The sequence below is a fragment of the Cygnus atratus genome, chromosome 17, assembly GCF_013377495.2.
Source record: "Cygnus atratus isolate AKBS03 ecotype Queensland, Australia chromosome 17, CAtr_DNAZoo_HiC_assembly, whole genome shotgun sequence".
Taxonomy (NCBI): domain Eukaryota; kingdom Metazoa; phylum Chordata; class Aves; order Anseriformes; family Anatidae; genus Cygnus; species Cygnus atratus.
The window spans coordinates 2,007,970-2,118,064 of record NC_066378.1 but is presented as its reverse complement, the minus strand read 5'-3'; the positions used below and the strand labels follow the sequence as shown (position 1 = coordinate 2,118,064).

Here is a 110,095-nt window from a genome sequence, read left to right as displayed (position 1 = left end):
TGGGTGCTGCGGCCCCTTTGGGTGCCCCTTCCCCACCGGGACCGATCAGGATCTGGCCCCCTGCCCACCCCAGTGCCCTGGGGACCAAGGGGACACAGTGGGGCGGTGGGAACAGCACTGCTCAGGTTGGTGTCGGGTTTTTTTGGGGGGTTCTCCTGCAGTGTCCCCCCCCACTCAGTAGCTGGGGGGGCCCAGCGAGTGCTCGTTTCAGCACCCAGGACGGCTCCGGCACCGCCCGCGGCTGGGGGGGGGACAAGACGCAGCCCCTGCCTGGCCCCCCTGGGACCCGCATCCCCCCCCACAACACCAACTCCCCCGGGAACCTGACCCCCACCGCTCCCCCTTCATCTCAGGATACCGGACAAATCGCACCTGTCCCATGCCTCCCTTCTTGCCCCCCCGCCCCCCAAAATTGTCCCCAGCCAAATTGCCCCCTCCCCCCCCGCCCGCTTCCCCCCGCCTTCCCTCCCCCTGGAAGGGAACCCCCCCCTACAAACAGCCCCCCCCCAGCAAACCGCCAGCCCGTGCCAGCGGCCCCCCCGGCCCCATACAAACTTGCTGCAAAGAGTCGCGGGGGAGGGAGCTGGCTCAGCGCCCCCCCACAGCCCGGGGGAGGCACACGGAAGGGAGCCCCCGGGTGGGGTGGGGGGGGCACACATCGCTCTGCCCCCCGGGGAGAAAAAAGCGGCTTTGGCCGGGCACATCCCACGCGTTTCCCCCCCCGCGATGGCTGATAGCCCCCGGGGGGGGTTTGGGGGGGCACCCCCTGCCTCCCCCCCCCCCCCCCCCCCCCCCCCCCCAGAAAAAAAAAGGCACAGCGGAGCGGCCCCGGTGCCCCGCCGGAAAGTTTCCCGGAGAAGCGGAGCGGGGCTGGGGGCTGCCCGGCCGTCCCCCCCCCCGCACCTACCTGGCGGCGGAGAGGAGCCGGCCCCGGCCCTGCCCGGAGCATCCCGGAGCGGCGCTGGGCTCGGCTGGGCTGCGGGGGGGGGGGGGAGCCAGCCCTCGCTGCGCCCCTTTATCCCGGCAGCACCGAAACGAATCCGCTTTGACGTCCAACCAGGGTTTTTATGGGTGTGGAGCGAGCCGGTGCAGCCCTCATTAGGAGACACTCTGCTCTCCAAATCATACATCTTTTATATAACCTCATTTCCAGCCTGGCTTGTCTCCCCCCACTCCCTCCCCTCGGTGAAGAGCCCCCCCTACTTCTTGCCTCCCCCGCTAATTAAAAAGCCGAGAGACCCCCCGGCCCCCACTTGTTGCCAGAAAGCTGCGTTTGCATCCCACGGGCCCTCTGCAGCCTGCCCGGGGCAGTGGGGGCTCAGCCCCGAGCCCCCAGCAGCCCCCTCCGTGCCCCTGGAGAGCCACAGCCTCCCCCCGCCCCCCCCGACCCTGCACCCTACTGATCAAAGGAGCTGCAGAAAAGGCCCCTCTTTCCCTGAAAGCAAGTGTCCCCCCCCATGCCAGCTTGTCCCTGCACCTCTGCGCCCAGGGCAGGTGGCACCAGCCCCACTGGGGTCCCCCCCATTGTCCCCAGCTTGGAGCCTGGGCACACTGCAGCTGAGGGCTGGGGCAGCCCCTGAGCCTCTGCTGTCGTGGGGGTGCACAGGGGGGACTCCCCCTCGCCCCGGCTCCCCTCCTGACTCTGTACCTGCCCCTGCTAAGGCCCAGTGCAGACCCAGGCTTGACATCAGTCTTCAGGCTTTGCAATTGTGCTCATTCCCATGGCAACAACAAACACCGAATTATAGATATATAATATTATATAAACCCCACCGGGCTCGCGGGCAGGAGCAGGAGGCTCACCTGCTCGCAGCCTCCCCCCCCCCAGACCCCAGAGGCTGCTCCCCCGGGAGCACGGCTGCGCATTTCCAGCCTGGCCCCAGCTCGCTGCCACGGCTGCCCCAGGAGCCAGCCACCAGCCCTGCTGCCTCTCGGGGGGCTCCCAGGTGAACCGCAGCACATCGCAGGGGGCAGCTCGATTGTAAAAATTCACCCAGGGGAGAAGGGAGCAGCAGCCCCTTTCCTCCCCTGGGGACTCCTTGTGGAGGTGGAGAAGGGGAGAGGGTAGCAGGATGGGGGCTGTGCCCCCTGCTCCTTGCGCTACACATCTATCAAGCTGTAACGCACTGTCTGGGGCTAATGAAAACATAATTATGCCTGTTTAGATGCAGGAGGACTAATTTAATAGCAAGCTACCAAACAATGCCTGCTCTGCTCCATCGGGCAGGGAAGCCTGCCCCGCGGAGGGATGAGCGGCATGGGTAGGGTGCACACAGATGAAGAAAGGCTTCACGACCTGGTCCCAGGCTGAAAATTGTCACCTTCAGCCCAGGCTGAGAGAAGCCCAAGGGATTCTCCTTTTGAGGCTCATATTATCGAGCCTGGTGCTAGAGATGCTCAGGGAAACTGGACGGGGCCGTGCCACACAGCTGCCCGCAGACACACTCTGGAGCTGCTCCGTGGCAGGACCCCAGAACCTCTCCACCAGTCCCAAACCCTGAGGCTCACGGCTGCTTTTAGGGCTGGAGGAAGGAGCTGAGGAGCTGCACTCATCCATGGGCCACCACCTCGCTAGGGCATGGTGGCACATGCTTCTCCTACGTAAAACTTAACGGAACAATGCTCACTTCTGTATCAGCTGGGGCTTTGCAGGAGCCCGTGAAGCCAGGGGCACAGCACAGTGTCAGAAGCTGCTGGCCTGTGCGTGTCCCACCAGACCCCTGAGACCAAGAGTAACCCCAGGCAGCCTTTTCTTCTAATTAGGAGGTTCACAAACAGCCCACGACCCAGGGCTTGACCTGGGGATGTAGAAGGTTTCTCGCCACCTTCTCCATCCCCTCTGCACTGAGGGAGCCCGTACCTGGCCCCTGGCTTGCAAACAAATATTTGCACCTCCCTTCCTCCAGCAAAGAGCACTCGTACACAGGATTTCTCCTTAGGGAGCATGTTCCTGTAATTCTGCCTCACCCTGTCTGGGGAGCCCAGAGTCACGGAGAAGACATCCATGCTTGGGAGAAGTGCCCCCACACCTCGTCCGTGGAAGTCGCATCTCTTTTTGCAGCCAGGACCAAACACTGGCGGTGCCACCGAGTGAGTTACCCCCAGAAGCAGCTCGGGAGGGGGGCACAGCCCCTGCCCTGCCCCTTGCCCAGCTCCCCCTCTGTCTGAAATCAGCTCAGTGCTGTTTGCCTCCAGCCATATGCTCCCAGTGCTTATAGAAGCCAAATATAAACCAAGCAGCTCGTGCTCCCCCAAGTTTCCTTCCCCCCCTCCCCTGCTCTGGGCTCGTCTCCCCTCTGCTCGCCCTCACCCACCTCTACCGGGAGCCGTGGGCTTGGGGGGGTGCCAAAAATGCTGCTCCTGGTGCTTGGAGGTGCTGGGGAGCCGGCAGGGATCACGCACACACACACAGCAGCCCCGGCAGCCGCCGCGCTGGAGTTATTCGGCTGCTATTTCTATGCCACCCGAAACGTGTTCGAGGGATTACGGCGGCGGGAATAAAGAACGGGCTAAACATATTTATACCGAAGCTTAAGGAGCCGATGTAACGGCACGCACACACACACACACCAGCTGAGAGGGGGGTCTGGCACCGAGGCTGCAGCGATTTGGGACAAATCCCAGGATTGTCTGTCTGTGTGTGCTCCAGTTTAAAGCGAGTGTGGATGCTGGTGCTTGCCTATGGGTGGCAGTGAGCCTTCACGGTTGCTGCCCTCCCCGAGCAGAGCGGCTCCGGAGGGCCTGGGAAGTCCCCCAGCTGGGCAAGCTGCAGGACACGTTTTGGGGAAAAAGCTGGGGAAACCCACCCGAGAGCCAAACACATGCCTTCAGCCTCCCTGCACCATGGGCTGTGTCATTAAACGTGCTGCTGGAAAGTCTTCCAGAGCGCATCTCACCGCCTCCGACGGTATAAAGTGGGTTATAAAGGGTGATCTCTTTCTCACACATACGCGTGGGCACGCACACACACACAAAATCTAATAAAAAGATATTAGTCGAAGAGTATTTGGCTTCTGGCATTAAACTCAAGCTTCATACAGACACCAAAGAAATGAAATTATGGGAGCTCACAAACAAGAAATTCCAGGGGGATGAATTAATGTTTCATCACTATTACAGGGCACAGAAGTACCTGTCTGTCCTCCCTTGTGTTTCTTTCTCTTGTACTTCAAAATGTGAGGCTCCTGCCTTTCAGAGCCACAGCATCACGTCTCCCACAGCACCATCCCCACCTTCCCATCAAACCGGGATTGTTTTCATCGTCACTTTAAGGACGCGCTGGAGATCTGACAAACGCACCAAAGCTCAAGGACGCCTTGTAAATCCAGCGTCTAATTTGAATAGATGAAAAACCTGCTTTGAGCCCTCGCTTCGCATGCTGGAACCGGCTCGAGTTACTTCTGGGTTATTCAGATGCAAACACTGTTTTTAAACACAAGTGTCTGAGGCATCCGCGAGCAGCTGGAAGTTTGGGGGCAGATGCTCAGCAGCGGCAGAGCTACACGACTCCACCGAAATCAGCGGAATTGAGATCATTAAAGCTAGAGAAAAGCAGCCAGCCCTCAGTGTTTTATACCCTCCGAGTCCCTGTCTCAAGCCCCTTCCCTTCTAGGGGGATGAACCCCCAGACGCTGCCTTTTCCCCTTCAGATCAGCTCTCGGGGTGACCCCAAATTGGAAAATCACTGTGTCAACCCTTAACAATATATTTAGAGTGTTATTTCTATTAAGCCACACGTGGCAGAGGGCTGTAGGTTAAAGGCTCTTTCTAAAAGCCCCAAATCCCTAATCTCAAGCTAAAAGTTATCACCAGGGACCTCGGGGTGGGTAGTGACAAACACAGGAAAGGGCCTTGTGTCAGCCAGCGCCCTGGGTAAATAGGTGAGGGGCGGGGAGCGGAGGGGCTGAAGCAGGCTGACAAGCCTGATAAGCCAAATCTGCAAAGCATTCACAGCAAAAAGAACACAAAGCGAAACCCAAAAGTGGAGAAACAGCTGCTGTCGAGTCCTTAATTTCCAAAAAAGACCCCGCTAGCAGAAAGAGAGCAGCAAGGAAAAATGGCAGAAATATTCTGCTACCCACCAGCAAAGCCCCTGGTGGGATGTGGAGATGGGTGGAGAGGGAGCCTGCAGCATTCCTGCTCCCCCACAGCTCCACTGGAATAAAGCAGAGAACTTCAGGCCTCCCACGAGGAAGGATGCGGCCCCTCCATCCCACTCACCCCTAAAAGCAGGGCAGCCCCACTGCAAAGACCAAGGGAAAGGTGATAATGTGGAAGGTTGGTCCCAGCCCTCAAATTACAGCTCCAGCAAATGCATGTCGGGGTGTACACCTGGACATGCACGTCGGTCACGCACCTCTGAATCAGCATCCTCCAGCCCCAGCCAAGCAGCGCCCAAGGATCTGCCCCAGCCCAAACGCATGAGTCAAAAGCTCCCCAAAAAGGGAGAAAAACAACAACTGGGGACACAGAGCTGGGCCTTTTTCCTTTTTTTTTTTTTTTTTTCCTTTCTCCCCACAAACAAAAGAAAGACAGCGCTCAGCCTTCCCACCAACTGGTGAGAAGTTTGCAGAGGCAATGCCAGGAATTCAGATTTATTTCTGGAATGACTTTAATGGGATATTGAAAGGCTGCTGTAATTTAGAGGTATTAAGTAGCTTCTCCCAGTTAAACCAAGACAAAGTTAAACACTGCTTGCTGGAGAGGAGCTGGCTGCACTAAAAAACAGCACGATTACCACACCTCACCTCCACTGTAGACAATTTGTTCCCCTTGCCACCAAATCAGTCCTCAAGAGCAAGAAAAGGAGGAAACAGAGCCTCCTGAACCCAGCCGAGGCCAGATCCTGCCAGCCCTCCCACACCCCGTGTCACTTCGAGCCAGCGAGCCCAATGCAGGATTTAACGTGCCGGGCCCCTAGCTCATGGCTTTTGGGAGTTTTTAAAGGAATTTACAGCTTTTTGGCTAACCCAGCCTGGTGATTCACCTACCTGCAAGCCATCCCGGTCCTGCTGCAGAAGGCTCCCTGGGGCCGGATCCTGGCTCAGCTCAGCACCTCTGTTTGCAGGCTCCCCAGGCCAACCCCACTAATTAGAGGGAAGCAGCTCTGCAGTGTCACCTGCTTCGTTAGCACAGGTGTCACCAGCTCCAACGAGGTGCGGGACCCTCCCTGGGGCTGAGATGTTCCCTGATTTTCCCTCTCCCCATGGATTTCAGCCCAAATGTCAGCCCCTGCCATGCCCCCCTCGCTGGGGCTGTGCAGCAGGGATAAGGTCATGGTCCCATTGTGGTCACGCTGCCAGCAAAAGCCCTTTGGCAGCAGAAATTGGGTTGTGGCTGTGACTCCTCTAGATATACGTCCCCTGCCGCATGTCCCACCTCAGCTTTGCGCCAGGGCAGCTCAGCCTGCTGCACCCTCCCCAGCCCAACCCACATTTTCTGCCCTGCAGAGACCGCTATGGGATAATTTGGGGCGCAGAGGTGCTCAGAAGACACCAGGAGAGCTGGCATCCTACAAACATTCAGGTGTTTATTTTATTTTTAGCAGCATCACCTTCCCCTCCTCGTGTGAGTTTTTTTTGCAGCAAGAGCACAGCCGATGGGCTGGGAACGGGCTCCAGGTTCGGAGCCAGAGGCACTCACCCACACAGCCTGAGGGGGAGCTTTGAGGCCAAAACTACTGCAAACAGGAAAAACAGCCTAAGGACCAGAGAGGCCACCTTGGTCCAAGAAGCACTACCCTATGGAAAGCCAGAAAACTGGCCCCCATCTCCCCAGCCCCTCTTTTACAGACAGGGAAACTGAGGCACAGGAAGGGACAGGGGTCAGCTGAAAAACCTGTATCACTCCCGACTTAAAAAGTGGAGAAAAAGCATCAAAGATCCTTTCTTTTCCCTCACCTGCCTGCTGGGTGAGGGACAGGGCTCGGGGCTTTCCCCACAAGGCTGGAGGAACACCATGCCTCCCATGCAGGGTGCGGCTGGAAAGCGCTCGCCCCAAGACACCGGCCGCAGCCGGAGCAGCCCAGCCCAGCACTTGGCAGAGCAAAAGCTTCTGTTTGCCATTTAGCAATAAATCAGCATCAGACACTCCAAAAGAAAGACCAGAAAGAAGGGAAAAAAAAACAAAGTAAGGTCACGATAGCAAAAGAAGTGTTGCAAAACACCCCGTGGCAGCAGGGGGATCGCTGCCTGCTCTGCACGGGCAGCTCCCAGCCCCAAAACGCTCGCCAGCAGACCCCACCCTGCGGCACTGAAGCAACAAGCCATCCCTGCCCCATGCAGGGTCCTCTCCCAGCAGGGAAAATGAGGGCAATTTGGGAAGTTTGGGGACACCTCCAATTTGGCAGCTTCCCAGGCAGGGTGTCCAGAGGCGGCATGGGGCAGGTGGCCCCGGTGCATCCCTCCCTGGACCTGGGCACTGCAGACGTCCCCCAGAGACCCCGCAGGGAAGAGCAGGAGCCCACTTGCTTCCCCCCTTGTAGCTGTAAGGCAGAACAAAACCCACTTTGGATGCTTTTTTGCGCAATTCAGCTTTCTCACAAAGAAATCACTGTTTTTTCCTGGGGAATGTTTTCTCCTCGCTAGCTCCGCAGCCTGCTTCCCCTTCCCTCTCCAGCTTCCTGCCGGCTCATAAAGCAGCCTCTCTCACTGTTTCTGAATTTTGGAGAGATATCACAACCTCGAATGTGTTTTTCTTGCTCCTGGGGTCCTATCAACCCCCTGCAGAGGAGCGCGGGGCAACCTATGGCCCTTGCTGCTGCACTCACGGGGCACAGAAGTGAGCTGCAATAAACAGCCACATCTGAGAGCTCTTTGCTTCCCTGATATGATTGAGATTGACAGGGCTTTGGACAGGCTTCCCCCTCCCCATGTTTTTTTTTCTCTCTCTCTCTTTTTTTTTTAAATTTTTTTTCAGCCTTTTATTCCCAGTGGCCAAGAACATTTAGTCTGGCCGGGAAAAGGAAATCACATTAGAGAATTACGGCTCATTTAGCAGGTCCCACTGGAAGCCCTGCAATAACCACTGCCTTCCTAACAGGATTAGCCAGCGTCTGAACCTCCCGATCGCACTGCAGTCGTCTCCACTCCCAGCATCTCAAGGACCCCAGAAAACACCAAGCGACCACAGAAACCCCAAATAGAAGTGGACCTGAAGAAGGAAAGAGGGAAGAGAAGATGGAGGGGGCCGAGTCCTGCCTGCCTGCAGCCACAGACCCCACTTTGCCTTGATGACTTGGCCTCTCCCAGCCTTAGCGCTCTACACTTAGTGGTGTGAGTCGGATCCCGTGGAGGATCCAGGGGTATCAGCCTCCGAAACACATCAGGGCACATTCTGCTACAGTCTTAAGTATTATTGGGCTGGACCCAAACATTTCACTTCACACCAGCAGCAGTTTCTGATGCATGAAGGTTACCACCTGAGACGTTCGTGTACGGTGGTTGAGGGTCCCCTGGCATCAGTCTTGGAGGCTACAGGAACACAGGTTTTGGGTTGGCATCACACTTAGCGTGTTTACTGGGATCGGTTCTCTGTCTTTAAGAGGGTAGGAGGGTTTAGGAAAAAATGATTCAGAGGAGAAGATCAAGAAAAAAGCCAAATTACAAGGTGCCGCCAGAACAGCCAAGATCAGGTTTTGCCTTCGGTGGTGCTGAAACTCCATCGCTTCTCCCATCACTTCCCCACTCAGTACGAGGAAGAGGCAGTGAAAGGGCAATAAATCAGGCACAGCACCATGTATGAAAGCACACCTCTGTGATTTCATGGGGGCTGAACATCTGCCTGTCGCCGCAAAGCATCTCCCAGAGCTTCATCACCGCGCCGGCTGGCATACGGGAGAAAAGCGAGCGCAGTCCCAGCAGCTCAGGGCACAAAACACGGCAGGAGCACTGCGAAATGCAGCCCACAGCAACTGGCAAAGACACCACAAATCATCCCAGTGGCATCCCTCCACGGGGCTCCACCACGTCCTGCTGCACCTCACAAGGAAGGGTGCAAAGTCTGGGAAGGATTTGCTCGGAAGAGCTTTTGGGGATGCAACAAACCCTTGCCTTCCACCAGCATCTTGCTTTGCTTCAGCCAAAGCAACTCACTGAGATCGTGCTCTCACCAGTTCCTTACTCCATCACACTATGTGCAGCTTGTGGCATAGCAGAGCTCCTGCTGAGCACCACACACCGCTACCCACGGGTATCCAGGACCCCAGGACCCCAGCCTGGTCCCGCCGTGGTCCCTCCCCAGCCAGGGGTGGGAGGCTGGGAGGTGTGGGAGCCCCCCCAGCCCCACCACAAGGAGCCCAGAGCATTATCTCCCCACTTGGGTTCTCCAAGGGAGCTGGGGTGGCTGAGAAACCTCATTACTGCTGCAGATAAAAAGGCCAGGCTGGGCTGTTCTTATTTTAACAGAGCACCGCATTGCCGTCCCCGCGGCTCCCACGCTGTTCCAGCTCCTCCACGGGATGCTTCCATCATTAGCAAGACTTTTGTCTGCAGGTGGAGGGACCTTCGCAGGGCTGCTAACGAAGCTGTGTGGGCAGGGTTAATTGCCAGGGGTCAGAGCCATGAGCCCAGCGAAGGATGCTCCGGGGAAGGATTGGGGAACTCGGGGGCTTTGCATTAACCCCGAGGACAAGGCGAAGGGTGAAGAGGAGGGAGGGGTGGTGCAGGGCCCAGAGCAGGGAGCTTTGCTCACACACACAGGGTGTAATTCAGTCTGCAGGGTCTCAGCCAAGCCAAAAATCGAGCAAGAGGCTGAAAGGGCAGAAGTGCTAGTGTGGCTAATGAGCATGCATGAGCTGTGAGCATCCCTGCTGGCGAGAGTACCGGAGGGGGGGTTGCGAAGACCGGAGTTGGCCTCCCACCAACCTCAAGTCACTGGGAGCAGGAGGATGCTCCCGGGGGGGTGAGAGCTGATCTCCCTCCTCTCGGTGCCCCCAGCCTGGTCATCTGTCTGTCTGTCTGTCCCACAGAGGATGGGCAGCAACTGCCTGTGCTGTGCCATCATGCCATGGCAAGGATGCTCTTGCTTGCCCAGTGCAGAAGTCACTGTTATCCCCACCACTTTGTGCTTTGGGAGTTTTTTTTCCCCCCATGTGGCTGCAGACTGAGCCGAAGCAGTGCTTTGCTCTCCTCTGGGTCTTCTGCAGGGACCCCTGAGCACTTTCACCCTTCCCAGTATTGCTCCCATTAGCGCTGTATGGGACAGAAACGCTGCTTGGCAAGCTGGGAATGCACAAGTCTGACCTTCTAGCACAACCATGTACAGCATCCAAGAGCATCAGCCATGGCAGAGGAGGTGACATGGGGCTTGTCCCAGGACATCTGGCTGGCAGCGAGTCCTGGAGATGCAATTAGAGGAACCCAGCAGGAAGGAATAAATATTCCTTTGCATTTATCCCTATGCCATAACAGCTGCTTCTGCCACAGAAGTGACCTTTCCAGCTTTATTTTTTTTTCACAATACAATGTGGAGATGGGTTAAAGGCCAAGAAACCATCCATAAGGGAAGTGCTATGAACCACCAGGGCTTTGTTTGCCTGCAGGAGGCGGAGGAGCGATGTGCCCTCGTGTGCCTCCTGCCTGTGCCATGGTTCTGAGGAAGCCCTAGGGTTTGGTTTTGATCAAAGAGGGACCAGCTACGTGGAACAAGCCTTCTTGGCCACTGGATCCATCAGCCACCACTTTAGGAAGCTATTGCCAGCCTTGGTCTGTGACTATGGGCAACACATATCGCTGCCGAGTGCCTCGGTTTCCGTGTCTTTTAGGTGTAGTGGTCCTCCACGATGGGTTGACCAAGGCACTACCCAAGATGGGAGCCACCAGTGGCCCCTTCTCCTTTCACACCTCAAGAGTTTGGGTTCCTTTTCCCCGAGCTGAAGGCAGCGCTGGCTCCTCACAAGTCCCACTTGCAGAACAGCCGTGGAGAAAGGACAAGCCTTCAGTCCTGGACCTGCTTCACAGGCACAAGGCAGTGACTGCTTTTCTCATGTCCTCTCGTGCACGTTCTTGTATTTTAGAGAAGCCAGCAGGTCCACATGATGCCTGAGACCAGGACAAGAAGGAGCTCCAAGGCATCCCTGCTTTCCCCTACCCCTTAGGTCCAGCCCATACATCTCCCACCACCCGAAGCAGACACACAGCTGCCCCCCACCCTCCTTCCCATCCTCTCTCGCCTCCTGTTTGTTTGTTTGTTTGTTTTGCCATCCAAGCGTTTACCAGGAGCATCAGGGTCTGGCAGCCCGAACTTCCCTGGGGAAGAAGTTCTGGCATCCAGCATCCAAGTGGAAAGTTGCTCTGAGCCTGTCTCATCTCACTTTTGACATATCACCGCTGTCCATTTCCCTTCCCAAGGAAATCTGATTTGTTCCAAAGTTTATAGTTTCAGTGACCTAATCCCAGCATAGTTGTTCCTGTTTCCCTTTAATTTACTGCCTCAGCTTGTATTAATTGATGTATTGCAGAGGGCATGAGCCAAGCTAATTGTTTTAGAAAAAGAAAAAAAAGAAGAAAGAAAGGGAGATGTGAGGTCCCTTGGCGGATTATTGAGGTATTTGAGTGGGGAAGCAGCAGCCACCAGCAAACAGCAATAGCTCCAAACAGAAGCAGCTCCAGGAGAGGTGGGGGCTCTCCAGATGGCGTCATGCAGACAGAAATACCTGCCCTGGTGTGACCCGGGGGAGCCAGGAGAGGTGGGGGCTGTGATGTTTGCCCTTCCTTGCTGGGCTGCCTTTGCCCCCAGTGCTGCTTCTGTCTGATTTGGGAGATGAGGGCAGTTTCCAGAGGACAGGATAAACGCAGATGATGATGGGTGACACCCAGAGCAAGGAGGATCTAGGGAAGCACAAGCTGCTTGCCTTGCCTGCGAAGGTGATGGAGCAAATCCTCCTGGCAGCTGTTTCCACCCACGATGGACAAGAGCGGTTGCGAACTGCCAGCAGGGATTTATCAGGTGTAACTCACGGCCAGCAGACCTGATCGCCTTCAGGGTAAGAGAACTGGCTCCATGGACAGGGGAAGAGCTGTGCCAGTTGTATAACTTCCCTTGGGCAAGGCTTTTGATTGTCTCCCATAATATTCTTGTGGTCAAACTGGTGAAATAAAGATTGGATAAGTAAATTAACTGAGGACAGAGTGCAATCTCAGCATGTTTTCAGCTGACATCAGAAGGCAGGGCTGGAGAAATCCCCACGGAGCTCAGGGAGCCAAAAGTCAAAGCCCCTGTCCGGCCGCTGGGAGAGGAGACCCCAGTAACTGGGCAGGCTTGGCCCAAAAGACTGGAGAGCAGCTTTGGAGAAAAGACCCTGGAGGCCCTGGTGGACCAGAGGATGAACCATGGTTTAGCTTGGCCAAAGTCTACGGCTTCCTGGGCTGTGCGAGCAAAAGCAAAGGCAAAAGGGACAATTCCCCTCTATTTAACACTTGCAAGAGCAAATAGTGTCCAGACGCAGCCACACAGGAGCTCATCCAGAGGAGACCACCGAGCTCCCAAGCTGTGGAGCTGGGCTCCTCCTGCCCAAAGACGAGCAGGGAAAGAGGAGCCCCCACGGGGATGCGAGGACAAGCTGGAACATGGAAAATTTGGGCGCACTCTAGGCAAAAAGAGGCTGCTTGCACAGCTTAGTTTCATTTTTGGAGACCTCACACTCGGCTTTGCTGCCTGGTTTTGGGCAGAAAGGGAGGAGAGGCATCACCTCCAGCTGACCAGACCACACACCATCTCTGGGACCCGACGTGTGAGCAGCAAAGCTCCGTTCCCACATATCCCCGGTCCCTCTGAAACCCAGCACCACCCTGCTAAAGTTTTCCAGAAAACAAACTTGCTCCTTGTTGTTTTCCAAACTGAAAGCCTTCCCCCCTGCCCTTCACATAAATCAGCACGGGCTCTTTCAGCACAGCTCTCACTGAGAGGTTGATTTATTCGGGAGCAACACAGGGAGTTTCCAGATTAACACTAATTGCTCTCCCAAATTACTTAATAGTTTAAATTGCAGCCCTCTCTTTGGGAATCATCTCAGACAGTTCAATAAAAAAAAAAAAACTATCATCGGAGAGACAACTGCAAATTGATAAAGTCTTTGAGACCGGGCTAATATCATTGCTGTCTGGCAAATTTATTCATCTGAAACAAGACGAGAAGGATAAACACTCTCGCTCGGCAAGGAGGACACCGCCTGCTACCGAGCTGCTCAATTTTCTCTTCCAGAGACACTCTTATTGCTCCAAGAGGGCCACAACACGGCTGAAACAACTCAGCCGGCTGCAGCGCCTGTGAACGAGCAGCACGAGAAAAAATAATAAAGAGAAATGTAATAATGATAATAGGGCGAGCGCTCGTGCTTGTGGCAGCAGGAGCTCGACCTTCGCGGGTGCTCCTGGCCGGGACCATGGGAGATGGCGGCCGCAGAGCTCCTGTGGGGCTGAAATTGTCACCCAGGAGGGGAGGGGAAAACTTGTTTCATTTTGGCCGCTTCCCAATTTCCCAGCCCCTCCGGGGGCAGGAGGTGCGATGTCGCTCACAGGGGAGGCCAAGGGAGGGAGGGGAGGGAGAGCAGCGAAGCCGGGGGCCCAGCATCTTCCTGCTGCGGGCAGGGGGGGCACCAGGGCAGACCAAACGCACCCAGCCCAGAGGCTTGAAACAGCCCTAAAATTAACCCAAAGGGGCAAAGATCCACGGGCATGGGTGCAGAGGGAGTCCTGGGGTTGTGGGGCGATGCTAACCTGGGCAGACACCTCCGGGATCATTGGGCACTGCAATACTCCGTGGTGTGCCTGTGCTGATGGTGCAGACCATGAAAGCTCGTGCCTGGCACCTTGGTGGTGACCAGGCTTGGCTGTGCCACCGGGGATGGTCCTACTCACCCTGCTGCCACCCAACCAAGCCCTATTTGCCTGCAGCATGCACCCGGCGAACAGCATCACACCAAAATCCACGGCAAGGTGCCCTGCAGTGGGTCAGAGAGGGGACCTGACTGTACAAAGAAACCTGCCTCAGAAAACCCCAGGCAGAAAACTCCCCCCCAGCTCCGTCCCCGGCTCGGCAGCGAGGGGGTTACGGGCGGCTGCTGCCCAGCGCCATGCCGGGAGCAGCGGGGGCTTGAGAGCCAGCCCGGCCGATGGCTGCCATCTGCTCCTGGCACCTCGGGCCACCGCCAGAGCCCAGAAGCATGGCAAAAAACAAAACCCCAGCCGGCAGGCTCGGGGCGGGACGAGGTCTGCTCCAGCCAAGCCAGCAAAAAGCCCTTTGGGGTATTTAAAAGGCTGCGAAATGCCACCTACATCGGTCCCCATCGTCCCCCACCCAGGGTTGGTGGGGGGTCCCCCCTTGCTTCTGTGCTCAAAGCTGCCCTGGTGGCATCGTTTCTCTGCACCACAGCGGCAGAAACACCAATCCCGAGGGATCTCCCCGGGGATCACCCTCCCGGGGATGCACGGAAGCTCACGGGGGCTGCCGTGCTAACGGGCACCGGCCCCGGGGGACTGCAGCTTTGTTGCCCCCCCCCCAGCAATGCACGGATCCATCCCCATTCCTCGCCTGCTCCGGGAAGGCGTCCAAGGGAGCCGGCTCCAAGAGGCAGCCAATTAAAGCAAGAAACGGGAAAAACGCAAGCGCCGCCGGGTGCCCGCCGGGTGCCCTCCGAGCCACCAGCCAGCGAGTGCCGGGGGAAAGTGGCCAAATTCCCTGCCCCACGGCCTGACCCCCCTGGGGCTCAGGGAGGCAAAACCCTGCAGAAAAAAAAAAAAAAAGTCTCATTCATCATTCAGCCTCTGTTTGTTTTCTGCGCTCCGCTAAGCTCAAACAAGCAAAACAGATTAGCTGGTCTCATTTGTTTCCTACTTAATTACACCTCTTCGGCGCTGATGTAATATTTCAAGATTTGGGTTGCTAAGGATGAAAATCCACCTTCCCCCTCCCACACCCACCTTGGCTTTTCATTCCCATAATGAAAAAGCCCAGATGGGTTTGTGTTTTTTTTCTTTTTTTTTTTTTTTCCCCAAAAAAGTCTAATTATTGAGGAATTCAAAAACTCTGAATTCAGAAGCTGCCAAAGAGCGCTCAGGTTGTCAGAAACAGATGGACTTCAGCTCCAGCTTTTCATCACGTTATCCAACACCACCCCCAAATAAAATGGAAGGGAGGGGTAAGAGCCCTGCATCTGCAGCCGCACACGGCCCCAGATAACTTCAGCTGTCCCCCCCTCCCCCCCCCAAGAATTGCTTCGCCATCAATAGGACTTCCCAGGAAGCCGGTGCAGCTGCGTGCAGGCGCAGTTGCAGGATGAGCTCGGGGAAGGAGCAACCGCCTCTCCACGGGCTGGAAATGCCTCCTGCCGAGCTTCGCTCTCTACACGAGGCCCCCGCCGCCGTGCCTTTGTGCTGCTCGGCTTCTCCAACCCCAGCTCGTGCTCACGAGTCAGCACAGAGCCAGCTTGGGATGGGTATTGAAAGCTAAAGGTCCAAAAAAGAGAGCAGCAGCCACCCCGGAGGGAGCAGAGGGACCCACAGCCCAGTGAGCCGGACGTGCTGCGATGTCCTGCGCCGGCTAAAGCGATGTTGATGGCAGCCCCCTGTTCCAACAGCAAGCTTTCATGCAAGTGTGGAAAAAGCCACGCACCCAGAGGGTCAGAGATGAGGAGCAACCACAGCACGACTCCTGGGCTAAGGGATCACAGGGGACAGGGGGCTTGGGATATCCAACCGCAGCCACCCCATAGCCCTGGCATCGCCACTTCTGCGTGTCCCCTGGAAACCTCCCAGCTCAGTCACAGCTCGGATATCTGTCCCCGTCCCCCCCTTCCCAGCCACGCAGGGACAACGGGGACACCCCACGGACAGGCTCACGACACCGACACGGCCACCCCACCCTTACTTGTGCGCCGGCATCGTGCCCCCACACGCGGGGCTCCATCGCGGGGAGGACGAGCGAACAAAAGCCACGCACCGGCTCCACGGCTCCGGCTGCATCCTGGGGGCCGTCCGGATGGGGACAGAAAGCTCCCGGCGGCTCCGTGAACCGCGCTTGCTTGCAGAAGAGCCGCGGGAGGGCTGGCTGAGCCGTGCCGAGCCGGCTGCGCAGCCACAGCCAGCTTTCCCACGGTGGCATTCGCCCTTGCCGGGGCCCGGCCACGTCCCCTCCCCGTGCCCGGCTCCACGCAGCCCTCCCAGGGACCCCAATCTGCCTGACAGCCCCTCGGGGTCCCCGGGGGTGGGAGCAGGGGGCATTGCCCCTGGTTTTAGGTAAAGCAAGCACCCGCGGGGTGTCGCAGCCCTGAGGGGTCCCAGTGGTGGAGGCGCTGGTTATTCAGTAACTTTAACCTCCGCAGGTGCAGGCTGCTCTGCTCCTTCCCAAATCCCACAAGCTGCATTTTTCCAGCTCATTTCCAAGGCATTTGGCGGTTTCAGGTCTCGCCCAGGTGCATTTCAGAGGAGGAAGGGTGAAGGTGAGAGAGCGTTGGGTTTGGGTGTCAAAACACCTGACTAAAGAGGAAAAAGAGGACGAAGCCCAGCAGGCGGTGCCGGGCCCATGGCACCAGCTGGGTGCTATGTGGGGCGTTGGGACCTTCCCCACTGCAAAACCCTTTCCCCAAAGCCAAACAAGCCCCACTCCCAGCAAAAAGCCTGTTTCCACGCCACAGTGAGCAAGGCTCTCGTTTTGCCCAAGGAATTTTACCTACAAGGAAGCAGCTTTCGGTTTTAAACTTTCCCTGAAGAGCATTCAAGGAGCCCTCTTGTCCTCGGTGGTGGGGTTTCATCTGAAGGCCACCCCCAGCTCCATGAGGAGATAACGGCCCTTTGCAGGCACCTCAGAGGGCTTTGCACTGATTTTTCTCCTTGCCGTGGCTTCAGCCCCTGCAAAGCCTGAGAATTAGGATGTGGCCCAGGGCTCCACATTAATTACAGTGGGGCTCCGAGATCAGATCATCACCAGGATCCCTGCTGTCTCCTGTCACCTCCCATCGAGGCATGCACCTGCTTTCCCCACGCGAAAACTTCCCACCTGCACCTTTAGGAGCCTGAGCACGATCCTGAGGCTGGGAGCAGAGCCCCACGAGGCACACACAGCCCCAGGTCTTCCTCCTCCTGCACCACCAAAGCCCTTCCCAAGCCCCCAGCCCTGCTCACCAGTGTCCCTTGGGTGCTGCAGCAGCAATGCCCAGAGGGAGCACAGCCCCACGGGTGACGGGGTGGGTGCTCCCCAGGAGGCCACAGCTGCTGCATTGTATTTAAGGTGTCCCAAAAAGCACCCATAATGGAGCAATCCGTTTTCCTCCAGGCACATTAGGCAAGATTGCTCTGGGACAAGCCCAGGGTAAGGAGCAGGTGGAAATCACCCAGCCAAAAAGCGAAGGCTTCCCCATGACCGAATCCTACCCTCCACAGCCCCAGCAAACCTCCTGGATAGCAGGATACCCTGCCCAGCACGTAGCCCCGAGCAGGGAGCTGGATGGGCTGCAGGTGGGCCTGATCCTGGCACCTTCCCCCCCGCATTGCTCCTGGCCTGGTGCAGATGCAGGGGCTGGGCAGGGCTCGCTGCACGTGGGCTGCAAAACCTGATGCGAAGCCAAGGCAGAGTACTGGGTACGGCGCCCAAGAGAAACCACGCTGCTGGAAATGCAAAACTCAAACAGCCCCCAGTGGGGTTTGGTTTTGTGGGTCTGGGCTGGGAGCAAGGTTTGGGCACCGCAGAGGATTCAGTGGCTGAATCCAAGCAGCAGCAGCCCCACCGTGCAAGGAAGGGGTGAGCATAGACACATGCCCGCAAGGGTGCTGGAAAAAACGTTGCAGCCAAAAATAGGAGAAAATGAGAGAGGAAATGAGAGTGCAGGGAGCAGAGGCAGCAAGCAGACGCAGCACTTGGCACAGTAGTGCCTGGACTCTGCTTGGGATGTTTGGGGACAGCTTGGGGCAGCCCTTTCCCAACCCCACTCACGAAGGAAGTTTGAGCTTTCTCTCTCTTAGCCCCCAGGCAGTGCCCAGGTCCTACAGCCACCCCGTTCTGGAAAATAAATTGCTTTGGCCACAGAGGGGCTGGGTTCACCCCTGCAGGATGCTTCCCCTGCAAGTGGGGGGGAAAAGCCCAGTGGGATCTGCCTTGTTCCCACTGCTGCCCCCCGGGGGGAAACCTGTGCCCCCTCCCAGCTTCAGGATGCTCTGCTTCTGCCGGACCTATGGAGAAAATGGTTTCTGGTGTCCCCCCTGCAGCACCACAGGGAGGGGGACACGGAGCCAGCAGGTACCGCAGAGCATCCCTGCCCAACATCCCCAGGCTCACAGTTTGCCATACAAACACAGAAAGCCACCCTGTCCCCCCCCCAAAAAAAAACAAGGAATAAACAGCTGCTAGGCACGGGAAAGCCTTTAGCCGGTTTTTCTACCTGTGCTGCCCAGGGCATGGTGTGGCACTTCACCCCTCAAAGGAAGCTGCAGCTGCGATGGTTAGTGCACAAAGCTGGGAACTGCAAATCGCTGCTCCTTCCCGGGGCAGGAGGGGTCCCCAGGGTGCCGGAGTCAGGCAGAGCCTTGCAAGGTCCCTGGGCACGGTACAAGGCAGAGGGGCTCAGATTTCGGGAGACGGGCACCCAAGGGCAGGGTAAAAATAGAGGTGAGGAAAGGGAATCTGCTGAGCAATGGGAGCACTGAGAGCTGTGGGGAGGGCGGGCGGGCACCACGGGGGGGGATCGAGGCACCCCCTTCCCCTCCAGGTGGGTAGGGGAGGATGGAAACCCAAGGGCAGCTCCCTTGTGTGCCCTGGCTGGCGTTAATCTCTGCAAGCAGCAAAGCAGGAGCAGCCCTGCCCCAGCTGGGAGCAGCAATCCTGTTAGAGGGTGGGTGGCCGTGGCGCAAGCAGCCAATTAGTCGGAGCATCGTCAGCCACCTGCCTGGGGCTCCCCACATTGCTCTCCACAGCATTGGTGATGGAAAGGGTTTGGGTTGTCCCAGCCCCTGGGCAGGATGGCCCCTGACAAGATACCTGACCCTAACGAACGGCTCACGGATCCCCAGCCCATGCCAGGACCCCCCCAGGTCCCTTGGTGCCCAGCAGGGACCGGACCAGGGCACCCCAGCAGCGAGAGCTCGTTGCAGGCTCCTGAGAAAGCACACGGAGGAAACATAAATCAGGGCGGGCGAACAATGCCCCATTGTGCCGGGCAGGATCCAGCACGGCCATTGGCACCGATCCGATCCGGGCAACCCCAGCCCCGGCTCCCCGCGGCCGCATACTGGTGCTGGGGTTGCGTGAAGGCGCTGCCCGGGGGCCACCCACTGCTTCTCACCCTCCGGGCTCACGATCTGGCTCCCAGCCAGGCTTTTTTCTCCTTTTTCTGCTGATCCAGAGCAGAAAGGGGGGAAAACGAGCCCATTCTGCCGTGCTGCCGGGGGGAGAAGCGGTGCCCGAAGCCACCCCTCCGGTGACAGCGCGGTCCCCTCCGTGGTGGCATCCTGGTCTAGCAGCTGCATGGGTTTGGCACTTGTACAGATTTTTTTTTTTTTTAAGTTCATGCCAATAAATGGCTTCAGCATATGTTTAATTTTGGGGGAAGATGTGCACGTATAAACCCCCTGTGTCCGGAGGAAGGGGGGGCACCCGAGCAGCCGCGGGGACACGGGGACACCGTGCCACCGCCACGTCCCCAGCCCTGTCCCCAGCTGGCAGCAGGCGCGTTTCAGCTCCTCTTTGACGCCGTGCGCCTGTCCTCCGCTGTGAAATATTAATGGCTCATGATTCATCGGCAGGGAGACGGAGATGACGGACACGTGCGTGCGTTCGTGTGGCTCTGCAACACATCCACACGCAGATCCGGGTCCAGGGGAGCCTCAAATCCCCAGACTCCATCACTGGGGCTGCTCCGGGGGACGCAGCGCAGATTTATCCCAATACCGGTGCTGGCACCTCATTAGGCATGAGAGCTCAGCACCCCCTGCCATGGGCTTGGCAGGGGGATCAGTCAGTGTCTCTGCCCCCGTGGTGCTGCCCAGTCCCCCACCACTGCCAACCAGTTACTATCCAGGCCAGTGGGACCCCCCCGGATTTAAACTGGGGAACCCACAGGGCTATTGCATTAGTACGGTGATGCTGTGGTGAAACCAGCGTCCCCATCAGCCTTGGGGGGGACAAAGTCTCGATCATATGGGGCATCAAGTGGTGGCTCTTTGCCCCAACATCTCTCCCATCCCTCCCAGTCTCACTTTCCCCATCCATCCTACAAAAAATCCCCCCCGGCCAGCCCCGCTGCCCCCCAGGATGCGCCTGCCCTAATTGCTTACCGCCTCCTGCAGGCTTTGAAAGATGAAAAGCCCTCGACAGGGTAACGTGTTGCGGGTTCATGGTTTATTAATGGCGAGCCATCATTATTTTACCTTTCAAGCACCCGGGCGATGCGGGAAGGGGCTGGGGAGGGAAAGGGGGGGGAAGCATCGCAAACCCGCCGCGATTTTCTTCCCTGTCACCTACCATAAGGCCCCTGCCGCTGCTTTCCGATGGGTGTTTTGGCAGATGGATGGTGGCCCCCCGGTAAAACAGCGTGGGAGAAGCGAGCAAACAGAGCAGCAGATGCACGGCGCCCCTGGCGCTCCATCACTGGGCTCAGCCATCCCGGGGGGGGCCCGGCTGGGGATGAGCACCCCCGGCAGCACCCGGCACAGCCCGGCTGAGATTTATTCTCCTGCTTGTTCTACTCTTTACCCATCTCCCTGCGCTCCCCTCCCAGGTATTCACCGTGAATTATCATCCCTAATTATAAGTCCCAGGTCAGCGGGATGTTGGTGAGGATGAGGAGGGTCGGGGGGGGGGGGGGGGGGGTTAGAGGCGGTGTGTGTCCCCCCGTACCGAGCACCAAAGGTGGGCACACGGGGCGCACTCATTTTCCAAGTGTTTTTTTATTGGCATAAATAATTCATACACTGTCACCTCACCAAACACTGCACGACAAACCACGGGAACGAAGGGCTAACCAGTTCTGCAGGTCACGGAGATTCGCACTCAGTCAGACAGCGGAAATTATAAATACTTTCTTAAAGTGTAGAAAACGTTATAAATGTTACTGTACAAATTTACATCAGGGAGATCCATCGTGCCTTTCTCAGCTTTTTTTTTGTGTGTGTTTTTTTTTTCTTTTTTTTTTTCACCAGAAACAATTGTTCTTTTCCAGTGACAAGAGTCTTGCAACGACAACAACAAAATATATATATATATATTTATGTATATATTTATAAAAAGAAAACAGAAAGAGGAAAAACGGGAAATTAAAACCAGCTCATTCTGCAACGGTCAGAACTAACACGGAGAAAACAAAGCAGCCATCGAGTTCAGTTTGAAACTGTACAGGATTCAGAGCTTGTTATATATGTATATATCTATATACATACATATAGAGATATGTATATATATTTATATATACCTTATGTACAAGGAAATGTAACAGCGTACTTTACAGGGAATGGAAATCAAGAAGGCTGACAAAGCTGCCCGAGAAATCACTTATCTGCAAACCAAGAGAAGTTAAATTAAATTAAAATAAATTAAAGGGCATAAAATAAAATAAAGGGCAAAGCGTGCCCACCGCCCCGCCGGCTCCCACCCTGCGCGACCCCGCAGCCAGGCACAGCTTGGGTGGCTGGTGGTCCCTGGGGGACAGGAGGTGCCAGGTGGGGTGGGGACACGTGTGTCCCACTGTCCCCAGATGTTGAGACCGAGCTGTTTGCACCGAGCCTGCAGCAGCATCTGCCAAACCCGAAGGCTGAGCAGCCCCAAGCACAGGTACCCAGCCCAGCTCTAATTCAGCCACCCAAGAAGGGTGCTGTGGGGGTCCCCTGGGTTTGGGGACGGTTCCCTATGCATCAAGCTGTTGCTTAAAACACTACTGAAACCATCTTGGCTCCCACTCGGAGCATCCCCAAATAAATCCCTGCCTCCCCTCTGGCTCGCGCCACTCGATGGAGCGGGTGGAGGAAGCTCCTCGCGCCGTCGGATGTCCTATTAGGGGGCATTGTGGCGAGCGGCTCCCACATCCCCTCCGTGCTGAAGGGCTGGATATTTTTAAACTAGGGGAAAAAAAAAAAAAAACCATGCACAAAGCTGGAGTCAAAAAATAAAAAAACAATGAAAATAAATAAATAAGATTTGCGTTGTGTTTTTTTTTAAATAATTAGACTTTCAGAAATAAGAAGGCATGATGCAAATAACACGGCTGCACAAACAGCCGCTGCTGCGCTGAATGGAAGGGAGGGAGCTGCTCTTCTGGGCTCGCTTATGGTAAATAGAGGGCAGCTATTTTTTTGTTGGTGCCACTGTGCGATGGCTCCCTCTGCTCATGGCCTGGGGGAGATGCTCCCAGGAAGAAAAACAAGGCAGAAAGAGCGGAGCTGGGTTGGGTGAGACCTGTTGGCTGTAGCATCCCTCAGCTCCATTCAGACACCCAAAGCACAGCAGGTCTTCAGAAAGTCTTTCAAGTACCTCCACCACAAATCTGCACAGTGCCTACCAGGCCAGAGGACCTTGCTACCCCTGATGCTGAGCAGCAACCATGGCATCACCTCCTTGATCCTTCCAACACGGAGACAAAGTTCCTGTGCTGTGGATTCCCCCTCGTGCCCATCCCGGGGCGCACAGAGCTGTGGGTGCTCAGCCTGCTGGCACGAGCAACAGGGACAGGATCGGTGGGGACAGGACGTGGGGACCAGTCCCCATCCCCAGCGACCCACAGCCCCCGGGGCTGCCGTGAGCAAAGGCATTGGTGAGAACTCAGAGAGGCTCCGAGCTTTAGTGCAACACTTATGGCACACGCACAGAGGATGGCTTTGGGAGGGGAGGACAGGCAGTGGAGGACACCGTCGTGGTGGCCCAGGTGAGATGAAGCTGGTTTGTGTGAGTGAGGGAAGAGGAGGGACGTGGAGGAGGCAGAGGGCGAGCAGATGTGGGGCATCTTACATCACCAGGACGGGGAGATGCTCACCACCTGCGCCAAGCTCTGCTGCATCGTGCAGAGTCCACAAAAGGACAGTGCTGCCCAGCGCAGGGGGAATTGGCACAGCCTGGCGTGCACCCTACGCTCACCTAGGCTCACCCCCTCATGGCCAAACACAAACTTGGTCCCATTGCCTCCTCCTCACTTTGTGCAAAGCAGCAGGGATGTGACAGCACGGCACAGCACGTGCCCCAAAAGCACCAGCCTGAGCCCTGTCCAGAACAACCTTTTCCCAAGACCTTAAGGAAGGAGCCTCCGGGACCTCCCTGTTCCCACGGCTCTTCCCACCTCCAGTGCTTAGCAGAGGCTTCCGATCCTCATCCGTTTCAGCCAAAGCAGCAGAAAACACCAGCAAGAGCCGGTCGAAGGAGCAGCGAACACCACAGGGCCAGTTAGTTTGCAGAGCTGTGTAACAGCTCCGAATTAAAACCAACTCACACCACGACTGAATTATTCAGGGCAGCTCCTGTCAAGCAATTACGCTCGGTTAGAGCCTGAGAATGCAATTTGCTCTCCGCTGTCACTTGACAGCTCACCTAATGGGCTCGGGGACCCAGCCGAGCTGGCAGGGAGAGGGAAACACCGGCACGAGACAGGGCACCGACCCCGAGATGCTGCCCCAAAAGCAGGGAGCTCAGGGCTTTGGCTGATGGATGGTGGATGTCCGGGATGCTGGGACAGCTATGGGGCCAGGAAGGGGATGCCAGCTCTGTACAACCAGAGCCTGCTCCCACTGCTCTATAGACGAGCCCAAAAAAATAACCCACAAGCTTGTCCAGCCCTCGAGCATCCGAATAACAGCCCTTGGCACGGCGCAGCTATTTCTGGAGAGAGCCCGAAGCAAAGGGGAGAGGCGAGGCGGAGAGGTCGGCTGATTAGCTCCGCGCCGGGGCCAAGGGCTAATTTAGCGGGGCCGTGGAGCTGTGCCCTGCTGAGAGGGAGAGCCGGGGGGAGCCTAAGTGGGCACGGCCGGGAGCAGAGAAGCCACTTGTGAAAGGTCACCGCTGCCCGCCACGGGGTGCCGAGGAGCGGGATGCTGCGGATGCATTTCCCGGTGGGGGGCAGCTAATAGCAGCGGCACGGAACTCGTGAATCAGCAGCGTTTCCCCCCCTATCCCCCCCCCCCCAGATATTTTTTTTTTCATGAAAAAGAAAATTAAATAAAATCCCTAAGAACCAAGAAGCGAGCCAGCCCCAAAGGAGCGACATGAGCACTGACCATGCTGATTGGGATCAGAGAAGCCCTGGTGTTAAATTGAAGCCGCCCAGCCCTGCTCGGTGGGGTGCTGGCCCCGCAGCCTCTGCACTTGCGGCCACTGTCACCCCCCTGCCGCGGCGGTGTCCCCACGGGTCCCAGGCCACTGGCCCCTCTCCATCGGGGCGGAAGGCTGCGCAGAGCAGGCAGCGCTCCCATCCCGCAGCGCCCACTGCTCTTTCTGCCACGGCGCCTGGAGGATAAGTGGTGAGGACGAGGAGAAGCGCAGGGGGAGGAAGGCACCGTCCCTCAGCTCCTTCGGTCACAGCCTGGAAAGGAGACAAAATGGCAGAGTCAGTGTGGTTCTGCAGAAACCTCCCCAAACACCCTCTGCACCCATCCTGCCGATATGTTACCGGTTAGGTTCCCGAGGTGGGAAAGGGCTTGCAGCAGCTGCAGGACCCCCCAGGGGCTTTCTGTCCCTTGTCCCCACGACCTTTGTGCAGAGATGCTCCTGCACCGGAGAGGTCCCAGGACCCGGCTGTGGTCCCCAGCACCAGGCACTAAGGTGGGAGCCAGCTCAGAGCGAGCTGCCAGCAGGTTATGGGGCCGGTAACGAAGGGGAAGCTGCCGGGCAGCCAGAGCGTGGCTCGGTGGTTGCAAAACCTGCTCAGAGCCAACAGAGCAATTGCACAGCCTGCTGCTTTGGGGTTCATCAACCTTCAGCTTTCCTTGCCCAGCTGCTGGAGCCGTCCTGGTGCCTGCTCGGAGCATGGGCTGGCAATTAACTTCCATCCTGACTAATGGCTTAAAGTCCGGGTGATGTAGGGACCATCTGACTGCTGGCTTCGTACTGCTCCCAGGAGCACCGAGCACACGGGAACACGCAGGTGGCACAGGGGACACTCAAGCCCCCAGCTTTGGGGCACAGGTAAGGAAGGGAGGTTTGGTTTTCAGGGGCAGGAGGAAAAATCTGTGCCTCAGAGCCCTCGGTGGGGCACAAGCAGGACCTGCTGCAGCCAGAATTGCCCTCGCTGCTCTCCCTTAGCTCACCCTAGGTCCCCGGAGGGTGCGGGCAGGGACTTACTCCGCCGACTTCCAGAAGTGCCCCGGGTGGGAAAGGCGGCGGTTGCGCTTTGGCAGTTTCTCCAGCATGTCCATGAGCTTGGTGAAGGTGGGTCGCTCCTCCTGCTCGTAGGCCCAGCAGAAGAGCAGGATGTCCTGCAGCCACACAGGGCAAGCGCGTGAGCACCCGGAGCCGCTCCTCGCCCACCACCACCCGTGCACCCCATATCCACCCGACATCCCATGCAAGGAGCCCCATCCCCATGTCCTTGTGAAGGGCTGACATGCAAGCTGGCGCAGTGGCAGCGGGACCAAGCCTCACCAGAGGGACCCCTTGATGTTTTCTGCTTGCGAATCCCAGGTAGCACAGAGCGTTTCCCAAAGCACGTCCCCACTCCATGCACACATGCAGGGATCTGCTTGCCCCACAGCACGTACCGAGATCTCCTTGCCCATCCCGATCTGGCTGAGGTTGGGCTTCATCCCCCGCCCCACCTGCCATATGATTGCCTCCGCCGGCTGCGTCTTGAAGGGCCACTCCCGTGCGTGCAGCTCGTACCAGATGGTGCTGGTGGGAGACAGGGGGCTTAGGGGCTGCAAGGGGCTGGGAGCCACCCCGAGGGGGCACAGTTCAATGTCACACACCCGCAGCCACCTCTCCCTGCCCCAAACCCATCCGCAGCCAGCGCAGACAGCGCTCCCTGTCCGTCCTTACAGCCAGAGATGCTCAGTGCTTGTTACAAAGACATCACTGCTCCCCTCCATCCCTGCACGCAGGAGCACAAGCAGGGGAAAGGCGAATGTCCCAACCCAGGGGAATCATCCCCAGACCCGAAACAGCTTCACCACACAGGATTCCTGAGCTGCTTCCCCTCACTTTGAGGCAGCGTCAATCTCATGCGGCGATGCTGCAGGCAGGCAGCCCTGTCCGTGGCTATTGTTTTGCTCCACGTTTATAAAATTCGCTGCGAAGGGACTTGAGGGGGATAAAATATCTGCATGTGCTGTGCTCGACAGCAGTGATTGCCGCACAAGGCAGGCAGCAGGGACAAGATGCTCGGTGGGCACAGGGAGAACCCACTGCGGGATTTTGGCAGTGCCTGGATGCATTAAATGCTGCAAAATTCAAGTTTCTATCTGGGAGCTTGAGGGCTGACTTTTCGCCTTCCCCAGAGTCTCTAAAAGCTCTTTCCCTGTTACTGTCCCCAAATCACAAGAGGGAAATTATCTCCAAAGGGAGCTGTGACAGTGACAGCCCACAGGGACCGTCCGGCATCCTGCCCAGCTCGCAGGAGGGCACAGAAACAAGAAAGAGTGAAATTATGAGAAAATCTTTAAAGGAAACTGCTGGCTCCTTTACTGAATTGCTCATTCTCAAATAAAAAAGAAAGTTAAAGTAACCAGCTCTCACTTAGCCTGACCAGATTCCTTAATTACTTCCTTTTTCTCTTTTTTTTTTTTCTTTTCTTTGTGCTCAAGTTCTACCTTGGGGGGAGGAGAGCTCCAAACCCTTTCAGCTTTAATTACGGCGGTTTTGATGGAAATATTGCCTCAGATAAGAGCTTCACGTAAAGTAACCGCTGTGGCCCACAGTCTTTAAGGTGTGCACGAGAAAATTAAACCTCCGGATAAAACCTCCAGCCCTACGCCTACCTCGGGAAAGGTTTTATTGGGGCGTGATGGGGCTCCTGCCATAAAGGATGCTTTCTTCTAGATAAATAGCCGGAGCGATGAGCCGGTCGGCTGAACACTCCCACTGAAGGAGACTCATCAATTCTCCTCTGCTCAGCCTCTTGGCATGTCCTCCCCCTGCGTGTTCAGCCCCCGCGGCAGCCACTGCTGCTCAGACCAACATCGGCAGGCATCCAGCCAGGAGGATCGGGGGGGTTTGGTGGCTTTGGGACATGTGGTCCCTTCCTACGGCATCCCCATCCCACTGCATCATCCCCACTGCATCCCCATCCCACTGCATCATCCCACCAAAACCCCATCCCACTGTGTCCGCATCCCACTGCAACCCCATCCCATCACATCCTCTTCCCATGGCATCCTCATCCCATCGCATCCCCTTACCATGGCTTCCTCATCCCACTTCGTCCCCATCCCACCGCGTCCCCATCCCATTCCAGGAGCTTCCTCGTCAGTACCCATACTGGGAAGAGGCGATTTCCCCGAGTCACCCTTGTCTACATGTAAAACAGGAGGACTTGGTGATCTAGGGGGTTGAACCCAAGCTCTCTGGAAGCAGGATGATGCCCCGAGCCCAGCGATGGTCTCAGGCCATGCCGCAGGGACTCACCCCAGCGCAAAAACATCCGAGTGCTTGGAGAAGGGCAGCTTGTCTTCCTCGGTGTCGGGTGAGAGCTGGCGGATGATCTCGGGGGCGAGGTGGCACAACCAGCCGTTCTGGATCCGCAGCTTGTTCCCCCTCCTGCCAAAACACGGAGACAAGACCATTGGTACCGCGGGGCAGGCATCACCACCAGCAGCCCCCAGCCTCTGCTCTTTATCCCTGTTTACACCTGGTTTTCCCCAAGGCATCCTCGCAAGGCTGGGCTTTAACCCCACTGGGATAAACGCCAGCAGGCATGGTGGCTTCGTGACTGTCCCTGCCAGGTGGCAGGGCACAACTTGGGCTGGCACCTTGCTCTTTCATGGCCCTCACTGTGACCATTGTGCCAAAATGCCTTGGAAGAGCAGGGTAAAGCATTATCTTGGGTAAATCCCAACAGCATGAACACCTGTGCTGGTCCTTCTTTGATCCGAGCAGGGGCTAGGGACCTCCGAGGGTCTCTTCCAAGCCAAATCACCCTATAACGGTCCAGAAATTAGTGTTTTCAGGTGTTCGACCCCAAAGAGCCCCTCCAGGCCATCATTTCCCTACCTCCTCAAGATCCTCCCCAGCCAGTACAAATACATTGGGTACAAATACATTTGGCCAACAGCTGAGGATGATGCTGGTGGCTTCCTCCCTTCATCCTCCCACAGCACCTAGGATGCACTGGTGGCACAACTCGCGCCTCTCTCTGCTCGCACCTGCTCCTTCTGGAGCTGCTTCACCAAATCAATGCTTCTCCCCTGACAGCAACAAGGAGGTGGCCATGGTGGGGACATGTTCCTGACCACAGTGGCGGGACACAGGAGGTCTGGAAAGGAGACGGTGCCGCCTTGGTGCTACAGCAGGCAGGGAGCACAGAGCAGCCAGTGGGTGGTAAGATGTTAAGCAGCTTCATTGCGTGTCGATGAAGAATTTGGCAGCATTATTCTTCAGGAGGTAACAGAAGTGCCCCATGAGAAGGAAGAGCTCGCTGTCTCCCATGGAGGAAGTTTTCCCAGTTTGTGCCTTGACACCTTCCTGAGGACGCACGGGGACGCACACAGAGCGCACGACAGCTGATGGAGCCCTGGGACTCGATGGCTCCTCTCCTTGGTGCCCCACCACGTGGGCAGTGCTATCCCAAATTTGGTTAAATTATGACAATTTGAGGTTTTGTAACAAAAGCTTGCCTGCCTTCATATCTGACCTGGACACTTTGACTACCAGAGGAGCACCACCAGCTGAGTGCCGAGCACCACCGCTGAACGAGAGAGCGAGAGCGAGAGCAGAAGAGCTCTTCAGACTACTCCAAGCCACCCCGTGCCTCTCCCAATTACAGAGCAGCCCTACTGAGCCCTGTGATGTTTAAATACAGGAAAAAATAAAGACAAGATCACCAGGATAAGATAGTTTCAATAGCCTTCTCACATCTAGCAGGGCGAGCGCATTGCTGTGCTGGGTGCTTGCATGAACTCGAGGCAGCCTTGTGCTGGGTGGATGAGGAGGATTTGGAAACCCCAGCATTTTTTAGCCCTTGGGAAAACAGGCCAGGCTGTAGTCCTCAGTCACATAAAGTAACATCCCCGTCCTTCACCTGACCTGCAAGCATTTGCTCACACGCATGTGTGGAGCCTCCAGGGACCCCAGGTTGGGCTCGATCGCTGTTCCTCATCTGTGAGATAGCGTAGCCAGCTGTAAGGAGTCACCCTGAACAGGGAAACCAGACCTGCCAGCACTTTCTGCTTCAGAACCTGTGGTGAATGATGAGTGCAGATCCCAGCCTTCCCCCAGCTCTCCACCAGCAGAAGACGCGTGTGGGACCAACAGTCCAGGGCAGCCACCCCCAAAGCTCCTTTGGCAGGAATTTCCCTGTGGTTTCCATTTTCCTAGCAAAACACCGCTCGTTTCTGTTAGACCTTGCATTTCTGCCCTGCCCCGTGTGCCATCTGTCCCCTCCTGAACAGTCTTCATGGCTTCATCCCCCAATGTCATCTTGGGCAGAGATGGCCGTCCATCACCCACAGCACCGGGTCCCCATTTCCCTGGTGCCTCACCTCGCTTTTTATCTCCAGAGCATTGCTGACGATAACATCGTGGAAATATCGTAGGCTCTGACCAACTGTGGGACATCCATGTCTGGCAACACGTTCATTCCCAAAAAATCTTTGCCCCCTGGCAAAATCTGCCCATTTTTACCCAAAGCCTTTTGCTGCTGCTGCAGTGAACTGCAGCCTCCTACAGGCAGGAGTAAAGTCCCCCCAGCCACAACCTCTTCAGCAGCACCATGTGCAGTGGGTGAGGCCAAAAGCAGCCCCAGAGGGCCAGCTGGGCACCACACAACCAGCAGTGGTTTTTGTTCAGTATTACCCAAACCAGAAAATAAAACCTCTATTCTTTTTCCCCTCGTTTCCTTTCCCCCACCCAGCTTTGCTCTTCTTCCTTTGAACGACTGCTGAAACTCTCCATGCTGCCATGCATACAGCTTGCAAACCTCCTCCCCCCCCCCAAAAAAAAAAAATCATTTAATAGGGAACATTTACCAAACATGCTTGACTTCAAACCTAAAGAGATAACGAAACATTGCAACGCTGTAAATGTCCCAAGCTTGGCTCTCTGCTTGCTGTGCTCTGCTCCATGCCCTGGCTCGGTGCAGACACCACGGCCAGATGTCCGCAGCATCCAAAAGGTCACCGGCACAGCATCATTCAGCAGCCAAGGAGCACAGGATGGAGCAGATGCCGGTGGATTATAGCAATATAATTGGGGAAAGGACAAGGAATGAGGCAGCTTTCCTGGCCCTGGTGAAGTAGAGCCCGAGGACACCCAAAGGCCCCCTTGTCCTGTTGCCCACCAAGGCTGCAGACCCAGGCAGCCACGTGCAAAGGAGCTTTTGGGGTCCCTCCCCGTAACCCCAGCTCAAAGGGGAGCTCCAGGACTGGGGACAAACCCAGGATTGCCATCGTGCTGTGTCCTACCTGCCTGCTTGGAGAACGCCCGAGATGCTGAAGAGGCCAAAGTCCGTGATCACCACCTTCCCATTGTCATAGAAAACATTTTTGGACTTGAGGTCCTTGTGAAGGATTCCCTTGGCGTGCAGGTACCCCATCCCCTAGGCCAGAAGGGAGAGAAAAAAAAGAGCTGAACAAGAAGCACAAACGAAGAGGATAATGCCAGAAAAGGGGCAACCCCAAGACTGCTCCCTGATTAATTGATTACGCAGAGAAAGAAAGAGCAAAGCAAACCAGAGTCCCTGAAATCCTCCACTGGGAAATCGATGGTGATGTTTTTGCCTTCCTTTTCTTTTGGGGTTGGGAGCAGAGGGGGAACAAGGCAGCACTCTCCATCCCACTATCGCATCCCCTGCTGGAGCCATTAGGGCTTCCCACTTGCGCACTGGCACGGTTAGACTTGGAATAAGAGCCTCGCAGGAGTCCTGCCTTAATTCCCTTCCCCTAGGAAAAACTACTTGGCAGTTAATTAAAATTATTGCTAATGAGGCAAAAAAAAGGCCGCGGGTGGGAAATCCAAACTCGGCTGCACCGGGCTTGTTGCGCGTCATCTGATGGAGCAGGCTGCGGGCGGACTCGTAGCTCAATGGGACGGCGCTGGGGACATTTATCCTGGCTGCAAGGCTCGTGGTGCTGTCCCACTTTTCATCTTCCTAAGCAGACTGGGGAAACTTTTTCCAGATGGAAGGACCCAAGGATAAATGCTGAAGGGGCCACTGAACTGTTGCTTGAGAGCAATTATCAGTCCTCTACCAGTGACATGGGAAGGTTGAAGTGGGTTTCTGAGGCACCGTCCGAGCTCTGATCTTTTCATGTATGGCCATGGACCACGTGGGAACCTGCCCTGGATAACCAGGGGGACTGCAGATGCCCGAGGTGCCACAGCCGGAGCTGGATTTGTTAGGGATCTGCAAGTCCCAGCACATGGAGCAATGATAAGGTTTCAAAATCTGCTGTAAGACACCACCAGCGCCTTCGTGCCTCACGTTCTTCATGCAGTAGCTATACTGTGCTGCCTCTACTGTGCAATTATTTCCTGGCATTTTGGGGCTGTCAATCACCCTGCAATCAGCTCATGAATGCTGCCCATCCTGAGGCCAAGCACCATGACGAAATCCGGGTGCGCACCCAGACCCTGCGCCCTGGGATGAGGGTGCAACCTTCTGTGACCTCCTGCTGAGGGTCTTGGGAAGAGGCTGGGTTTGGAGGCTGAGTTTCAGAGCTGGGATGCGGTGGTTAGAATGGGAAAGGATGCTTCCTGAAGGGGCTGTGGGTGCCAAGGTCCAGGCTGGGCCACCCTCCAGCCGTGCCACCAAGCCTCCGGCAAGCTGTGTGCGGTAACCCACCACAATGGCTCTGCTCCACGACACATTCAGAGACCAGAGAGCACGGGCAAAACTTTGCTGTAGGCATTCCTGGAGGAGCAATCAGCCCCTCCGATGAAGCCAGTGACTCCGCGGGGGATACCACAGATCCCACAGCAAATTCCATCCGAGATAAGGCACAGCACGGCAGCGCTGTCATTTGCTCCGATGCCCCGCGTGAGCGAAAAGCCAGCTCCCTCTGCCGGCTTCGCTCCTTAAACAAATTAACTTTCGGCTCTGGAGGATCGCAGCAGAACAAGAGCCCTTGCACCCGATAATCCAATAAGCTTAAAGGATCTCTTGTCTCATGTGGAGAATCGAAGGATAAAGTCACTCCAGCGCTGGGATAGGCAGTGGAGCTGAAGCTCCCCACGTCACCCAACCCGCACCTCCTTGGGCTGCTGCTCCCCAGCCCTGCCAAAGCCCACCCCACGCAATTAGACCTCTGCTAATTGCAGCTCCACCGCCTCCTCAGGGCAGAGCCAGCATTCCCTGCCCGGTGCAGGTTGCAGGGGGCACCCAACCGAGTCCTGCGAGAGAGGAGAGGGTGCAGGAGAGCAGGTTTGCTGGTGGGGATGAAGCTGGGCCTACAGCACTTTTGCTGATTTGCTTCAGCTGATCTCACGGGTGAATTTTTCACAGTGATGCTTCCTTCTCGTGGGTCCAGCCCTGCTGAGATCTCCTGTGCTGGTGTTTCTTTGCAATGTCATGAAGGGCTTCGGGTCCCCAACCCACGCCGAACACATGGGCAGCCGCAGGAGACAGCAGCCTCCCAGCCCGCTCCTTGAAACCCCAACCAGTGGGAGGAAACATCTGGTACAGAGAGAGGGGCCGACCCGAGCCATCAGCTCCCGCTGTGAGCATTTGGGAGGCAAGAACATATTTGATGTTTGCTCAGCAGGAAAAATCCTTCTTTTAAAAATAGAAAATACAGATCAGGAATAGAAAAAAATGGAAAGCGGACACCCCAAGTTCAGGCCAGAGCTTTGCAAGAAGGTGCCACCACCAAGGTTGGGGCACGTGTGGGGTGGACGGTGTAACCCAAGGGGCTGGGAGCACCCATGGGACGGGCACGGAGCCCCATGGCGTGGGCCAGGAGCACCCATGACCAGCTGGGTGCCCCAGCACTGCACAGCAAAGACACGGGGTTCACCTCTCGTTGCTTCTCTCCATCACCACGACACGGGGCTCAGCCATGTCTGCCCAGAGCCCCTTGCACCTCCCTAGCCTCTGCTCCCCGTCCCTCCCAGCCCCATAAACCCACGGCAACTTTACCCCAACTATCTTTTTCTTTGTGTCAGAAGGAGAGGAGTGTCCAACTGCGGAAGAGCTGGTCCTAAAACTCCTTCACTTCCAAGGGGGAAGAGTAGTTGGCACCAGGCTGGGCCAGACGCGGTGCCCTTGGATCCCCTGGGAGCTGTAGGGAGCCCTTCCAGCAGTGCCCATGGATCCCCTGGGAGCTGTAGGGATCTCTGCCAGCCCTGTGTTTTGGACCCAGAAGGTGCTGTGGGTGCTGGGCCAGCTCGGCTGGGTGCTGACAGGCAAACAGGGGGGTCCTGCCCCAGCCCTGCGGTGCCACCATCTCCCCCCAGCACGCCGTACCTTCACGATCTCTTGCGCTATCTGCCTCGTCTTGTTGACGTCCAGGACGATTTTGGCGTCTCTCACCACCGAGTAGAGAGTCCGTCCTTTACACAGGCTGGAAGGACAGGAGAAGGGAGAAGATAAGAGCACCGCTGATAAATCCCCTGCCCAGGTACATCCCCCAGTGACAAAGGCAGGGGTGGCAGACAGCCACCGGAGGTGGCACACCTCAGGATGCACTGGGGGCTCAGCAGCGATACTGGGGACACGGGGAGGGAGGGAGCCACCTCTGCCACCCCCAGTGCCATCCCTGGGGCTTGTCCCCATCTTGTCCCCACGTCCCAGCCGGCAGCAACCCAGCTGGCCCTCTCGCTGCAAGCATCTTATTTATTTATTTATTTATTTTTGGTGCAAAACTGTCCGCGTCTCCTCCCCGCCTCTTCCCCTGTGGGATACAATGCTCACAGATGTAACATGAGTCAAAAGAGGAAAGACAGGGAGAAAAAAAATAAAAAACACACAAAAAAAACCCAATGCACTGTACAATGTCCTCCAATTTTCCTTCTCGTACCAATTACAGTAAAATCTATTTACAGAGCCTTAATTACCAAAGGCAGCTGTAGGGGGAGGGGGGGCATATAAACCAATTAAAAATATATTGACATTTGAATATCATAATGGAGTACGTGGGTGGATGCTGCCTCGACTCCCGCCCACAAAAAGGGGGCTTTTTTTTTGCTTTTCTACATCCACCCACGCTCATTACAGGCAACTTTGGAAGGATGGGACTGGATACCTGTGCCTGAGAAACAAAGCGCCAGGCAGGCGCGCGTCTCGTTAAAGAGGCTTCAGGAAGCGCAGACGTTAATTGATCTTGTTCTCGTTAACGAACAAGAAGTTGCAGGATTTAACTCCTGTCCGCTCTCCCCTCCTCCTGCCCGCTACCATCCCCCGTGATGCAAAGCAAAGGCAGGTGTGGATGTCCCCAAATTTCCACCCAGTTGCAGGGGCTCGCCTCCAGAAAGTGGGGGAACGCTGAGCTCTCGGCAGCACTTTTGGGGATTAAATTGGTTGGGTTGGGATAAATCCTTGCTTGCTCCTCTCAGACAGGCTCACAGCCCCTCCTGCCCCAACGCCCAAATCTCCACATGGCTAACAAGCACCATTCCCAAATTGTACTAACAAGCACCATTCTCAGGTTGGGCAGCAAAGCAGGAACAGGAGCAACCCAAAATTTCACATCTTTTGGGAAGACAACGGCAACCTACAAAGCACGTTCCTGCAGATCATGTTGGAAATAGCCTTGCCACGTGCACATGAGCCAGGCAGACACCGCAGGGCTCGGGGCATCCTCACACCCACCCCTGCAGCTGCCTGCTCGCCCCTGCCCAGCCGCCAGCACCTGCAGGAGCCATGCTTGTGACCGCACGAGCTGCAGCATCCGCAGTCATGAACGTCAGCTTTCTCTAACTAAACCAGCTGCTTTATCTGCCGGAATAGTTTGACTGCAGTCAGGGACAAATATGAGTTTTTCTGAAGATTAGGATGCCGGTGCTCTCAATATTGCTTGGGAATGAGTGATAAAAGGCAATCCGTGACCCTGGCTTTCTGCAGCTGGAATTAAAGGGGGCAGAATAATAAGGGACACGAATTCTGTCTCCACCATGAAGTTTTCTGCATTGATTTGCTAAATAGACTTGTAGAGCTTAAGCCCCGCGAGGCAACAGGTTAACAGCTTCAGCCCCAGCTCGCAGTCCCCGGCTGCACACACACACACGCACGCACATGTTATCACAACTCTCCCCAACCCCCAGCAAACGCTGATTTCCCTCTGGAGCAAACTGTTAGCAAAAGTTGCTTATGGGCTGGATTAGTTATGAACCAACACTACAAATTCAACTTAAGAGCTTAGCTTTGATTTCAGCCCCGAAGTGAGTTAACATCAGCTGTTTTCTGGGATAAAAAGAGCTGGTTAGGAGGAAAATAAATAAATAAAAAAAAAACAAACACCGATTGCTGCCTCTCCAAAGTGCAGCGATAAACCCTTTCTGATGAGATTCCCATCTCTGCTGCCTTCCCAGCCGGGGGGGCTCCACGAAGGGAGGCAGCAGCCGCAGGAGCCCCAATTCTTGGGGACATGCGGCCACTGCTGCTCCGTCCCCAGGGACGCAGCCCCGTGACTCGCTCCCCGGTGATGAATAGCTCCTCAGAGTGAATTCACCGAGCCGACACTGCACCGGGTGTTTGCTAGCGATTTCTTGCTGGATAAGGAGCTGCCAACGCAGCCACAAAGCCGTGTTTGCACCTATTATGCAGCACCTGAGTCTATTTAGCAAGCACCTGCGGAACCTTTTCATGGCAGCCCCCAGCAATTTGGGTCCCTCTCTTTCCTCGCCCGCTGTGAATAGTCCCCATCCGGGCGGGAGGAGCGGGCACGGAGCACACAAAGCACACAAAGCGAGGTGCCGGGGGCGCATGCACGCACGCATCCCTGGTCGGTGCTGGGAGGTGGCACCCACCCCGCTTCGGATCACACGGCGTGACACCTGAAATGAAGATGAAATAAACCTCTCTGCACCCAGGCGAGGTGGTGACACAAGACCAAACCCAACCAAGACCAACAGGGAGATGCTCAAATGCCTCCAAAGCCGGGGTCCCCTGGTCCTCACGTCGACCCCATATGTTCCCTCGCAGCCTCCCCGGCCCCAGGACAGCCCCAGCCCCATCCCACTGCAGATGCTTGCTATTCAAGATGAGTTTTTGAAGTGTTCAGCCAAGCAAGCCAAATCCCAAATTGCTTTATAAACACTCTGCATTTCACCAGCGTGGGCTGGAGACATCAGCAACGGGAGCAAAGCCAAAGTGACTTGCAGAGGAACAATTCGGGAGGGATGAGTTAGGAAGAGCAGGAGCACTGCCTCTTGATATTTCTGCCATTTGATGGGGGAAGCAGCCTCATCCTCATTGCAGTACTGATGGCCATCACCTCGATAGGGTTTAAGACCTCAGCCTGGCTCCTGCTCACTCGTGCTGGAACAAATTCCGCACCCGATGGCACCTCCGCGGCCGTGCTCAGCTCATGACGCTGTCACTTCAGCAGGTTTTTTGTGCTTTTCTTTGCCCTGCCCAACCATCCATACAAATGTGACGGTGGGCCATTAAATAGGATCTAAATAGGATCGTTCTGAACACCCCAAAGTGATAAACGCCAGACTTCGGGCAGCTCATTGCTTGCTGCGGAATTGATGTATGGGGAACCGGCTCAGATGCCATGGTGATAGCCGGCATCATCCGCCCAGGGGAGAGACAGGAGGAGAGAGTGGGAATTACTAATAAGGGCTTTAATATAAAGCTACCCCTGCCAGCAGGTCACATCTGAGCTCGGGCAAAGCTGGAGCAAAGGAAGGGCTGCAGAGGCTGCTTGGATGCTTCCAGATCCACCATCAGTTTACTGCTTATTAGCATTTTGCCAAAAAGGAGCGATCTGGGGGCAATATTAAGAAAGACACTGTCACAGCAAGCAGAGCCACATTGCTGGGACTCGCTACTTGGCAAGCAGGACCAGCACAGGGACAGCTGGCACGTGGCGGGTGCCGTGCAGGAACCCAGAGCTGCGTGATCCACAGCTGGGATGCCAGCAGCACCCGGTGTGATCGGGGACTGAGAAATCCCAGCCCTGTCAGGGCTGGTTTCAGCAGGATGCTCCGCTGCTAGAATCTCTGCATGAAGCCAAGCAGCTCTTCCCTTAGCCACCTAACACCCCGAGACCGAGTGGGGGAACATCCTCCCAGCCCCGGGACTTGAGCTTCATTTTCCACCTCATCGCTACGCCCCCTGGTAGGCAGGGAGCCACCTTTCCTCCTCGCTCCCAGCGCTTGTGACAAGCGCCGCGTGGGGTTTCCTTCCTCCCGGGCACTGGGAGAACACGATCCTTCCTTGCTGGGCCACAAATACAAAAACAACGAGTGCATCAGCCTAAGGCACTGCCGAGCAGCAGCAGCATCGAGCCCGGACCTTCCTGGAGCTTCCCTGGCGGGGTAAAACACTTCCCAGGACAAACTCCACCTTCCACCTGATGCCAGGCTCTCCCTGGCTTTATCAAGCAGGAAACACTTGTTTCCATACAAAAATCTCCCAGCTCCCAAAGCTCCAGCAGCAAGGGAGGGCACTCAGCACCCTCCAGGAGCGAGCTGTTCAGCCCCAGCACCCAGCTCGGGGCAAAGGAGGCACAAAGACATGTTGCTGTGCTCAGCCCTCACTTGCTGCCCCATGGAAACATCCTCGGACAGGCACAAGGCAGGCAGCTGGATTTTCCTCCCTGATGGCACAGAGCCAGCAGGGCTGGGGAAGGAGGAGGAGGAGGAGGAGGGCAATCAGCCCCCGCAAACAGAGGCTACAGCCCCAGCACGGCTTTGGAAAAGAGTAGTTATTTGGAAAAAGCCAACTCTATGCATATTTATTTCAAGGAGATAGTGCCGGAGGAGGCGAGCTCTTCTACAGCTGCTTTGAAAACAGCCACGAGACAGGTGAATGCAAAGCAGCCACAGTCCCGAGAGGCTTATCTAAAGCCCCAGTGGCAAACAAGTCGCCCCAGAGTACTTGATATGTGGTGCCTTTGGAAAGGGTGCGATCGTAATCGGCTCGGGGAGGGCTGGCTGGGTGCATGGGGACATGCAAGGATGCTTTCACCCCTCCTTGTAGCCTAATGTATTCCCTGCTCCCTGACACCCCTGCTACTCTGAACTTCAGGATGCCAAAGAAATAGAGAAACCCCTGCTTTTGAAGAAGCAGCAAGCCTTGTGATTGAGACAGCAGCTTCCCTCGAACCCGACTCTGCCTTGGAATAGCCATCGTAATAATTGTTAACAAAAAAAAAAAAATGTGTTCGCTCCCTTAATGTGCTGCCCACAAGGAGCTGGCCACGGGGATGGATCAGAGGCTGCCCGCCGGGACATGGACTTGAGACTCAGCCTAAAGCTCTCGCTCGGGCACAAAGCACACCCCAAAGGACTGTGCCGGTGCCTTTCCCCATCCCCAAACCCTCCTCACCCCAAATATTTCGGTCTCCTCCCGTCCTGCTCCTCCCGCCGCCACAAGCACCGCTGTCTCCAGGTGGAAGATACATGCCCGCTTAATGTATATATTAATACACATATTGACTTTCCTGTTGTCAGTCGTTATCAAGATTTATCCAGCCTGATGGCCTCCTATTGATTGAAAAGAAGTGTATTCCCACGGGTCAATCAATTCTGATCCAGCCTGTGGCAAAAAGTCAATACCTATTTATTATGTGATCTATGGGCTTCATTACTTTAAATGCTATGGAAGGAGAAGCGCAGCAGAAGCTGGAGGAGAAAAACAAACGAAAAAGTAGGAAAGGAGGCTGCTCCTTCAGCCCTAAAGCAGGTGCTGGAGGACTCCAGTGCATGAGGAGGTTCACGGGAGGCAAAACCCCGCTGATTCTGCTCCCCGACAAAGCACCCGAGGGAGAGAACCCCCCTTCCTTTGAATGCCATAAATATTCATCCCCCAGCTCCCTAAGCATTAAGGTCTACAAGCCCCAAATCCTGCGCAGCTGAGCTGGGACGCCGTAAATGTCAGGAGGAGAGAAGCTCCCCTAACTGCAGAAACAGGGGGCCAGAGCTCCCAGGCGCTGCAGTGCCATCCCTTTACCCCAGCAGCCTGCTGTTCGGGTCATTTAAACCTCAAAGCCCTGGGTGTTCTCCTCCTTTCAGACTTTTTCCAATTTGATCGTGGATGGAGCAAGAGGAGCGCGTCCCTGTAGCTTCCCCAGCCCCAGGTGCTCACCGGGACGGGAGGTGATGCAGGGAATGCAGGGAGGACCAATAGCACCCACCCTGCATTTAAAAACACCATGATAAAACAGCTAAAAATGGGACCCTTGAGTTAGATATCACCAAAAGGGCACTTTTCGTCCTCGATGTCTGGCTCACGAGCAGCCTCGCTGGGCGGTGCAGATGTCTTGCTATGCCCAGCTGGCTGCCAGCCCTCCGCCAAGCAGCTGCTTTGCACGGAGATGCCTTCAAATCTCACGTCTCAAATGCCTTATTGCCCAGAGCAGAGGTGGGAATGCTTTCCCTTGTTTTATGCTCTTTCCCAGCACTCAGCTCCCCCCTCCATGGGCCGGCCGTGGGGAGCCGCTGGGAGCAGCTCCCTCCCCGGCATAAGAACCCAATGTTCCCCTGCTGAAAGGCACCTTTGGCAAATTAATCCTCCTTACGTAGACCTGGCCTTGTCAAGCTTAATTCTTTATGTTCTTCAGCGTTCTCCTTGGTCTTCCCGGCGGGTTACACCGGGGACATCAATCAGAGTGCTCCCGGCAGCTCCTCTGCCCAGGCAGGAGGCTCACAGCGACGGACCTGGCTCCTGGTTGCACCCCGGTAAACTTGGGGTCCCTCCAGCATTGCACCATGAGGAGCAAGAGCCCAAAACTCGGCCAGGAGCATCCCAGGCTGCTGGGTGCACAGCCCCTGCTAAGCTTTCCCATCCTTTTTTCCTGCTTGCAAGCAACTTTCCCATCCCACAAGAGCCCTCCACAAAAAGCCCCAAGCTGCTGAGCCCCTCTCCCAGACCCCGGAGTGCCAGAAAGGATCAGTAAGCACCAAAATTTGAGAAACCTGCAGTTTCTGCACCCTGGGGATGGCTCGAGCCTTTTTGACAGCACTGTAAAACTGTGATACTCTGTCCTGGCGGGGTCCTCCTAGGTGGCCAAGGTGTCACCTCCCTCCCGGTGGCTGCGGATGGGGACAGCAGCAGTCTGAGCTCACCCGGACCCGGTTTCATCTCATTCATCGCCAGCAAAAGCCACTTCTGGCTCCCCTGCATGCCGCACAAACTGCAATTTCTCACTCTCTCCTCTCAACCCGGCCGAGGACTTGGGAGCTGCTCCCCACGCTGTCCATTAAGCACTACTCGCGGCACCACGGCTCCCACCCACTCTTGCTCGAGACTAATTAAGATGAATGCTAACTGTCCCCACTGCTCATTACCCAAGAGAAAATCCATTAGTGACTCCGGCGGAGCCGCCACCATGCAAACCACCGCTGCATTCCTACGAGCAGCTGAATTTCTCCCCCTTTTCCCGACTTGTGGGCTCATGCCGGGAGGAGACACCTCAGGATGCTTGGGCTGGAGCAATGGTTATTGCACAAGAAGGCAGCCCTGCCTCAGTTTCCCCTCGGCTGTGATGATGTTTCCACATCGGGAAGCTGCACGCGGGCTGCGGGGTTTGGAGGGGGAGATCGCTGCCTGCTGATGAGCGGCCTGGAATAACACGATTGAGCAGGAAGGAAGATGTAGGGATGTGAAAAAGCAAAAATAAACCCTCCTATAAATAACCCCTCCAGGCTGCACGGCGCGGTGAAGCCCCTTGCAGGCAGAGGCAGCTGCTTGGAGCATGCCGCAGGAAGCTGGGGGGGCTGCAATAGCTGCCAGGGGTTTTGCTTCCCTCCGTGGGGAAAATTCTCTGTGTCCTTGCGCGGGCACCTCTGGGCACCCCCAAGGAGCAGGGCCCCTCCTGGGAGAGCCAGCAGCTCCCGTCTGTGCATCCTCAGCATCCCAGAGCCTTGGAGCATCCCCAGACACCAGCTCCTGCCTGTACCATGGCAGAAGGGGCTCCAAGATGTGGCAGGGACCCCAAGCACCAGGGAACATCCCTGCATCCTGCCTGGGGCAGCACCACGAGAACCCCAGCGGTGCTCCTGAGCATGTGGCAGCAGAATAAAGCCCCACGGGGAGCCCCAAAGGGAATAAAATGTGCCTGGGAATGACCTCAGGGCTAAGGGCCGTGCAGTCATGCATTTCCCAAAAATCCAGAGACTGCTCTCTGCACCTCCATCCACCACCCTCCTCCTCCTCAGCTCTCCAGCACCCTCATAGCCAGCCTAGCAGCAGCACCGGCCACGAGCAGATCGTGCAGGAGGAAGCTGAACAGCCCCTGGCTGAAACTGAAAAACTACAGCAATGCTGCTCCAGCCTTCGAAGAACAGGGATAAAAGTGGGTTCATGGCTGTAAGCGAAGAGCACGCAATGCTCAGCGATGCTGTGAGCGCGGGTTGTTTTTCCAGCAATCCCGTAACGCCGTATTTTGACCTTAAAAAGGACCGAGTGCAGCTGGGGAGGAAAAGAAAGCGGAGCGGCGTGCTTGGCAGCCCCATTAATGCATCAAGTGGCTGCGGCGCACATATTTATTTTGTCAAAGCTGTCAAAAGCAGCACCTGAGCGGTTTTATATAAAGAGGCATTAGAATAGGAAATACTTCAGAGCTAAATAAAATAAAATAAAATAAATTGCTCCGCTCCTGGTGTTGAATAGGACTGGAGAGGCGAGCAGACCCGCGCCGCAAAGGGCTCGTGGCTCTGCATCCCAAAACGCTGCCGGGAGAGGGATGGAAATTCAGCTTCACCTCGGGGAAACTCGGCTGCACTCATCATCTGGAGGTGGGGGAGCAGCTGAATATTCAGGGATAGATGGATTTTACATGATGGCAGGTCAAGGCTCGGTGATCAGGAGAGGCACGGGGGGATTCAATGCGTCTCTGCAGCAAGGTGCCTCCGCTTCTGTGCCCGAAGGCCACATCTCCCTCCCTTGGCCCTGTCCCATGCACAATTCTGGGGGTACTACAGGGACAAATACTTCGGGAAAGGAAGGAAATGCTCCAGGAGACCATGACTCATCTTGCAGGGGCTCGGGAGCAAGGAGCCCCCATGGACAAGCCCTTGGAGCACCAGCCCTCCTTGAGCGCGCCCAGATTCCCACACCTCCGCTGCCCTTCTGGCTGTACCGAGGACAATGTGACACAGCAGTTGCGCCCTGCTATGCCTGCAGATAGATTTCTGAGCCATTTCCACACCACCAGGCCACTCATGGGGCCTGCTGCCCCACTGCTGCACACCCTCCAGACCCCACCACTCACCCAGGCACCAGCCAGGGGACCACACAAAAACCCCTCCGGGACAGAAGCTGCCGAGACAGCACCATGCTGCTGGTTAAAACAAACCTCCCAGCTCCGTGTTTCCAGGAGATGAAACTGCCTGGCCCCATGCAGGAGGGTTTTGCTGTCCCACAGCATGCGTCACAGGAGATGGAGGACATCCCTCCACTAGGACAACGAGGACTAGCCTCCTGGCACCTTATCAAGAGGTATTGTTGGCCTTAGGAGGACTTTTTGGAAAGAAAACAACACGCATGAGATGCTGGGCCCTACCTGGTGATGATGGCGAGGTGCGGGGGGCTCATGCAGGCCCCCATGAAGAGCACCACGTTCTCGTGCCGCGTCTGCCGGTAGGCCATCACCTCCCGCTTGAAGGCCTTCAGCTGGTCCTCGTTGTCCCGCTCGATGTCGATGAGGCGGATGGCCACCTCCCCGTGCCAGCGGCCATGGAAGACCTGCCCGAAGCGGCCCTTGCCGATGAGCTCGCCGATCTCCAGCTGCTCGAAGGGGATGTCCCACTCCTGGAGGAAGATGCTGGTCTGGCTGGCCTTGCGGGGGAAGTTGCGGGCGGAGAGGAGCGAGAGGTTCATCTCCTCGAAGTCGTCCTCCGACTCCTGCGCCTCCTCGGCGCCTTCCTCATTCTGCAGGAGGGGACAGGGAGGTGACCGTGCGCGGGGACCGGCGCCCGCCTGCCACCCTTGGGTGCTCAACAGGGCTGCACCACACAACACAATGCAAATTGAGGAACTGCTGCCAAGGGGATCCTCGCCCTGTGCCAGATTTTCAGTGCATCTCATCAAATTTCACTGTATATGAAGATGAGGGCAGACATGAAGCCCATGAGGGACCCACACAGAGCCAGCTGGGTTGGGAAGGTATTTCAAAATCACCAAGTCCAGCCATCAACCTGCCCAGCCCCATCACCAAACCACGTCCCTCGGTGCCTGGGCAGGATTAGGCCTGGCTGTTAACTCGTTTATCTGCAGCTTTGCTGCAGAGATGCTAATCTCATCGGGTGCCTTGAAACACGCCTTGAAATGTCTGTAACATGGGTGCCCACAGAGCCCCAGACTGACCCAGACAGTTCTGTGCAATCATTTCTGGAGATGCACAGACAATAAAGGCATCAAAAGCCCAAATCCCCAAACTCTGACTTAACCAACTTCAGTTTTGGGACTTTCCCTTTCACCCCACAAACAAAATCCAAGCAGCTCACCTCTGACGTGGGCTCCACTTCAATTTGAAGTAATGGATTTCCTTCCAGGCTGTTAAAAATAAAAAATAAAAAACGCAGTGTGAAAACAACGCTAGGTACGTTGGTACATCACTCTCACCCAAGGGATCACCAAGGATAAGTGCTGGCTAATTAGCCTTGCTGCTAACTGGGGAGAGGCGGCCCTTCCCCACAAGTCGCAGCCATCCGAGGGGCTGATGGAGCACAGGAGGGGGGTGGATGGGATCCATTGCTGAAGTCCTGGGGGGGTTGGTGAGAAGAAGCCCCCCAGGACCTTGCAGCTTTGATCGTGTTGAAGCAGGGCTGGGGCAGGTATTTGTGGCACATTGAGGTGGTTTCTCAGATTTGACTTGTTTCTGACATCAGGACCTGGGGGGGTGAAAGCCAACCCCATCTCAGAGGCAGGGCTGCATCAGCAGGAAGAAAATGATGTAAAAAAATCCCCATCTCTGCCTCCTTTCAGCCGCTTTTGGTTCCCACGTGCTCCTAGCACATAAACCCCTCACTGACACCATCCTCCCAAAAGGGCTCTTCTATAGGGCCCGGCACTCACATGGGGTTGGAGGTCACAGGGTGCAGGACCACCTGCGGGGCTCGGGTCGGCGTCTCAGGTACCACGTCTGGGGAAGAGAGAGCGCAGTGAGAGCCGGTGGGGTGCCCCTGGGGAGGCCAGCCCTCCCTCCAGCCCCCAAAAACCTTGGATCAGACCCTGGTGCAATTCTGGGGATAATCTGGGGCCATCCAGCCCTGTAGTATCTTCATAGCACATGCGGTCCTGCAGCAATGTATGGGTTTGGGGGAGCATATATGGGTTTGGGGGACCCAGCTCAACCTCCCTGCACGAGCCCAGCCACGCACCTGCCCCCAGAGGGACCCTGCCCTCTCCGAGAGGTGCAGCTCAGCACCCTGCCTCATAGGAGAGCCTTACCTGGGAAAATGAACTGCTGCTTGTACTTGTAGTAATGGGAGGCTGCAAAAGAGAGAGGGGGGTAAATGCCAGCCAGGCAGGGCTGCGCCCAGTCCCCCACCACGAAATGCCAGCCCCGAGCCTGGTCCCTGCCCCACATCCCAGGGAGGACCCAATCCATCGCACACACGCTCCCTTGTTGGCTCCCTAAACCCATTTGATGTGTGCAGAGGTATTTTTCCTCCTGTGCTTCCAGCGTACCCTTCGTACACACTTTTACTGTAAGCTCCACAGTGCTCGAGGGACGAGAGCCACCACGGTCGGGTTTGCTGTGTGTCAGCTCTTAAAACTTCACTCCTCCTTTTGCTGGCATCAGCAACCCCTTCACACCCGTAATTAACATTCAGGGAGTGCTGATGCTGCCTGTGGGATTCGGATGCCCAGTTTGCAAGCAAAAGCCCGCGGGTTTGAGCGGTGCGATCAGCCCCGCAGACACCAAGCGATGAACTTCCAGCTGCTTGCACCTGTTTTTGCCTGCTCCAGCCCTTCAGCTCTGCAGCAGGACCCAAGCACACCTGAGCCAAGACCAAAGGAGACCCAGAGATAATTCTGGGTGAAAAAAGGTCACCGTGCTGCAACCCCCAAGCTCAAATCCTAATCCCCGAGATGACCATCTTGGTGAGGCTGCTCTGAACTTCCCGCACGGGAAGATGAAAGCGCAGTGAGCTCCGCTTTGTGTCCGACCAGATCCTTTTCACTGCAGGGCACAGGGCAGGGGGTGAGCCCCTCTGAGCTCTGTGGGGCTGATCCTGCCCTGCTTCATCCCCACTGGCTCGATGCAAGCCCTAGCCCCCGGGTCAGGAGGTGCTGCTGCCAGCTGCAGGCTTCCTTCTGCAGTTTGCACTTCAAAGGACATGAAATAATGTCCTGCGGGGAAGTTTCTTCTCCAGAAATAAAGTGTGATGGGGGCACCAAATATTCTGAGGGACCCCAAGACCCCCGCGGGGACCAGGGCTCGCTCAGGGAGTGGTTTGGGGATGTTTGGGGCCACACTCCTTGGACATCGGGATGCTTCAGCCCTAGAGGGTGGGAGCAGAAGAGGCTCTGCAGGTGGCACACATGCCCCCCATCTTCCTCTGCTGTCTTCCTTGTCCCCCCCCCAGCACCCTGCCCAGCCCCTGGCGTGCTCCATCCGGAGGGACCCAACCTCCTGGCTGCCACCCAAAAGGGGTCAGGAACCAAATGGGGTCACCAGCACCAGGCTGGCCACAAGTGTCTGAGTCTTGGAGCTGGGTCACAGCTGGGAGTCCCCCTTGTCACCCCTTTTTGGGCCTGCTGGAGTGGGTGGGAGGAGAAAGTGGTGGCCAGGGATGGCTGAGCCCCTGCATTTGGGGGCATTTAATGCATCTCCTGCATCCTGCAGCCACCAGGGACCAGCACCCTGTGACCATGTGTCCTTTTCCACCTTCCCTCTCGGTGGGACGAGCCATGTCAGATCCCCCCAGCACCAACAACTCCCCACGTGCACCCCGACCTGGCCCTGCAAACAGGAGGTGCATCGCCCCAAAGCACGGGGACGTCACCCCAGGCACCCCAGCAGAGGGACAAGACCTTGTTTCCCACTGAGGCCACACACTGGGCGCATGTTAAGGGGTGCCTGGAAAGGTTTTGGCAGCCTCGAGCCTTGGAGGTTGCTCACAGAGGTCCTGCTTCAGAGCTGCTCAGGACCAACCTGGATAAAGCCCTGTGCTCTGACCCTGCTTTGAGCAGCACCTTGGACAAGAGACACCCGAGGTCCCTCCCAAATTATCCAAAACTCATTTCTGCTTCTTCTTCCCCTTTCCCAGCCTGGAGCAGACCCTTACCCTGAGGACACCCGCAGCAGACCCCCGCACACGTGCTGGGGGGGCAGATGTGGAGATGGGGAGCACGGCACGTACCCGGCAGGTTGAACTGCTTCTGCTGGCGCGGGCACTGCGGCGATGGGTGCAGCGGGGACGGCGGCGTGGCACTGGGCGGCAGCGGTGGGGCCGGCGAGGACGGCGTGGAGGAGGTGGTGGAGGACGGGTTGCTGCTGGAGTCCGGCTGGTAGGGCACCGGGATGTGGTCCTGCACGACACGGAGGGGGGAGAAGGAGAGGAGAGATGGTGAGAGCGGTGCTGGGCGGTGCCACTGCACAGTGCTGCAGCGCAGAGGACGCCAGGTGACAAGTGGCAGTGACTCAAGTCACCCTATTCCCATATTTTCAGGAGCCCTGGGGAACAACCAGAGCCTCAGCATGGCCAGGGGGGTGATTTCAGGCAGGATTGGAAGGACCAGCCAAGGCTCCTGCGGTCCAGGCAGCACCCGAACATCCCAAGACATCTCCCCGTGCCAGCTGACCTTGCCCTCCAATAATTGTTCCTAATCAAGGCAAGGACAAACGTGATGGGACACACTGGGATGGGTTATTCAGGGCCACCTGGGACAAAACAGGGCTGAGGACCTGAAGGATTTGAGTGTCTAGAAAGGAAAACTGGGGACAGAGTTCCCCACGTTGCCCACACCCATGCTGTCCAGCTTGGAGACACTTTGCAGGGTCTGATTTCCCCGCTGGAGATGGGAGCTCCCCCTTGGCAAACCCCCCAGAAATCTGCACCAGCCTCCCAGTTTTGTCCCATTTAATGAGGTTTTAAACGAGCTGGGCTTTCTAGGAAACCCACGTGCGTTTTGTACAGTCCACCCTGACACACACGACAGCCTTGGCTTGGCAAAATATTTTTTAAACCAACACCGAGCGCCACGAACAATGAGATTTTTATGCTGTGCACAGAGAACAGGATATCTCTAAAGAAAAGCTTTTAGAAACACCTGCAAAAGAAGGGGCCCTGATGGATAAAGCACATTTATAGAGGACACTTTAATGGGAACGGGAGCACTCAGGTCACAGCCTGGGAGAAGCATGAGGACGATTTCCTAGTGGCTGCTGATCCAGCAGTCGCTATCGGTCCTCCTTAGAAAAGCCCCATTGCATCCTCAGAGCCGAGTACAGCTCGGCGATCTGCACATGCACATATTAGGACATACAGATATATGTATCAGCACGGGCATGAGTTTCATTTGTAGCTTTCAAAGCATGAGATAAGTCTACAAATATACAGCGTGCATCGTTACGCCCTGCTTAGGGGAAAGCTACGACAGGAGCACAGTGGCAGAAGGAGACTGGTGCTGCTGCCCTTCCTGTCCCAGCCCGTACCAGCAGGCTGAATCACTTCCCCAGCGCCCTCTAATAAAATAAAAGAGCGTGGCAGCTACATGAAAAAAATCACTGGAAGGACCTGCGCTAGAAAGAAAAATGCATCTGGGTTTCTTTTAGCTTCCCGCAGCAGCTCTGCAGCCTCCCCAGGTGTCACCAAAGCCATTTGCGCCACGCCATAACCGCAACAACAACAAGGCAGATAATTACTCTGAGGATCTCCTAAGAGCCTGGGGTGTAAAAACTCTAAATTTCCTCCAAAATAAACCCATGCTGTTTTATTGCAATTAATGTAGCGCAGAGAAAGCAGCCAGGTGCACTGCCCGCTCTGCCTCGACCGGCGGGGCCAGGGACATGAGCAGACTCCGGACTTGTCTGACTTGGAGCAGTTTTCCTGAAGTTTCAGGCAGCAGCACATGGTTTTTGAGCCATTTGAAAGAAATAAGCTTGGAGGATGCAGAATGCAGGGGGAAAGGTAGATGTGCCTAAAAACCCAAGGAGCCGCAGGAGCAGGAGATGCTCCATCCAGGGGAAACCCCAACGGTCCCCTCCTGCCCTAAGCACAGGGCACGTGAGCACGGGAATTTAATTGATTCTTTCCTTTAAGAATGACTTTCAAAGCTCCTGCATAGCAGAGGGGTTTGATTCTCCAGGGGAGGACACAGCCCGGGGCAAGCTGGGGATGGGGCTTCAGGGGTGATGGATGGACCCAGGCAAGGGGCGGCCAAAGACCCAGCAAAAGCCATCAAAATTTTGATGATTCCCCTCTTGGGAGCACAGGAGGGGTCTGGGGCATCGAGGTAGGAGCAGAACCTCGGTGGCTGCTGGGCAGGGGTCTGGGCAGGAGTCGGGGACCACACCACGCTGCTCACCTTGTTGAGCTTGTTGGTTTTGGGGAGCGTCTGGCTGACGTGCAGGTCTGAATACCTGGGGGGCTTCCGCAGGGGGTTGTTGATATCGCAGGGCACCGACTCTGTCCGGACTAACCTCGCTGCGGGGAGAGGGGACAGAGGGGACAGGGGTGGAGGGGGGGAAAGAGAGAAAGAGGGAGGCTGTAAAGGCGCACGTCGGAGAGCATCAGCAGCTGCCAGGAGCCAGGGGCTTCGGCCAGCACGAGCGTTTTCCCACCCAGTGCCACCATCCTCTTCCTCGCAGCAGGCCAAGGAGCCGGCTCAGAGCCTCCCACTCGCAGCAGGGACGTTTTAGGAGCATTTGGGGGGGGGTTAATTCATTAATGCTGAACACCGGCTGCAGGGGCTGCCCCCAAGCCACATCACTCCTTGCTCCTGCCCTAAAACGTGCAGCAGGCAGTGCCGGCAATTTCTCGGCCCGCAGCCGTGACCCCAATTTCTGGGAGTCGCCCACCGCCGAGCCCTGATGCCACCAGCGCAATGCGTTTCCCTGGTATGGAACTGCTGAGCAGGCTTTTGGTGATCGGGTGGTGTTTAGTGCACACGAGCAGCCTTATTAGCTCAAAATTAAACTCAGAGCTGGAATTGGCTTTGAAAGAATTTCCCCTAAGTGATCTCAGCCCTTCGTCCTCCACCGTCGGAGCACTCGGCCAAAAACTGGAAGAAAAGAGGTGGGAAGCGGCGCCCGTCTTCCAGCTGCGAGATCTCCCTTTCCAGACTTGCAAAAGTGCCCAAATTTCCAAATTTCTCTGTATTTCCAATGGATTCTCAGGGCAGGCAGCTCCGGAAACACCAGGAGAGCATCCGGAGGGGCACGGCCGGGACCCCCATGCACCGAGAGCCGCGGTGGGTCCGGGTGCCACGCGTGCGCCCTGAGTTAGCAAAAGGCTAAAACCTGTTGGCACTTACCCCGTGCGGTGGGGAATCTGAAAAGAAAAGGTGGCAGGGGGAGGGTGGGTGGAAGCGGTTTGCAATGCAAATCTGCCTCGCCCCGCACGGCTCGTCTCCCTACAAGCGGAAAAGACGGTCGGTAAAATTTTCACAGAGCGCCCAAAGCGGTTTCGGGAGCCTCGGGTCGAGGGCTCGGGCTCCCGAAAGTCGCCCGGGGGCTTCTGAAAGTTTTACCTGGAGGCAGCATCCCGGGAGGCAGAAGCGGAAGAAAGGCCCTTACCTCCGCGGTGGATGATCAGCAGGTGGCACGGAGGGGCCTCTTTGGTGCATTTGTTGTGGCACTTGAGCCTAAAGGGGAGGACACGGAGAAAACCGTAAGGAACGGGGACAGACACGGCCCTGGCGCATCGCCGTGTGCCCGGGGCCACGCAATGGTCCTCTGGGAAAAGCCTCCCTCCCTGCTCCTGCAACCCCAAATTGTAATTTCTGACTTTTAACCAAAATAACAGGAGCGTTTGTGGGACTTTTGGTGAATATTCTGCAATATTCTGGGGGATGGAGCCCACGGAGGGCTGCGCCCCGCGGGCAGGCACGTAGGCATCGGCAGGCTCCCGCCCCAAAATGTTCCGGTTTGTTCCCAATTAGGGATGGGAAAGAGTCCGGAGCCTGTGGATGGGGAGAGCCAGGGGAAAAGGGAAAAAAAATAAAACACAGGAAAGAATTCAAAAACCAAGGGCAAAGGAGGAAAAAACGGCGGCAGCTACAAGTCAATGAGCTGGGTAATGAAAATTCAGGAGTCTTGCATGTTGGCTTTTATTACAAAGCCATTCCTAGAGGGAAAGGTAGAGATTAATTCAGCAGTTGAGGCTTGGGGGTTTTTTTGCTCTGTTTGTTTGGTTTACCTGCATTTTCCCTCCCCCTCTTTTGGGTAGGGGAACATAGCACGGGGCCAAGCAGCTACGGCAAAGTCAGCAAACACAAATATTTTGTGTTCATCCCAAGTTTTTAAAATACTTGGGATTCATTTGCTTTTTTCTGAGCAAACACAGGAAGCAGGAGCAGGACAGATCCTGGCCGTTTTTCAGCCCTTGTACACACAGGGGGAAAGTGGAAGAGTTCCCAAGGGAACGGGGTGATGCGTGCAGGAGGTGGCATTCAATGCTCAAGTGAAAAATAAGCTGAAGAATCACCACTTTAAAAAAAGAAAAAAAAAAAAGTGTTTTTTAATGTTATCACTTCCAGAAAACCTCCACCACCACCCAGAACTGCACAATAGCTCCACATTCCTTGCCCGGGTTTAAATCCCACTTTGCTAACTCATCAGCATTTAATCAACGGCCCCAGCGATCGTTATCACTTGATAGCCCCAGCTAACTCAGTTACCAGCAGACAATCAGCAAATTCCCAGCACTGATCCCTAGCAGAGGCAATTGTGCCTCCAGAAGCAGTTTCACTAAGTGCTGATGCCTGCACGATACCACGCAGGAGACGGGCGACCCTGGATTTTAAGTGGCATTACCATCCTCCTCGCTGTCTTTTCCCAGCCCTGCCCAAAAAATGGAAATGGACCCTCCGCCGCCGTCCCTCTCCTTTGCAAAGCATCTTAATTGGGCTCGTGGGTGGGCTGGCTGCTTGCCACCATGTGCCTGCCAGGAAATAGAAGCCCTTGCGACTTTCGCTGGGGAATAAAAGGAAGGATTTGGGCCAAAGTTGGGCGTGAAGCCCCTGTGCTGCCTGCAGGTGCACAGCTCCACACGGCACCCTGCCAGGCGAGCAGCCCTGGTGGGCAGCATCCTCCCCACGGACCTGCTCCCTTCCCTGCATGCAGACCTGACCTGGCCTCAGCCCTGTTCTGGGGCTTCTTTCACCCAATCCCATGTTTCGTCAAGGCTTCCTACAAGGTGGTGGGGTGCTGGCTGCTCCCCCCGTGCCCGAGCCCCTGCCTGGCTCCGCCACCAAAGCCCTCACGATCCCCCAGGAGCTGCACGCGGAGCTCCGTACTTGCAGTTTTTGCACTTCAAGCCAAACAACATTCCTTTCCCGCAGACGGTGCAGGTCTGAGACATCCAGTACTTGGTGGAAAACCTGCAGGGAGAAAGACAGAGCGTGGCTGGGGCTGGGCACAGTGGCACTGCCCCGTCCAAGCACCCTCCTCCAGCACCAGCACCTCCAGGTGTCTGCCAAGCCGTGATTTATCCCTCCTGTGCTGCACTCAGCGCTGCTACAGATGAGAGGCATCACTCTAAGGATGCCAAAACACCTCTCTAAGTCTCCCTCTGGTTCATGCAGGCTGCTCCAAAGGAGGTCCGAGCAAGCCACGGAGGAGGACTCCTTGCAGCTCCCCAGTTTTGCCCACCCAATGTTGAGTCCAGGGCTCCAAAAATTCCCCCTTGTCCCAGGGCTCGGCTTCCCAGCCCACACTGAACAGCAGCCCTGAGGCAATTTCCCGTGTTTCACCTTCCTGCCACAGGTACAGAAGGGCAATAAACCAGAGATAGGAAATTTGCCGAAGGTTGGCAGGGTCGCGGGTAATACACGGCTTTTATTGATAGCGGCTCGAGCCATATCTAACCCAAATCGGAGCTGAAATTGAATTTAAATGGGCTGCTAGGACAGCACAGCCAAGCATGGGAAACTGGGAATCCAACACAGAGCCCCCGTCCTGGACAAGAGGAGGAAAAGGAGAGGCTCAACACATCCCATGCGCTTTGCTGAGGCTGCTGCGTGTCCCCACGGGGCACAAGGAGAGGCCAAGGATGGCTCCGGTGTCCCCATCGCTTGCCCCCATCCCACACCAGGGCCAGCGTACCTGTGCTTTATGGAGTTTCCCAGGTCTCGTCGGGGGATCTGTGGGGACCAGCGAGGCACTGACAGCGTATCTGCAGGGGACGAGACAAGGAAACCATCGGGGTTAACAGAGGCAAAAGCCAGAGGTGACATTTTCATGGGGGGAGCAGAGGATGCACCCAAAAACAAGGTTTTGCCAAACTTTTTGCTTGGAGACACCCCGGTAGTGCCCATTTTTCCAAAGGAAGACACATCGAGATTTGGGTCTGGGGGGGATCGGGGTGCGCTGCCCCTCCGGCTGCCCCCACCACCTGGTTTGGGGCAGGAGGGGGGTAGGAGCCCCTGCACCCCCCTGTGCACACGTGGGTATGCAAAAGCTGCCAGAGCCACTTAGCAGTTTCCAAACAAGAAAAGGGAAAATGAAGCACAAACTGCAGCGGCGCCGTTTATTAATAAGACATCACGTCTTGGGGTTGCATTTCTGGCTGAACAAAAAGCCAAGCGTCAGCCGCTTGCAAGCCAATTTAACTCTTATTCAAGCCGATGATTAAAAAGAGAAAGCAGCCTCCGTATGCTTCTGCTGGGGGAGAAGGAAGGAGAAAGGGCAACGGGACCTCGGCTGGGTGAGGAAAACGAGGTTTGGGGATTCGGAGGCTGGGTGTTCAACGAGGGGTTCACCAGGGGACCTGCATGAAACGAGCCAGCCCCAGCTGCAGCGCCGGCCGTTTGCTTGGCGTGCCAGCAAATCCCTGGCTAAACACACTTCCAATATCCCCCGTACGAGCGGGGAGAGCCGCTGTTTGCTTTAATATCCCATTTTAATAATTGCGCTCTGGCTGAAGGTTACATTTCCATGCCCGTGCCCATCGCCGCTGCGGCTGGAGCCCGAGCATCCCCAAAAACAGCCCAGCACCAGCAGCATCCCCATCATAGCTTCTCCAGCCCCGACAGACCCTAAAGCACGGTCAGCAATTAAGATGTTTGAGGACTACAAAGCCAATTAAGGTAATTGCTGACCGTGTTTTATACCGGTGGCACTCGTGCTTCTCCCGCATCAGCACTCCCCAACCCCAGCACCATCCATCCTGCTGCCCCTATACCCACAACCTACAGGGGATGGATGGATTTTGGGGACCACCCTCAAAGCCCAGGGCTGGTGCGGGAAGCAGTCAGACCGCTCCGCACCCAGTCCTGCAGCACCAAGCTCTATTCTCCCCTAAATGCCATTTTCTCATCTGTAAATCACATTAAACAAATAAAATCCACCACCCCCCCCAACCGGTCCTTGATGAACCAAACAGGCAAGAACAGCTCCTCTCCCCGAATTAAATTACAACCTCCGCTTCAGCATCGACAATTTATTTCCACTAACTTTCAGCTGGCCTCAATTAAATCCTGCCATCCCGGGGAGGGGGAGAGGGGCGAGGCAGAAAGCTGGCCGAGGCTTTTAATTACTTTCTAAATGTGCTCGCTGCAAAATTTATTAAAGTGTATCGGGGATTTTAACCTCCGAACAAAAATGAGACCGACGTGATTCACAGTTAATTATTTCCATTACGGGGGACGACACACGCAAAGCGGAGGCCTCCAACAATAGGGCTGCTGTTTGCGGGGTTGGGACACGCCGAGCAGCGTGCAGGAGGGCAGGGGGAGCACCCCGTTGCCGCCCCAAGGATTTGGGGGCTTTTCAAGTTAATTGGCAATTCTCCCTTTTAACTTGTGAGTTGAGTTGTGCATCTAGGGGAACAGCTTTTTCTTTTTTCCCATGGGTGATATTAATCGAGGGTTATGCCCGAAGGGAAGGCAGGGATGCTTCCATGCAGGCAGCAGCATCCTCCCAGCATGGCGCAAATAATCCCATCAAAACCCCAAAATCACCAGGACGAGAGGCAATTGCAAGACAAAGCCTCGTGGCCACGGGATGGGAGCAGCATGTCGCACCGCCACAAAGGGGATGAGCCACTTTTGGGGTTTGGCACTGCTCGCACCCCTTTCGCAGTGGGCATCTCCAAGCACCTGCGCTGCACCCCAGCTGCACGGGGGAGATTTAGTTTGCCCGGTGAGAGGAGAGAGCAGGGAAGAGCTGGCTGCAGGGATGCAAAGAGCCCAGAAGGGACCTCGCCATGACACCCTGCCCCTGCATTTTGGCAGCATGGAGCCTCATCGCCAAAACCAAGCTGCCCTGTGACCATTAGCATCTCCTCACCTCCCCTGCCCCACCATCATTCGTTGCTGCACCACCTGCAGCCTCACTCATGGCCTGAAAATCAGAGCTCTTTAACCATATTTCTCCTTGCACCAGTGCACGAGGACAGTTTTAGGATGGTGTTTTATCCCCCTCTCCTCCCAGGTGCATGGGGTTGATTTCAGAGGAGGACAGAGAGGGGACCCCTCCATCCCCACATCCCCCATCGCCTGCTGGAGTCGCTGCCCCCGGGATGCAAACCCCTCCTCGCGGAGCATCACCGCCACCCCAGCTGGTGGGTACCAGCACTGTCCCCCCTCAAAACCACCCCAAAACCTCTGTGCTTTCACCACCACCACTGCATCACACTCGCAAGCGGCTCCTCGCTCGGCACGGCGCGCTTTATCCCCAATCGACAGCCCGCGCTTGACGGGGATCAAATGTGCCAAGAGACGTCGGGGGTGGGGACGGTGACAGCCGCGTCCGGTGCAGCAATGACAGCGGGGACAGGAGCGAGGAGCCCCTGTCACCTCGCGGCGGTGACAGGCGGCGGTGACGGGTCCCTGAGTGGCACCCGTGCGCGGCGCAGGTGACGGGGCCGGGATGCGGGTGACGGGGCTGTGACGCCCTCCTGGCCCCCGCAGCCCTCACCCGCTGTGGGAGAAGGATGCCTGAGCGATGCTTTGCATGGAGAAGGGCAGATGGAGCTTCCCTGTGTCCTTTATTTGGGGTTTCCCCCCTCCCCGGGGACAGATGGTGCCCCAGGGCTCAGCATCGCCCTTGCCAAACGTGCTGGGAGCACCGCGCAGGGATGGGGTGCGCTGAGCTCGGCCACCGGTGGGACTGTTTTGGCACGCTGTCAGCCTTACCCATCTCCTGGCACCCCTCTGGACGCCCGGAGAATTTGGGTGAATTTGTTGTCCATCATGGCGGCAGCCCGATAAACAAAGCCTCCCTCCCGGTACAGCAAACAACAGGGGGCTGTTTTCACAACACGAGCGGGAGGGATAAGATGGATGGAAGGGGACAAGGAAGGTGGCTTTGCTAGGGCTGAGATACCGGGGGGAGGGATAAGGGGCTTCCTCCTCCCCCAGGAAACCATGTGCCAAAAACGGGACATTTCTCCCCATAGTGATGGGGGATGCTGGCAGAGGTCACCGCCCGCACTGAGTCAAGCCAAGCTGACCAGCAAACTGCTCCATGGCAAAGGGTCTGGGGGCACCCGAGGGTGCAAATCCCCTCTGCAAGGCACCTCCGCACCTTGTGCTGGTTGGTTTTGAGGCCAAAAGAGGATGCAAGATGTCCCCAAAGAGCAAAGGAAGGTGCAGCGATGCTCAGAGCAGTATCCCTAGCAGCTTTCCCCACGCAACGTGAACTCTGTGCAGAATTTGGGCTAAAAAGGGGTTCAGCCCCCCTCCTCCACTAGTGCACACAGGGTGGAAATGTGTCAGGGTGGCCACACCTGGGAGCAGGCAGCAGCAACCCACGTCCCTACGGGATCACGCTGCACTGCGCCATGGCGCGGGGACGTCCCCGCTGCAGCTGGAAGGATGCTCCACGATCCCGCGGGCCAAGACGAAACCTCGGCTCATCAAAAGCAGCTGAGGAGAACAAGGCAGAGCTATTTCCAGAGCGTCTCTGCTAGGGAAACAGAAGTCACTTCATCATAACGGCAGTTCCTCTTTGCGGCGTGACAATCCTATTTATACAGCCGGAACGTCGCCTTCAGTCACTTCACTGGCTCAAATGCCTCCGCTGGGATTTTTCTCCCCATTCAGAGCCTACAGAGGCTGTTCAGAGGGTAGGAAATGCTACGAGGGGAAGACTTTGAGGGGCTGCTGCTCAAAGCTTCACGTACCAGGGGATGCTCCGTGCTCCCAGGCTAGGGAAGAGCCTCTGCTGCGCGCTGTACATTCAGCAAGGTGCTCGCATGTGGAGGCATCGCGGGCAGCCTGGGCTTGCTGGGGGCTGATGATGGGGTTTTCCCTCCTGGGACTTGCAGGGTGTTGGGTCGCGTTGGGTTGTACTGAGTGCTCCTTTCATTCTGCAGGGTCAGACAGCAGCTGGAGAAGGGCAGCAGTGAGGATGATCCCTGCACACCAAGAGCCACGTCCCCAGGTCCTCAGTGTCTCCCTGGCCACCAAACCCAGGTGTGGGAGGGCGCCTGGTCCCCGGGCACCAGCAGCTTTATCTCCCGCAGCATCTCCAGCGAGGGGCCGTGCTCCCAGCAGTTCCCTGCCACTCGCTTCCCCTGCCTTCAGCACCACATTGGTGTCCTGAAGATGCTGGAAATATTAAGAATAAATGCACCTGCAAGTGGCTCTTGCCAGGTCAGGACACCCAGCTAACAGAGGTGCTGTTAGGAGGGTCTGCAGCCATCGGCCTTTAGGATAAATAGGAGATCCATCCTGATTTGTGGGTGCTCCCAGCAAAGCCATAGGGTGGTGACTCCTAAGTGAGCTTGGCTCAAGGGCAGGCATGGGGACGGGGTGCTCCTTGGAGACCACGAGGTGCACGAGCACAAGGGGGAAGCTCCTGCACCTCGGCATGGGGCGAGCCGCAGGGACATTTACTCCTCCCCAGAAATAAACGGGCTTCTGCGCCGCCCGCCGTAACTCATCTTCTTGCCGCGACGTAACGAGCCCTGGCTTCAAGCTCCATTAAGCCCCAGCAAATCATCGCCCCTCAGTGCAGCCAGCACCATGCTCAGCACCCGCTGGCCTGTGCAGGATGCTCCTGCTTATTCTTCCTTTCATCGCGTTTCCCCGCAGCCTGCTCAGCGCCCAGGACCGAGGGCTGATGAACGCACGGACACTGCTCCTGCAAGGAGCTCACTCTGTAGCTGATGCTAAAACCTCTCAATAGGGATCATCCTCTCTCCATGGCTCACTTCTAGCTCCAGAAACAAACATTCATGGCAGCCAAGGAAGTCAGAGGGCCAAGGGGAGGGAAATGCAAGAGGACACCTCTCTGGCAGCGCTAGTCGTTTGCTAGTCCATCACTTTTCATTGTCTCACGCTCCTGCTCTGCCACATTACATCAGGTTATCACGCCACAGGACGTAATCCCACGCTGATGCATGAGGAAGCCTAATGCAACAAGACACATCAGCGGTTTGCTGAGAACGGGCTTTATTTCTTGGTTTCTGGTCCGCTACTCCCCGTCGGTCTGGGCTGCAAGTCGAACTCAGCCGGTGCTGCGGGGGGAAGAGCGATGCAAAAATACCCTCGCCCCAGGCCAATCTGCTGGCCATGCCAACCCGAGTCAGGTAGCCGGGCATCTCTCTGGAAATAGCAGCGCCCGCCCTCGGAGCTGCTGCCAGGTCCCATTGTCCCCAGAGCCCGAGAAGCAGGAGCAGCGGGATGCCAGGCGCAGCTCGGTGACTCTTCTGTGCTGCCAAACGGCAGCTGATGGGGGCGAAAAAAGAAAGCAAGAAGTGGAACTAGATGATCTTTTAGCCTCTTTCCAAACCAAATAGTTCAGTGACTCTGTGAAATGATGAGGTCTTTGCTGGCAGGGTGCTGGGTGAAGCAGGGGCCCTGAGATAGCGGCACGGGGCAAGGAGCGAACCCACAGGAGCTTTGGGGCTGAGCATCACACCTGGATCCTAAAAGCTTCAGGTCCTACAGAAGGCACCGGGATGTGAGCATCAGGCTGCCCCTCCTGGTCAGCAACGCGCTGGCTCAGCTCCTCAGACCAAACCCCCCAAAAGCACCTCCAGGAACGAGGGCGAGCAGCCCCGTGCAGCCCCAAAGGCAGGATCTGGGCCGGCTGCCGCGATCCAGCACCGTGGGGCTTGCAGCAGGCTCAGCACCTCGCACAAAGGCAAAACCACAGCTGCAATCACAAAGGATCCCTTGAGAAACACCCACCAGCAGTAAAAGGCAGCATCACTGACCCATTCAGCACAGGGAAAGCTCATGGATTTCCCACCTCCAAGCAGCCAATCTCCTGCACTCGTTACAATACCATAAATCCATTTGCACATCTCCCCATCCCTTACCGGTGCTTTTGCGCCTACCCAGAGTTACGTCCTCCAGTTTGCAGGTTTTGCACGGCACACCCGTGTGCCTGCCGGCGGTGCCGCGCCGGGACTTACTTGCTGAGAAGGTGGCGTCGGTGTGGACGGGAGGCGTGGAGGGGAGGAACGGTGGGTACCCCACAAAGAAGGACCGCAGGGAGCGCTCAGAGAGCAGCGGGGAGCGCTGCGAGGGGATGTTCTCGCAGCTGCCCACACTGTTGTGGATCTTGAGGTTCAAGGGCTTGTTCTTCTTCTTTACCCTGGGAGAGAAAGGAGAGGAGAGTGAGGGGCAAGGGACCTGGGAGGGTTTGCTCGCACGATGCTCCCCAGGGAGTGATGTTCACCCAGCAAGACGCTGCACTGCCCCATAAATCTAGTGATAATTAGACCCACATCCCTGGGAGAAGTCTCAATCCCTCCCAGACATCCAAAAAATAAAGGGAATTTTCATGAAGTGTTAAGAACACGCTGCATTGGAGAGCTCTGCCACCCACAAAGCCTGGCTGGGAAGGGTCGGCTGGTCCCAAAGCACCTTCGGTCCCAAAAGTGTCCCTGAAGCCCTCGTTGGCCCAGCAGCTCCCATCCCCGTCACATTGCAATAGCAAAACGTGGAGAGCAGCACCAGCTGCTGTGCCCAGAGCAGCTTCTGGGAAAGACAGCTCAGCCCCTGTGGAGGATTTGGGGCAGAAAGACCCTTTTTGAGCAACAGCCCTTGGTTATCATGGTCCAGCTGTGGACAAGGGACTTCCTGCGCTCCCAGCATCACAGTGCCTGTACCGATGGTACAGTTAGCATCGACATGCAGCTGAATTTCATCCTCTTATTCAGTCTGCTGCCTTTGATTCCTGGCCACATCGTTATCATTTTAATTAGACTAAAACCAATGTGGGAGCAGAACGAATCGTGGCACCTCTGCAACAGCAACAGCTGGGCGCATCCAGCCGCAGCCCAGGAGGGAAACCCACAGCAGCTGTCCCCAGAGCTAAACCAAGCACCGTGCAATGCCAAGAAATGCTGTGCCATGCCATGCTTTGCTGTGCAATGCCAAGAAGTGCTGTTCCATGCCATGCCATGCCGTGCTATATCACTAAAATGCTGTGCCATGCTGTGCCATGCCACGCCATCCCACGCCATGCTACGCAATGCTGCAAGCCCTGCCGCAGCAGAGGACAGGCGAGCATAAACCCCAGCACTGCTCTCTCCAGAAACTTTCCTCTTCGTGCCCATCAACTGCTGCCCTGCGAGCACCTGCACGCCCCAGGCCCTGCTCTGCCCCTGCTCCAGCAGCGCTGACCGAAGCTGCCCCCCGGCCACGCATTCCCCTGCGCAGCACCCGGGCATCTGGCCCTGCCAATTGGTAGGAAATGACCACGCTGCGCTCGCCAGCCCGCGTTAGCATCTGAAAATTAACCCGCCCTCTAATAAGCTAATTGTTTCCTTGCACAGGAAAAGCTGCTGCTGCTTTTAGGGTCTCTATAATGACTTCTTTGGGCGCACCGCGCGCACGACTGCTGCAGTGATGCAATGCACCAGCGGTCAGTGCTGGCCATGCCCTGCACTGATCCTGACCCTAAAACCCCATCCCTTAAAGCAAATCCACAAAGCACCAACGTCAGAGCCGGTCTGACCCCTGCACCTGATCCCACCCAACCTTCCCATGCGGACCCAGAGGGACAAGCACCACCGGTGCGGCTCTCCCCGAGCCCCCCTGCGCTCGGCCCAAAGAGCTTCCTGCAGCACGGTGATTAGCCACTAATCTCATTTTTTTCCACCCATAAATCAGTTCCAGACCAAATATTTACCGAGAGCATCATTTCCTCGCCAAGCAGGGCTGGTGACAGCTCTCATTATTAGGAAGGATGAGTGATTTTGGACAGAGAGAGATTTTTCCTCTCTCCCTGCTTCTTCAGAAGAAAGAATAATAAATACACACAAAATCCCTGACCCCACACGGAGACCCACGAGGGTCCTGCCCCACTGGATGGGCCACAGCCTCGGCCCTCTTCCCCATCCCAAAAAAGGGGGTCGGGGAGCAAAGGCTTGCCGCCACCATGGAGAGTAATGGGGTGCTGTGGGAGCTGGGTGCTGCAGCAGGAGCACCCTCACAGGGATATTCACAGGGACAAGTTTCCCCTGTGGGTGCTGCTGTGACCCCTCCACAAGCACCCCAGCACTGGGGACAGCACAGTCCTGGCCATTAGGGACCCCCACAGCGCCCCTGGGTGCTAGGGGACAGGTTTGTAGGACGGAGCAAGAGGCAGCACAGTGCACGGCCACCCCATCCTCCTGGGGAAGGTGGCGAGGAGTGTGGCACGAACCCCTGGCACCCCGAGAAGCAGCGTGGTTCCTCTGCTTCCCCACCACCTCCTCCTGGCTCCTCAGGGCTGCCCGAGCTGGGGAGGTGACAGCTTGACAGCTGCAGACAGACCGACACAGACAGACCGACCTTTGCGGGTCAGCCACGCCGTGCCAAGGATACGGAGCAGCTCCTTTCTGGCTGCGACTTCTTTACCCTGAACACCCTTCCCTGCCAGGGGAGATGCTGAGATCCTGCTCATCCTGATACCAGGCACGGGGTGAGGGTGGCTGACCCCAAACCAACCCCACAGGAGGGGTAAGAGACCCCTGAAGCCACCTCCACCCTCCTGGGGACGTGGCCCCCAGGTCCCTTTTGGGGCTGCTCGTGCCAAAAGGGAGCGCCCTTGCTGCCGGGGCTTGGACCCCGATGCTGGTGCAAAGCAGGGTGCAGGATGCGGCCACCCTTTAGGGACAGCCCCTACAGAGGAGGTGTACAGCTCCTGGGATAAGAGCCCGGTGATTATAGGGCCGTGCTGCTGGAGGAGCAAACGCGGCGTGACGGGAAGCGCGGCGGAGGCTATTTAGATGGCAGTGATAGCGCCGGGCCCGCGGCCGTCACACCATGAGGACACTTGTCCTCCGGTCGCAGCTGGACAGCCTCCGAAATGAGACTCAACCCATGCTCGGGGAGGCTGGAAGGGCACAGAGAGGGGGCTCAGGCAGCTTTCAGTATCCCTTTTGGGTTTTGGTCAGGTGGTTTAAAGGCTTTGTGGGAAGCAAACAGGAGCACCAAGTGCTCCCCTCTAGGCTCAAAGTCCCCAAAATCTGGGGAGAAACCCTGGGGTGACACCATGGCATCACCCAGGGACAGCCACCACCACGGGGACAAGGGTTTCCTCCCCAAGCCACCCCAAAACTGGGAGGAGAACCCCAAATCTGAACACCCCAACTATTTCTTCTGCCAATTCAGGAGCTCCATTACCTGTCCCCTTCCCCATCACCACCCCAGTTTGTCCCCAAACCCTCGGTTTCACCCTCGCAGGGAGGTGAATGCCAACTGTTGGGGACATCATTGCAGGCAAGAATTTGCTAAACCCATGCTCGTTTTCTAAAAGGAAAAAAAGATGCAGCCGGCACGCGGCGCTTGGTGCGGATCCCTCCAGGTGTCAGTCCCCACTGAATGGCGCGTCCCCGCCCGCTGCGCGGCATCAGTCAACTGCTCATCACCGGCTGCGGGGAGAAAATATAGGGTTTCGGCAGGTGGTGACAAACGGGAGCAGACACGCGGGACAAAAGGCCCGTCACGGCTTTCTGCATGGTTTGACAGGTGCTCGGGGACAGGATCTATAGGGCCCCGATAAAGGGATGGGGCAAGGATGCACGGAGTGAGGATGCACGGAGCAGCAAGTGCTGGGCAAGCTCCTGCTTCCCAGGGCACCCCAAAAAGGGACAGGGACAAGGACAGGTCCCCCTCCCCATGAGCAGCACCCCCGGCTCCTCTCTGCCCCTCCTCTGAAATAAAAGAGGGAGAGAATAGCTGGGTAAATACGCCGGATAAATAGGCTGGATAAATACCTGCTCTGTCAGCTTGCCGCCGTTATTATTTTAATACAAAGATTAAAAGAGGCGATTTAGCAGAAACAGGTGATTTGCCCCTGCAGCTGGCTGCGCCAGGCTGTGTTTTATTCACCACTTTGCTCCTCTCCAGCACACTCCAATTTCAACAGGAGCGATGCTTTTAAAGGAAGGGAAATAGGGGGAAAAAAAAGAAAATCATCGGCATTTCGGTGAGCTCTCTGCAAAGGATTAAAGCTTGCTGCCGTCTGGGCTGAAGCGCACGGCCTCGGTCAGGATTCAGCCTGGAAGATTTATGGCCTTTTGACTGGCTTAATTGCACAATATTCTGTATTAAATCAGAGCAGGGAGCTCGGCGGGCACTGCCTGGGCATGCGGCCGCCTCCAACCCAGGCAGCAGCATGGATGGGCAACAGCAAAAAAAAAGGCGGGGGGAGAGAGCCCCCAGCTTTGCTCCTGCATTAAAAATTGTGAGAAGTGCCCCTTCTGCTCCGTTCCTGAGCCTTGCTGGCAAAAAGCAAGACCCCTAAAAACACAGGGATGAGGAGTGGGGTCCGGCGACTGCAGCGGGACAGGCGGTGGGGTTATTCAGACCTGCCTGGGCTGGCTGAGCAGGATTTCTTCATTACACACACAGAACCGAGCTAGCACTACACTATACTAGCTTGATATCGCCAAAAAAATGACCGTCTATCAGATGTTACATTTATCCTCCTCATTACTGTAAGAGGCAACAAAAATCTCCTCCTCCGGCCAGAGGAAAAGCCGGGTCCTCATATCAAAGCCCTGCCAGTTAAATATTTATCCGAGTGCCTGTCCCTGTTTCCCCAGGAAAGCTGGATTTTGAGGTTCGAGTCTTACTGATCTATTATTCTCTTTTTGGAGCACAAAGCAGAACTTTTTCGTACACCATAAAGCCGGGAAATTCTTTGAAGGGAGCTGGAGCCCAACGCGCCCCCCCGGGACTGGCGCTCGGCAGAGCGGGTGCTGCGGGAGCGGCACGGGGAGCTAATTGCCGAGCTCCTCGAGGAGCTCCTGCTGCTCGTTAAGCCCTTCTGGTTCCTTCGTTTCCACCCTTAAGTTTCTCAGAGGATCACACGAGGACCACGGTCCGTCAGCCGATGGACTCAGGCGCACGGCCGGCACTGGGTGGCTTCACCCCCACCAGACGAGCAGGACCCATTTTGGGAGGCGATTCCCAAAAAAAGAAGCAGAGGAAGGGCAAAAAGCTGGGCAGCCCTAGGTAGAGGCTCGTTACGCTAATTACTGCGCTGCAAACCTTTCATCTCAGATGAAGCTAGGGGCACTTTTCCTCCGCGGGCCTCTCGCAGGCTGCCTCACGGTGTGGTGAGCCGGAGCGCGCTCGGGGCGCAGCAGGTCTGGGGAGCTCTGGTCCAAAAGGAGGAGTCAGAGCAGAGCTGACAGCGTTTTGGGAAGCCTGCTCTCCTTCCCACCTCGGTCCCCATCTCCTAACTTCCAAGGAAGCCACCAGAGCACTCGGGTACGTGTGAGCTACACACGGCAGAGGCCAGGGAACCTCTTCATGCCTTCCCCACGGAGCCACATTTTGGAGACGGAGAGCACAGAGGAGCTCGAGCGTGGCCCCTGGGAGCCTCACGGCTGATGGCTGGCACATCTCCTGCTCAGCACCCACAGCCTCCGGCCCTCCCTGTGTCCTCCACGAGGCCAGGAGGCTGCATATCACATCACGGTGCCTGCAGCAGGAGCTCTGCTGCCTCCCCCCACCCCCAGGCATTAATTCTTATCTAAATTCAGCATCACGCTCCTCGCTCCCGAAGTGGCGAAAGGAGGCTCAACTTCTCATTAAAGGACACGGTGAGAAGTTTCTCTCCCAAGCATGTTAACGCTCCTGCCCCTTTTGATGGAGCACCGCAGCAGTAATTAACATTAATGACATACCTGAGGAGCGCCACAGCCCAGAGCAGGGGGATAATTGCAGCAGAGCGCCAGTTTGTTACGGAGGCTACCTGTCACTGTCAAGACGCGGTGTGCAAGCCATACTTCGAGAAGGCTGGAGACAATCCAGAAACTGTACGTGGCTCCACAGCCCTGACTCACCACCAAAGGCACTGAGATTGATCAGAAAGATGATTTGAGAGCAGAGAGGTGCTACTCGTTTTGCTCCCCAAGCTCCCACACCACAATGCTCTCCGTGCTGTGGGAGCACCAGGCGGGTCTCTATGTTTTGGGACAGCACACCAGATGAGAGAAAACACCTAAAATACTGCATGGGGATTATTTGCATGGTTTGGCAGAGTCTCTGCTCTGCAAACATCAGAGCATTGCTCACCCCCACTGCCAGGAGCCCACTTGCACACCCCAGGTGGAGGTGTCAGAGGCACCAGCCATGCAGCGCTGTCTTGGTGCAGCTCCTTGGGACCCAGCAGGCTGGGAAACAATTGACCTGCGCAGTAGAGGTGCTGACTGGAGTGGATACAAGGGGAAAACATCCTCATGACAAGGGCTGCAGGGCAGCAGAAGGAGTGCCCCATCACTGGGTAGCACTGCGAGCAGAGCAGGCTGCTCCGCACAGAGGGGGTGGTGGGGAAGACCCTGGGCCTAAATTTCTGCAAGACCGGGATGTGTTGGGTCTTTCCTCTGTGCCCAGAGAGCCCAGGTGGGATCTGCTTCACCCTGCGCCCACAAAGGGTCTCAGCTGGATCAGCGTGCAGCCAGGAAGGGAGCAGGGGGTCCTTTTTCCAAACAAAATGTGGCCAATGCAAGGACAGCCAAGCTGGTGCAGGTCCTGGGAGAGTTTGCAGGTGAAAGCCCTGGCCTCGTAGCAATGATGCTGAGCACAGGAGAGCCTTTGGAAGAGTTGCTCAAGGACAAGCGACAAGGGAGATATCCTGTTCAGGGGGGATTTCTGTGATGTGGAATGGAGAAACGACCACCCAAAACTGAAGGGGTGCTGAGCTTGAGAGCTGGGTGGCACTAGATGCTACAGAAGGAAATGGGTTTAGAGCCGGAAATAACACAAGGGAGAAAGAAAATGGATGTGTGCTCTGTCACCAACTATGAGGCATATCTTCACCCATCCAGGTTATGAAAAATGGCCTTGAAACCAACCTCAGCATCCACAAAGCTACCGGATCCATGGCTTCAGTCAGACTCAGCCACCAGAACACCAAACCCTACCCAAAGCGATGCCCTGAACGCAATCACAAAGACAGAGGGCGAGGAGATCTCCCTGAATAAATACACCAACTCCTTACCCTGCATAAAGCTGCCCTGAGCTGTACCAGCCTCCTCCTCACCGCCCAAGCCTGGCCCCACATGCACCCCAAAAACCCGAGCACCCTGAGCCTCCAGCAAGGCAAAGGCACCGCTGCTGGGAAGTGGAGGCAGATTTGGGGTCACCTCTCCTTCACATGGATTTAGGGACAGAGAAGGCAGCCTTGGGGCAGGACACCCCAGGCAGGACACCCTGTGGCAGAGGCTGCCTCCAAAAACCTCCAAAAAAAACTTCAAGGCTTAACGTGGGGTTTCTCGTGCACTCCTTTAATCATCTTGCCTCATGTTCCCCATCTAATGGGTTTTTAAGACCTTCCACTCTGAGTTTGTTTGGTGTTGGGTGTTTTTTTCTTGACTTCTGGCTGATGAATAATCATTAACTATCCATGGAAGATTTAAATGGCCCGTGGAATTCATGGGGTATTAAATGGGCATTATATTATCAGCCACTCTAAATGTTTTGTTTCCGTTTCGAGCCCGTTCATGAGATGTTTATGGGTTGTGGATTTATGGAAGCCAGGGGATCTTTTTAGGAGTAATGTTCCGTACCCCAGCGTTACGGTCAACAGCTGGAGGCTCCGCGCAGGAAAATCTGAGGCTGTAAGCTCAGGAAGTTTAACCCCTGCTTCAGGAGGCTTCAGCATAGAGAAGGACTGAACCCTAGAAATGGGTTCTGAAACACAAAATGCAAGAAACCTCGCGAGGTTGCTTGGAACCTCACCTTGGACACCCCAGGTGAGGAGATAACGACCCCAAGGGACACCAGCATCCCCCTTGGGGCGTTGGACGGGTCCCACCAGACAGTGGTCTGCAAAGAGTGCATTGCATGGACACTGCCATAAGATAAAACTTGTCTGATAAAAGCTCCCAAAAAAGCCACTTCTTGCCCTGGGTCAGTAAAACATCAGCCACTGCACCCAGGGTGGAAAACAGCTACAACTTTGGCACTCCTCTGCTGGAGGAAAGGGTGAAAAAGAAAGAAGCTGCCTCTTTAATGCACTAATTGCTATCCTCAAACGCTAATGGGATTAGAAAGCAGGATTTACTGGTTGCATCCTGAAAATCATTAAGTGCCATTAGAGAAAATTAACCTCCCCAGCTCTCCGAGCAGCTTTGGGGAGCCCGGGTCCTTCTGCACCAACATGATGAGCCCCCCATCAGACACCAGCACTACAGAGCCCTATTAACGCTTGCTCCCTTTCCTCTATTAATTGAGTTTAATAATCCCCCTGGGCTGCGGCTGGTGGTCAGGGACTGGGAATTAAAGTCACATCACCGGGGTGGCAGCGGGCAGGGGACACCAGAGAGGCCAGGCAGGGACCGATGAGGGCAGCAGGGACAGGGACATCACGGGGATGGGGACATCGAAGCCCATGCAAAAGCCATTTCTGATTTCCTTCCATCCATTGCCTGCTCTTCCCTCTTGGCTCATGCAAGGAAATCGAGGCTCCCTGTGGGAGATGGGGAAAAAGCAGCAGCTGGAAGGTTTTTGGTCCGTACATGTGTCCAACCTCACCCCAAAGCTGTGTCACCGCGACGTGGGGCGTGCAATGACCAGGCTGGAGATTAAGTGTCTTGGGGGAACGGAGGCAGCCCCACTGCTCCCCCCGGTGCCGTGGGTGATGTCCTGGCCCTACTTACCGAGGGCAGACCTTGGGTCAGAGGCTGAAATCCCACCACAACTAACACGGGCAGCACGCTGCTCTCCACAGCTTCGCTCCCGTGAGCGTGGCGGTGCCGACTGGGGCTGGAGCAGGGTCAATACGGCCTCAGGTGCCCACGCAAGAGGGGAAGGAATCGGATCACTTCCAGAGACAGAAATCCATCTCTGTCCGTAGCGGGGAGGAGGATGATTGCCCTCGTTTCTTGCCGTTGCCACTGCCACGGCTGCGGGGACACAGCAAGCGGCAGCACCACGATACACGTGGGGAGAAGGCTGCAGGGCTGCCCCCCAAAACCGAGCAGCCCACGGCCCCCTTTATGGCACGGAGCAGTGGGGTTCTGGGCACGGCCACCAGAAGTACCCAAAGGGCCAGGGAGGGAGCGCGAGGCCGGCCCCGTTCCCTGCACTGCAGCAGCCTCTGCCGGCACCGAGCCGCAGAGCAGGAGGGAGCCGGAGCTGGTGCTGCAACAGCACTGGGGATGGAAAAATGGAAAAGGCCCTGGGGAGGGTTACAGAAAGGGGTGTAGAAGATGCGCACATCTCGGCCAAAAGAGGATTTTTCCCATTTCTCTCTCGCAACCGTGAGCGGCTCCAACAGACAGGCTGCAGGCGGCGATCCCACACTGCAGAGCAGAACCCCACAGCACCCAGATCCATCAAGTGGCACGGGACGGCTTCACCGATCCACATCCCCAGAGCCCCTGGGTGCTCCCCACTTGCCCCACGAGAGCTGGCACACAGCACGCCGCTCAGCAAAGCCATCCCCACCACGTGCTGCATCCACAAAGGGTTCCCCAGCCTCAAGCTCCAAACCCTGCCTCGATGGGATGCCCAAACAGGAGCATCCCAAATCCCAACATTTTAAGACCCAGGATGCTTTTTGCATGGCATGAGGCCACCCCCCCCAGCCCCGATCCCCCAGGACACCCGCTTACTTGGGGGTGTGCGCCTCGTCCACGCGGTGCCCCAGCTGGAACTCGTGAGACTTGCTGCGGTGCAGGGCGGTGAAGCCGGGCAGGAGGTGGATGAGCTTGCGCGACGCCGGCGGCGGCGTCCCGGGGGGCTTCAGCTTGTTCCTGCGCCGCAGGGGCGGCGTGCCGGGGGGCGTCATGGTGGTCACGATGTTGGGGGTGCGCGGCGGGGTGTGAGCCACGTGCCGCTGGCGCGGGGAGGGCGGCAGGGAGCGGTGGCCGGATTCCACGGGCGGGCACAGCCCCGGGTGGCCCTCCACGGTCAGGCGGTCCACATGGGTGTAGAGGGGGCCATGGGACGAGCCGGCGTGGCAGTGGTGCTGCGCGCACTTGGGAGGGGGCTTGGGGCTCTGCGAGAGGTGCGTGCGGATCCACTGGACGGGCTCCGGCGGGCAGCCCGGCTGGTTCTCCTTCCCCGGCTCCGCCGTGGGCCACTGGATGGTCCAATCCTGCTTGGAGAGGCTGCCGCCTGCGACAGAGCACACACAGGGCCATGTGGGGGATGCCCCGTGGCACCCGGACCCCCTGCCCCATCCTGGTGGGACCCAACACACCCCAAGTCCTTGGGGACAAGAGGGGATCTGGGTGCAAACCCAAGCACCAAGTCCCACCATGAGCCGCCACCATCCCAAAGCACCACTGGGGATGGGGGACCCATTGCAGCACTACCATCCCTTCCCATTCACTCAATTTACAGAAAGGGGGGAAAAAATATAAAAAAATATTAAGCATGGCTCCTCTCAGCTCCTAATTATTAGTCTGCACCGGTGCAGAGATGAGTAAAGACCTGTCAGCGCTGACTTCAGAGCACCAACGTGATGGAGCGGATGCAAGCTCCCCGCCCCGACTTCTTTTGATCGCCACCTCTAAGAAAACCAGCATAAAAAATGTAATCTCTTTATTTTAAAAAGGCTCCTTCCCCCATGCCTTTTTCGGTTATTAATTGCCTGTCCTGTTATCTACCCGTGCCTTTTCAAGGGGGGATGTTTTATTTCGAGCTCATGAGGGTGGAAAAATAAAAGAGGAGAAGGCTTTTGAATGGAAAGCTTTGGGATTAGATTGATAAAGCTCCAGGGGAAAAGGGGCTGAGGAAGTGGTTTTTTGTTTTGTGGTTTTTTTTTTTGGAATTGTTCTCCTGAAGCAGAAAATAAAGCCAGCAAAAGTGGCAATCCTATAGGAAAGCCTCACCCTGCAGCCCCTCAGGATGGCGTGCACCAAAAGCTGGAGGAATTGCAAGAGCCCGGGGGGTGCAACGCTTTGAAATTAATCCTCCTGCAAGCTCCTGACCCCCCAGCCCCATAAAACAGCCCACAATACAGCGATGTGCAAGCCTGTATGCAAATCAGGGAGCCCCCCATTGGCTGCTCTACGTGCATAGATTTACATAACTCAGAGCTGCCCGGATGCTGCAGCCCTGCACCGCCACCTCCAAACCGCAGCAGCAATTAGCGGTAATTAAGGAAGGAGAGACGAAGCCGACCCAGGGTCCCGCTCCCACATCCCCCCCCGGCTCGGGTTGCCCTTTCGCTTGCTGGCTGCCCGTGTTGGAGCACGGCCGATGTGCCCGAGAGCAAAAATAGCCACTTTTTGGGTGCATCAGGGCTAAAAATACCGCGGATCAGCTTGGGAAAGGTATTTTCGACAGTGGCTTCCACACACGCCACAGGTACCGGGCACGCCGCTCGACGGGATACGGCTCAACCGAGAGCGTGCTTTAGAGGCAAAAATAACAAAATCCCCGAGCTCTTACTCCTGCAGAGCGCGTGAAGCCCTCGCTGGTTCCTCCAAGAAACCCCACTTCCTCCGAGGGCTCCCTCGGGTGTTATTGCCACTCTGCCCGAGGGGGTTTCCACGTGGGAAATCAGGGAGGAGTGAGCACAAAAATCACATTTTTCCACCCCACATGTCCCCCACAATCTCCTTGCCCCACAGCAAACACCACCAAGATGTTCACCCAAACCCCGTGAGCACAGCACCGGCCAGCAGCTGAGCGTCCCCGTAGGGATGCTCTGGATGGACGTGCCCACCTAGCGGGGGGTTTTCAGTCCCCACGTCTGTCCCCATCACTCAGTGCCAGGCATCTCGAGGAGGGCATGGGCTGCAGGTGAGCAGAGAGGCTCATATGGGGCAGACACAGCCAACCCCGTACGCCTTCACTGCATCCCACAGCCTCGTGCTCTGCCCTCAAACCTCGCGGGATCCTCAGATGGCAATGCAAGACCCAGGGAATAATTCTCCCTGGGGATCAGAGGGACAGAGCTGTCCCCAAAGCCCTCACCCTGCCCTTTTCCTTCCCCCAAATCAGCAGTCCCAGGACCAAATGGGAAGCCAAAACCCACAAAACTGCCGCCCGGTGCCACCCCCATGGTCCCACCGCAGGGACCAGCTCTGCACACCCACACACCGCGGGTGCTGCGGCTTTCCAAGGGGGCAGCCCTCGGCTTTCCCCCAAAACGAGGATGCTCACCACTTTATATCACACCCCCCTTCTCCGCTCTGCACCTGATTTATTTATTTAAAGAGAGTTGCACTCTTCAAGCCAAAGCTTCCCCCGCAAGCAGCAGGTTTCAGGCAGAATTTTGGACCGATCCCTGCCTGGCAGAGCCCACAGCCCCTTCCCCATCCGGATCTGTCCCTGCCTGACCCCGCTTCCCGAGGCCAGCAGGACCCACGGATGCCCAGCACGGGATCATTGATCCCCGTAGGACCACTAATCACCTCCCCGTCACATGCCACCAGCTCCTCGAGCCACGGGGGCACCGCTCGGCTCTTACTTAATATTAAATTAATCCTGCTCCGAGCCCAAACGCAACGCCTCAGCTGCTAATAAAATCCTGCTGCCAGCGCGCGGCTTCGCAGCAGAGAAAAATCCAATACGGGCTTGTTAACACGATAAAGCCGGGTTTTAATATAGGGTTGCTGCTCGCTGTATGCAATACAGTAACTCCTGTGGTCCGTGAGCTTTTCCAGCGATTTTTCCGACACAGATGGAGCTGCCCCAAGGATGCTTGGGCCAAGGATGCTCAGGCTGGGAAGGGTTCCCCGTTACCAAACCCCATCGTGATTCCAGCACTCAACCAGCGACCTGCTTCCTCCCTCCCTCCTTCCCCAGCCCCCATTTCCACAGAGAATTGGCCTGGGAAATTAGCTGTCTGTAATTAACAACTCAATAAATGGAGATTGATGGAAAAGGTTAATACCGTGCCTTATTCCTGCTTTATTAATACTAATCTCGGCTCCTAGAAATCGACCACCGGCGCACTTGCAAAGAAATTACATGATGTTTTAAAGAGGCAGCGACTTGCCTGCTAATTATATTTCCAGGCTAGGCTTGTCCCTGGCTTTGCACGGAGCTAAGACAGACACAAGGGAGCTGAGAGCTCAGCACCACTCTCACCCACCGGCCCCCAGCGAGCATCCTCAGCCCCCTGGCTACTAAGGGACCCGGTCCCAAAACCCCAAAGCGTGGGGCTTGATGCTGCTGACCGCTCCGTTTCCCTCCCCATTGGGTTTTACACCCAGACAGGGGTAAAACACACAGCTTTTTGGTGGCAGCCCCATCCCTGCTGCCCCTCGGATGGGCAGGGGGACACAAATGCTCTGCCTGGACCACGGCATGACCCCCTACAAGGGACAAACCCCAGGACCTGCCACAAATCAGGGCCATTGGACCTGGCTCAGGCCATCGGACCTGTCTCATGCCGTCCACTGGACGATGCAGCAGGGATTTCCGAAGGCTCACATGCATTTCCAAGGGGGGGAATTCCCTTGGCGGAGAGGGATTATCAGAGAGATTATCGGAATATCGGAGAGATTTGGTGAAAATGCCAAAGGGAAGAGGGCGGGAGGAGAGGCGGGAGCCGGATTTGGGGAGTGCAGTGGTGGGGCTGTGCAGGGAACGTCAGGCTGTGGGAAGGGGGTGTTGTGCCCTACGGGGGGGGGGGCTGCTCTGCAACAAAACCCCACCAGGTCCCCCCCTCGCCACCAGTCCTGTCCCCAGGAGCCTGCGGACCGGACTCATCCTCCCCCCCCTCCCCGGGATGCTTTACGAAATGATGCACTGGGGGGGTGGGAACAGCTGCGGAGGGGGGCCTGGGGGGCTCCAAACCCCCCCGGGACGGACGGGCGGACAGACAGACACATCCCACCTGCACCCTGCCCGCAGCCCGCTGCCAGCCCCCGAGGATGCTCAGCGGCTCCCGCGGAGCTCTGCTGCCACCGCCCGGACACCCGCCAGCCTCGCACCCCGGCCGGCTCCTGCGGGGGGGGGCAGAGCTCAAACCCTCCCCAAACCCCCCCCAAAAAATAAAAAAATTAAAAATAAAAAATAACCCTGCTTGGAGCAGGGGCACTGCGGGAAGCCTTGGGGGGGGGGTCTCAGCCTCCCTCTCCAGCAGCCCCCACGAGGAGGCGGGTGATGTCCGCTGCTGGCACCCAGATTTGGGGGCACAAATGGGGGCTCCTGGCCCGATTTAGGATCACAAACCCGAGCAGTGCCCCCTGGGTGCCCCCAGGACACGAGCGCAGGGTGCAGACCTGACTCACCGGACTTGTGGACGCTGCGCAGGCAGGAGAGGGAGGCGTTGAGGCGAGCGCACTCCTCACTGTTGGCCCCGAACTTCTCCACGGTCTCGCAGACCTGGTCGTCGGTCATCTCCAGCAGCTCCTCCAGGCTCAGCTGCCCGGGGGCGATTTCCTGCCAGGAGTGAGAAAAATGGGGAAAAAAACGTCCTGGGGCATCTGCTGATAAGTCAGCGCCTTGGGGCGCACAGGGAAAAAGCTAGACCCTCCTCCTGGGGATTTGGAGATTCCCTCTGTCCTATATGCACGGGAGATGCTACAGCCTGAGCCTCAGGATGGTCTCAGGCACATCCAGACCCCGCTCAGCACCGGGACATTGGGGTTTGCCACCAAATCCTGCCCCATCACCCACAGCTTCCTCGCAGGCTTCCTCTTCCTGAGCGCATCGGGGTGCCAGCCCCCAGCTGCACCCATTACTCACAGGGACCCAGGGCATGGCCAAAGGTTTTGGGGGGACCTTGTGGATGCCTCCTTCACCAGAAACAGCAGTGAGATGTTCCCAGCTTCAAGGGACAGCCACGGGGTGGCCCCAGCCAGCACCTCCCTCGCAGCACCTTCCCATGCAGAGAAAAAATTTGGTCCCCCTGCCTCCCCACCCCATTCTCTACCACCAACCCCAACCTGCTACAGGGGTCCCGTGGCCCAAAAATGTTGCTCCAAGACACTTTCCATCCTGGGAAACACTACCCTCTTGCCAAACTTTGCTGGAGGATCCCACAGCAAACCTCCCGGCCGCGCGCTCGGTGCCCCCGCCTCACCTCCATCACCTCCTTGCGGATGTCGACGATGCGGAACCAGTGCAGGAGCTGGGGGAAGCCTTCCAGCTTGGCATTGCGCTCCTGCAATGCCACCTTCCTCTTGCAGGAGAGCTGCCGGCTGAAGTACTTGACCAGCTTGCTCTGGAAGAGGGGAAAGCCCCATGGAAGCTTTTTTTCCTCCCCCTCCCCACGCTGGGTCTCCAAGGGGGCCGTTTCCCACCTTTCTCAGCTCCTTTATCCCCAACCCTGCGCGTCTCCGCTCTGCGGGCTGACAGCCCTCACCCCCAGGGACCCCAGTGCAGGGGGGTGAGGGGACAAGAGGGACAGGACACCCCTTCTCCCACGCTGCTCACCCACCACCCAAAAGATGTGCTCCCCACCGCCATACCCAATCTCAGTGCAGAGACCACCCAAAGCACCCCGCTTTTGGGGCATCACTGGGTCCAACCGCTTGCTCCCTGTTCCTACAAAAACCCAACCCCATCAGCACCTCCTTCCTCCCACCCCATTGCAGACCCCACAGCCACTGGGACCCCTTTGCCCGGCCAAGCATCCCCACAAGCCTCCCACGACGGGGACAAAGCCACCAACGTGTGTGCGAGCGAAGGCTGACAGCTCCTGAAATAAAGCCTCTGAGCGACTGGCCTGGTTTCTTGGAGATGTGGAGCAGAGCCCTGCTCACTGGAAACCTGCTGGGATTTCCCACTCCTGCTCTCCAGCTGGGAGATTCCCCGCCGCCGGCAGCGCTAGATGGTGCTGTGCCCCTGCCCAGCGCCCGCAAACGCGGCCTCGCCACCCCAAAAATAGATGAGCCGAGAGCAAAACATCGCAACGGCCTGGAATAGAGGGAGCCCCGGCCCTGGGGAGGGATGCATGTCAACAGCTAGGGGGAAAAAGCAAAAATCAGCCCCCTTGCAGGGACCCAGCCATTGCCCTCCTTCCCCAGCCCCTTGTGCCAGGTGCTCCTCTCCCGGGCGCAGCGAGTGCCAAGCCCCAACGGGTCTGACAGCCCCAAAAATGGGGCTTCATCACCAAAAATTAACGCCCGAAGCAAAGCCATGGAGAGCTAACCAGGAATCACAGGGAAAGCTCTACAGAGTCCTGCCGGGGCTCAGCACGGTCCTGCACAGCTGGGGGCATCGCCTTTGGGTCCCCCAGGGGTGCTTTTTAACAAAGCCGCCCTCCTAGCACGGAGCACGAAGGGTTTGGGGAGCACCCTGCCCTTTTTCCCCCCCTCAGTGGGGCTCAAGCAGCTTGGGGGCACAGAGGCACACCCCAAAGCTGCCCTGAGCCGACAGGAGGGCTCGAAGGCACACAGCAGCTCCTGCCCCACAGCCGCACACATCTGCACCAAACCAGCAGGAACACACCAGGAAAGTCCTCCCAAAAATCCCCTCCACCCCAACGTCCTGCTCATCAGCAGCTCCTGCAGGCTGGGGAAGCCGCCAGGCTCAGAGCCCAGTGGGAAGCAGAGGGGATGCCCGAGGTGCTAAAATCAGGCTCCTGGAATGGGGACAGAGCCAGGAACTGGGGCAGAGCCCCCCCGAGGTGCCGCTGCCGCCGTGGCAGAGATGTACCAGGAGCTGAGAACTGATGGGGAAAGGATGGGGTGAGGCTCCCATGGAAGGCAGCATAAAGCTACACCTCTCCTGCAGGCACACTTCTATTTCAAGCTCCAGGTAGGGGAAATCAGCCCCACTTGCCCCTTGAGAGGGCAGAGGCACCTTCGTTAGCACAAACGAGGGCGCAGGTGGGACACCAAGCACATGCAGATGCTCCAGCAGCATCCCATGGGGCTGCACAAACCATGGGTAAACAAGCTCAGCGCACCTCTGTGCCACATCCCAGGTGTCCAGAAACACTTCCCATGTTGGCGAGCCGGGATGGGAAGGGAAGTGGCTGGAAGGGACGGCACGCCACGCTTGCCTCTTGCTCCTGGTGCCACCAAGCCATGGCTCGGCCATCCCCGCGCCCTGCCAGGCAGGGTGGTGCTAAACGCACCTCTGCCAAAAAGGCCGGATCCTGCCTTGCAATCCTGACGCTGTGTGGTCCCCTCCAGCCTTCCTGTGCCTCGGTTTGTCTGTCTGCAGAATGGGAAGCTGGGCGAGGAGGGCACCCGGGGACAAGTGCTGGGGTGCCGCTAGCTGCGGGGTGCGAGCCCCAGGTGGTGTTTGCTGTCGGGGGACACCAGAGCCTGCAATGCCCCGTGAGCACTTGGTAGATGGGAAAATATGGGTGTATATACGGTGCGTGCATGTAGCTATACCCATCCACATGCATTTTATATGTGTGCATTTTATATATACGTGTATACCTATGTGGGTGCTGTACCGGGTGACATACGTGCCCGCTGGCCGCCTCTCCCGCTGCAGCAGGACCCAAAAGCAGGGCCGGGGCGGGCAGCAGCAGTGTCCCCACTAATGTCACTCCCTTGGGACCCTGGGTGACAGCAGCTATGCTGTGGCCACCTCTGCCACCTGCAGAGCCTCCTCGAGCAGCACCGGGGACTTCCAGCCCTTTTGTCACCCCCATCAGGATTTCCCCCGCAGCATCACCCCAAAACATGATGAGCGAAGGCACCCAGCAGGTGCCAGCACCCAGAGGGAGGGCGGCTCAGCATCGGGGACAGAGCTGGCCCCCGCCATGCCTGGAGGCTGGGAAAGGTGGCAGAAAATCCACCTGCAGGAGCATGAGGTTAACGCTGATCCCCTTTGTGTGGGGTCTGGCCGTGCCAGACATCACCATGCCTGTGGAGCGCACAGGTTTTGGACACACACAGGGATGCTGCAGGTCTCAGTGGGGAAAATGCTTCCAAATTCAGAGGCTCAGCCTCTGCCCTGGGACGGGGCAGCCCCAGCCCAATGGGAGAAGGCTCCCATGGGATAGGAACTGGGACCCTCGCTCTCCTGGTGCCGCAGCAACGGAGCAGATGCTGTCTCAAGCCAAGCGGCTCCTCCCCGATTCCCCCGATGGCTTGTTACTGCAGACATGCCGGCAGCACGGGGGAACACCTCGCCACCCTGGTGTTTGCCAAGAGCTTTCCCTCTCCAGGCTCTTTCAAGCCCTGCTAGGCTTGCACGCCACCTCGGGCTCTGAGCATCATTTATTTCAAGCACTGCTAAATGCTCCCTGGGGCTCTCCCACGAATAAACCCGAGCTGCCCTGAGTTCCCACCAACAAACCCCCGAGTGGTGCACGGAGCTGAGCCCTGCTCCAGCTCGATGCACTGGGGTTTAATTAATGGCAAAAGGGATCTCGGCATCTGCTCCGAGATGGGACACATCTGGCTTTGACCGCTCCAAGCACTGGCAGGATTTCTGCCCCCAGCACCCAGCCACTTTGTGGTCACTTGAGCAAAACTTCCCTGTGAAGCCAAACACTCGTTCTTCTGCTCCCCTGGTTTATTTTTGCCCTCTTTCCTTTGCTCTCAGCCCTAATCATTGAGTACCCAAGCGTTGCCCACCCCACAGCATCCCCTCTCCACGGGGATGCTGCTCTCCCTCACTCAAACGCCGCAGCAGGGCGTTAAAACCAAACACAATGATTTGCGTCGGACGGCACCAGGGCCGGACCCTTTCAGACAGGTCCCACAAGCTCCAGCTCACGCCGTGGCCCTGCAGCACCCCAAAACCCAAATATAAGGGTGCAAAGCCAGAGTGCCAAGCTCGGGAAGGGGAACGGAGCCGCTCGCTCCCAGCCGGCGCTCCCTGCTCCGATGCTGCTCGGACCCAGGTCTGCGCAGTGCGGCGTCGGGCAGTGTTTCGGTTGCAGCCACTGCCTTGGTTTTGGCCAGAGCCAGTCCCAAGGTGCAGGCAGGACCTAAAAACCTCCTGGCACCGAGCGCTGCCACCGAGCCCAGGCCACGGGCACTAGTACCCATCCAGGAGGGATGCTGCATCCCAGGGAGTTACCGGCTCCCCGCGCAACCACAGCACAGGGAAGATGGGCACTTGCGTGTACCCCAAAATTATTTAAAATGAATGAGCAGAAGCACCGCTCCGAATCCTGCAAAACCAGGATTTGGCAAAAAAAAAAAAAAAAAAATACAATGGTGGCTTCACCCCTGTGTTGTTGCAGCTGGGTGGGAAGGGAAGCAGCGCCGAGCGGTGCCTCCGCACCTGCGTCACGTCCTTGGGACGTGGCGGTGGTGGCGGCGGCTCAGGGCCACACTGGGCTCCTGCTTACGCTGGTGGAAACCCAGGACAATGCCATCGGGGTCCCTGGGGTCCCCGGAGCCAGGCCGGACCCACACCAACGTGCCCAAACTGGGAACCCGGTCCCAGCTCCATCCGTTGTCACTGCCCTCCTGGAAATCGCCTGCTTTCCGTGCAAGGGGTAGAAGAGCCAAGCCTGGGGAACGAGGTGCTGGGGATCCTGGGGCTCCTGTCCCTCGGTGCGTGCTGGTGCTGGACAGACACTTCCCTGCCAGTGCCCAGAATTTATGGGGCAGCTCCCAGGGTTTTCCCCCGGCCACCTCCGAACCTGCTTTGCCCACACGCAGGAGGCAGGGATGCGGTGTCCCTGCAGGCGATGGCTTCGCCACGCTCTTCATCTCCATCATCTTCATCAGTCCGGTCCGCAAGAGGCAGGTGGGAACTCGTGAGCGGTGCCGACCCTCATTTGGAGCGGGAGGAACACCGGGGTACCCCTACACCGCGCCGCTCACCGGGCCTCCGACCAGGACCACGTGGGTGCGACCACGCAGGATGAAATCCCACCATCCTGCATCGTCCGGTGAATCTGAATCCTCCTGCACATCCCAGAAGTGCTGCTCGGCCCCAGGAGGTGGCTGGGGACACTGCCCGGCTTGGAGAGGTCCAGGAGCGCAGCGCATCCCGCCCCGCGGCACACACATGGGGCGCGGAGCCCACCGGGGAGCCGCACACAGGGGGACTCCGCTGCTGCCCTGGAGCACCCCAGGAAGCTGCAGCATCCCACGGGAGGAGGTGGCACTGCATCCCCAGCCACCGCGGTCCCTGGCCCCGCGCCCTCAGAGCTGCTCAGCGGCTGCGATATTTCGGTTCTGCACCAGGATGGAAAGCAACAGCCAAAAAACCTGAGCGGGGCACGGCTCCGAAATCCCCCCGGCTGCAGCCTCCGTGCTTCCCCACCTATGAAAATCAGCAGCTGTCATAAATAAATCCTCTCCTCTGCTCCCAGGGGCTGCACCTGCACAGGGGGGGCCTTGGGACTGCGCAGGATCCGACCCCGAGGCCTGTACATAAGGTACACAGAGCCGGGATGCTTCCAGGCTTCAGAAACCCCTTTCAAATCCCTCTCACTGCAGAGGGATGGGGTCCCCCCTCATGCCCCCTGCCGCAGATTCTGGGACCCCTCTGCCCCGCGGGGCCACCGGAGCCGTGCAGGATTTCCCCCTCGGCGCCTTGTGCGCCGGGGGAGGCCGGAGGCTGCGGCGGAGGAGCCGGGGGCGAGGATGCTGGTGAGGGTGCTGGTGAGGGTGCTGGTGAGGGTGCTGGCCTCCCGCAGCCGGGCAGGGAGCCGGGGGCAGGCTGCGGGTGGGCAGGGGGCTGCTGCTCGCCGGGATGGGGGCGGCTGGGGGGGAAAAGGGGGAGCCGGGGGGGGGGGGGACGAGGCCAGGCCGGGGGGGATGCGGGAGGCAGGGCTGCGGGCCGGGAGGCTGCGGGGCGCTGCGGCCAGGCCCGGGGCTGGTGGAAGGGGCCCGGGGAGGGCTGGGGGAGGCTGCGGCCGGCCTGGGGGTGCCGGGGGGATGCGGGGGTGGGGGGGGGGGGGGATGCGAAGGCCGGGGGCCGCTCCCGGCGAGCAGCGCTCGGCTGCCACCGGTCCCACCTCGGGCCACCTGCAGAGCGCGCAGCCTCACTCGGCCGCTCCGCACCGCTCCGCACCCCGCTCCGCACCGCAAGGCTCAGCACCGCAAGGCTCAGCACCGCTCCGCACCGCACCGCACCGCACCGCAGCGCCGCGGGGGAGCCCGGTGCGATGCCCGTGGAGGGGGGGGGGGGGAGAACGGGGAGGAAAACGGGAGGAGGGGGAGCACGGGGGTGGGGGGTGGGGGGGGGATGCTCGCCGGGCCCCTACCTCCAGGGTGCGGATCTCCTTCTGCGTGAGGTCGTTGGAGGCGGCGCACTTGGTGCGGAGCCCCTCCAGGTTGGAGATGCTGATGTCGATCATGTTCTGGACGAGCTCGCACTGCTGCAGCGCCTTCTGCAAACTCAGCTGCTGCTGCTCCTCGCTCCTCGTCATGTTTTCCTCATCCATCGCTCGCCGCGCCCCCCACCCACCCCCCCCCCGACCCCACCCCACCCCTCCGCCGCGGCTCGGCCCCCCCCCGGCCCCCGCCCCCCCCGCCCCACAGCTCAGCCCCGCTCCGCCGCCCGCAGCATCGCGGCCCCGCGGCGCCCCCCCGAGCCCTGAGCGCGGCCCCGCGGCGCCCCCCCGAGCCCTGAGCGCGGCCCCGCGGCGCCCACCGAGCCCTCAGCGCGCCGCCGCGGCCGCCTCCCCCCGGGCGCGGCGGGGCGGGGGCGGGGGCGGCGCGCTCCCGGCACCGCGGGGCCGCGCTCGCTGCGCGCCGCTCCGCGCGCGACCCCCCCCCCCCGCACCCCTCCGCACACGCGCGCGCCCGCGCACGGACGCGCGCACCCGCACACGCGCGCACACGCGCGCACCGCACCGGCACCGCGGAGCTGCGGGGAAAGGGGGGGGGGGGTGCCCGCGGCTGGGGGGGGTGCGGGGCAATGGGGGGCAATGGGGGGGCAGTGGGGGCTGTGGTGTAAAGGGGGGAATGGGGAAATGGGGGGCACGGGGCAATGGGAGGGGCAATGGGGGGGCAATGGGGGGTAATGGTGCAAAGGGGGTATGGGGTAATGGGGGCATGGGGCAATGGGGGGCAGTGGGGGGGCAATGGTGGGATATGGGGCAGTGGGGGGCAATGGGGAGCTATGGTGCAAGAAGGGGGGCACGGGGCAATGGGGGACAATGGGGGGCTTTGGTGCAAAGGGGGGCGTGGTGCAATGGGGGCATGGGGCAATGGGGGGGCAATAGGGGGCTGTGGTGTAAAGCGGGGGCATGGGGAAATGGGGGGCACGGGGCAATGGGGGGCAGGGAAATGGGGGGCCATGGGGGGCTATGGTGCAAAGGGGGGGGCACGGTGCAATGAGGGACACAGTGCAATGGGGGGGGGAAAGGGGAGCTATGGTGAAAAGGGGGGGGCATGGTGCATTGGGAGCATGTGGCAATGGGGGGGCAATGGGGGGCAATGGGGAGCTATGGTGCAAGGGGGGGCATGGTGCTATAGGGGCACGGTGCAATGGTGGACACGGGGCAACAGGGGAGCAATGGGGGGCATGGTGCAATGGGGGGGGGACAATGGGGGTCTACGGTTCAAAGGGGGGCATGGTGCAATGGGGAGCACGGTGCAACGGGGGCGCACGGTACAATGGGGGGGCCACGGTGCACGGAGGGGACCACTAGTGGGTGACATTGGTGGTAGGGGGGGTGGTTGGAGCAGGTGATCTTGGAGGGCTTTTCCAACCTTAATGCTTCTAGGACTCCATGAAAGGGGGGGGCATGGTGCAATGCGAGGGGCGTGCAGTGCAATAGGGGGCTGCAGTGCCATGGGGGGGCATGGTGAAATAGGGGGCTGTGTTGCAAAGGGGGGGGGGGGGGCATATTCTAAAGGAGGGGGTCATGGTGCAATGGGGGGGCCGTAGTCTAAAGGTGGGCTATAATGTAAAGGGGGGGCATGGTCTAAAGCTGGGGGGGCACAGTGCAATTGAGGGCTATAGTGCGAAGGGAAGGCCATGGTGCAATGGGGGCCATGGTGCAAGGGGGGGCACAGGGCAATGGAGGGGCCGTAATCTAAACGGGGGGGCACAGTGCACTGGCAGAACGTGGTGCAATGGGAGATCCTCCCACGCTGGGGGCCCTGATACAACCGGGGGGGGGGGGTCCTGCTGCAGTGGGGAGTTCCTTCTGCGACAAGGGGGGGGGCACTGCTGCAGCGGGGGCCCTGGCACAGCGGGGGGGTCCTGCTGCAGAGGCCCCCAGGCTGGCAGCGCTGTGCGTCGCTGCAGGCAGGAGCAGCAGGTGCAGCAGCAGGGGGGTGCAGGGGATGCGCACCCCCAAGGGCCCAAAGAGATGGGTGCTATGGGCACCTGTGCTGCAGCCCCACTGCGGAAGGAGCAGTGCAGGATGGGGCAGGGGGAGAGGCACCCCTAGGGGGGAGGTGGGGAGGCTGGGGGGGGATTTGGCCCGAAACTGAGCAAAACCAACTCAAAATAAGAATGGCAAGTGGCTTCTTTGCACGCGTGGCCGCTCGCCCTCCTTCCCACCAGCTCCTGGCATTGTGATGCTACACCAGGTGCCACAGCAGGGTTTTAAATACTGAGGTTGCTTTTTTTTTTGGGGGGGGGGGAGGGGGGAAGCAGGCCCCCCTCCTTCCCCATGCTTTGAGGCCATGGCGGTGTCCCCAACACCTGCAGAAAGCAAACAATTCCCCCAGCCCTGCGCACATCCCAGATCTCCATATCCCAGCATCCGGAGCCGATTCCTCCCTATAGAAGCCATTTGGGGGTTCAGCCCCTATAGGCGATACCCGGTGCTGGCCAAAAGTGGCCAAGATGGGCCAGTGAGCTCGGGAGCAGCTCTGCCTGTCCCAGCCACCCCATTTCACCTTCACAGGGCTTTCACTTTCTGGGTACGTATTTCACTTTCTGGGGTATCTGCGCCCGACGTCTCCACTCTGTGGAGAGCACAAAGCTAACCCCAAGGGGCTTTATGCAGCCATTACACCTGCTGCCACTCCTAGCACGAATTAGGATGTAGGTTACGAGGTCTGAAATTGGCTGGTCGGCACTTTGTTCGAGGAGAAGCTTTAATTTAGATGCTTACCCGAGGAGCTCGTGCTGGAACAAGCACACACGTCCCCTTTCCTCCTCCTCACAGGCGAGCTGGTCCCTTGCAAGCAGCGATTCTGCCTTTAACAGTGGCAATAAACAGGTCGGAGGGATTTTATGGGAACCTCAAGATGGGAGCGATGCAAACGGAACTCCCCAGCACTGCAGCTTGGACATGCGGGGCTGTCCAGGAGACCCTACAGGTGGGCGCCCATCCCATAGATCAGCTCTTTCACAAGCTGGGCGAGCATGCCAGAAACGCGGGCAGAGCTGCACCACCCCAGGGCGGATATTCTGGATATTTGGCACATCAAGGTGCCAGGACAGAGCCGTTCCCTTCTTGCCGAAGTGTTTGGGAAGGAGCAGGGCGAAGGCGGGCGGTCTGCAAAGCGCCCCAGAGCCCGTGCTGGGAGGAAAAGCCATGTGCTTCCCTGGACCCCCCCCCCTAACCCCAGCCGGGGGCAGCCTCCACTTGCTCTGGGGGCTTTCCCTCCAGGAATAGGGGAGCATTCCCCCAGCTGTGGGCAGCCTCTGAAGGCAGTGATAGCCAGAGACATAAATACCGCCCAAGTTCGAAACACAGCGCAATTCCTGGCATTTACGGGGCATGGGTTAAAAAAAAATAAACCCTGCTGAAATTTTCTCTCCTGATGTCTTCTGTGGTTAGACACGCCTTTTGATAACCAAAACGGTTTGCAGCAGCAGATGTTTTTTTCCTAAAACACCCCGGCTAGAAGCACAGCCATTTCTGTGCTCCCAGTGCCGAGCGCAAGGGAGGGGAGGACAGGAGGGTCCCATGCGGCTCAAAACGCTCCCCTGCACCCGCTGCCCACACGCTGCCCTTCCATCAATTTGGTGGCTTCCAGAGTAGGAAAATACCCAGGGTCCTGGTAGCTGCCCCTTAAAAAATAAAATAATAAAGTGGAATAAAATAAGGAAGAATAAAATAAGTAATAAAATAAAGAAGAGGAAAATAAAGAATAAAAGAAAGAATAATAAAATGAAGAATAAAAGAAAGAAGAAAAAGAAGAATAAAAGAGTAAAATAAATAAAAGAAAGAAGAAAAGAGAGAAGAAAAAGAAAAGAATAAAAGAAAGAATAAGAAAAGAAAAAAGAAAAGAAAAGGAAAGGAAAGGAAAGGAAAGGAAAGGAAAGGAAAGGAAAGGAAAGGAAAGGAAAGGAAAGGAAAGGAAAAGGAAAGGAAAGGAAAGGAAAGGAAAGAGGAATAAAATGCAGGGAGGCAAAAAGGTAAGCAGGTGCCGAGCTGCCCCAGCACACCCCACACCACGTTTCCCCAGGTAAAAACAGGCCTGGAACCAGGGGGACAAGGCGTGTTTTCCTATGGCACGGCCTCGGACAGCCTGAATTATTCATTTCCTTCTCGATCGGTGTCTGGATTTTGTAAACGGGCGAGATGTGAGCGTTGTTACTCGGCAACGTCAACCGCTTCATTCCTTAACCAGAAGTCGTTCCCAGCAGGACCTGCTCCTACCGACGCACCTCGTGGTTCCTCGGCTCACCTGTGCCCCCTCTCCTGCCCGCCTGCGAGCCCGGACCCTCTCGGCACTGGCTCCATCCCTGCTGCCCCTGAAATCCCCCTGAGACCCCTGCCCGCCTGTCCCCTTCCCAAAGCAGCATCCTTGGGGGGCCAGGGGGGCAGCCACCAATTACACATTAAACTGAAAAATAAGGGTATATATTGTGGAACCGACCTGGTCAGCCCGCAGCTGAGGTCACCCATGAGAAATATGGTGGGGAAATACCACGGGGGGCTGCAAACTTTGCCCCCAGCGGCAGAGTGCGCCTGCCCCTGCAAGGCTCAGCCTGGGCTGCAGATGTAGTGTTGGCATGGGGGGGGGAATGCCTGGAAAATTGGGGTTTGAAGGGCCAGAAGCCTCCCAGGTGAACACCGGCTCCAGCTCCACGTCTCACACCCCGTGTCCAGCTGCAACCCCACGCATGTTTGGGGTTTTCTATAGGGTTAGACCTGGAGCTCTTCCTTAGGGGGGCAACGGGATGTCCCTGGTACGTTTTTGCCCGTCAATACACATCCTAGCGCTTCTGCTGGTGGATTACCTTCTTGAAACCTGGGCTCCCCAAGACAGAGCATCTCCTTTTCCTCCTCCATCCACCCCAAAGCAACACCCGAGCACCCCACCGGCCACTTTAGGCTGTTCCCCCCGGCCCCCCACCCCATCCCAACCCACCCCACAAACATGGGGGTCAGCAAGCAAACCCTCAGCCGGGCAGCCCCGGGAGCTGGCGGGGCCCATCCTGGCACCCCTCATGGCCGAACCAGCCAGATTTAGGGCCACTGGACCCCAAACCACCCCACAGTAGCCCCAGTAGCCCCCCACCCCGCACCGCCCCACAGCCACCCCCTGGCACCCATGGGTGCTGCCGACGGGGGGGGGTGGGTAGGAGGGGCCTTCCCCATTCCCGCTGGATGCCCACCAGCGGGGGGCAGCCCCAGAGCCGCCACCACCAGACCCGTCCCTGTCCCCAGCCCTCTCCCCATCGCTGTTCCCGACCCCCCCGGCCCCATCCCCGGCCCCCCCCCGGCCCAGCTCTCGCGAGGCCCCGCGGGGAAGATGGCGGCGCCGGGCGGGAGGAACCTGCCCTGGTGCGGGCTGGCGGCGGGGCTGGGGATGGGGTTTGGGGAGGTTTTGGGGGGAGTTTTAGGGGGGCTGCGGGTGTGGAGGGGGGATATGGGGGGTCGGGGCCCCGGGCTGATCCCCGCTGTCCCCCGCAGGGTGGAGAAGTACCGGCCGCGGGAGCTCTCCGAGCTGGTGTCGCACCGGGACATCCTCAGCACCAGTGAGTAGCGGGGGGACCCCCAGCACCAGCACCCCCATCCCCAACAGCACCCCCCCTACCCGCACCCCCAGTAACCCCCCATCCCCACCGGCACCCTCAGCACCCCCCCCATCCCCATCAGCGCCCTCCCACCAGCACCCCCTACCCCTCCCAGCACCCCCCCATTCCCTCCAGCACCCTCCCATTTCCCCCACCACCCCCACCACTCCCCCAGCACCCCCCATTCCCACCAGCACCCCCACCACTCCCCCAGCACCCCCATTCCCACCAGCACCCCCACCACTCCCCCAGCACCCCCCCATTCCCCTCACCCCCCCCAACAGCGCCCCGTCATTCCCCCCACCACCCCCCCAGCACCCCCTCATTCCCCCCAGTACCCATCATTCCCACCACCCCCCACCCCCAAACTCCACACCCCCCCACCAGTACCCCCCCAGGGATGCCGTGGGCACACATTGCGCTCAGACTTGCCCCAGAGCACCCCCCCGCCCAGCCCTCTGTGCCCCCTCCCCAGTCCAGCGGTTCATCAGCGAGGACCGGCTGCCCCACCTCCTCCTCTATGGCCCCCCCGGCACCGGCAAGACCTCCACCATCCTGGCCTGCGCACGGCAGCTCTACCGGGAGCGGGAGTTCAGCTCCATGGTGTTGGAGGTAAGGGGGGGGAACCCAGCTTTGGGGTGAGAGGGGGAGCCCTGCACCCCCGCTGCTATCTCTGTCCCTCCAGCTGAACGCCTCGGACGACCGGGGAATCGACATCGTCAGAGGGCCCATCCTGAGCTTCGCCAGCACCAGGACCATCTTCAAGTAGGCTTCCCCATGCCTCGGGGGGCAGTTTTGGGGTGGGTAGTGGGGAAGTGGGAGCTGGGAGCGTTCCTGGGGACCAGGCTGGGAGGAGGCACCTCCAGCCCCCCTTCTCCAGCCCCAGCCCGGCAGCTCCTGAGGGGTGGGTTGGGACCAGATCCATCCCCTTCTGCCCTGTCTCAGGAAAGGCTTCAAGCTCGTCATCCTGGACGAAGCCGACGCCATGACCCAAGACGCCCAGAACGCCCTGAGGCGAGGTGAGGGGCACCTGGGGGGGGCTCGGCGGCACCCCTCGAGCCTTCCCCGTTCCGCGAGACTGCAGGGGCTCCATCCAGCTCCTCTCCTCCTTTGCAGTGATCGAGAAGTTCACCGAAAACACCCGCTTCTGCCTCATCTGCAACTACCTCTCCAAGATCATCCCCGCGCTGCAGTCCCGCTGCACCCGCTTCCGCTTCGGGCCCCTCACCCCGGAGCTGATGGTGCCCCGGCTGCAGCACGTCGTACAGGAGGAGGGGTGAGCTGGGGGGGCTCCGCCGTGCCCCCCTCTCCCCCTGCCCGTGCGCCAGGGGCTGGAGGCCACGGAGGCCACGCTGAGCCAGTCCCGCTGCAACCCCATCTCGCCTTCCAGGGTAGATGTGAGCGAGGACGGGATGAAGGCGCTGGTGACCCTCTCGAGCGGCGACATGCGCCGAGCCCTGAACATCCTGCAGGTACTGACCGTGGCTGCGGGAGCTGGTGCCTCGTGTAAGCTGGCACCTCGGTGGGCCCCGTGAGCGGGGAGCTCTTCGTCCCTCCTCCACCTCCTCTTCCTCAGAGCACCGCCATGGCCTTCGGGAAGGTGACGGAGGAGAACGTCTACACCTGCACGGGGCATCCCCTCAAGTCCGACATCGCCAACATCCTCGACTGGATGCTCAACCAGGACTTCTCCACTGCCTATCGCAGTATCCTTTTCCTTCTGCCTTGGGTTTAATCCCCGTCGCCATAAATCCTTCCTTTTTGCCGGGGCTTCCCATCCTCCTGGTCCGGCTGGGGTAGGGCTGGCTTCATGCCGCTCGCTGGGGAGGGTCCCGCTCCCATCGGGGTTGTTGGATGCTGCAGGGAATATGTGTAAGGATCCCCTTCACTCACTGCCATCTCAGAAATCACAGAGCTGAAGACGCTGAAGGGCTTGGCCCTGCAGGACATCCTGACCGAGATCCACCTGTTTGTGCACAGAGGTAGAGGTCTGCGGGGCCAGCTCCTGGCTCGCCGCCCCAAAAAGCCGCCCTAACTCACGCCACCTCCTTCTTCCCGCAGTCGACTTCCCACCCTCGGTCCGCATCCAGCTGCTGATCAAAATGGCAGACATCGAGTGAGTGCCCGCTCCCACCCACAGCCCGGTCATGGGGGGCTGCCAGGCCCCTACCACGCCGTGCCCAGTCTCCGCGGCTGCTGGGGACACCCGCAGCCCCCACGCCCCCATCCCTGCTCACTATCCGTGCTCTTGGCTTGCTCCATCGGGGTGCCAGTGCTGGTGCAAGCCGTTAAACTTCCCATGCCTCCTGCCGCAGGTACCGGCTGGCTGCTGGCACGAGCGAGAAGGTTCAGCTGAGCTCCCTCGTCGCGGCTTTCCAAGTCACCAGGGACCTGATCGTGGCTGAAGCCTGAGCCCGGCGGGGTGGCTGCGAGCGTCCTGGCCTGCAGGGCATCCTGAGCAGAAACCCAAGGCGACCGTCATCAGCTCCGTGCAGCTTCGTGGTTCCTCTTTGCACGCCCTGGGCCCCCACCTGGGGCGTGCCAGAGCAGCCTGTTTTTATACGCTTCACCGGGAAATGCAAACATCTCTAACGCCAAGCAGGCTGTGTGGTTTTTTTCTCCCCTACAGCCACGGCTGAGGGGAGGTGGTTGAGCCTCACCCCCTGCCTGCGTCCCATTGCAAAGGCCCTGGTGGCAGCTCCGGCTTCTCCGGGGCTTTGGTGCACGTAGCCCTCAGCAGCGCAGCGCTGATGCTCTTTGGCCGAGGGGAAGAGCTCAAAGCACAACCCTGCCGACCTTGGGGAGCTCAGCAGAGCTTAACTGCGCTGCTGCCAGCCCACGTAGCAGCCGTGGTACACCCACACGGGCTGCTGGCACCTGCATGCAGCACTCCTGGGGCCCTTCATGCAGGGAAGAGCTGCCCGAACTGCTAGCGAGCTGAGAAATAGAGCCCTGGCAGTTTGTAGGTCACATCTTTTCCTGGAAGTCTTTGGGAGATGACAGCTGTCGGGGTTTAGCTGCTCGCAAAGGAAAACATCGCAGGGAACTGCTTGGAGGAGATGTTCCCCATCTTCTGCATCAGCTGGGGTCAGCCCAGGGCTCCTGCGCAGTCCCCTAGCACGCAGGGGGACACCAAGCACGTGCTGTCCCTCCAGCCACCAGCTCCGCTGGAGCGAGACGCGTCCACGAGACGGCTGCGTGCACAGCAAGTCTGAACGCCGGGTGCACGCTGCTGGTGAGCTGTTCGAGCGCCAAGTCCTAGGGGCTGGCATGGGGGCGGAAAAAGCAACCGAGGAGCGAAAGCAGGGGGCTAGGCGAAGCCACATTCTGCTTTCACAGCTAACCACGAGGACTGAGCCTCCCCGGCGCCCACCACTGACCATCTGCTCCTCTCCAGAGCCGAGCGAGCAGCTCTGACTTACCCAGAGCTGCAGCAGCAGGAGGGTCTGGTCCCCGGGCCCCCGCCTGGCAGCCCCAGTTCACCTCTACGAGCAACGAGGGAAGAAGTGAGGAATCAACCATCTTTTATTCTGTCATCGCTGTCCCCCAGCCCGCAGAGACCGGCTCAGGTTTGTCCAGCTCGTGCCCAGACCACGGGAACGGCAGAGCCCGCACCCCTCCGGCAGCTAAGCACGGGCTGATCCCGTCGGGGCTGGTGTGGGGGCTGGCTGTGGCCCCCGCTTCGCACCGACAAACGCTCTGCTCGGACTGCAGCTGCTAATCCTCAACCCACAACATTGCACTTGGAAGCAAAAGCACCTGACCCAAAACTTGCAGATAGCAGGGGGACAGGGGGACTCGCGTCCCCTGTGGGGACACCAGAGCCATCCCCCACGTTGTACTGTGCCCCTTGCCCTCTGCATGCTTTTCTTTTGCTGGGTTCTAGTATTATTACACCAAAAAAAAAAAAAACATCTCCACGTTCACAGACAGCCCCAAAACAAGGGGAGTAACAATCCTTCTGCCCCACGGCTCACAAACCAGCACGACAAACCAGCGGTGCTCTGTGAGCCAGGCCAGCCCTGCCGCGAGGCAGGGGGCTCTCGCCTGCGTGCCTCTGGTCCCTCAGAAGGTCCGGTAGGTGAGGAACTCCTTCAGCTTCCTGGGAATGGGGAGTGCAAGGACCTGGTACGTCGTCAGGAAGGTGCGCAGGGCTTTGCGGCACAAGTGCTTTAGTGACGAGAGGACTCTTGGAGCAGTCCAGAACTGGACGTGGCCATCTCTGGTCCTGCAACGAGACCCAAAGAGGCCCTGAGCGAGCATCCACCGCCCCAGCACGGCGCAGAGAGACGTGAGAAAGTTACCCCAAAATATCCTGAGCGTGCAGCAACCACAATCGCTCCCCAAGCTGGGAAACCAGCCTGCACCCTCAGGCTGATTTCTCCTGGAGCTCCCCGCAGCAGACATACGCACCCTGTGGCAATGAAGCCGCCGTGGGGAAAGTACATGCAGCACAGGCCGTTGGTCATGGGAGCAAACGCCACCGGGGATCGCAGCTCCAGCGCCCAGATCCTCAGGAGCCTAAGGAGAAAGGGAGGTGACACAACGTCAGGCGGTGCCTGCAGCTAAAACGAAGCCTCTGGGGCCACCCAAAAGCACACAAGCTGGGAGCAGGGCTTTATCCCGTGGACTTAGAGCGTCCCAGAAGTGTTACAGCTGGGCAGGAGCATTGTCCCCTGCAGAGCTGAGCCAGATGTGGACAGAGCAGGTGACAGTACCAAGGAGCACTGTAAGGGGACACAGACCCTGGTTCATTGCTCAGGGAGGTGACAGAGCCCTGACCTTGCAACCCCTCACACAATCAGGGCTCTGAATGTGTTGGTCTCTTTGCCATGCAAAGTCTGCTCCCTGCTGGGACGCCCTGAACTTCTGGTGTGTCCTCTTAGGACCCTCTTTCCCTCTGGAAAGACCCGGAGGAGGGGTATTAACTCACCTGTCGTCTGCCACCGTGGCCAGGTACAGGCCCTCTGGGGAGAAGCAGACCGACCGCAGGGAGCTGGTGTGGACGTCGCTGCTGTAGTCCAGCGCCGAGTGCAGGGGGACGTGGCTGCGGGGGGAGAACAAGCTCAGCCTGAGCCCCAAGCCATGCTCGGCCCCACCAAACCCCCACGACACCTCTCTACCCCATTCCTGTGGCCCCCATCGCCCCCCAGCTCCATACCGCAGCGTCCTCAGCTGCTCCCCCGTGTAGGGGTCCCACATGATGACACAGGTGTCGTAGGAGGCAGTGGCGAGGAGCGCCGAGTCCGGTGAGAAGTCGCAGGACACCACACTGCTCTGGTGCCCCTCCAGCCTCCGGATGAGCGTGTAGGACCGCATGCTCCACAGCAGCGCCTGCGGGACACGGGGGGTTGAGGCTGAGGCTCCCCGCACTGTCACACAGAGCCAGGACGGCACGGAGCCACCAGGGCAGAGCCCAACAGAGGAGATGAAGCAGCAAGGGTATCTGAAACAGCTGTGATAACAGAAAGGACCCAAGTACCTCACCAACCATCTCCCCCCGCCACATCCCAACTCCTCAGCGGTGAACAGCATTCCCGCGCCCACCCCGGATCCTCACCCAGCACGGAGGGACAGGGGGGGCACGTTGGTGCTGGCAAGTCCAGGGAACGAGGCTGGCTCTCACCTGCTCCTTCCCACATGGAGGCATCTCACATAAGGGCAACACAGGGAACGTGGCACTCAGTGGGACTGGCTGCCACGCTGTGGGACTCACCGCCTTCTCTCCGGCAGCCGAGCAGAGCATGCTGCAGTCAGGGGAGATGGAGCAGCAATAGACCCACTGCATGTGGCCCGTCAGCACCTGGACCTGCCGCCCTGGGGACAACGGACACACAAGTCATCAGAGACAGAGCTGAGTCACCAGGGACAGGCCCTGCCCCGCCTGCTGTCTCAGCCCCACTCCTAAGGAGGAAAACGCATGTGGGGTGGGGGAATATCCCTGTGCCCATCCCGAGTTCTCTATCTGCAACACCTTCCTGCAGCCCCCAGGTCCCAGCTGGGAGGGGATGGCTCTGCTGTGTCCCAGGACGCCCCCCTTCTGCCTCAAATACTGTCCCCAGAGATCCCCTCCCACCATCCCCCCTTCCAAGGTGTGCTTCTGCCCTCTCCTCGCCCACAGCAGAGCACGGCTTCAGGAAGGGCTGACCTAGCACCGGGCACACCCCCGCTCGCTCCTACCATCTTTGCTGAGGTCCCAGACACGCAAGGTCCTGTCCCGCGACGCCGACACCAGGATGAGGCTTCCATTGGGAGCGAAGCTCAGGTCCCTGACGACGTCCTGGTGCCCCAGGAGGCTGAAGAGAAGGTGTCCTGCGGAGAGCGGCCGTGTCAGCCCCATCAGTGCCCCTCACACCCTGCCTGTCCTGCGCAGGAGCGGGCAGCGGCTCCCACTCACCCTTGGGAAATGTTTAGGGAAGGACGGAGCCGGGCAGCAAGGGCAGTGAGAGCAGCCTGAACTCACCACCCGGTGCCACAGAGAGCCGCTCACCTGTCTGCACCTCCCAGACTTTGATCTGCCCGTCGTTGAGGCCCGTGGCCAGCGCCAGGCAGGACAGCCCCGCGGCACCGTCCGGGTCCCCCGCCGCCGGCCAGGCGCTGAAGGCCAGGCCCCAGACGATCTGGCCGCACTCCAGCGTCTTCTCCTTGGCTCCCGCTCGGCTCCGCGCCTCCGCCTTGCCGCCGTGGCCCTTGCGCTCCGAGGCTTTGCAGCTGCGGGGCGAAGAAGGGAGGGCTGCGGGCTGGCACGGCGGCGGCGCCTCGGCTGGAAGCGTCTCCCCCGTGCCCGCTACTCACAGCTCGGCCTCCTCCAGGGGCCAGGGGATCAGCTTGACCAGGCAGTGGCCCTGCGACCAGGCGAACCAGGCGCCGTCGGGGGAGAAGGCCACGCTCCAGGTCTCGCAGCTCGACTTCCAGTCGTACTGCTGCGGCCGGCCGGGCTTCAGCTCCGCCAGCAGCACGGGCTCCTCTGGGCAGCGGGGGCAGCGCCGTCACCGGCCCGGCCCCGGCTCCCGGCTCCCGGCCCCGCCGTGACCCCCCCCTCCGTCCCCGGCCCTCCCCGGGCTCCGTCCCCCGACCCCCTCCGGGAGCCCCGGGCCCGGCCCGGCCCTCACCTGCGCTCGGCTTCATGGCGGCGGCGCGGCCGGGCCCGCCCGCCCCGGGGAGGCCCCGCAGGCCCCGGCCGGGCTGGGCGCGGCCTCCCCGGCGCTCGGAGGCAGCCGGGCCGCAGGGAGTCCCCGGCCGCCCTCCGCCTCCCTCAGCCGGGCCGGTGGAGGCGGTGCGGGACCGCCCCGTGCGGGGCGGGGGCTGCGGGTCAGGGCCGGCGGCCGCGGCTGGAGGCTGGGCCTCGCGGCCTGCGCTCACCGGGCGGGGACGGGGCCGGGGCCGGGGCCGGCCCTGCCTCCGTCCTTCCCTCCCCAGGCCGCCCCGGAACGGGTCGGACGGCAAACACGGCCCGGGGACCGCGCCAAGGGCCGGCCCCGGCTGGTGGCACCGTGCCTGGCCCGGAACCGGGCACCTGCAGGTAGTGGCACCCCGGGGACACAGCGCTGCATGGGGACGGGCCCTGGCAGCGGCACCCCGGGGGCATAGTGCCCACAAAGTGACACCCCCTGGCAGTGCCACCTCAGGGACACGGTGCCCACAGAGTGACAAGGTGGCAGTGTCCATATGGGGACACCTCCTGGCAGTGCCACCCTGGGGACACAGCGCCCACAGAGTGACAAGGTGACAGTGTCCATATGGGCACACCCCCTGGCAGTGCCACCCACCCACAAAGTGACACCCCCCGGCAGTGCCATCTCGGGGACACAGCGCCCACAAAATGACAAGGTGACACCCCCTGGTAGTGGCACCCCAGGTATACAGCACCCAGAAAGTGACAGCCTCTGTCAGTGCCACCCCAGGGACACAGCACCCACAAAGCACCAAGGTGACACCCCTTGGTAGTGGTACCTCAGGGACACAGCACCCAGAAAGTGACAAGATGACACCCCCTGGTAGTGACACCCCAGGGGCACAGTGCCCGACCACAAAGTGCCCCTGGGGACACAGCACCCGCAAAATGACAAGGTGACACCCCCTGGCAGTGGCACCCAAGGGACACAGCACCCACAAAGCGACACCCCCTGGCAGTGCCACCTCAGGTATATAGCACCCAGAAAGTGACACCCTCTGGCAGTGCCACCGTGGGGACACAGCACCCACAAAGTAACAAGGTGACACCCCCTGGCAGTGGCACCCAAGGGACACAGCACCCACAAAGTGACACAACCTGGCAGTGGCACCCCAGGGACAAAGTGCCCACAAGGTGACACCCCTGGCAGTGCCATTCCAGGGACCCAGTGTCCATATGGGGACACCCTCTGGCAGTGAGTGGCACACTGGGGTCACAGCTCCCACAAAATGACAAGGTGACACCCCCTGGCAGTGCCACCCCGGGGACACAGCACTCACAAAGTGCCACCCCCTGGCAGTGCCACCCTGGGGGACACAGCACCCATAAGGCAGCTCCCTGTGGCGGTGGCACCCTGGGGACCCAGCGCCCGCGTGGTGCCACCCACCGTGCCGGTGCCTCCTGTGAGTCACTGCAGGAGACATCTGCGAACCCCCGCATCAGCCACCGCTCCCCCCCCCCACCCCCCCCCCCGTTATGGCACACCAAGACAGCAGCGGGGACAGGGGACAGAGCCCCCACCCCACTGCCCCCATCCTCCCCATGATTGGGGTCCCCCGGGAGTCACTGGGGGACAAAGCCCAGTGGGTATGGGATGCAGCCCCCCCCTCCTGTGACCCCCCCCCCCACGCAGCAGGGCAGGATCAGTCCCCCACATCCAGCCAGGTGGCCGAGCTGGTGGCAGAGCGAGCCTGTCCCTGGGGACACGAGGGGGGGACGCCTGCCACGTACGGGGACAGACCCCCCCAAGCCTGGGGACAGTCCCTGCTGTCCCTCAACTGTGACGGGACAGAAATTACCCCCCCTTGGGGGGGCACCCAGAGGGTCCGGGGGGGCGCCAGGCTCAGGATGCGTGCCTCAGTTTCCCCGTGGCTAGCAGCGGGGGGCACGGGGCCTAGGATGGCTTTGGCCACGCGGGTAGCACGGGGGAGTAGGGGGGGGTCCCCGGTGAGCCCCCGGGCCGTGCCGCCGTGTCCGTGGGCACGGGGCCAGCCCACCCGAGCTCGCCCGCCGCCGCGTGCCCGCGCGCTCCGGCTCGCTGCCTCCCGCTCGCTCCGGCACGGAGGAAAACAAGCGAGCAGCGGCCGAGGAAGGACGCGGCGAGGAGGAGGAGGAGGAGAAGGAGGAGGAGGAGGAAGCAGGGCCCCGCAGCCACCCCCCCCCCCGGCAGCACCCCATGGACCCCTAGGTGCCGGCCCCCCCAAGTTTGCCAGCATGGCCAAGAGCACCTCGCTGCGCTGCCGGGTGCTGGAGGGGAAGGATCTGCCCGCCAAGGACGTGTGAGTGCCGCCGGGGGGTGTCTCTGCCCCCCGCCCCGGGGGGACGTGGCGTCGGGTGGGCTCTGCTCTCCCCCCGGTTTTGGGGCTCCCCCCTCGCACCCCCTTGCTGCCAGGGACCCGTTTCCCTGAGGGGGGGTCTGCTGAAGGCTGGGGGTGCCCCTCAGCCCCCCACCCCATGTGCTGCCCCCCAGCAGGGTGGGCTCGGGGCGTTCCCCCAGGGCTGTGGCAGTGCTCGGGGGGTGCGCAGCCCCCCATGTACCCGGCAGGGTGCCCCCATCCCAGGGCACGTAGCGTGGGGTCCCCACCGGGACCGTCCCATCCCTGGGGCTGGGGGCACCTCCCTTGGGGTCCGGCTCCCGGCTGAGCATCGCCCCGGGGTGGGGGGCTCAGGAGTGGGGGGCTCAGGAGTGGGGGGGGCCCGGCATCGCCCCGCGCCCCCAGCACCCAGCCGGGAGAGTGCGGGGCACCCACCGGGAAGGAAGAGGCAGGATCCGGCCCTCGTCCCCTCGTCCTGAGGCATGGGTGCAGCTTTTCCGCCCCACTGGAAGGGGTTAAGGCTGGGAGGGCCCTGGGCCAGGTAAAAGCTGGTGTCACCGTGTCACCGTGTCACCCTGACACCGCCCCAGCCCCGAGCCCTGACACCTGGGAGCAGGTTGCTACAGGAACTCAGGGCTCGGCACCGCCGCTGGCACACCTGGGGACATGGGGACAAGTGGCTCGGGGTGGCCCTGGGGTCCCCAAGCTCAGAGAAAGCTGGGGAAAGGCGCCGTCCCCGTGCGGGTGCCGGGCAGGGTGCCAGCTGTGGGGTCTGGCTGAGGAGCCCCGCCCCCCCCCCCAGCAGCACCCCAGGGTGCTCACCCCAAGGGCACCCCAGGGTGCTGACCCCCCCCATCCCCTTCCCACCCCCAGCTCCGGCTCCAGCGATCCCTACTGCGTGGTCAAGGTGGACAACGAGGTGGTGGCCAGGTAGGGGACCGTGCCCCACTCGGAGAGGGGACACGGGGACTTTTTTGGGGGGGGTGCACCCCCATCCACGTGCCCACGGGGTTCCCGCGCCCGCAGGACGGCCACGGTGTGGAAGAGCCTGAACCCTTTTTGGGGCGAGGAGTACACCCTGCGCCTGCCCCGCGGCTTCCGCAGCCTCGCCATCTACGTGCTGGACGAAGACACCATCGGGTAGGGGGGACAGCGGGGCAGGGAGGGGGCAGGGGGGTACAGGGGGTGGCAGCGGGGCTCTGCCACCCGGGGGTGGCCGTCCCCATGGGTGTCCCCCTCGCAGGCACGACGATGTGATCGGCAAGGTCTCGCTCAGCCACCAACAGATCTCGGCTCAGCCGCGGGGTGAGCTGGGGGCTCGGGGGGCTCAGGGGGTTCGGGGGGACCCGGGGGGGCCGTCCCCATGCCGCTGGTGCCCACCCCGTCCCCCTCGGCAGGCATCGACAGCTGGCTCAGCCTGGCACCCGTGGACCCCGACGAGGAGGTGCAGGGCGAGATCCACCTGGAGGTGCAGGTGCCCGAGCAGGGCCACCCGCGGGTGCTGCGCTGCCACCTCATCGGGGCCAGGTAGCGGCGCCCAGGGGCGCGGGGGGGGCTGTGCCCACACCGGGGGGGTCTCGTTTTCGGCCGGTGGGGTTGGCGGAGCCATGAGTGTGGGCAGAGGGCACAGGGCCACCGCCAAGTGTCATTGCTGTGTCCTGCTTGGGGACATCGGTGCTTCCACGCCCTGTGTCACGATGCCGTGGGGTCTCAGCACCGGAGCGGGGAATGCCCCCCTGTGCCATACAATGCCCCCCTGTGCCACACGATGCCCGGACACTGCCAGCCCCGCTTGGGGCCAGGGGACAAAGGACAGTGCCGTGGGACCCTGGGGACACTCCCATGGGACAGACGAGGGGACGCGCTGCGTCTCTCCCCGTTGGTCATAAAACTGGGGGAAACTGAGGCACGCCCCGAAGGCTGTGGGTGGTGTTGGGGTGGGCTGAGACGGGGCTGCCGGTTTCGGGGCTGGCAGTCTGCGTGCATACATGTGTGCGTGTGTGTGTGTGTGTGTGTGTGTGCGTGCGTGTGTGTGTGTGTGTGTGCACACGTGTGCCTGTGCGTGCCCGCGCACCCGCAGGCAGCTGGCAGAGGCAGGAGCAGCATCCCGCTGCCATGGCTACCGAAGCGGCTACCAAGGCAACGGGATGGCCGCGGGGACAGCCAGGAGGGACAGCAGCGTCCCCCGCTGTGCCACCTGCCCCCCCCTCCCCCCCCCCCCCCCCAGGGAACCGGGTGCCAGCACCCCCCCGGTGCCATCCTGCCACCCGCCGTGCTGGCGCCTTGCTGTACCCAGGGGGACAGGGGACAGTGCCAGGGGACACACACACACACACGCACACCGGGGGGACGCTGCACCCCCCCTGACCCCCACCCTCCCGCAGGGACCTGGCCCCCCGGGACCCCTCGGGTACCTCGGACCCCTTCGCCCGGGTGTCGTGCTGCGGGCACACGCAGGAGACGGCCGTGAGTCCGGGTGGCACCGCTGGCACCGGTCCCCGCGGTGACACCGGGGGGGACCCCAGAGGCTGGGGGGCCTCGCGGGGACCTTGTCCCCTGCCGCCACCGGCCCTGTCCCTGCAGGTGATTAAGAAAACCCGTTTCCCGCGCTGGGACGAGGTGCTGGAGTTCGAGCTGGCGGAGGGCGAGCTGGGGGACGCCGTGCTGAGCGTGGAGGTGTGGGACTGGGACATCGTGGGCAAGAACGACTTCCTGGGACGGGTGAGGGTCTTGGGGGGCACGGGGGGCACCGGTGCCACTGCGTGCCCCCCCCCCCGGCTCAGTTTTCCCCCCACACACCCAGGTCGAGCTCCCCGTGGGCGCCCCGGGTGCCACCAAGGGCTGGTTCCAGCTCCTGCCCTTCGCCAGCAGCGCCGAGGAGCCGGGGTGAGCGCGGGGCAAGGGTGGGCGGCGAGGGCTGAGGGGGGGGGGGGGGGGGGGGCGTCAGGATTTGTCCCAGCCTCTCCCTTCGTGGTTGTCGTTGCAGGGGGCGGCTGGGGTCCCTGCGGCTGGCGGTGCGGCTGGTGGAGGACCAGGTGCTGCCCCCCCACTGCTACCAGCCCCTCATCCAGCTCCTCGCCGAGCCCATCCGCTGCCCGGGCCAGGTGGGTGCTGCGGGGTGGGGACACGCTCGTCCCCCGAGCCTTGGGGCGGCCCCCTGCCCACCCTGCCCTCCTCGCAGCCCCCAGCCGGCACGGCCCTGGCCGTCCTGGAGGAGGCGACCTCGGGGGAGAGCCGCCAGGACGTGGCCACCAAGCTGGTGAAGATCTTCCTGGCGCAGGGGCTGGCCGTGCCCTTCCTGGACTACCTCATCGCCCGCGAGCTGGCCAGGACCAGTAAGTTCTGGGGCTGGCTGCCCCCCAGACCCCCTTGGGAGGCAGAGTGGGGCCACCAAGGAGGACACGGGAATGTCCTGCTCTCTCCCAGAGGACCCCAACACCCTGTTCCGCTCCAACTCGCTGGCCTCCAAGTCCGTGGAGATGTTCATGAAGGTGAGCAAGGGAGGGGACATCGGGACGGCACCGGCCGGGTCACCCCTGCGCCCTCCCGTGACGGCATCAGGACACGGGCACGGTGCTGGGGACAGCTTGGGGACAAGGAGGGTGGCTCCCGCCCCGTGCAGGTGGTGGGGCTGCCCTACCTGCACGAGGTCCTGAAGCCCGTGGTGAACCGCATCTTCGAGGAGAAGAAGTACGTGGAGCTGGACCCCTGCAAGATGGAGCTGAGCCGCGGCAGGCGAGTGCGGGGGCACGTCCCCGTCCCGGTGTCCCCCGCGGGAGGGGGGGCCACAAGCTGCAGCGGCGTCCTGGTGGTGAGCCGGCGGTGTCCCCGCAGGAGGATTTCCTTCAAGGGGTCCCTGTCGGAGGCGCAGGTGCGGGAGAGCAGCCTGGGGCTGCTGCAGGGCTACCTGGGGGACATGGTCGATGCCATCGTGGGCTCAGTGGAGAAGTGTCCCCCGCTCATGAGGGCGGCCTTCAAGCAGCTCCGCAGGCGGGTGGAGGAGCAGTTCCCCTCGGCGCAGCACGAGGTGGGGGCCACGGCGGGGCCGGGGGGGGGGGGGCACAAAGTGCCGGGAGGTGGCCGAGCCCTGAGCTCCATCCCCCCGCCCCGGCAGGAGGTGCGCTACTTCTCCATCAGCGGCTTCCTCTTCCTCCGCTTCTTCGCCCCCGCCGTCCTCACCCCCAAGCTCTTCGGCCTGCGGGAGCAGCACGCCGACCCGCGCACCGGCCGCACGCTCCTGCTGCTCGCCAAGGTGCGGGGAGCCCCGGGACGGGGACCTCGGGGAGGGATGGGGACACCCAGGAGGGATGGGGACACCTAGGTGGGATGGGGACATGCAGGAGGGACGAGGACACCCAGGAGGGATGGGGTTCCCCAGGAGGGATGGGGACACCCAGGAGGGATGGGGACACCAGGAGGGATGGGGATCCCCAGGTAGGATGGGGACCACAGGGAGGGATGGGGACCCCAGAAGGGACGGGGACCCCAGAAGGGACAGGGACCCCAGAGGCGATGGGGATGCCAGGGAGGGAAGGGGACCCCAAAGAGACCCTGTAGAGGGAGAGGGGTCTCAGAGGGGAACGGGGACCCAAGGGAGGGACAGGGACCGTAGGGAGGGCAGAGCCATTCCTGTCCCCATGCCACATGCCATGACCCACCCTGCTTGTCACCACCCATGTCACCATCCACCGAGCACGGGGCAGCACTGCCTGCTTGGGTCCCACCACCCCGTGCCGCTCCCCTTTCCCATTTTCCTCCCCCAATTCCCACTCCCACGGGACACGGGAGACAGGGCAGAGGGGGGGGGACAAGCGCCGGGTGCCGGGGACAGGACCCGGCAGCGTGAGCCCTTCCCGTGCGGGGCAGGCGCTGCAGAGCATCGGCAACCTGGGGCTGCAGCTGGGCAAGGAGCCCTGGATGGCCCCGCTGCACGCCGTGCTGCTGCCCAGCGTCACCCGCGTCAAAGCCTTCCTGGACAGCCTCGTGGAGGTGGACAGCACCCAGGGTGAGCACCCGGGGCACGCCGGGCACCCCCTGCACGGTACCGGGGGTCAGGGTGGCATCAAACCCTGCAAAATCCCCCAGGACCCGGGGGTGCTTCCACGTCCAGGGGATGGGCTCCGATTTTGGGGCGTCCTCGGGCTGGGCGAGGCGGTGGCACCCCGAGGTGACGCTGCCACCTCCGTGCCACGGCCGCAGCGGGCGAGGAGCCGGTGCCGGCGGCACCTTTTGGTCCCTCGGCCACCATCAAGGAGGGCTACCTGCACGTGCGTGAGGCCGAGGAGCCCTCGCTGCTGCCCCGCTTCGCCTTCAAGAAGAGGTACTTCTGGCTCAGCACCGAGGCTCTGTCCTACTCCAAGTCCCCCGAGTGGCAGGTGGGTGCTGCCCGCTCCCCCCGCCCCCCCCCCCCCCCCCCCCACGGCCCCGCTGGCGGGTGGCGGGGCCGTGGGCGTGGTGACACGTCCCGTTTCAGGGTCCCCAGGCGCGCTGCCGCATCCCCGTGCCGCAGATGCGGGCGGTGGAGCGCGTGGACGAGGGCACCTTCCCGCAGCCCCACGTCATGCAGGTCGTGGCGCAGGACGGCGCTGGGCAGCTCCGCACCACCTACATCCAGTGCAAGGTGCGGGCCCCCACCCCGCACCCTGGGGACCCTGGGAACACCCCCCCCCCCCCCCAGGGTCCAACACCCCAGGGTGCCCCTACCCAGGACACCAGCAAGCAGCCCTGTGGGAAGCGAGCAGTGCCTGGGGGTGGCGGGAAAAGTCCCAGTCCCAAATGCAGCTATACTGGTTGTACTGGGAACAGTGGGGTGCCAGCCCTAGCTGTACGGGAACACTGGGGTATCCTACCCTGGTTGTACTGGGGTCACTGGGGTGCCTGCCTGACCTGTGCTGGGATCAGTAGGGTATACAGCTATATCCGTACTGGGGTCACTGGGCTATCAGCTCTGGTTGTACTGGGGTCACTGGGCTATCAGCTCCAGTCGTACTGGGGTCACTGGGGTATCAGCTCTCATTGTACTGGGGTCACTGGTGTATCCAGCTATATTCATACTGGGGTCACTGGGCTATCAGCTCCGGTTGTACTGGGGTCACTGGGGTATCCAGCTATACCTGTACTGGGGTCACTGGGCTATCAGCTCTCGTACCGGGGTCACTGGGGTATCCAACTATAGCCGTACCGGGGTCACTGGGCTACCACCTCTAACTGTGCTGGGGTCATGGGGATACCAGCCCTGTCCACACTGGGATCACTGGGTCACCAGCCTTGGCCCCACAGTGCCACCTCCCCACCAACACCTCCCCGGACCCCTCTGCCATCAAACCATCACTTGGTGTCACCGCGGTGCCACCCCTTTGGGGATGCTGCGGGGGAGGGAACCGTGGCCGCTGGCACCACGGGGAGGGGGGGGGGGGACACCCGGTGGGTGCCACCCCCGTCCCGTGTCCCTGCAGGGTGCGCAGGAGCTGTGGCAGTGGCTGTGGGCGCTGCGGCGGGCCAGCAGCACCAACCAGGCCATGCTGCCCACCTGCCACCCCGGCGCCTTCCGCGCCACCCGCTGGTCCTGCTGCCTGCAGCCTGCCCGTGCCGGTAAGGCCGGGGACCTATGGGGGGAGGGGGGGTCCCCAGCAGGACCCCCACCCACCCAGATCCTCCTCGGCAGCACCCGGCTGCAGCCGGACCCACGGTGCCGTGGCCCTGGGCGAGTGGAGCGACCCCCTGGACCCCGCGGCGGCGGCGCAGAGCCTCTACGGGCACCTCCGGGCAGCGGGGGCACGGCTGCGGTGAGGCGGGGGGGGGGGAGGACTCCGGGGTGCCCTGCACCCATGGGTGCCCCCCCAGCAGGGCTCAGGGTCCTTCTCCTGCTTCTCCTGCAGGGAGGCGGCAGAGGGGGGGCCCGAGGGCGGCGCGGCGACGGAGCCCCCGCAGGAGGGGCAGGGAGGTAGGGGCGCGGGGGGGGGGTGGGGGGTGCGGGGACCCCCCCACCCGAGCAGGATGCGTGCACAAATGCACACATGCACGGGGGCACGCGTGCACACGCCCACGCGTGTGCACACCCACGGGTGCTCCTCCACGGCGTGCCTCCTCCGCCAGGGGACGGCAAACACCCGCGGGCACGGCGCTTTTGGCCATGCTGAGGGGGGGGGAGGGCGGGAGGGGGTGCGTGGGGCGCAGCGGGACGGGACGCGGCGGCCCGTGGGGGTCGCGTGGGTCGCGAGTGGGGGCCGGGGGTCGCGGGTGGGCGCTGACGCTGCCGGTGCCGCAGGTGGAGCCGTCTGGGGGCGGCTGCAGGAGGTGCTGCGGGACCTGGACGTCGCCCACGAAGACTTCGCCCGCCGCCACGGCGTCCCGAGGCCGCCCACGGACACGGACACGGACACGGACACGGACACGGCCCCGCCGCCCGCCACTTGAAGGGTGGCGGCACCGCGGCGCCGGCTGGGACTACAGCCCCCAGCATGCCCTGCGCCGTCAGGGCCCGGCCGGCCCTGCCCGCTCCGCAAGGCATACTGGGAGCTGTAGTCCTCGCCGCCTTCCTCCGTTCCGCTGCCCCCGTGGACGCGGGGTCAGCGCAGCGGGGGCCTCCCACAGACACGCAGGAGGAGTCCGTGGGGTGCACGCACCCGTGCACGCGTGTGCACGGCCGGGTGTGCAAGGGCTGCAGGGGCCACGCGTGGGCTGTGGTGCATGGAACACGAGGGGGCGTGAGAGGCAGTGCTGCTGTGATCTCGGGGGACGGGGGGTGAGATCTCCACGAGGGTGTGGGCACGCGTCGAAGAGCGTGTGTGCAAGTGTGTGGCTGTGAGCGCACGAGTTTGCACACACACAGCATGCATGAACACGAGTGTGCACACAGATCATGCATGCACATGTGCGTGCACACACACATCATGCATGCACGTGTGCACACACATGCATCATGCATGCACACGAGTGTGCACACACGCACAGAGCCACCCCCGAAGGCCCACCACAGCCCAGCGTCCCCTGGCACATCACCGAGCCTCACCCTCCGCGACACCCCCCGGGGGACGGACACCCCCCGCGGCGGTGCCACCCAGCACCCCGTCCCCGGCACGGCACGGGCGCGAGGGCGCGCGGTGCGGGGACGCAGCGGGACACGGCGTGGCGTGTATTCAGTAACACCGAGACGTACACATGGCACCGGCTTGGACGCGGCTCCGTGGGGCGGCGGCGGGTGGCACAGGCGGCACGCGGCGGCAGCTCACGCGCGAAGGGGCCACGGGTGGACGTGGCGCAAAGCACCAGCCCGCCGCGCTGGTGGCCAGCCGGGATGGGGACGGGGACGCGCGGCGGGTGGCACCGGGGGGCGAGCCCACCCGACAGGGCTGCGGCGTCGGCGGCGAAGCGGCGCGGGCGGCGGGGACGGCGGCACGGGGCCAAGGGGGTGGCGGGGAGCCCCTCACCCTGGCCTCAGTCCTTTAGGGTGGCCTCGGAGACGCCCTGGGCCAGCAGCTCGGCCAGGACGTTGTCCAGGTAGTTGGGGTCGGGGTAGCCGTGACCCGTCAGGTTGGAGCCGAACTCGGTCTTGTGGTGGATCTCGTTCCACACCACCGTGTCCGACTCGCCCGTGGTGTTGGAGGTGCCGATGGTGAAGATGAGCCGCCGGTCCCAGGCCACGATCAGCAGCTTCAGCACCTGCGGCACGGCCACCACTGCGTCCCTCCCCTCCGGCACGGGCACCCCAAGGGCGCACGGGGCCGACCCCTGGGACCATACCTCCGTGGGCGCATCCCCACCCAGGCACCCACGCCACCCCTGGGGACACTGGGGACGCTCACCTTCCTGCCCTTCTCGTTGTCGGGCAGGTAGCAGTGCCGCGGGAAGCCACGCGCCGTGAACTTCTTGCCGGGGTTGGGGTGCTCCGGACCCTGGTGGGACGGCAGAGGGGTGAGCAGGCGGCACGGGGACACCGGGACAGGGGTCCTGGGGGACGTGAGCAGCTCACCTGGATGCCGGTGGGGATGTCGTAGACGATCCGGATGGTTTTGGAGTCGGTGTAACCCGGGAGGGAATGGGGGATGAGGTGAAACTCCATCTTCCCGGGGGGCTGCGTGCCCGTCTTCTCCCCGTAGATGGCCTTGCAGGTGGGGCACTGCAAGCTGCCGTCCTGCGGGGGCACAAAGGGTGGGCATGGGGACCCGCACCCAGCCCTGCGCCACCCACCCATGGCAGGTGACACGGTCCCCACGGTGTCCCCAGGCAGGTCTCACCTTGTTGCCGTTGTTGTACATGGCCACGAGGCAGAGCAGGTGGTACATGTGCCCGCACTTGCCCAGCTTGCCCACCAGCTCCGGCTTGATGCCGCGGTGGCTCAGGACGCCCTCGTAGCCCGAGGAGGTGACGAGCCGCTCCATGCAGATGGTGCAGTCCTGGGACAGGGGGCACGGCTGTCACCCCGGGGCTGGGGGGCACGCCAGCCTCCCTGCCCGTCCCCTGCCCTCCCGACGTGCCAGCCTGACCCTGTGGCTGCTCACCTCGTCCGGGGGGGTCTTCACCTTCTGGATGTAGCGCCGCACCACGTCCTCCGGGTTCTTGCCTGCCGTGGGTGGGGAGATGCTGGTCAGAGCCTTCCCACCTTGCCCCCCGCCCTGTGCCTCAGTTTCCCCTCGGGCCGCCGCCCCGAGGGTTTACGGGGACGCCAGCGGCTCCTTACTCTTTTTGAGGTGCTTCTTCTTGGTTTTCCTGCAGATGCCGCTGACCCCGGGCACGGGCTTGATGTCACTCTTGCTGACGGGCGGCGGGTGCAGGACGGGCTTGGGCGCGCGGGTCAGGCAGACGGGCAGCCCGGCGGCACACATCAGGATGCCCGTCATCCCTGCGCGGGGACAGGCAGCGCTGTCTGCACGGCCGTGGCCCCCCCCATCCCTGGCCCACCCCCCCCTGGAGCACCCATGGGTGCTCATGGCGGCACCCCCCCCCCCCGTTACCTGCCAGGGCGGGATGGACGGGGCCGGTGCCGTTCAGGTTCTTGACCGGGAGGGCTGGCACCCTGCGCAGAGACGGGAGGGAAGGGGCTCAGCGGGGCTGGCGCTGTCCCCCCGGCGCATGGCACGTCCCCAGGGTGGGATGTGGGGCAAGGTGTCCCCTAGCCAGCCTTGCTGGGGAGGGGGACACAAGGGGATGTGACCTGCTGCGGTGTGACCAGCTCTGGGGACCCAACAGCGTGCGTCCTCCATCGCGGTCACTGCGGTGCCAGCCCACCCCAAGCCCCCATCACGGTCTGTCCCTCCATGTCCCGTTGTCACCCCTGGGTGCTGGCAGCTGCTGGGGACAGCGGCCACCTCCCCTGTCCCTGCCTGCAGCCATGGGTTTGGCCCTGGCACCCCAGAGGGTGCCATCCCCAAGGAGAGGACACCAGGCACCGCCGCCACTCTGGGCACCCTGCTGGCACCCAGCGGGTGCTGCGGGTGGGTGCTCCTCGGCACCAACAGTTCCCACAGTGGCAGTGGTGGCCTCGGGGACTGCTGGAGAAGCCACAGGAACCCGTGATCCCCCGTGGAGAGATGTCCCCTGGCCCTGTCCTCTCGGTGGCACTGTTGGCACACACCTAAGGGAGAAAGGGGGTGACACACCTGGCCGTGGGGGGGCCGCCGTGCCCGCGTGCGCCCATGCGTGCATCCCCCTGCGCACATCCCCGTGCACTCGGTGCGACCTGGGGGCTCGTGGTGGAGGTGGAGGTGGCTGTGCTCATGGGTGGGTGGGCGCTCTCCTGCCCCGGGGCGGCTGCTGGTGGTGGGGGGGACGTGGGGAGAGCCCCCCGCACTGCAGCGGCACTGCCCGTGCCCTCCCTGCCACCTCTCCCACTCCCAAACGTGACCAGCCGGGTGCGATCCCCACCCCAACCCCCACGTCCCCACGCACAACCCCGTGGCCACAACGCAGGCACAAGACCCCAGCCCCGGGCAGGATCTGGCCCCCCTCTGCCCCCCCGACACCCCGGGCCATCCTGTAACCCTGCCTGCCCCCACCTGCGGAGTCCTCCCCGTGGTCCCCAAACCCACCCTCGGCCACACCGAGGCAGAGCCAAGGCTACAGGGGACAGTGGTGGCCTCGGCGCTCCTCGTCCCCTCCTACCTGTCCATGGGGCCGCACAGGACAGGGGCTGCGTGCTGGCACGGGGACGGGGACAGGGACGGGGACGGGGACGGCTTGGCCCAGCACACGGAAGCGAAAGCAGCGCGTCAGCAGAGGAAGGAAACACGCCGGGGGCTCGGCGACCCTGCGTGCCCCCCTGTCCCCAGCCCCACCGCCCCTGTCCCCAGCCCCAGCTGGCTGCAAGCTGCGGTTATGGGCAGCAGGGGACACACAGAGGGATGTCCCCGCGCTGGGCAATGCTCCCCAGCTGCCCCACGGAGCCCCACAGTGCTTGCTCTGTACCCGGGTCCCAGGGGACAGGCACATCCGCAGGGCTCGGGCCGGCAGGTGTTCCCACGGCACGCGCCCCAAAGCGGAGGTGGCACCCAGCGCGCTGTCACCGCCACCGCACAGAGGTGCCCCGCTGCATCTCCCAGCCTGGGGCCGGATCCTGCCCGTGGTGGCGGGAGGTGGGGAGGGATGGGACAGGATTTCCTTCCCCTTGTCACCCACGAGGGCTCAGTGCCAGCCCTGGGTGCTCGCTCCCCTCCTGGCAGCTCCCGCCGAATAGCCAGGGTCTGGATCCGGGCCAGTTCCCAGCTCAGCGAGTCCATCCGCTGTCCCCTGCTGTCCCTTGGCTGGTGACAGCCCCATGCCCAGAGCCCCATGGGGGCTCCTGGCCAACCCACAGAGGGATATGGCCATGGGGACTTGGCCACCGCGCTGCTGGCCTTGGTGACATTCCCTCGGTGAGTCACACAGGGGACACCAGGCTGCGGTGCCCGCAACCATGTGTCCCCCTGCGACCTGCTTGGTGGCATTGGGACACTCCGGGGTGACAGACCCCACACTGGACAGTGGGGACACAAGTTCCCTGGAAGCTGGCACCCCATCTCCAGCCAGCATGGCACGGTGTGGCATGGCACGGAGTGCCATGGCATGGCACTGCACAGCGTGGCACGGTGTGGTGTGGCATGGCAGAGTGGCACAGCACGGCACACAATGGCACGCATGGCACAGCACGGCACGGCACGGCACAGCACAAACCACCACAGCTCCAGGCACCAGCACTGTGGAACAGGGAAGTGCCACCACGTCCCCACGCCTGGCGGTGACACGGTGCCAGGGCAGGAGCGGTGACAACTGGCGCTGTTCCATGAGGCAACAGCAGAACCCACGCCACCTCCACTCCCCTCTGGTGTGCCACCACCCTGTGCCACCTCGCCCAGCATCCACAGCAACACCACACACGTCCCCTCCCCCGGGCCACCCTCCCCATGCCCAGCTTACCCCGGGGGCACCGTGGCGCGGGTGCTGATGCCGGCCCCCCGCTGCGTGCCGGGCCGGTTGAGGTTGTTGAGGCCGGGCAGCTGCGCACCGCTGGGCGCGCTCTGGCTGCGCCCAAAAGCCCCGGTGGGCACCCTCGGCGTCTCCCCCTTGGCCACGCCACCCGCCACCGTCCCCGTCCCTGCCGGCCACAGCGTGGCACCGGCGAAGGTGCTGCTCTGCCGCACGGGCAGCGTCCCCGCGCCGCCAGGGTAGAGCTTGCGGCGCTGCGAGGCCAGGATGGCGTTGGAGGCGGCGCGGGTGCTGTTGACCAGCAGGCACTGCTGGCACGAGCAGGGCTGCCCCGTGCTGGCGCCCACCGGCCACGACTGGGATTTGGGGATGGAGCCCATGGTGAGCGGGTAGGCCAGGTCCATGCGGCGCCGCAGGCGGCGCTTGCGCTGCGTCTGCCGGTTCATCTGCGACATGCTGCTGAAGTAGATGAGGTAGCAGAAGCCCAGGGAGGAGAGGTCCAGCCACGGGTGCTGCTTCTCGTAGGCGTTCTGGATGGTGATGCAGATGTCCATGTCGTAGGGCGTCCACGAGCTGTTGTCGTTCTCCCACTCCCACACGATGCCCTTCCCTGGCGCCGAGGACGGGTCGTAGAAGTTCCTGCGCACGGGGCGCATGGTGCCTGCGGAGACACAGGGCTCAGCACCCGCCTGGGCTGAACCCACGGCCGCACGCACGCGTGGCCCCGCTCCCAGCCCATCAACCTCCCCCTGGGGAAAGGGACTTGGAGCACAAAGCCCCGCAGGGTGCAGGACAAACACCTGCAGCCACCGGGTGCGATCGATAGCGGTGTCTGCAGCGCAGTGCTGGCTGCACATCCCTCCCCGGGGACTCGTGGAGCGGTCACAGCAGTGCTCACGCTCCCACACCATGTCCTGGCCGAGGGAAGGGTGATGCTGCTCGACCCCGAGCACTTTTTTCCATCCCTTCAGCCCACATGTCCCTGGCTGGGGACACATTTCCCGGTCAGGAGGGGTTTCCTTACAGCTGTGAACCAGGGCTTGCTGTCACGGCGTTGTCCTCGGCTCGGCTCCCATGCAAAGCCAAGTTCTGCTCCCTCTCTATTTATTTACAGCCAAAATGGTCTCGGCAGCAGCCTCGGAGCTCGCCCAGACCTACAGGGCGCACGTCTCAGCCCCCAGCCCCGTGCCCCTGCGCCTTGGCCGTGCCGTGCCCTGCTCAGACAGCACGCTGCGCCTCCATCCCCGGCCGGCAGCGTTTGCCCAGCCCTATTAACGACTCTAATAAGGGCCATTAATCACCAGCCAGGCAGGCAGCAGCACCTGGCCCCAGCTGCTGCCTGGTGCTGAGGCAGCACTGCCCATGGCCCTGTGGGGGGGTCCGTGCCGCCGCAGCCCCCCAAGAATGGCCCGTACCCACTCGAGTCCTCACCCCAAACCCTCTGCCTGCTCACACCGCGCCCCGCTCACAGCTGTGCCCTACATCCCACTGGCCATTCATGTCCGTGTCCCAAACCCCACTGCTGGCTCACATCCAGATCCCGCCGATGGCTCACGTCCACATCCCGCTCACATCCGTGTCCTGCATCCCGCTTGTGTTTGCATCCACCTCCCACATCCCACGGCCTCCCTGTATCCACGTCCCTCATCCTGCTGCCCGCTCATGCCCACATCCCACCGATGTCCCGCGGGTGCACGCCCCTGCTGCTCGGAACGGGGTCACCTCATTTCACACCCATGGCTTTGTCCCTATGCCGAGCCCCACCCCTGTCCCCAGCCTCCCAGCGCACACTGGAGTGGCACCAGCAGGACCCTCAGAACAGGCCCCTCATGTCCCCGGGCACCACGGACATGTCACCTCGGCAGGGGACAGCCTGCAGCACCCGCTCTGGTGGCACGCCACACCCCAAACCCACCCCAGCACAGGCACGTGTCCCCAGGAGCACCCGGCACCAGGAAATGGGACATTTGGGGACCTTGCAGACAAGCATCGCTCAGCAGGGTGCACGGACACAAGGGCCCCGCGCCCCCCCCAAACCCTGTCACTTGTCCCCAACGAGTCCCCCGGGGCGCAGCCGGCACGTACTGGTTTAGTGGGTCACGGTTAATGGGGTTTGGGCCGGGAGGCGGCGCGGGACGGGGCTTGATTTCCCCGAGGACGCCCGTCCTGGTTGTGTGGCCCAGCCGAGGGGGCGGCACGTGGCCGCAGCCCCCACAGCCGCCGAAGCGGGGCCGCCCGGTTCCTTTTGTCCCTTTTCCAGGAGGGAAGGGAACGGGCAGGGGGAGTCCTGGGGGGGCTGTGGTGGGGAGTGGGCCCAGGGGGGCCAGGGGAGGACAGAAGGAATGGGATGGACAGACAGCTGGGGAGGGGATGGACAGATGAACAGTGGGTGGGTGGGTGGATGGATGGACGGATGGATGGATGGATAGATGGATGGATGGATGGATGGACGGACGGACGGACAGACGGACAGACAGATGGATGGGCGGATGGATGAGAACTGGATGGATGGATGGATGGACGGACGGACGGACAGATGGATGGATGGGTGGGTGGGTGGGTGGATGGACGGGTGGATGGAGAACTGGACGGATGGATGGATAAATGGATGCATGGATGGACAGATGGGCAGATGGACGGACGGACGGATGGATGGATGGATGGACAGATGATCAGTCAGGTGGACGGATGGAATGACAAACACACATCAGGATGGCTGGCTTGGCGGACACACGAATGGAATGCTGGACAAATAAGCTG

The 110,095-nt window shown here is 59.9% G+C and overlaps 5 protein-coding genes across 6 annotated transcripts in view; 2 read left to right on the top strand and 3 right to left on the bottom strand.

Moving 5' to 3' along the window:
• Positions 1-25,238: 25,238 nt before the first annotated feature.
• On the bottom strand, positions 25,239-79,955 carry KSR2 (kinase suppressor of ras 2). The gene is made up of 19 exons (XM_035556842.1): positions 79,776-79,955; positions 73,719-73,859; positions 72,925-73,075; positions 68,344-68,848; positions 58,696-58,877; positions 52,434-52,503; positions 51,626-51,709; positions 49,899-49,972; positions 48,695-48,813; positions 46,528-46,696; positions 44,609-44,650; positions 44,234-44,300; positions 43,663-43,711; positions 42,720-43,087; positions 33,512-33,608; positions 30,513-30,646; positions 27,520-27,651; positions 25,659-25,788; positions 25,239-25,376 (listed from the first exon to the last, which is right to left on the bottom strand). Exons 1-19 carry the CDS (start codon positions 79,953-79,955, stop codon positions 25,239-25,241), a joined length of 2,832 nt encoding a protein of 943 aa, XP_035412735.1.
• A 5,194-nt stretch (positions 79,956-85,149) lies between these two features.
• On the top strand, positions 85,150-88,045 carry RFC5 (replication factor C subunit 5). The gene is made up of 11 exons (XM_035556911.1): positions 85,150-85,214; positions 85,344-85,408; positions 85,923-86,059; positions 86,133-86,212; positions 86,393-86,466; positions 86,564-86,723; positions 86,838-86,919; positions 87,024-87,153; positions 87,352-87,429; positions 87,509-87,563; positions 87,763-88,045. Exons 1-11 carry the CDS (start codon positions 85,183-85,185, stop codon positions 87,857-87,859), a joined length of 990 nt encoding a protein of 329 aa, XP_035412804.1. The 5' UTR covers positions 85,150-85,182; the 3' UTR covers positions 87,860-88,045.
• A 909-nt stretch (positions 88,046-88,954) lies between these two features.
• WSB2 (WD repeat and SOCS box containing 2) lies at positions 88,955-92,696 on the bottom strand. Of its 2 annotated transcripts, none has more exons than XM_035556908.2 (9): positions 92,560-92,696; positions 92,243-92,414; positions 91,938-92,158; positions 91,628-91,759; positions 91,074-91,264; positions 90,609-90,781; positions 90,381-90,494; positions 89,861-89,968; positions 88,955-89,675 (listed from the first exon to the last, which is right to left on the bottom strand). In XM_035556908.2, exons 1-9 carry the CDS (start codon positions 92,573-92,575, stop codon positions 89,513-89,515), a joined length of 1,290 nt encoding a protein of 429 aa, XP_035412801.1. In that variant the 5' UTR covers positions 92,576-92,696; the 3' UTR covers positions 88,955-89,512. The 2 variants fall into 2 exon arrangements, with proteins under 2 accessions (XP_035412801.1, XP_035412803.1); XM_035556910.2 differs by having other exon boundaries at positions 91,164-91,264; positions 92,560-92,695.
• A 2,139-nt stretch (positions 92,697-94,835) lies between these two features.
• RASAL1 (RAS protein activator like 1) lies at positions 94,836-102,352 on the top strand. Its single transcript, XM_035556542.1, has 21 exons — positions 94,836-94,900; positions 95,810-95,866; positions 95,963-96,076; positions 96,180-96,241; positions 96,334-96,463; positions 97,321-97,402; positions 97,520-97,657; positions 97,740-97,822; positions 97,923-98,040; positions 98,118-98,271; positions 98,363-98,427; positions 98,559-98,671; positions 98,771-98,963; positions 99,051-99,188; positions 99,803-99,941; positions 100,136-100,311; positions 100,419-100,556; positions 101,392-101,527; positions 101,601-101,721; positions 101,815-101,879; positions 102,204-102,352. Exons 1-21 carry the CDS (start codon positions 94,836-94,838, stop codon positions 102,350-102,352), a joined length of 2,436 nt encoding a protein of 811 aa, XP_035412435.1.
• Positions 102,353-103,372: 1,020 nt separating this feature from the next.
• DTX1 (deltex E3 ubiquitin ligase 1) overlaps positions 103,373-110,095 on the bottom strand; it is a 7,159-nt gene continuing 436 nt past the window's right edge. Inside the window, exons 2-9 of the mRNA XM_035556841.1 lie at positions 107,327-107,996; positions 104,890-104,951; positions 104,616-104,777; positions 104,437-104,498; positions 104,173-104,331; positions 103,908-104,069; positions 103,741-103,830; positions 103,373-103,597 (exon numbers count right to left, since the gene is read on the bottom strand). Coding sequence (XP_035412734.1) covers positions 103,373-103,597; positions 103,741-103,830; positions 103,908-104,069; positions 104,173-104,331; positions 104,437-104,498; positions 104,616-104,777; positions 104,890-104,951; positions 107,327-107,996 — 1,592 coding nt within the window. The remainder of the gene's footprint in view (positions 103,598-103,740; positions 103,831-103,907; positions 104,070-104,172; positions 104,332-104,436; positions 104,499-104,615; positions 104,778-104,889; positions 104,952-107,326; positions 107,997-110,095) is intronic.

Coding starts and splice junctions, on each gene's coding strand:
- KSR2 (XM_035556842.1), bottom strand. CDS start 79,955: ATGGATGAGGAAAACATGACGAGGAGCGAGGAGCAGCAGCAGCTGAGT. Junction 44,651..46,527: donor GAAGCAGTTCAACCTGCCGG/GTACGTGCCGTG, acceptor TCTCTTTTGCAG/CCTCCCATTACTACAAGTAC. Junction 43,088..43,662: donor AAGTGGAGCCCACGTCAGAG/GTGAGCTGCTTG, acceptor CCCCTCCTGCAG/AATGAGGAAGGCGCCGAGGA.
- RFC5 (XM_035556911.1), top strand. CDS start 85,183: ATGGCGGCGCCGGGCGGGAGGAACCTGCCCTG. Junction 86,467..86,563: donor CCAGAACGCCCTGAGGCGAG/GTGAGGGGCACC, acceptor CCTCCTTTGCAG/TGATCGAGAAGTTCACCGAA. Junction 87,564..87,762: donor ATCAAAATGGCAGACATCGA/GTGAGTGCCCGC, acceptor CTCCTGCCGCAG/GTACCGGCTGGCTGCTGGCA.
- WSB2 (XM_035556908.2), bottom strand. Junction 91,265..91,627: donor CTGGGACCTCAGCAAAGATG/GTAGGAGCGAGC, acceptor CGTTGTCCCCAG/GGCGGCAGGTCCAGGTGCTG. Junction 90,495..90,608: donor GAGCAGCTGAGGACGCTGCG/GTATGGAGCTGG, acceptor CTCCCCCCGCAG/CCACGTCCCCCTGCACTCGG.
- RASAL1 (XM_035556542.1), top strand. CDS start 94,836: ATGGCCAAGAGCACCTCGCTGCGCTGCCGGGTGCTGGAGGGGAAGGAT. Junction 97,658..97,739: donor AGAACGACTTCCTGGGACGG/GTGAGGGTCTTG, acceptor CCACACACCCAG/GTCGAGCTCCCCGTGGGCGC. Junction 98,041..98,117: donor CCATCCGCTGCCCGGGCCAG/GTGGGTGCTGCG, acceptor CCCTCCTCGCAG/CCCCCAGCCGGCACGGCCCT.